General features: G+C 44.5%; 5 protein-coding genes across 7 annotated transcripts; 3 read left to right on the top strand and 2 right to left on the bottom strand.

Annotated features, from left to right (window-relative positions):
- Positions 1-5,562: 5,562 nt before the first annotated feature.
- LOC132766319 (deleted in malignant brain tumors 1 protein-like) lies at positions 5,563-47,406 on the top strand. Of its 2 annotated transcripts, XM_067465046.1 has the most exons (7): positions 5,563-5,722; positions 10,314-10,631; positions 30,058-30,366; positions 32,796-33,101; positions 34,630-34,935; positions 42,171-42,482; positions 47,019-47,406. In XM_067465046.1, the coding sequence occupies exons 2-7, from the start codon at positions 10,370-10,372 to the stop codon at positions 47,177-47,179; spliced, it is 1,656 nt and encodes a 551-aa protein (XP_067321147.1). In that variant the 5' UTR covers positions 5,563-5,722; positions 10,314-10,369; the 3' UTR covers positions 47,180-47,406. The 2 variants fall into 2 exon arrangements, with proteins under 2 accessions (XP_067321147.1, XP_067321148.1); XM_067465047.1 differs by lacking the exon at positions 30,058-30,366 and having other exon boundaries at positions 5,564-5,722.
- A 24,271-nt stretch (positions 47,407-71,677) lies between these two features.
- Positions 71,678-81,685, top strand: LOC132766194 (zinc finger protein 420-like). Its single transcript, XM_067465030.1, has 3 exons — positions 71,678-71,743; positions 75,637-75,751; positions 78,912-81,685. Exons 2-3 carry the CDS (start codon positions 75,652-75,654, stop codon positions 80,828-80,830), a joined length of 2,019 nt encoding a protein of 672 aa, XP_067321131.1. The 5' UTR covers positions 71,678-71,743; positions 75,637-75,651; the 3' UTR covers positions 80,831-81,685.
- Positions 81,686-86,815: 5,130 nt separating this feature from the next.
- Positions 86,816-101,084, bottom strand: LOC132766207 (zinc finger protein 420-like). Of its 2 annotated transcripts, XM_067465032.1 has the most exons (4): positions 100,984-101,084; positions 97,922-97,972; positions 96,604-96,724; positions 86,816-93,737 (listed from the first exon to the last, which is right to left on the bottom strand). In XM_067465032.1, exons 3-4 carry the CDS (start codon positions 96,656-96,658, stop codon positions 91,909-91,911), a joined length of 1,884 nt encoding a protein of 627 aa, XP_067321133.1. In that variant the 5' UTR covers positions 96,659-96,724; positions 97,922-97,972; positions 100,984-101,084; the 3' UTR covers positions 86,816-91,908. The 2 variants fall into 2 exon arrangements, with proteins under 2 accessions (XP_067321133.1, XP_067321132.1); XM_067465031.1 differs by lacking the exon at positions 97,922-97,972 and having other exon boundaries at positions 86,816-93,740.
- On the bottom strand, positions 97,946-122,187 carry LOC132766386 (lipocalin-like). Its single transcript, XM_067463253.1, has 7 exons — positions 122,023-122,187; positions 118,412-118,536; positions 117,237-117,307; positions 112,032-112,124; positions 107,342-107,443; positions 100,871-101,013; positions 97,946-97,972 (listed from the first exon to the last, which is right to left on the bottom strand). Exons 1-7 carry the CDS (start codon positions 122,125-122,127, stop codon positions 97,946-97,948), a joined length of 666 nt encoding a protein of 221 aa, XP_067319354.1. The 5' UTR covers positions 122,128-122,187.
- Positions 122,188-126,753: 4,566 nt separating this feature from the next.
- Positions 126,754-139,906, top strand: LOC132766347 (epididymal secretory protein 4-like). Its single transcript, XM_060760758.2, has 6 exons — positions 126,754-126,898; positions 129,528-129,655; positions 132,964-133,034; positions 136,434-136,526; positions 138,414-138,515; positions 139,758-139,906. Exons 1-6 carry the CDS (start codon positions 126,794-126,796, stop codon positions 139,769-139,771), a joined length of 513 nt encoding a protein of 170 aa, XP_060616741.2. The 5' UTR covers positions 126,754-126,793; the 3' UTR covers positions 139,772-139,906.
- The last annotated feature ends 4,273 nt before the right edge of the window (positions 139,907-144,179 follow it).

Below are 144,179 nucleotides of genomic sequence, written 5' to 3'. Positions count from 1 at the left end.
TTAACATCTCTCTTTGTGAATCCGTTATTTTTTCTAGCTTTTGTTTTCCCAGATAAGTCATTATATCTTCCATCTTGGGTTGATCCTTTGTGTATAGATTTTCATAGAACTTATAGAACTCCTGTATTATTTCGTTGTCCGTTGTAATGACCTTTTCATTTATTTTTAGTTTTGTTATCTGATTCTCTTGTTTCTTCTTATTTATTTTCCAGGCTAACCATCTTCCCGGTTTATTTGCATTTTGAAATTCTTTCTGTTTTATGAATTTCATTTGTTTTGCCGTCTCTTCTGTGTCTAATAGGTCTAATCTTTTTTCAGCTTTCCAAGGGCTTTCATTGCCTTTAACTTTTTGTTTGAGTTTCTGTTCTTCCTTCTCTATTTCTTGCATTGGTTTCAGGGATGCTTGCCTTCTTAATTTATTTTTTACTGCTTTTTGTTGGATAAAAGCTCCCCTCATGACCGCCTTACATGTGTCCCACAGGGTTTCAATCTTAGTTTCTTGATTATCATTAAGTTCAAAATATTCCTGTATCACTTTTTGAATTTCTCTTTATATCTCTCTCCACTTTTAGTAAATTCTCGCCTAATCTCCATTTGCGTGGGTTTGTTCTCTGATTTATAATCATTTCTAATGCGCAGTGATCTGAAAGATCTCTGGGTATAGTTCTGATTTTTGAAATATTTGGTGTGAGTGTTTTGCAGGTCCAGATCATATCAATTCTGGACCATCCCTGGTGTCTGTCTGAGAAGAAGGTATAATCTCTTTCAATCCCATTATGTATGCACCAGGCATCTTCCAATTCCCAATCTTTTAGTTTCAGAAATTTTGTTGGTAGGGTGGTTGTTTCCTCTCCTCTGTTTTTTTTTTGTTAGCTCTAGTTTTATCTATCTTGCTATTCATTACACCATTGAAATCCCCAATTAGAATTAAGTTATCAAATTGTGTCTCCTGAATTTTATCATTTAATATTGATATGAATTTTGATTTGGTTCCGTTTGGTGCATATATGTTGCACACTAGTGTTTTCTGATATCCTTGTTTTATAATAATTCCCACTATTCTGCCCTCTGTATCTTTGAAGGCTAATTCTGGTAGTAGTTTCTCTTTTGCATAAATTACCATCCCTCTTTTCTTCTCTAATGCTGCTGAGTAAAATTCTTTACCTATTTTTTTCTGTTAGGTGTGCCGCCTGTTTTTGTGAAATGTGTGTCTCTTGAAGTACTATGAGATCGTAATTGCCCTTCTTGATTTGGTTAAATAGCTTTCTTATTTTCCCCGGCGAATTAAGACCATTTACATTATTGCAAAAACACTTTATTTATTTTAGAAATTAACTCATTTTTATCAACTTGGGTTTCTTCTGGTGCATCATTAGTCATTTCTGGTCTATTACTCTGAGTTTTTGTCTTGGGGTAGGTATTCTTTGTATAGTCGGGGGAGTCGAAGCGTCGTTTCTTCTGTTTACCACGTAAAATTCGTTGTTCTGTTGGTGACGTTTTGTGATCTTTTATTTCAAGTACTTCTACCCCACCCTTCTCAACCCCCAAGGGGTGACTCAGGGCGGCTTACAAACGGCACAATTCGATTCCTGCACAATTTCATTCCACTTTGTCCATTCTTGTCCATTGTCAAAGTCCTTTATTTATCTGCCAGATTGTCTGAATGCCTGGTCCCAAATCCATGTTTTCAATTTTCTCCTAAAGGAAAGGAGGGATGTTACTGATCTAATTTCTCCGGGGAGTGAATTACATAGGTGAGGGGCCACCACCGAGAAGGCCCTGCTCCTCGTCCCTGCCAATCTCACTTGTGATAGAAGCGGGGCCGAGAGCAAGGCCTCCCCAGAAGATCTTAGACTCCGAGGTGGGACGTAGAGAGAGATCCGTTCGGACAGATACACTGGGCCGGAACCGTATAGGGTTTTGTAGGTCAAAACCAGCACTTTGAATTGTGCTCGGAATTGGATCAGCGGCCAGTGGAGCTGACATAATAGGGGGGTGGTATGCTCCCTGTATGACGCTCCTGTAAGTACTCTGACTGAAATTTTGAACTTACCTGTCGAAAAGTGGCTGTCTGACATGGCTGGCATGAAAAAGAAGTCCAAAAAACTGAGGGAAAAGGGCCGCCAAGATGGCCGCCCGGATGCTCTTCTTGGTCAGAGCGCTGGAAAAAAGGCGGGAAATGTCCCTGCCGGAGCCGCGCCAACTGCGTCTCTACCACCACCAATGAGACATGGGGATGCCCAACTCCCTCTATCGGCGGCAGATCAAGCGATACATGACATGCCTGCCCTGCCGGCTGCACAGGCACACCCAGCGGACTCGACACTGGACACGGCGCTTATGCCAATAGATGCCTCTGCTAATGCGCAGATGTCGAGGAGCTGTGAGATGCCGCCCGACATCGCGGCTTGCTCTCCCACTGCTACTCTTCACAGCATCTCCCTCCCCAATCTCAAAGGATCAGCACCGTCAGGGGGAGGAGTCGCCGACCTGCATGTTGCCAGTGTCGGCGATGGTGCTTCCAGCGAGAGGAGAGTCTGCTTGCCTAACCAGAATTCCTCCACATCGATGTCAGCTGGCGCGCTCCCGAGACCGGCATACACCGCCCCGACGTCAAGTTTGTCATCGGGAGAAGAGGGGCGCCAAAGGAGACCAAGACGATCGCATTCCCCGTCGCGGGGAGCGCGCGCTCCTGGAGGCGGCGGTATTGGCCGGCTTCGAGGCATAGGTCTTGCTCCTCTTCTGGCTTGTCATCTTCTTCATCCTCCTCATCTTCCTCCTCCTGTTCCTCCAGGAGATCATGGAGATCAGGTTGCTCTCATTCTTCAGTTGGCCTCAAAGAAGCGTCTTTGACGTTCCTTCACCTTCGTCCTTTGATATGGGGGATTTTCAATGTTCTCAATTGTGTGAGTTTCCCCCAGCTAGTTCAGGCCCTTCCACTGGTGTTACACCTCCACTTAGTTATTGTTTGATTACCCCCTCTGTTTTTGGGGACAGGCTAACGGGTTTTTACAATGCCTGGGCCAATGTTACAACTGATAAGTGGGTACTTTCTATTGTTAAATATGGCTATGCTATTGAGTTTATAGAACTCCCTCAAGTAGGAGTTATCAGGAATACTCCTGCCTCACCTACCTTGCTGCAAGAGATAGATACCTTACTTCAAAAGGGAGCGATATCCTATTTACAACATCGGAGTTTGCGTCCTGCTTTTTCTCCTGTTATTTTGTGGTTAACAAACGAGGTGGCGGCCTTAGGGCCATTTTGGACTTAAGGGCACTTAATAAATGTATCTTGCCCAGAAAGTTCCATATGGTTACTCTCTCTTCCATTATGCCTCTTCTTTCTAAGAACGCATGGTTTGCCACTATTGATTTAAAAGATGCATATTTTCATTTATCTATAGTTCCCCAGCATCGCAGGTTCCTTTTATTCATGGTGGGTCACCGGGCTTTCTGCTACAATGTTCTCCCATTTGGCTTAAATACATCCCCTTGGGCATGTATGGCAGTAGTGGTAGCCCACCTGTGCACTCAGGGGATTGTAGTTTATCCATATTTAGATGACTAGCTGATAGTCTCTAAGTCATATAGCCAACTACAAAACCATGTTTCTATTGTTTTGTGCCTCCTTCATTCTCTGGGCCTTGTGGTCAACCTGGAGAAATCATCTCTGATGCCAGATCCCTTTCATTGGAGCACTCCTGGACTCTGTTTCGGAGAGAGCTTACCTTCCTGCCGACCATTTCCTCAGCCTACAGGAACATATCAGAGTGGCCCTAGATTTCCCCAATATAACAGCCAAGCGTATCCAGGCCCTTTTAGGCCACATGGCTTCTACAACCTCAGTGACCCTCTATTCTCGCCTGCGACTTCGACCCCTCCAGGCTTGGTTTATTTTGGTGTTCAACCCCCCTCAAGGACAGCCCTTTTATCAAACTTATTCTACCAGCTCAGGTCCGACACTCCTTTATGTGGTGGATGGATGCTCGAGGTGTGTGTTCTGGTCTACCGTTCCACTCCCCTCAGCCTACCAGAACAATTACAACGGATTCTTCCCTGAGGGGTTGGGGCACCCACACCCAAGGTCTCATCGCTCAAGGCTCTTGGTCCACAAACGAGGCCACACTACACATAAACATGCTAGAATTACTCGTGGTAGAAGGGGTCCTAAAGTCATTCGAAAGAGTACTGCAGGGGAATGTTGTTCAGGTACTTACCGACAACACGACAGTAATGACAACACGACAGTCTGGGGAGGCCCTTCTCTCGATCCCGCCTGCCTCACAGGCACGTCTGGCGGGGACAAGGGAGAGGGCCTTCTCGGTGGTGGCCCCCCGGCTGTGGAACACTCTCCCTGCAGACATCAGACAGGCGCCCTCCCTTATGTCCTTCCGAAAAAGCCTTAAGACATGGCTGTTCGAGAAGGCATTTAATTAAGTGCTATAACAATGTGGTAAAGATGACTGGAATGGAACAAGGAATATGAGATTGGTTATGATTCCACTATGAGACGAAGCGGATTTTTAGTGTAACTCTGTAATTGTTGTATTGTTAATATGTTGTTGTAATTGTTTCTTTGTAAATTGCCTTTATATGTGTTGTACACCGCCATGAGTCGCCCTAGGGCTGAGAATGGCGGTTAATAAATGCATCAAATAAATAAATAAATAAATGTATTACTTGAACAAACATGGCGGCACTCACTCCCACCAACTTCTAGCTCTTACTATTCAAATATGGGAGTGGTGCATACAAAGAGGAATCTATCTGATAGTCTCTCACCTTCCGGGGGAAGAGAACTCCCTAGCGGATGCCTTAAGCAGAAGTCCTTTAGCCCATCACGATTGGTCACTCAATCAGGAGGAGGTGATACGCCTGTTCAGAGCGTGGGGCATATAAAGATATTGCTATTGATCAATCCCGCATCGCTGCCACCAATCTGTGATGCAAGGGAACACTCTAGCTGCCCAAAATATTAAAGGTGTTTTTAAGACCACCAAGCACTGTCTTATTATTTCTTCCTTTTAAAAAAAAACTGTTGAGGCTGTTTAAGGAACTATAGCCACAAAGGCACACTTGACTCAGGCTTTTAAAATTTTGAATAATCGATGAAAGGTTATTGATAAAAACACAAGAAAGTAAGTGCTGTTTAATATCTTGGTTGTTACAGAGAAATTTTGGCTTTTGTCTTGAAATGCGTAATGGTTACATGTAATGGTTCTGTCTTTGTTACAATAAAGAGATTTTCTTCTCTTCCTTAACAAGCAAACCTAACAGGAACTGAATCTCTGTCAGGATTACTTCTGTAGCTTAGCTACCCTAAACTATGGCCTATCTAATTACAATCCAGCTATGTTTCCCCTCATAGCTGTTACAGTTTGCTTCAGCTGACTTTGCTGGCAAACCTATGACAAACTGCCTTCTCCTAAACTATCTCAAGCACAAACTTCTAAAACACCCTTTCTCTCCCTACTCTAATCTCCAACTCCCTCTCTTTCTCACTCAAAAGGCTCTTTTCCCCTCCAAGTCTCTCTAAACTCCGCCCCTTTTCCTAAACCAATCCTGGCCATTCTCATGCTGACTCGGGCCTAAGACACTCCCCCTCTCTAAAATGGTGCCTTCCCTGATTTAAAATGGCTACTGCTGCTTTTGCCAGGCCCACCTAAGCTGCAAACTAGCTGGCAGACTTCTCCTAGGCCCTGCCATCCAGGCTGAAAAAGGTAAGGGATCTTTACAGGGCACTCCAGAAGTAGATCTCTTTGCAACTCAGAACAACAGAAAATGCAGACTATTCTGTGCAAGGCGACGCCCGGTTCCGGAGGAGGGTTGCCTGGGGGATGCATTCCTACTGAATTGGGGTGATCGTCCCATGTATGCATTCCCCCCGTCGTCTTCTCTTGAGAATGGTGGCGAAAATACAGAGGGACAATGCTCATTACATTGTAGTGAGTCCGTGGTGGCCGCGCCAACCATGGTTTGCTCTGCTTCTCCAACTCTCCAGGGGAGTGTTCATCAGATTCAAAAACAGGTTAGATCTGTTGACGTCACAACAGGACCAGGTACTGTACCCGGATGTTCAGATTCTGAAACTAACAGCCTGGCAAATACTGCCGGTCTGATAGCACCCATGGCTGAGTTTTCCAACGCTGTACTAACTATCATTGAGGCAGCTCATAGGTCAGTGGTTCTCAACATGGGGGTTGGGACCCCTGTGGGGGTCACGAGGGGGTGTCAGAGGGGTCACCAAAGACCATCAGAAAACAGTATTTTCTCTTTGTCATGGGTATTCTGCGTGGGAAGTTTGGTCCAATTCTATCATTGGTGGGGTTCAGAATGCTATTTCATTGTGGGTGAACTATGAATCCCAGCAACTACAACTCCCAAATGGCAAGGTTTATTTTCTCCAAACTCTACCAGTGTTCACATTTGGGTATATTGATTATCTGTGCCAAGTTTGATCCAGATCCATCACTGTTTGAGTCCACAGTGTTCTATGGATATAGGTGAACTACAACTCCAAAAACTCAAGGTCAGTGTCCACCAGACTCTCCCAGTATTTCTCTTGGCCATGGGAATTCTGTGTGCCAAATTTGATTCAATTCCATCATTGATGGAGTTCAAAAGGCTCTTTGATTTTAGGTGAACTATAAATCCCAGCAATTCCAACATTCCCAAATGACAAAATCAATCCCCTCCAACCCCACCGGTATTCAAATTTGGGCGTTTCGGGTATTTGTGCCAAATTTGGTTCAGTGAATGAAAATACATCCTGCATATCAGATATTTATATTACGATTCACAACAGTAGCAAAATTAAAGAAGTAGCAACGAAAATAGCATTATGGTTGGGGGTCACCACAACGTGGGAACCTGTACGAAGGGGTCGGGGCATTACGAAGGTTGAGAACCACTGTCATAGGTTGTCTACCAGGCGATCTTACCTTTATAAGTGGTCACATTTCAGTGATTACACAGGATCAAAGGGACAAGAACCCGATAGGTCTCCTATCTCTTTAACTTTGGATTTCTTGGTTTCACTATCAGAGGCAGGCCTAGCTAACTCTTCCCTCAAATGTTATCTTGCGGCCATTTCTTGGTTTAGGAGAAAGTCAGGGTTACCTCCGTGTTTTTCTGATCCCACTGTAAAGGCGTTCCTTAGAGGGCTTTCAAATATGAGACCTCCTGTCACTCTCATCACACCTTCTTGGAGCTTGGAGGTGGTCTTGTTGGGATTGACAAAAAACCCCTTTGAACCAATGGCCACAGCTGACATTCCTTCACTTACTTGGAAGGTGGCATTTCTGGTGGCCATAACATCGGCCAGGAGAGCCAGTGAACTTTGTGCACTTAGGGTTGATCCCCCTTACCTCAAGTTCCACAAGGACAAAGTGGTCTTCGTACAGATGTTGCCTTCTTACCCAAGGTGTCTACCCTTTTTCACACATCACAGGAACTAGTGGTACCTTCATTTTTTCAAAACCCAGTAACCCCACTAGAAAAGAAATTGCATCTCCTAGATGTTGGAAGGGCATTGGCCTTCTATGTACAAAGGACAGCCGATTTTAGGCAATCTCCCAGATTATTTTTGAAGTACTGAAGGGATGAGAGGGGCCTCCCAGTCTCGTTTCAGAGGTTTTCATCTTGGATTGTTTCTACTATTCGTTTGTGCTATCGACTTGCTGGGAAGGATCTTCCTCAGCAATTACGAGGACATTCAACAAGAGCAATGGCTACTTCAACAGCGTTCATGAGAGGCGTTCCTCTGGATGCGGTGTGCCGTGCAGATATTTGGGCTACTCCTCTCACGTTTGTCTCTCGTTACAATTTGGATGTTGCCTCCAAGAGAGATGCTGAATTCGGTAGAGCAGTCCTGTTTTCAGCGGTGGCATGACTCCCACCATCCAAGGTTAGGAGCTCGCTAATCTACCATTATGTGCGATTCACAGTTGACTACAACAGGAAATTATAAGTTGCTTACCTGTAACTATAGTTTCCTGAGTAGTCACCTGTGAATTCACACATCCCTGCCCGGCCTACCCTCGAGTGTCATGCCCCTCCTTCTTGCTGTTTTTTTGGCGGAAGAGAACTGGTGGCTGACCCCGCCCACGGGCCTTATATACTCAAGGGGTGGGCGAAGCCAGGCGGGGAGTAAAATGGCTCTTTTTATTTTCTAGAAGGTTCTGAATCTGGTCTGTGCAGGAGCAGGAATACCATTATGTGTGAATTCACAGGTGACTACTCAGGAAACTATAGTTACAGGTAAGCAACTTATAATTCCCCGAGTTCCTTTAGCTCAGCTCTTCCTGTAACCCACTGTAATCTTCAAAAGCGGATGGCTTTCTGGTTGTGTTTTTCCTCTATTTTGTAATTTCAGATTGCATCTACTGAATATATGCTATTATTCCCCTGATTGTATATAGATCCAGGCAGATACTTTCGAATCTTCCCTCTTTGCCCCTCTATGGAGTTCTGAGGTGATTCCGTTAGTATTCCAATGGATAGACTTCAGATATCTTGATTTTTATGGGCTGATGTCTCACCCAGCTGTCTATAAATCTTTTACCAACAAACCAAAGTCTGATCTTAATCATTTAAAACTCTGTGGCAGAAAAAATGCTGGGGATTAGCCAGCTACATAACAAGGCTGATGGCTGCGGTTTGACTCTCCTTCCCCCATGGATGGCAAAAGATGGAAATTCTCATGGCCCAAAAGAGAGACCAGAGTCTCTAAGGCCCCAAATTCAAACCTCCTTTCTCCAGGAGGCTGATGGAGATTCTCCAATCCTTGGGAATCCCCCTCAAACCTTGATTTCGATGAAATCTCTCCAGAGTCTGGGGGAGTTTCACCCTCTCTTAGCTATTACAGAACCGTTTGTCCCCAAGCCTTCACAGTTATAAAATACTTTAGTGAAAGAACTTCAGGCAGTCCCCGAGTTACAAACACCCAAGTTACAAATGACTCATAGTTAAGAATGGAGGTGAGACAATAGGAAGTGAGAGAAGTGTACACATCAGAAGGGAAATTCACTCCTGAAATACGTTTAATAAACAAGCCCCACTAACATTGTGGCTCCCTCATTTCATGTGTATGTGTGTGTGTAAAACCTATTTAAAAATATTAAACTATCAATACAATTAAAACCATTTGAAATTTATATAAAAGACAATATAAGCCAACAAAGGAGCATGGAAAATGGTTTAAACACCAATAACAGTCGATTCATTAAAGCTCTTACAGTGTTATTGAAAAAATGTCCCCCTTCCTCTAATAATAAGAGGAAGGAGGACATTTAAAACATAACTAGTCATAACTAGTCATTTAAAACATATGTTATCTTAGCTGTGCTTCAGGCCCGGCCCAGCCCCAAACATTCCTTGGAGGATTAACTAAGCTTAAGAGACCGTCTCTTTCCTTTTTCCTTTCTAACTTCTTCATTGTTGTAAAACTTTGCATAATTGAACTGACAACTCCATAGAATCATAGAGTTGGAAGCGACCTTGTGGGCCACCCAGTCTAACCCCATTCTGCCAAGAAGCAGGAAAATCGCATTCAAAGCACCCCTGACAGATGACCATCCAGCGTCTGTTTAAAAGCCTCCAAAGAAGGGGCCTTCACCACACTCCGAAGCAGAGAGTTCCACTGCTGAACAGCTCTCACAGTCAGGAAGTTCTTCCTCATGTTCAGATGGAATCTCCTTCACTCACAACCTAGCTCCCCTCCTTTAGAGAGCTGACTAGCCACTGAATTCAATTCCTGGGGGAGAGGGGCTCCAGAGGAAATGGTCGCCATTCAGGTTGTGTGGGGGAGGAGATTGCTGGTCACAAATTTGCATACATATAGACCATCTTATACTGAAATGTACTCAAAGACATTAGTTAAGTCTTCACCCTTGTTATTACAACAATATTGTGTGAACATATCCATTAAATACCATAAGTTACAACACATTTAAGTACTTACAAAGTTATACACTTGAGAATTTGTTCTCCTCAGGGGATACAGATTTTTTTGGCTCAGTGGTATCTATCTACCCATATCCCTTACCCTCTGTAGGAAGGTACAAAAACAGATGTCTTAGTCAATGTTCACAGGTACTGGTTGAGTCCTGGCTTCATTTCTCAGTGTAAACATCCATGGAACACATGCCCCTCATCCTGATTTCCTTCCCATGAAAAAGAGAGAATGTGCTAAAACGTTTGAGAATAAACTCTGTGAAGAAACAGAAATTCTAACATTAGACTGATCGTCTTTCTTCCTTTAATAGTTGTATCTATATGGGTGCATTACGTTATCTTGTTTTCTCCCATCAGAGGTTCCATCAGAGATCCTGCTGGCTAATATCACAAACCCCTGCTCTGGGAATGTTATGCTGCAACATAACAGAGTGTGGGGGACTGTGTGTGATGACAGCTGGGACATACATGATGCTCAAGTTGCATGCAGACAAATGGGCTGTGGAAATGCCTCAAAAGCATTCGGAGGATCTCATTATGGCCAAGGAGTTGGTCCCATTTGGCTGAAAGGATTGAACTGTACAGGAGAAGAGACATCCCTGCGTGAATGTTCCCGAATCCCGCACCACGAGTATAACTGCAACCACAGACGGGATGCCGGTGTAGAATGCACAGGTAAGTTTTTAGACCAGGATATGGCTTCAGACAATGGAGTGAAAAGAGGCAAAAGCAGAGACAATGTGCAAAGAGCTCTATCTCATCAGATGCATAGAGTGAAGTGCCTCAGGACAGATCTTTGTAGCTATGAATAAGCAATACATTATATCACAAACCCACTGACTGCTATGAGTACTAGGCCTGTGTTATTAGTGAAAGAAATGTTTCAGTACTCATTACTAATTCAGGAAAAAAAAATCATTACTTTTTTGTTATATAATTACGCAAGTGGGGAAGATTCCAGGGCTCCTTTCTCCCTCAGTTTTAGAGCTATCAGGATGAAATTTGCTGTAGTTGTAGAACACATTTACCACTGCTACCCTCCCCCCCCCCCCCCAAGTTTCAGGATGTTTCACTCATCCACTGATTTTTTTTCAAAGTTTTTACAAACAACATTTTTTTAAAAAGTTATAAGAGCTATCTCCTAGAATTTGTCTACAGTTACAAAACATAACCAGAGCATCATTCCCCCCCCCCCCAAGTTTCAGAAAGATTTGCACATCTACTGTTTTTGAAGTATTTTAAAATTGTTGTTGCAGTCACCACAACACACAAATGGTATCAGAAGCAATAACTGAGAAGAGATTTATTCCCCTTTAAATGGTTGTACTTTCATTGAACTACATTTCCTAAACACATAATGGTTTTGGAAAATTACTAAAGCTTTGGGAATTGTTACCCCAGTCACTACAGCACAGATATCAGATGCAATAACCGAGAAGAGATTTTTTCCCCCAATAAACTGGTGTATTTCAGTTGAACTAGGTTTCCCAAACAAATAATGGATTTGGAAAACTACTAAAGCTTTGGGGACTGTTTCCCCAGTCAGCCCAGCGAATACAGTCTCAGATTAACTGAGAAAAGTTTCCCACCCACAAAATAGTTTTGGGGCAAAAACAAAACGTGTGCTCCTAGCAGTCACTCCCTAGCAGAATTTACAATAAATTAAATTATAGAAGTAAAATAGAAGAAACATAGAATCGTAGAAGCATTGAGTTGGAAGAGACTGTGGGCCATCCAATCCAACCCTCTGCCAAGAAGAAGGAAAATCACAATCAAAACCTCCCCAACAGATGGCCATCCATTCTCTGTTTAAATTTATTTATTTATTTATTTTATTTCTTGCATTTATTGACCGCCACTCTCAGCCCTGAGGGCGACTCGTGGCGGTGAACAACAACATAGAAAGACAGTGTACAAAAAGGCGACAATACATACACAACTAATACTACATAACATATACTTATGCTAAAAATCCGCTTCGTCCAATCCTGGGGTCATAGTCAATCTCGTAGTCATAGTCCATTCCAGAGTCGTTCCAATGATACACTCAGTTGAAGGCCTGCTCGAAGAGCCATGTTTTCAGGCTCCTACGGAAGGCCATCAAGGAGGGCGCCTGTCTAATTTCAGTAGGGAGGGTGTTCCACAACCGGGGGGCCACCACCGAGAAGGCTCGCTCTCTCGTCCCCGCCAGACGTGCCTGTGAGGCAGGCGGGACCGAGAGAAGGGCCTCCCCGGATGATCTCAAGGCCCTCGTAGGCTCGTAGGCCGAGATGCGGTCTGCAAGGTATTTTGGGCCGGAACCGTTTAGGGCTTTGTAGGATAACACCAGCACCTTAAATTGGGCCCGGTAGCAAATCGGCAGCCAGTGGAGCTGGGACAGCAGGGGCGTTGTACGCTCTCTGCGCCCTGCTCCTGTTAACAACATGGCTGCCGCGCGTTGGACTAGCTGAAGCTTCCGGGCCGTCTTCAAGGGCAGCCCCACGTAGAGAGCGTTGCAGTAGTCGAGGCGGGATGTGACCAAAGCATGTACCACCGTGGCCAAGTCAGACTTCCCAAGATACGGGCGCAGCTGGCGCACGAGCCTAAGCTGTGCAAATGCTCCCCTGGTCACCGCTGAAACCTGGGGGTCCAGGCTCAGCGATGAGTCCAGGGTCACACCCAAGCTGCGAACCTGCGCCTTCAAGGGGAGTGCGACCCCGTCCAGCACAGGCTGTAACCCTATACCCAGCTCGGCCTTGCGACTGACCAGGAGTACCTCTGTCTTGTCTGGATTTAGTTTCAGTTTGTTCGCCCTCATCCAGACCATTACAGCGGCCAGGCACCGGTTCAGGACTTCGACGGCCTCCTTAGTAGCAGGTGGGAAGGAGTGACAGAGTTGGACGTCATCTGCGTACAGGTGACACCGCACCCCGAAACTCCGGATGATCTCACCCAGCGGCTTCATGTAGATGTTAAACAGCAAGGGGGACAAGATGGAACCCTGAGGAACGCCACAGGTCAACGGCCGTGGCGTTGAACAGGAGTCCCCCAATAACACCTTCTGGGTACGACCCTCCAGAAATGACCGGAGCCACTGCAGGGCAGTGCCCCCGAGACCCATCTCCGCAAGGCGCCCCAGAAGAATACCGTGGTCGACGGTATCGAAAGCCGCTGAGAGGTCCAGGAGCACCAACAGGGACACACTCCCCCTGTCTAGCTCCCGGCGCAGATCATCCACTAAGGCGACCAAGACCGTCTCGGTACCATGTCCCGGTCTGAAACCAGACTGTGCCGGATCCAGATAATCCGTGTCTCTCAAGAATACCTGGAGTTGTGAGGCCACCACGCTTTCCATGACTTTGCCCAAGAAGGGAAGATTGGAAACAGGCCGAAAGTTGTCCAATTTGGTGGGGTCAAGTGATGGTTTCTTCAACAGCGGCTTTATAACAGCCTGTTTTAGGCTCGCTGGAATCTTGCCTTCCCGAAGGGAGGCATTAACCACCACCGTTACCCACTCGGCCAATCCCCCTCTGGCCTCCTTCAGAAGCCAGGATGGGCAGGGGTCTAGGATGGACGTGGTGGGTCTCATTCCTCCAAGTATCTTGTCCACATCCTCGGGTTTCACAAACTGAAAAGAATCCAACAAAATCGGACAAGCAGGTGCTTGTGTCACATCCACAGAGACTGCATTTAATGTAGCGTCCAGCCCAGCGCGGATCAAAGCGACTTTGTCTGCGAAGAACCGAGCAAATGCTTCACAGCGCGTTGCGGAGTTGTCAGGGCTCCCACCTGAGATAGGGGGAGTTAAAAGACCTCTGACAATCCGGAACAACTCCGCCGGACGGTTTTTTGCAGACGCAATAGTGGCCGCAAAGAAAGTTTTCTTTGCGGCTTTTATTGCCGCGGCATATGCCCTTAAAAAGGACACAAACCGTGTTCGGTTTGGCTCGCTTGGGTCCGAGCGCCACACGCTCTCTAGAACCCTCTTCCTTCGCTTCATCGCTGCCAGCTCCTCAGTGAACCAAGGGGCTGGTTTAGCTCGGTTACTTGAGAGGGGACGTTCCGGAGCGATCGTGTCAATTGCCCTGGTCATCTCCCCATTCCAGAGAGCGACCAAGGCCTCGACACGATCACCTACCATGGTGGCGGGAAATTCCCCAAGAGCCGTCAGGAAACCATTCGGATCCATTAGTCTCCTGGGGCGGACCATCTTAATGGGTCCTCCACCCTTGCGAAGGTTAGGGGGCGCAGTGAGCCTAAATCTAACCAGGAAGTGGTCAGTCCATGGCAACGGAGAGATGGACAGCTCCTCCACACCGCCACCCTGCTCCCATCCCTGGCAGAAGACCAAGTCCAATGTGTGTCCAGCACAGTGGGTGGGGCCAGTTATTTGTTGGGACAGCCCCATGGTTGCCATGGCGGACATGAAGTCCTGAGCCGCACCTGTGAGGGTTGCCTCGGCATGGATGTTGAAGTCCCCCAGCACAAGAAGCCGTTGGGACTCCACCGCCAGGCTCGAGACCACCCCCGCTAGCTCAGGTAGGGAGACTGTAGTGCAGCGAGGTGGACGGTACACTAACAGAATCCCTATTCTGTCCCGGTCACCCACCCTCAGGTGGACGCATTCAAAATTTGTGGTCTGCGGGATAGGGCTCCTGGTCAGATGGATGGAATCTCTATAGACCACTGCGACACCGCCTCCCCGTCCTCCGGCTCTTGGTTGGTGTTGCACGGAGAAACCTGGAGGACAAAGCTGGGAGAGGTTTACGCCCCCCGCTTCATCCAGCCAGGTCTCCGTGATGCACGCCAGATCTGCCCGCTCCTCCAGGATTAAGTCCTGGATCCAGGTCGTTTTTCCGTTGACAGATCTGGCGTTCAACAACACCACCTTCAAGCCAGAGGGCCCGCTCACCTGGTTACACCAATTTACCTTAGGAGACCGATTGGGAACTATTAATTTGGATAAACGGTCCGAATTAGGCCGAATTCGTGGTCTCCTTCTCCCGCATCTCCTCCTTCCCACCACGACCTCTATGGGGGCCCCTCGGCTAGTGGAACACCTCCCCCCCTCCATGCCGCAATCCAGAGTCAAGCGATTATGTTCTACTGCGCTCGTGGTTAAGTTTTTAGGTTCTTGCCAGCATCTCCTCCCTCCCTCCTCCCTCCTCTCCACCACACCTTCATTCGCAGGTTCCAACCCACCTCCTCCTCTACCCCCTCCGCTACACAAGAGCAACAGAGACAGTACACAAAGAGGGGCGGGGGACCACATGGATAGCAGCGGTGCAGGGTAATCGATGTTCCGGTTGCTCCAATGAGCTGGTTCTTAAAGTGCAATTGTAGTTCTTAAAGTGCAAAGATTTGCACTGCGTTAAAAGCCTCCAAAGAAGGAGCCTCCACCACACTCTTGGGCAGAGAGTTCGACTGCCGAACAACTCTCAAAGGAAGTTCTTCCTAATGTTCAGATGGAATCTCCTTTCCTGTAGTTTGAACCCATTGCTCCATTGCATCCTAGTCTCCAGGGCAGCAGAAAACAAGTTCCCTCCCTCCTCTCTATGACTTCCTCTCTCATATTTATACATGGCCATCATGTCTCCTCTCAGTCTTCTCTTCTGAAGGCTAAACATGCACAGCTCCTTATGCCGCTCCTCATTGGGCTTGTTCTCCAGACCCTTGATCATTTTAGTCGCCCTCCTCCGAACACATTCCAACTTGTCAATATCTCTCTTGAATTGTGGTGCCCAGAATTGGACACAATATTCCAGGTGTGGTCTAACCAAGGCTGAACAGAGGGGTAGCATGACTTCCCTGGATCTAGACACTATGTTCCTATTGATGCAGGCCAAAATCCTGTCGGCTTTTTTTTTGGTGCCGCATGACACTGCTGGCTCATGTTTAACTTGTTGTCCACGAGGACTCCAAGATCTTCATTTCGAGGCAGACCTCGTCCCCCATTCTGTATCTTTGCATTTCATTTTTTCTGCCTATTTTATTTATTTATTTATTTATTTATTTACTTTGCTTGTATACCGCAGTTTCTCAGCCCGTAGGCGACTCAACGCGGTTCACAGCATAGCAAAAACAATCATAACAAAATAGCAGAATGATTTAAAACCATGAAAGCACAACATACAATAATGGCACATCAACAACAACACAACAACGTCTCGTAACTAAAATCATGATCCAATTCGTCGTCTATAATTCCGTTCCTATATTCATCATATTCATTGCACCGTTTATCTGAATGCCTGTTCGAACAACCAGGTTTTTAGCTTTTTCCGAAACACCATTAACGTCGGAGCTGATCTTATGTCCATGGAAAGGGCATTCCACAGCCGAGGGGCCACCACAGAGAAGGCCCTGTCCCTCGTCCCCGCCAGCCGTGCTTGTGATGCAGGCGGGATCGAGAGCAGGGCCTCCCCAGAAGATCTTAGAGTCCTGGTGGGTTCATAGGCAGAGATACGTTCGGATAGGTAGCTTGGGCCCAAACCGTTTAGGGCTTTAAAGGCCAACGCCAGCACTTTGAATTGAGCCCGGTAGCAGATCGGCAGCCAGTGGAGCTGGTGCAGCAGAGGAGTTGTGTGCTCCCTGCGCTCCGCTCCTGTTAGTATCATAGCTGCCGCGCGTTGGACTAGCTGAAGCTTCCGAGCCGTCTTCAAAGGCAACCCCACGTAGAGAGCGTTGCAGTAGTCTAGGCGGGATGTAACAAGAGCATGGACTACCGTGGCCAAGTCAGACTTCCCAAGGTACGGGCGCAGCTGGCGCACGAGCCTAAGCTGTGCAAATGCGCCCCTGGTCACCGCCGAGACCTGGGGTTCCAGGCTCAGCGATGAGTCCAGGATCACACCCAGACTGCGAACCTGCGTCTTCAGGGGGAGTGTGACCCCATCCAACACAGGATGTAACCCTATACCCTGTTCGGCCTTTCGACTGACCAGGAGTACCTCTGTCTTGTCTGGATTCAGTTTCAATTTGTTCGCCCTCATCCAGACCGTCACAGCGGCCAAGCACCGGTTCAGGACCTGGACAGCCTCCTTAGTAGCAGGTGGAAAGGAGTGACAGAGTTGGACATCATCCGCGTACAGATGACATCGCACTCCGAAACTCCGGATGATCTCCCCCAGCGGCTTCATGTAGATGTTAAACAACATGGGAGACAGTATTGAACCCTGAGGAACCCCACAAGACAAAGGTTGTGGGGTTGAACAGGTGTCTCCCAGTAACACCTTCTGAGACCGGTCCTCCAGGAAGGACTGGAGCCACTGCAAGACTGTGCCTCCAAGACCCATCCCCGCGAGGCGTCTCAGAAGGATACCGTGGTCGACGGTATCGAAGGCCGCTGAGAGGTCCAGCAGCACCAACAGGGACACACTCCCCCTGTCGAGCTCCCGGCGCAGATCATCCACTAAGGCGACCAAGGCTGTCTCGGTACCATGCCCCGGCCTAAAGCCAGACTGTGCCGGATCCAGATAATCAGGCCGATAGTTCACGAATTGAGTGGGGTCCAGTGATGGTTTTTTTTCAACAGCGGTTTTATCACAGCTTGTTTTAAGCTGGCTGGAATTATGCCTTCCCGAAGGGAGGCATTAACCACCACCTTCACCCACTCAGCCAATCCCCCTCTGGCCTCCTTTAGAAGCCAGGATGGGCAGGGGTCTAGGATGCATGTGGTTGCCCTCTTTCCTCCAAGCACCTTGTCCACATCCTCGGGTTTCACCAATTGAAATGAATCCATCAAAACTGGACAAGCAGATGCTCGTGTTACATCCTCAGAGACTGCCGTTAATATGGTATCCATACCAGAGCGGATCAAAGCAACTTTGTCGGCAAAGAACTGAGCAAAGGCTTCACAGCGAGCTGCCAAGTCATCAGGGCTCCCATCCTGAGTGGTGGGTTTCAACAGGCCTCTGACAACTCAGAACAGTTCAGCCGGACGGTTCTTTGCAGATGCAAAAGTCTTCTTTGCGGCTTTTATTGCCGTGGCATATGTCCTTAAAAAGGACACAAACCGTGTTCGATTTGGCTCGCTCGGATCCGAACGCCACACGCTCTCTAGTTCCCTCTTCCTTCGCTTCATCGCTGCCAGCTCCTCAGTAAACCAAGGGGCAGGTTTAGCTCAGCTACTTGAGAGGGGACGTTCAGGAGCGATCGTGTTTATTGCCCTAGCCATCTCCCCATTCCAGAGAGCGACCAGGGCATCGACAGGATCACCTACCGAGATGGCGGGAAACTCCCCAAGAGCCGTCAGGAATCCATCAGGATCCATAAGCCTCTTGGGGCGGACCAACTTAATGGGTCCTCCACCTCTGCAGAGGTTGGGGGGTGCAGTAAGTCTAAATCTGACCAGGTGGTGGTCGGTCCATGGCAACGGAGAGATGGACAACTCCTCAACACCGCCATCTTCCTCCCATCCCTGACAGAAAACCAGATCCAATGTGTGTCCTGCACTGTGAGTGGGGCCAGATACTCGTTGGGACAGCCCCATGGTTGCCATGGCAGACATGAAGTCCTGAGCCGCTCCCGACAGGGTGGTCTCGGCATGGACATTGAAGTCCCCCAGCACAAGCAGCCGATGGGACTCTAATGCCAGGTCCAAGACCACCCCCGCTAGCTCAGGTAGGGAGACTGTAGTGCAGCGAGGTGGACGGTACACTAACAGAATCCCTATCCTGTCCCGGTCACCCACTCTCAGGTGGACGCATTCAAAATTTGTTGACTGCGAGATGGGGCCCCGGTCAGAGGGATGGAATCTCTATAGACCACTGCAACCCCGCCTCCCCGCCCTCTGGATCTCGGCTAGTGCTGCACGGAGAAGCCTGGAGGGCAAAGCTGGGTCAAATTCACGCCTCCAGCTTCGTCCAGCCAGGTCTCCGTGATGCACGCCAGGTCTGCCCGTTCATCCAGGATTAAATCCTGGATGAATGTTGTTTTCCCATTGACAGACCTGGCGTTCAACAGCACCACCTTCAACCCGGAAGGACCGCCATCTTGGTTACACCAATTTACCACATCAGGAGACCGGTTTGGAATTACTAATGTTGTTGCACGATCCCTAGGCCGAATTAAAGGTCTCCCTTTCCCGTATCTCCCCTTCCCCACCACAACTTCTATGGGGGCCCCTCGGCCGACGGAACACCCTCCCTCCTCCATGACGCATGCAACATCCATAACCTCAACCCATGGTTCCCTATTAGTTATTTGATGTCTCTCTGGTCCACTCCACTCCCTGTCTCTATCACAGTCAGTTAGCAGAAAAATTAACAGGTACCAGGGGATGGGTAACAACATGGATGGTAGATGTTAACACACTGTCAACAGAATTTACCCAAAGTTCTTAAAGTGCGGCGAGCAGTTGTATCAACATACAGGATGGTATAATTTGTTATTAAAGTGCAGTAGGCTTAATCAGTTGCCTAAGTGGAGTCTCTTGCATTTCTCACTATTGAAGTACATTTTGTTAGTTTTGGCCATTCATCCCTCTAATCTGTTAAGATCATTTTGAATTCTCCTCCTGTCTTCTGGGGTATCCCTCCCAATTTGGTGTTGTTTGCAAACTTGATGATCATGCCTTCTAACCCTTCATCTAAGTCAATGGTTCTCAACCTGTGGGTCTCCAGGTGTTTTGGCCTACAACTCCATTTCCCTGTCTTTCTTGTTTCATTTAAAGTCATTTCTATTGGACAATGGTCCGCATTTGATCCGGGGAAGATTTCTGTCCTAATAATTTTGGTTGTCAATGGATTTGTAGTCCATATCATGTCTATGCAGGACCAACTCTGATGTACTCTGATTCAGAGTAGAATGTGTAATCTCGTTCTCCAGGATGGTGCATTCTCCGTGCATCTTGTAGGTGGAACTCTTTTAGTTTTAACAAATTTTGAGACAAAGATCCCGACATTTCTCCTTTTCTTCTGATATTCTTGGTTTCCTTATTCTTAACCATTCGCGGGTTTAGTACTTCATTGAAATCTCCAAAGATTAATAACTTATCAAATTCTTGCTCTTCTATTGCCTCTTTTATTTTCTTTGTGATACACACACACACACACACATAGATAGATACATACAATCTTTAAAATTCAGCACTCAAAATACAAGTATTTTCCCTATTCTTTAAATCCCCCTTTGCCTTTCATTTTCTGAATGAAAAATTGAGTCTTGTTCCATTCTGTATTTATCCCTAATAGCTCCTCCATTTCCTTCTTAATTATTTTATGGAACTTTTGTTTTTTTTTAATGTTTATATTATTCTTATAAAACAATTACACATAACCATAATTACCATGCATTTTGTCCTTTTTCATTTCCTTCTCCCTCCCCGCACCCACCCCTCCCTCTTCCCTGTTGACAATGTAATCCTGTTTTTTCCTATTACATGAGCCTTCTTTCGATTCTATCCAGTTTTTTCTTCCAGCTTTCATCATCTGGTTTAATGACCTGTAACCATCTTTTAAATAGAGTCCAAATTTCTTTAGTTTTCTTCTGCTTGTCTGACCAAGTCTTTTTGCTTATGATGTCTATAATATCCAGTTGTATTTGGTCCCACACATATTCATACCATTTTTCAAGTGTCCATTTCTTTTTTTCTTTCCAACCCCAAGCTATTACTGCATGTGTTGCTCTAAACATCATCATCATTCATTCTTGATCTTGGTCCTTAACTCTTCTACCACCATATATTCCTATTAACAAAATTTGCATATTTATATCAAATTTTATTTTAGTGTATAATTCTATCTGGTTAAGAATTTGACTCCAGAATTTTTGTATCTCTTCACACTCCCACCATAGATGTAAATACCATGCCTCCCGACTTCCTCAATGCCAACATTTGGGATTTAATCCCTGAATCATATGTGCCAGCTGAAGTGGTGTTCTATACCATTTCGTTATTATTTTCAGTTCTAATTCCTTGTATTTTTCTATTTTTATTTTATTTAAACCATTGATTCTTTTCTATTTTTTCTCTTTCTAGGCCCCCTACCTTTTCCCACTTGTTTTCCATTATTTTATACATAGATTCCTTATCTTCTATCATTCTTCCATATATTTTATTAAGTCCCTTTTTACTTCAAAATCTCTCTTCTAATATCTTGTCTATTATATTTTCTCCCTTACTACTTTCTTTCTTTTTAATTTGTTCCCAAATTCCTCTTAGTGTTAACCAATTTATCCCACCCCCTAATGTTTCCAATTGTTTCCATTCCATTAATTCATTTTTTTCATTATATAAATCTTTAATTTTACTATATTCCATCTGTTTCAATTTTTTATTATGCTCTCGTCCTCCTCATTTCTTAAACTACCTATCGGGGCTTCCTTTGATAAATATGGCATCCATTTCTCTTTCCATTTCCCCCATATTTTTAATGCTATTTTCCTTGGGCCTAATGGTTTTTTTATTCCCTTTTAAATTATGTGTAAAGATTAGGGCTGGGCGGTTTTGTTTCGTAATTTCGTAATTCGTTAAAAATTCGTTATTTTTTTATAATGAAGCAATAACGAACCATTCAGGAGCAACTAAAAAACAAAACGAATTTTTCAATTCGTTTCGTAATTGTTTCGAATTCGTTTTGTATTCGTTTCGTTATTGTTTTGACATCATTTCGTTATTATTTCCGCATGTCTGGGGCAAGTTTTATAGTTGTTGTTTGTTTAATCAGTGAAAAAATTATAAATATCACACCAACAGTCAACAACAGAGGGAGAGGGAAGCTTCAGAAGTTCCCCCTGTCCCATTTGGAGGTTTTTTAGCGTATTGCGCGGTCGCGTCCGCCATTAACGAATCGATTCGTTATTTTTTTGAAATTGTTTCGTTATTGTTTTGTATTGTTTTGTAATTTACGAAATTTCGTAAATATCGAACTTTTTAAAATAAAAATTTCGGAATTCTTTTAAAAATCGAAACGCAAAAAACCCCCAAAAACAAATCGATTTTAGAAACAAATTTTTCCGTGGTTGCCCAGCCCTAGTAAAGATTCCATTTGCTTCATTCTCTATTCTTATCCACTTCTCTTGCTTGTCCTTCTCTCCTGATCTTTGTTTTGTCTTAGAAACTCATCTCTTATTCTGTTTCTTGTGAATTGTTTTATGACTTCTCTCACAACTTTGTTTCTTTGTGTGTAGTTTGTAGATATTTGGTACACTCAATCGATTTCTTTTTCTGTATCTTCTTGTGTGTATTGGAGTAGTTCTGACATCAAATAGGTCACTTTCTTCTTTAAATCTCCTTTTGATTCTTGTATATTTCTGAGATGTAAATGATATTCTAATTCTCTTTGTTCTAGTGCAGTGGTTCTCAACCTGGGGGTTGTGACCGCCAGGGGGGGTCGCATGGCCATTTCCGAGGGGCCATGCCACTGCCTCATTTGGCCCCGCCCCCTCCACCAGATCAGAGTGGCTGCTGGGCCCTGGGAACACCGCAGCATGGCCTGAGCCCGGTTCGGTGGGGAGGCTTTCCCTGACTCCACCAGAAATGCTTCTGCAGTCATTGGGGTGCACCCTGCTGCAATGCTCCCGGGGGCCAAACATCCATTCCAGAGAGGCAGAAGGGGTGGAGCCAAATTAGGGGGAGGTGAGGAGGAGGAAGAAAAAGGAGAGGAGGCCACCCTCCCGCCTCAAGGCCTGGACCCTGATTTGGAGGTGCTGTTGGAAGAAAGGAGTAGGGGGGAGAGCACAGAGAAGGCAAAGGGCATGCTGCTGCCCCATGCCGAGCTCCTCTTGCCATTCTTTGAGGATTCCAGCATAAGCAGAGGCTTCTTGGAGCAGGCTTTCGCTTTCCTGGAAGCCTCGAAATACAGCAGGAGGAGCATGGGGCAACAGCAGCAAGGCCTGCCCTCCTCCTTCTCCTCTGGGTTCTTCTTCCTCTCCGTTCTCTTCCAGAGGTGCCTCCAAATGGAGAGAAGGAGGAGGAGGAGCCCAGAGGAGGAGGAGAAGGGCAGACGTCTCTGCTGCTGTCCAACGCTGTGCCCTTTTCACCTTCCTTCTAGGCATCAAGTACAAGCGGAGGCCTTCTCTATGAGCCTGGGCTTGCTCTTCTCCTCCTCCTCTGGGCTCTTCCTCCTCCTTCTCTCCATTTGAAGGCGCCTCTGGAAGAGAACGGAGAGGAAGAGGAGGAAGAAGGGCAGTCCACTCTCCAAGTGGAAGCCTGCTCTACATATCAGGTATTTGTGCCAAATTTCACCCAGATCTATAGTTGTTTGGGTTTACAGTGCTCTCCAGATGTAGGTGAACTGCATCTCCTTTAAATCAGTGTCCATCTTCATTGGGAGTCCCTTAGAAATATCTAATTGCACCCCCCACTTTCCAGCACTCCCTTCCCCTCATCCCCCTGCCCCATTTCCCCTCCTCCCCTCCCACTCATCTGTTTCCAATATGGATTTAAAGGCAGGCAATAGAAAAATACCAAGGGAAGCTGCCAGCTCGGCCAACATTTCTACTCCCCAGTTTGCAGGGTTGTAAAAACCCATGTGTGGAATAGTGCAAACTGGAAAAGAGAGATTCAAGGCAGGTATCCGATGTGAGTCGCCTTCGGGCTCAGAACAGTGGTATATAAGTAAAGTAAATAATAAATAAATAAATAAATATCCTTTCCCCCAACCAGATGTTCCCTGGATATTTGAAACTTTGACTCCCACAATCCCTTGCTGTTGGCAGCATAACCTGAGGCTGATGGGAACTACATTTCAAACCATTTACCTCTGAAGATGCCTGCCATAGATATGGGTGAAACGTCAGGAGAAAATGCTTCTGGAACATGGCCATACAGCCCAGAAAACTCACAGCAACCCAGCATCATAAAACCTCTGAAGGAGCCAATTATCTTCCATTGAAAGCAAGTCTGGACAACTGTGTATGGCTGGGGATTGCATTTGACCCCTAGGACAGCATTTCTCAACCTGAGGGTATTGCAAAGGAGGTGTCAGAGGGGTCACCAAAGACCATCAGAAAACACAGTACTTTCTGTTGGTCATGGGGATTCTCTGTGGGAAGTTTGGCCCAATTCTATTGGTGGGGTTCAGAATGATCTTTGATTGTAGGTGAACTATAAATCCCAGCAGCAACAACTCCCAAATGTCAAGGTCTATTCCCCCCCCCCCCCCCCAAACTCCACCAGTGTTCACATTTGGGCATATTGAGTATTCGTGCCAAGTTTGGTCCAGATCCATGCTTAATTGAGTCCACAGTGCCCTCTGGATGTAGGTGAACTACAACTCCAAAACTCAAGATCAATGCCAGCCAAACCCTTCTAGTGATTTCTGTTGGTCATGGGAGTTCTGCGTGTCAAGTTTGGTTCCATTCAATTGTTGGTGAGGTTCGCAATGCTCTTTGTTGCCAGGTGAACTATAAATCCAAGCAACTGCAACTCTCAAATGTCAGGGTCTACTTTCCATAAAGCACTCCAATATTTTCTGTTGGTCATGGGAGTTCCGCATGCCAAGTTTGTTCCAGGTCTGTAATTTGTGGGGGTCTCAGTAGTCTGTGGAAGTCTGAGCTGAATCGGTTGAGGGTACTGCAAATCCCATCATGCGTTGTCCATATTCCCCAAACACATTGTTTTTGTGATTAATCACTATATTTTAAATATGTTCAATTTACATTACTATTAATAACACTAGTAAAATCACAATTATAAATAACAACAAAAATAATTTTATAGTTGGGGGTCACCACAACATGAGAAGCTGTATTTAGGGGTCGCAGCCTTAGAAAGGTTGAGAACCACTGTTCTAGTGCCTCCTGTTTCAGTTCTAGTTTGATGCTATTTGTTTCCATATTCTGAATTTTTGCTTGTATTTCCTCTTGGATCTTTTTCCTGTTTCATCTTATCTTGTCTGAGTTCTCGCATATTGTTTTGCAAGGAAGTTATTTCCTTCTTCATATCCCCTATGTCTTCCGATAGTTCTCTTTTTATCATTTGTGCTGTCGAACGCTGGGCCTGAAATAATGTCTGTTTACAGGATGTGCCTTCTGTATGCCCAACGGGACGCCGGGATACCTCAGCTGAAGGGCCTCTTAGATTTCCCAACACAAAGTTCTATTGAGGCTCAAAATAAGTTCAACAAAGTTCTTTATTTGGGCTTAAATCTTCAAACAAATGAATTAAACGCTTTATAACCTTGGAAAACCGGTAGCTTCCTCAATCTGCCATCAAGGGCAGGCAACTGGTGGTAAACTGCTCCTCTCTTCCTTAGGGAAATCTTATGACCCCTCCTTGGGCAATCTTTCTTTACCTTGCTGGCATGGTACTCCCGGCTCCAAGCTACTTTATGGATAGCCCGAGTGGTCCCTTACCAGACAAGGTTTCTGTAGATCTGCCAAGCTGAAAGGCGTCCTTTAGTTTTACTCCACAAAGGCTGTAGGAACTGTCCTGTTGCCCCAGCAAAGGCTGGCTGTATTCCCCCAGCAGAAGCTGTGGGACTATTTCTTTACTCCTCCAGCAGAGCTGTGAGTAGTGAAGCCTTTGGGCAGGTGGGATAGAGCAACCCACACATCCTGCTGTTAGGCTCCAAACAGTGAGACTGAACAAAAGACCTCCTTTGCCTCCAAAACCCTGAGGAAAGGGGCAGGTCTAAAGACTCTAACGATGATTGCCAGGTTGCTGGCCCTATGGCTGCAACCTGGGGAAGCTACCTGATTGCAAAATGCATGGCTTAAATAAATTCATACAAACTAGCAGTGCAAGAAAAAAGAGGTTCAAATCTCCTAGCACTGTTGTGCCAGCACATCATTAATATTTGATCTTGAAATATTTCTAATCCTGTTTGTCTTATCTTATCTCTCTATCTTCAGTCTTCTTTTAGGTCCTTTTTCCATTCTTTTTAACTTATTTCTTTTTTTACTTTTGTTGATCTTTGTTTCTTTAATCTCCTTATCTCCAATGGATTTCTTTCTTGTCATCTATTTCTTTCTTCTCTTTCTTTTAATTGTTCTTTTGTCTGTCTCTCTGCTTTTGTCTTATATCTTATTTAATCTTCAACAGATGTATATTCTTTCTGCTTTCCATCACTTGTTTTTCTCCTGTCTTCAATCCCTCTCCTCTTCTTCCCTCCTCTTCTTCTTCAATGTCTCTTCCACCCTTCCTAGGAGAAGACAGATTGGCCAGCTCTTTGCAGGGTGGAGTGGACTGGGCCCCACCCTGCCCCTGACACCCAGCCATCCTGGGGTCTTTTATAATAATTATTATTTATCTTCCTTTTTATTCTACTTTTAACCTCCCAGGCGTCTCTGGGAACAAGTGAGCTAAATACCTTGCAATATGGAAAATGCATAATAGATTGGGATCACGCTTCCTTGGCAAGTTTGGCTTGTTAAGAGCACGGTACACCTCCAGAGGCCACCAATTCTATTTCTGGGCAATTCTGAGGGTCATCTCTTCCCTGTTCCTTCTTTGGGGGACTGATTGGCTTGTTCTGGGGTGGGTGGCTACGTACCTGTTTTTAGCAGTCTTGAAAATTCTAAGTTTAATTTCATGAAGGAATTGTGATGATAGTCTCAGACCACCGGCTGTCCCGGAGGGCTCCCCCTTACTCCTTTCCTTCTTTGGAGAAGTTGAGTGAGTGGCCCTCTGTGGAGGAGGAAGTTGGCCACCTGCCTGCCAAAGGCCACCAGCTTCTTTGCCATTGCTTGGAGAGCTAATAGGCTTGGAAAGGTGATCCTTTCTAAGGTGATCCTGTTGATGCCCTGGTCACTCTCTGGAATGGGGAGATGACTAGGGCAATAGACACGATTGCTCCAGAATGTCCCCTCTCAAGTAGCCGAGCTAAACCAGCTCCTTGGTTCAATGAGGAGTTGGCAGCGAGGAAGAGAAGGAAGAGGGAACTATAGAGCGTGTGACGTTCAGATCCGAGAGAGTGGCTTATGCCATGCCAAAAAAGGCCACAAAGAAATCCTTCTTCGCGGCCACTATTGCGTCTGCGAAGAACCGTCCGGCTGAACTGTTTCGAGTTGTCAGAGGCCTTTTAAATCCCCCCACTCAGGATGGGAGCCCTCACAACTCGACAGCTCGCAGTGAAGCCTTTGCTTAGTTCTTCGCAAAGTTGCTTTGATCCGTTCTGGTCTGGATACCATATTAACGGCAGTCTCTGAGGATGTAGCTGGTGCATCTGCTTGTCCGGTTTTGATGGATTCATTTCAATTGGTGAAACCCGAGGATGTGGACAAGATACTTGGAGGAATGAGGCCTACCACATGCATCCTAGACCCCTGCCCATCCTGGCTTTTGAAGGAAGCCAGAGGGGGATTGGCCGAGTGGGTAACGGTGGTGGTTAATGCCTCCCTTCGGGAAGGCAACATTCCAGTGAGCTTAAAACAAGCTATTATAAAATCACTGTTGAAAAAACCATCACTGGACCCCACTCAATTCAACAACTATCGGCCAGTTTCCAATCTCCCCTTTTTGGGCAGAGTCCTGGAATGTGTGATGGCTTCACAACTCCAGGTATTCTTGGAAGACATGGATTATCTGGATCTGGCGCAGTCTGCCTTTAGGCCAGGACATGGAACCGAAACAGTCTTGGTCGCCTTAGTGGATGATCTACGCCGGGAGCTAGACAGGGGGAGTATGTCTCTGTTGGTTCTGCTGGACCTCTCAGCGGCCTTCGATACCGTCGACCATGGTATCCTTCTGGGACGCCTTGGAGGCACTGTTTTGCAGTGGCTCCGGTCCTTCCTAGAGGGTTGCTCTCAGAAGGTGTTACTGGGAGACACCTGTTCAACCCCACAACCATTGTCTTGTGGGGTTCCTCGGGGCTCAATATTGTCTCCCATGTTGTTTAACATCTACATGAAGCCGCTGGGAGAGATCATCTGGAGTTTCAGGGTACAATGTCATCTGTACGCGGATGATGTCCAACTCTGTCACTCCTTTCCACCTGCTACTAAGGAGGCTGTTCAGGTCCTGAACCGGTGCTTGGCCGCTGTAACGGTCTGGATGAGGGCGAACAAATTGAAATTGAATCCAGACAAGACAGAGGTACTCCTGGTCAGTCGCAAGGACGAACAGGGCATAGGGTTACAGCCTGTGTTGGACGGGGTTATACTCCCCCTGAAGACGCAGGTTTGCAGCTTGGGTGTGATCTTGGACTCATCGTTGAGCCTGGAACCCCAGGTTTCAGCGGTGACCAGGGGAGCATTCGCACAGCTAAAACTTGTGCGCCACCTGTGCCCGTACCTTGGGAAGTCTGACTTGGCCACGGTATTCCACGTGCTGGTTACATCCCGTATAGACTACTGCAACGCTCTCTACGTGGGGTTGCCTCTGAAGACTGCTCAGAAGCTTCAAATGGTCCAATGTTCGGCAGCCAGAATGCTAACAGGAGCGGCACTCAGGGAGCATACTACTCCTCTGTTGCGCCAGCTCCACTGGCTGCCAATTTGCTACCGGGCACAATTCAAAGTGCTGGCTTTAGCCTTTAAAGCCCTAAACGGTTCTGACCCGACCTACCTGTCCGAACGCATCTCCTCCTATGAACCAGTTAGGACATTAAGATAGTCGGTGGAGGCCCTGCTCTTGGTCCCACCGGCTTCACAAGTACGCCTGGTGGGGACGAGAGACAGGGCCTTCTCAGTGGTGGCCCCTCGGCTGTGGAACGCCCTTCCTACAGACATCAGATCGGCCCCCTCCCTATTGGCATTCTGGAGGAGAGTGAAGACCTGGCTCTTCGAACAGGCATTCAACCAAGCAGTGTAATTGAGTGTAATTGACTATTGGAACACGGAATAATGGATAATGAAACTGGATTCTGATTTCATTGATGAGACGTGATGGATCTGTTATATTGATGTATTGATGTTTGCTGTCTAATTAATTGCTATGTTACTGTTTTTAAATGTCCAATGATCTGCTGTTGTGTATACTGAATTGTTTGTTGTTAACCGCTCTGAGTCGCCCTAGGGCTGAGAAGAGCGGTATACAAGTGAAGTAAATTAATAAATAAATAGAAAGGGCAGAGTGACCTATTCACCCACTCTGCCCCTGCTCCACAGCCATCCAGAAGTTAGCAGTCTAGCGATTTCCAATTTTCATACTTGGGATGGATTTGGGACCAGATTCTAGACCGCAGCCACCCTAGGAGTCTTTTCATGCCCTGTTGCTGCACCTCTCTGAATCAATTATGCTGATGATCATGTTCTGAACTGCTAATAATATGCTCCAAAATATGGTTTCCTCCTGATCATGGCTACATTTCCCACAATATATTTTGAAAAACGCCCCCCCCCCCCCCCCCCAAGTGGATCAGTGTTTTTTAAAGGGGACAATGTTTGCTTGCTGCTGCTGCAAAAGTTTTGGAAGAAGTTGCTTACTGGGTTTTTTTTTATTAGTAAAGAAGAAAGTAAAAAAGTGGGGCTGGCTATGTGGTGTGGTGCATCTCTGACATTTGGCAGGAAGGAATGGTGCCCGAGGTGCCTGCCTCCCTCCTGCTGCTACTCCTGGAGAAGTTAGGGGGTGGGGCCAGTGGGGAGGAAAGGGAATTTTTTTAAGGACATTTTATTTCGAGGGATGATCCAAACATTATAAAACTTGGTGGGCTAAAAATGGTAGATGTGTCCTCCATGCAGAGATTTTCTACCTCTCTAGCCCTAACATTGAGGGTAAGGGGGAGCCTGGGGAAGCCTCCCCAATGCCCTTAATAGGTCAAAAAAATTCGTATTTTTGTACGCAGTACAAAAATGCCAATTCGGGAGTGTGTCCACTTACAGGAGGCGCATGAAAATGAAAATGGGGGAATTCCGCTACAACCTGTCTTTGATCCATGTGCTTCTTTTGTATGGCTTAAGCAATGGACATTCACCCATTGTGTGTGTTCCTGTGTAGCAACCATTTCATAGAATCATAGATTCCATGAAATGGTTGCTACATTGTTTAAGCCATACAAAAGAAGCACATGGATCAAAGACAGGCTGTAGTGGACTTTGGGGTGGGGCCAAGCAGTTAAGTTCCCTTCTATTCCTCACAAATTGCTTGAAACACAAAAGTTAAACATCCATGCAGATGTGATTGAACTAGGGGAATGGATACAAACCATTCTCCTGGTTCTCTACCTATAGAAGAAACAGACACCAGGGAGAGACTGGAAGTTGGAAGGGAAGAAATAACTTTGGTTTTTCATATTTCCAGGCAAGGTCAGGTTGGTCAATGGGTCAAGCCAGTGTTCTGGGACAGCTGAAGTTCTCCATGAGGAGCACTGGAAAGCCATCTGTTATGAACACTGGGATTCCCATGTTCCCGATGTTGTTTGCATGGAAGCAGGATGTGGAAAGATCGTATCAGTCTTAAAAGGATCTCAAATTGGAGGAGAGCATCCTATCGGCAGGTTATCTATACAGCAATGTTCATTTAATGCACTGTTCCTTTATTACTGTCATCTGAGAGATATTGGCGAGGAAAACTGCCATTCTGGAGAAGCTGCTACTTTGATATGTTCAGGTAATAAGTGCACTGGTTTGAGTGTCAGATTACGACTCCAGGAGACCAGGTTCAAATATCTCTGCTTGGTGACCTTGGGAAAGTAACATTCGTTCAAGCTCAAAGGAAAGCAATGGCAAAGTCCCTCTGAGCAAATGCTGTCCAGAAAACACCTTGTCTGTATGTGTACCTTCCAGTCACTTATCAGTTTATGGCCACCCCATTAATTTTATAGAATTTTTAAGGCAAGGAATACTTAGAGAAGAATTTTGCCCATTCCTTTCTCTGATATATATATTGGGCACTTGTCCTATCCTGGGCAGACTATTTTTAACATCCAAGATCTAATGAGATCTGGTGCCTTTAAGATATTTAGGTCCCATGGATTCACCTTAGGACAACATAAACTTGATGAGATTGTTTTATGGTTTTAATGACTGTTTTGATGCTTGATGATGTATTGTTTTTAATATGATTTATATCTAATGTGTGGTTTTACTATTGTAGTTGTAAGGCATTGAATTTTGCCATTATCTATATGTAAACTGCTTTGAGTCCCCCTAGGGGTGAGAAAAGCAGTATATAAATACTGTAAATAAAATAAAATAAATTGAAGGCACAGCAAAACACAAAAGATGGGTGGAAAGAAAATTATAAGCCAGAATTGTGCATGTGGGCTCCTTTGAATTTCTCGACTCCTCTTTTTCTCAGAAAAAGCCTAATAATAATAATAATAATAATAATAATAATAATAAACAACTGTATTTGTACCCCGCCACCATCTCCTCCAATGGGGACTCGGGGTGCCTCACATGGGGCCAAGCCCAAACAATAAATTACAATAAAATGCAATACAAATTACAATAAAATAAAATAGACAACATCGCAATAAAGTACAAAGCATATAAATACAATGAGCTATACACACACAGCATAAGAAAGCAATAAACAACACAATGACAGCCTAGCTAACTCTTATCCAAGGAGATTTCATATTTAAGAAAAAGAGTTTTTTTCCCCAAATGACCAGACGTGTTTCAAAGAGGACTCTGTCCGTTTGCCAATTTTATTTCCTTGAGTGCCTGCCTTGCCCCCAACCTCACCCCACTTGGAGGGAAGGACACCCCTCTCAGTGGGGCAAAACATCAACTCAGTTTTATTCTATGAGGAGTTTTGAAGAAGGCCCAATGAGCTTAAAGTGATGAAGGCAAAGCTTATGTCTAGTGTGCAAATGGCCAGTGTGAGAATGACCTCTGCCTGTCATTCTCTGGGCGATTCTAATGACTCTTACATGATCTGGGGAGCATGGAACATATGAACATTGTTGGATAACATAGACAATGAAGGCCCTGAACATACAACTGCCATTACCCGTATTTACTCAAGTCCAGTGTGCAATTGGTTGTAATGCACACCTCAATTTTCAAAAGCCTGGAGGGAAAAAGATTTGCTGGCAAATGTAATGTGCCTATTGAGCATTTTGCACCATCCCCTGCTTCCATCAGCCAGCTGGTGGGACATGATGGTAGCTGCCCACATCCACCCAACCTGTGGGTTTCTTGGCCCCCTTCAAAACCCATGAGAGGCCCCCACTTCTCTTACCCACCCAACAATATGCTCCCCCTTTGCCCCCTTTGCCAACCAATTTGAGGGTGGCAGCCAAGTCCTAGCAGCTGGCTGACCGGCCAGGGAAGTGGGGCACAGCAGAGCTACCAAAAGGTGGGGGTTTGAGGGTACAAGTCTATTGCACCATTGAATCTAATGCATATCCTGACTTAGGAGACAGATGCACAGGAGCAGAGGTGCTTTAATTATTTATTTATTTACTTTACTTTACTTTACTTTACTTTACTTTACTTCTAAACCGCTGTTCTCAGCCCGGAGGCGACTCACAGCGGTTCACAGCACACAGGAAACAGCAAAATTCAATGCACCAATATAAAAACAGTTAACAACCTAATCTAATACACAGTTAGTACACAATTACTATAATAACCATTCACTAACGTCTCATCACTAAAAAACACGATCCAGATTCGTCATCCATTGTTCCATTCCTATGTCATTACCAAACATTGCACTAATTATTCGAACGCCTGCACAAATAACCAGGTCTTTACTTTTTTGCGGAATACCATTAGAGATGGTGCTAGTCTAATGTCCGTAGGAAGGGCGTTCCACAGCCGGGGAGCCACCACCGAGAAGGCCCTGTCTCTCATCTCCTCCAGCCGTGCTTGTGAAGCAGGCGGGATCGAGAGCAGGGCCCCCCCGGAAGATCTCAAAGTCCTGATGGGTTCATAGGCCAAGATGCGGTCAGATAGGTAGCTTGGGCTGGAACTGTTTAGGGCTTTAAAGGTCAACGTCAGCACTTTGAATTGAGCCCAGTAGCAGCACTCCCAAGAGCATAACTTGTAATAAAACTTATATTTAATTCTTCAAAAACCCAACAGAGGTCAAACTGATAGGTGGTGAAGATCATTGTTCCGGGAGAGTTGAGGTGCTCCACAACAAGACATGGGGAACCGTGTGTGATGACAGCTGGAATCTGAACAGTGCCCAAGTTGTGTGCAGGGAGCTTGACTGCGGAGAAGCATTGGCAATTCCAGGAGGAGCTCACTTTGGAGCAGGATATGGCCCCATCTGGCTATTTGATGCTGGATGTCAAGGAAATGAAATGTCCTTTAGCCGTTGCGACTTGAATGCTCGGGAAAAACACAGTTGCACACATGACGAAGATGCCAGTGTCATTTGTGCAAGTAAGTGCTATACAGTTCCTCTGGAATATGCTAGAAAAATGATAATTCATGTCTTTTTCACATGATAGATACATAAATAAATTTCCACAAGCTTTCTAGGGATGAAGTGCATGTGTGCTTGCAAGTCGTCTGTTGACTTATGGTCACTGGATGGATTTCAGGTTGCAAGTGATCACTTACGTATTTTTTACATGATACATAGATTTCCAGAAGCTTCAGGGATGATGTGCGTGTGTCCTCACATGGTGATATGATGGATTTCATAGAACTATCTTTGGTAAGAAATATTAAGAGGTAGTTTGTCAGTTTCTTCCACTGAAATATAGTTTACAGCAACCAGTATTCATTGGTGGTCTCCCATGCAAGTACTAACCAGGATTGACACTGATTAGCTGGGCTGAGTCCCTCAATGAGGTTGACACTGATTAACCGGGCTGAGTCCCTCAATGAGGTTGAGAAGCTCGGTATAGAAAACTGTGAAATAAATAAATAAATAGCTGACCAAATCAGTTGGAATCTGAAGGCTTTCGTGCATTTATGCGTTTTCTTTCTAAATCACAATAACCACCTGATCTTCTAAGAGTATTATGATAATTGGCTCTCCCATTATCACAACAGGCTTGGAGGATCTGTTGGCCGTCAGAGATTTAAAAAAAGAAAAGAAACAAAAACCAAATAAAGCTGAATTGACAAAGAGCAACTGATCTTCTTTCTCTCCATAAAGGAAAGAAATCAGGAAACTAAGTCCATTTCACGTAGCATGAAAAAAATTAAAGAAGAGGAGGAATTCTTCTGCTGTCCTTCATTCATCAAACTCAGTTCCAATCTAAGTTGTAAATCAACTTTTTATCACACTGAAAAACAAGATATTGTGGTTTTATCTCAATCACAAAACTCTAGCAATAAATATATGGACTATTAGTTAAGAAGTTAGGGTGACGGGATTACTGCAGTAGAAATCAATTGCAACAAACGATATAACTGTAAGATAGGAGGACTTGCATAGTTGAGCCTTGCACTATTTCTGCATTAATTCCATGTCAACCAACTAGCCATTCACTCATCCACATGTGCTATGAATGGCCCCATAACTAGTAAAGTATGCAGGAGAAACATGGAACTGGATGGCATGCACATCAATGAAAGTGCCTTTCATATATAGCATTCAAAACCAGAGCTTCTACCTGCTAGGAAACATAATTTCCAATTATTTCATCTAGTAGAGAGAAAGCCAATAGTTGGGGCCCAGGTATCCTCCTACTAAACTCTTCTAGTTTACCTTTTTGATCTAAAGCAGTGGTTCCCAACTGTTTTTGACCAGGGACAGCTTGACCAGGGACCAACTTGATTAGGGACCATAGTTGAGTCTTGCACTACTTCTGCATTAATTCCATGTCAACCAACTAGCCATTCACTCAACCCCACATGCTATGAATGGCCCCATAACTAGCAAAGTATGCAGGAGAAACATGAAGCTGGACTGCATGCACATCAATGAAAGCACCTTTCATTCTTCCAAAACCTACAGCAACCAGATTGGTGAATGGTCCAAATCGTTGCTCTGGGAGAGTCGAAGTGCTATTCCTTTTGGAGTGGGGAACAGTGTGTGATGATGAATGGGACCTGAGGGATGCTCAGGTTGTGTGCAGAGAACTCGGCTGTGGAGAAGCTGTGTCAGCCCCAGGAGAAGCCCACTTTGGAAAAGGAAATGTTAGAACATGGATGAATAAAGTTGGATGCCAGGGGACAGAAGTTGCCCTTCGCTACTGCAAGAAAGCTAGACACAAATTGCATGAGTGTCGTCATGAAGAAGATGCTGGTGTTGTGTGCTCAGGTAATTGGTGGAAAGTAAAGCTATATTTCATTTTCACAGTTCCCAAGTCAAAAATCAATGGATTTTAACTGTGAAATTTTAAGTACTGCATATATTTAATTCTGTTTTAATGTTTGTGTATTTGTATATTTAAAATTGTATGTGAATGCTTTTATCTCGAGCCACTTTATTATTATTTAAAATAATTATTATTTTGGAGTGTTGCATGGTTTCCATTCTAGTAGCTAGAACACGTCCATACAGCCCGGAAATCACACAAACACTCCAGTGATTCCGGCTGTGAAAACCGTCAACAATAAATATTAAAAATTCACAAATGTTGGACATATACAAATTAATTCAATAAAGATAGCCTAGATATGTATGACATTTTTATATTAAATATGTTTATTGGATACCTCCAAATGGGAGCACGGGGCTTTGCATCATATTTACAGATTTGGGCATTCAATGGCCAACCTTCTAAAGCCATTCATTGATAAAAGGGTGTCATAAGAAGGGAATAATTCTATTCATGTGGATGTGCTTGCTATGTCTTGTGCCTGAAATAACTGAAAGAGCTTTTGAGTGAATTTCATCCATTGGAACCTAATGGATGCCAATCATATCAGCGGCTAGAACCCTGCTCTACATAACATGTATAGGATTCAAAACCAGAGCTTCTAACTGCTAGGAAATATCATTTCCAATTATTCCATCTAGTACAGAGGAAGCTAGGTTGCCAATAGTTGGGGCCCAGGTATCCTCCTACTAAACTCTTATTATTTTACCAGTTTGATCTAAAGCAGTGGTTCCCAACCATTTTTTACCAGGGACCACTCTCCAACAATAGTACCAAAACAGTTATGAATAACCAAACCAACTTTAGATTCGGTTTGGTTATTTGGGGCGTTGATTCAGAAAATTGCATTGGATAGACCACATCAGCTCTAGTTTCAGATACAGAACATATGCTATCCAGTAGTTGCCATCTGCCCACATTTCATAACTTACAGCTGATACGGTAGTACAAAACTTTATTATGCTCAATCTTTATTATGGACTAGCTTGGGGACCCGGCGTTGCCCGGGTTATTAGAGAAAGTGGGTAATGGCGGTTCTGTATGCCAAGTTTGGTCTGTATTGGTCTTTGGATAACGGCTGCATTATTTTCAGGAAGCGAGTGAAGGTACTTGAAGTCCCATCATCCATGGCCCATCCTCCTACAAACAGCAGCAGGATATAGAGTGGGTCATGGGGGCTCTGTGTGCCAAGTTTGGTCTTTATCAGTCATTAGATGAGGGTGGCAGTGGTGTCAGTAAGTGAGTGAAGATAGTGCAAGTCCCATCATCCAAAGTCCATCCCCTTTCAAACTGCAGCAGGATGTAGAGTGGATCATGGGGGCTCTGTGTGCCAAGTGTGGTCTTGATGGTCATTAGAAGAGGGTTGCAGCAATCTTTGGAAGGGAGTGGAGGTACTTGAAGTCCCATCATCCATGGTCTGTCCTCCTCCAAACTGCACCAGGATGTAGAGTGGGTCATTGGAGCTCCATGTGCCAAGTGTAGTCTTGATTAGTCATTGGCGATGGTCTCAGTGGTCTCAGGAAGTGAGCAAAGGTACTGCAAGTCCCATCATCCATCTCCAAAGTTTTCCAAACAACACCAGGACATAACGTGGGTCATGAGAGGTCTATGTGCCAAGTTTGGTCTTGATCCGTCATTGGATGAGGTTTGCAGAGGTCTCAGAATGTGAGTGAAGGTACTGGAAGTTCCATCATCCATGGTCCACCCTTCTCCAAAACTGCAGCAGGATGTAGAGTGGGTCATGGGGGCTCTGTGTGCCAACGTTGGTCTTGATTGGTCATTAGATGAGTTTTGCAGCAGTCTTGGGTAGTGTAGGTACTTGAAGTCCCATCATCCATGGTCTGTTGTCCTCCAAACTGCTCCAGGATGTAGAGTGGGTCATTGAAGCTCCATGTGCCAAGTTTAGTCTTGATGAGTCATTGGCGAGGGTCTCAGTGGTCTCAGGAAGTGAGTGAAGTGACTGCAAGTCCCATCATCCATTGCTAAATTCTTCCAAACCGCACCAGGATGTAGAGTGGGTCATGCTGGGTCTCTGTGTAAATTGTGGTCCTGATCCATCATCGTTGGTAGTTATAATGGTCTTAGGAAGGGAGTGCAGGTATTGCAAGTCCCATCGTCCATGGTGCATCCTCCTTCAAACTGCACCTGGATGTAGAGTGCATCATGGAGACTCAGTGTGCCAAGTTTGGTATTTATTGGTAATTGGATGAGGGTTGCAGTGGTCTGAAGAATTGAGCAATGGTACTGCAAGTCCCATAATCCACGGTCCATCCCCGGCCAAACCACACCAGGACGTAAAGTGGGTCATGAGAGGTCTATGTGCGCAGTTTGGTCCTGATCAGTCATTGGATAAGGTTAACAGCGGTCTCAGAATGTGAGTGGTGGTACTGCAAGTCCCATCATCCATGGTTCATCGTCCTCCAAACTGCAGTAGGATGTAGAGTGGGTGATGGGGGCTCTGTGTGCCTATTTCGGTCTGTATTGGGAGTGTTCTGACCCAGCCCCCTTTGGCCTTTCCTTTCCTCTCTTTCTCATCTCGGAATGTTGGATTTGAGGCTGGCCAATCAGAGACCATATGCAAATTTCCTTCTGTCATGCCTCGTTTCTGCCATGAACCCTCTTCTCCACCAGGGGCTCCTATTGAAGCTGGCCAATCAGAGACCATATGCAAATAGCACCACAGCTGTAGCCAATCAGTACGCTGCCACATACACCGTCCGCCCTTCCTCTGTCCGATACAAACAAACACTCTTCTTTATTATATACTAGCTTGGGGACCCGGCATTGCCCGGGTTATTAGAGAAAGTGGGTAATGTTGGTTCTGTATGCCAAGTTTGGTCTTTATTGGTCTTTGTATAACGGCTGCATTATTTTCAGGAAGTGAGTGAAGGTACTTGAAGTCCCATCATCCATGGCCCATCCTCCTACAAACAGCAGCAGGATATAGAGTGGGTCATGGGGCTCTGTGTGCCAAGTTTGGTCTTTATCAGTCATTAGATGAGGGTGGCAGTGGTGTCAGTAAGTGAGTGAAGGTAGTGCAAGTCCCATCATCCAAAGTCCATCCCCTTTCAACCTGCAGCAGGATGTAGAGTGGATCATGGGGGCTCTGTGTGCCAAGTGTGGTCTTGATTGGTCATTAGAAGAGGGTTGCAGCAATCTTCGGAAGGGAGTGGAGGTACTTGAAGTCCCATCATCCATGGTCTGTCCTCCTCCAAACCACACCAGGATGTAGAGTGGGTCATTGGAGCTCCATGTGCCAAGTGTAGTCCTGATTAGTCATTGGCGAGGGTCTCAGTGGTCTCAGGAAGTGAGCAAAGGTACTGCAAGTCCCATCATCCATCTCCAAAGTTTTCCAAACAACACCAGGACGTAACGTGGGTCATGAGAGGTCTATGTGCCAAGTTTGGTCTTGATCCGTCATTGGATGAGGTTTGCAGAGGTCTCAGAATGTGAGTGAAGGTACTGGAAGTTCCATCATCCATGGTCCACCATTCTCCAAAACTGCAGCAGGATGTAGAGAGGGTCATGGAGGCTCTGTGTGCCAACTTTGGTCTTGATTGGTCATTAGATGAGTTTTGCAGCAGTCTTGGGTAGTGTAGGTACTTGAAGCCCCATCATCCATGGTCTGTCATCCTCCAAACTGCTCCAGGATGTAGAGTGGGTCATTGAAGCTCCATGTGCCAAGTTTAGTCTTGATGAGTCATTGGCAAGGGTCTCAGTGGTCTCAGGAAGTGAGTGAAATGACTGCAAGTCCCATCATCCATTGTTAAATTCTTCCAAACCGCAGCAGGATGTAGAGTGGGTCATGCTGGGTCTCTGTGTAAATTGTGGTCGTGATCCATCATCGTTGGCAGTTGTAATGGTCTTCGGAAGGGAGTGCAGGTATTGCAAGTCCCATCGTCCATGGTGCATCCTCCTTCAAACCGCACCTGGATGTAGAGTGCGTCATGGAGACTCAGTGTGCCAAGTTTGGTATTTATTGGTAATTGGATGAGGGTTGCAGTGGTCTGAAGAATTGAGCAATGGTACTGCAAGTCCCATAATCCACGGTCCATCCCCGGCCAAACCACACCAGGACGTAAAGTGGGTCATGAGAGGTCTATGTGCGAAGTTTGGTCCTGATCAGTCATTGGATAAGGTTAGCAGCGGTCTCAGAATGTGAGTGGTGGTACTGCAAGTCCCATCATCCATGGTTCATGCTCCTCCAAACTGCAGTAGGATGTAGAGTGGGTGATGGGGGCTCTGTGTGCCAATTTCAGTCTGTATTGAGAGTGTTCTGACCCAGCCCCCGGCCTTTCCTTTCCTCTCTTTCTCATCTCGGAATGTTGGAAATGAGGCTGGCCAATCAGAGACCATATGCAAATTTCCTTCTGTCATGCCCCGTTTCTGCCATGAACCCTCTTCTCCACCAGGGGCTCCTATTGAAGCTGGCCAATCAGAGACCATATGCAAATAGCACCACAGTGGCAGCCAATCAGAACGCTGGCACATACACTTCCGCCCTCCACACTTCCTCTGTCCTATACAAACAAACACTCTTCTTTATTATATACTAGCTTGGGGACCCGGCGTTGCCCGGGTTATTAGAGAAAGTGGGTAATGGCGGTTCTGTATGCCAAGTTTGGTCTTTATTGGTCTTTGGATAACGGCTGCATTATTTTCAGGGAGTGAAGGTACTTGAAGTCCCATCATCCATGGGCCATCCTCCTACAAACAGCAGCAGGATATAGAGTGGGTCATGGGGGCTCTGTGTGCCAAGTTTGGTCTTTATCAGTCATTAGATGAGGGTGGCAGTGGTGTCCTTAAGTGAGTGAAGGTACTGCAAGTCCCATCACCCAAAGTCCATCCCCTTTCAAACTGCAGCAGGACGTAAAGTGGGTCATGGGGGCTCTGTGTGCTAAGTTTGGTCTTGATCAGTCATTGGATGAGGATCACAGCAGTCTCAGAACATGAGTTAAGGTACTGCAAGTTCCATAATCCATAGTCTCCCTCAAACATCACCAGAATGTTGAGTTGGCCATGGGGGCTCCCTGTACCAAGTTTGGTCTTTCTTGGTATTTGGATGAGTGTCACTGTGGTTTCAGGAAGTAAGTGAAGGTACTGCAAGTCCCATCATCCATTGTCCGTCCTCCTCCAAACAGCACCAGGATGTAGAGTCGCTCATGGGGGCTCTGTGTGCCAAGTTTGGTCTTGATTGGTCATTGGATGAGGGTTGCACCAGTCTTGGGAAGTGAGTGGAGGTACTTGAAGTCCCATCATCCATAGTCTGTTCTCTCCCAAACCTCACCAGAATGTTGAGTTGGCCATGGGGGCTCTGTGTGCCAAGTTTGGTCTTCATCAGTCATTGGATGAGGGTCTCAGTGGTTTCACTGAGTGAAGGTACTCTAAGTCCCATCGTCCATGGTGCATCATCCTCCAAACCATACCAGGATGTAGAGTGCATCATGGAGACCCGGTGTGCCAAGTTTGGTCCTTATCGGAAATTGGATGATGTTTTGCAGTGGTGTCAGGAGTTGAGCAAAGGTACTGCAAGTCCCAAAATCCATGCACGATCCACAGTCAAACCTCACCAGGGCATAAAGTGGGTCATGAGAGGTCTATGTGCCAAGTTTGGTGTTGTTCAGTCATTGTTGAGGGTCGCAGCAGTCTCGGAAAGCGAGTAGAGGTACTTCAAGTCCCATCATCCATGGCATGCCCTACTCCAAACCGTATTAGGATGTAGAGTGGGTCATGGGGGCTCTGTGTGCCAAGTTTGGTTTTGTTTGGACATTAGATGAGGGTTGCAGCAGTCTTGGGAAGGGAGTGGAGGTATTTCAAGTCCCATCATCCATGGTCTGTCCTCCTCGAAAGTGCACCAGGATGTAGAGTGGGTCATGGGGACCCTGTTTGCCAAGTGTGGTCTTGATCAGTCATTGGTGTGGGCCGCAGTGATCTCAGGAAGTGAGTGAAATGATTGCAAGTCCCATCATCCATTGCCAAATTCTTCCAAACCGCACCAGGATGTAGAGTGTGTCATGCAGGCTCTCAGTGTAAATTGTGGTCCTGAACCATCATTGTTGGCAGTTGTAATGGTCTTAGGAAGGGAGTGCAGGTATTGCAAGTCCCATCGTCCATGGTGCATCCTCCTTCAAACTGCACCTGGATGTAGAGTGCGTCATGGAGACTCAGTGTGCCAAGTTTGGTCTTTCTCGGTATTTGGATGAGGGTTGCAGTGGTCTCGAGAATTGAGCAATGGTACTGCAAGTCCCATAATCCACGGTCCATCCCCGGCCAAACCACACCAGGACGTACAGTGGGTCATGAGAGGTCTATGTGCGAAGTTTGGTCCTGATCAGTCATTGGATGAGGTTAACAGCGGTCTCAGAATGTGAGTGGTGGTACTGCAAGTCCCATCATCCATGGTTCATCGTCCTCCAAACTGCAGTAGGATGTAGAGTGGGTGATGGGGGCTCTGTGTGCCTATTTCGGTCTGTATTGGGAGTGTTCTGACCCAGCCCCCTTTGGCCTTTCCTTTCCTCTCTTGGTCATCTCGGAATGTTGGAAATGAGGCTGGCCAATCAGAGACCATATGCAAATTTCCTTCTGTCATGCCTCGTTTCTGCCATGAACCCTCTTCTCCACCAGGGGCTCCTATTGAAGCTGGCCAATCAGAGACCATATGCAAATAGCACCACAGCGGCAGCCAATCAGAACGCTGGCACATACATTTCCGCCCTCCCTCCACAATTCCTCTGTCCTATACAAACAAACACTCTTCTTTATTATATATATAGATAAAAAAATATAGATATAGATATAGATTGTGCTTAGTCTGATGTGGTAGTAGTAATCTTTCATGGGCAGTTAGCCTTTCCTCTCCCGACATCCCTGTTGGCACTATAAGAGAGTTTTGTGAGTCCAGTCATTTTTATTACCATGTGGTTTTGAGGCAACGGTGCAGTAATGGTTAGCCTGCTGACCATATTTTCGTTCTTGGGGACCACTGGTGGTCCACGGACCACAGCTTGGGGATCACTGATCTAAAGTCATAACAATGGCTGGCATCCTGCTGGTTACTCAGGCCTAGAGTTGATCCATTCAATCAATGGCTTAAGTCAATGAATTGAAGAACACAATTTAGACCCATATCTCTAATCACCATTCATCTGTTATTATATTTATATATATTTTAAAGATCTCCGTTTAATGGATGGCACAAGTCCCTGCTCTGGAAGGGTTGAAATCTTTCACAATGACACATGGGGGACCATTTGTGATGCTGGCTGGGATTTACAAGATGCCCAAGTGGTTTGCAGGCAGCTGGGCTGTGGCAATGCCTCCAAAGCATTGGGCGGAGCACACTATGGCCAAGGATCAGGCCTCATTTGGCTGGAGAACATCAACTGTACAGGAGAAGAAGAATTCCTGAAGGAGTGCCAGAAGGGAAGCTGGAGAAAGCACAGTTGCACCCACAGCCAGGATGCCAGCGTGGAGTGTTCTGTCTTTCGTAAGTTTTACTCACTAAATTCTGTATCAGTTTTATCTCTTTCTGAAATGACCATGGTCAGAACCATAAAATCATAAAGCTGGAAGAGACCACAAGGCCCATCCAGTCCAACCCCCTACCATGCAGCAACATGCAATCAAAGCACCCTCAATGGGACTCTTTCTCTCCTATTATTCTTGGTTGTTCTTTTATTCTATTAATAAGTGTAATGTTTATTTTCACAGTAACAATTTCTAGTCTGTTATCTTAAGATCTAGATATTTGTAGATGTTAGATAATGTTAAATAATATAACGATGTTAGGTGATATGATAGTCTGTCCATTCAGTATGATTTTATATTTATTCTTTATTTAATTTCCCTATTTGTGCAGAAATCCTAGCCGGGAGTATGGGAGTAAAGCAATAAACCAATAAATCATTATTTTGTTCACAGCTGCTCCCAAAGTCAATTCTTACCACCTGTGGTTCAGACTGGTCAAGAGTAGGGGTGGGGTCTGTAAGACAGTAAAAGTCCTATTCAGGCCCGTAGCCAGGATTTTGATTCGGGGGGGGGGGGGCTGAGTCTGAGTGAAAGAAGGTCTACCCTAGCAAACCTTTTGTATCATTACCCCAATAGCCCCATGCATATGGGATATATTGAGCATGGTGATCAGATCATGATATGAATAAACATAACAGTTTAAATAATGTCCAGTAAGGCCTTCTTGCGAACCACCATCAGAATTTTTTTGGGGGGGAGGGCTGAAGCCCCTCAAGCCCCCCCCCCCTCCCCTGGTGACATGCCTGGTCCTATTGGTTTCTATCTCCTCTTTCCCCCCTCTCCCCTGCCTAGTGTCCTGCTTTACGACCTTCATTAGGTACGTAAATCTCTTCTTGTATCTCTTCTTGCCAAGTGAGTTAAGTCTCTACTCCAGTGGTTCTCAACTTGTGGGTCCCCAGATGTTTTGGCCTTCAACTCCCAGAAAGCTTAACAGCCGGTAAACAGGCTGGGATTTCTGGGAGTTGTAGGCTGTGACGATGTGTAAATTTTATTCCTTTGGTTATGTGTAATTTAAATAGTGGTTTAAGGATGGTAAGTATGTAGGATTGTGTTTTGTTGGAGATGGTGGCTTGGCGTTGGCTGAGTTGCCATAGCAACAGGGGCGGAGCCAACTGCCTCTTCATGGGGCAGCTGTTTTTGAAAGTCAGTCAGTAAGCCGGTGAGCTACTGGGTAGACTGAGTCTCTGGGTGGAGATTCAGGGAATGTGTCTGTAGCCAGTGTGCTATAGGGAATTCTGTTAAATAAGCCTTTTAGCTTATTTGTTATATTAGGACAGTTGTCCAGAAGGGTTACATCTGCTTATAGAAACTTCTTGAAGACTGTGCCTGAGATTACTCATGAAACCTTACTAATGTAACCAATCAAGATTTGTGCCTCTTGTGAAGAAACAGTTAAACATGTTATACTCCTGTTAAAATAAACTTGTTACTGTTTTCCTCAAGCCTTGCCTGATACAGTTTCTCCTAAGTTGAACAGCCTGCATGGGAAGTGGAGTCAAGCCGGGGACAGTAAACGCTGCGCTATCAGATGAATAAAGCCTTCTGTAATCAATAGTCCCTTTATAAAATAGCTCCTAAACTGATATTGATCGTTGCCCGGCTTCCCTCACAGATTAGGTGGCAGTAAGCTCAACCACGTTCCTTCACAAATTGGTGGCATTCGGTGGCATTAAAACTGTCTTCTTCACATAGGCCAAAACACCTAGGGACCCACATGTTGAGAACCACTGCTCTACTCACTTCCTTCTATTGTGGGTCTGTATTATTAGTCTTTGAATTTTTCAAATTTAGTCACTCTGAGAACTGTAGAGGAAAGTTTACTTTTAAAAGAAACAAAAAGATAGTTGGCACTTTTTCCAGAACTGGCAGTAAGATAACAGCCTTAGACACCTCTCCAGTCTTCTCTCGTTCTCTGTTTGCTCCTCAAATTGGGAGCTGAAGGTTATTAATCCATAAATGATGAAGCCAGATGAATTTGTGTAAAGCCCCTCTGATTGTCAGAGAGAAATTGGGTCAAGAACAAAATCCCTGTACTTGGCTGACTAATCACCTTGCAAACAGCTTCTGAGCAGCATGTTCAGAGGTTGCCTTCACGCTGCCATGATTCTAGAAGTCGAAACAAGTTGTGAGTACCATCTAAATGACCAGACTTTTCTGAAAAAAAACCAAAATGACTGTAACCCACCCTCCATGTCAGAAATATTTCATAGCTGCTCCCACAGGCAATTTTAATCCTTATTTTAGCATTGTTCCCCCATGAAATTGTTTCACCTAAAGACCACTCCGATTATTACTCTCTTTGTTAATCAGCTTCAAAATATGTATGTATTAAAAATGTGGAGCCTTTATCTCCTATCTTTGAAAGAAACAGAAGAGAAGGCAAGAGGGAATATAAATTATCATCAACCTCTACGTCAACAGATCAGACCTCCTTGTCTTAGTACATAGTTTGAGGGCGCTTCCACACAGCTCTTTAACCCGAGAACATTCGCATTTTGAAAACATGAATGTTCCTGGATCATCCACATGCTTTCTGGGTGGGTGTCCAGATGTTCTCCCCAAACACCCAGACACTCTAACCCCCTCCCCAAAAGCCTTTACCCAGCCTCCATTTGTGTGGTGCTGGAACCCTCCTGGTGTGTAGGAATGGCATGCCAGAAGGAGGGAGAAGCCAATGGGGACCGGGTAAGTTCTTTTACTTTTTTTAATGGATTTTGTGGAGGGGAGTTGTGTTCTCACAGTTTTCCGGGCTAATTTAGTGGAAGTAGTGGGTTTATCCCACAACTTCCAAGAAGGCATGGAATAAAGCCACTAACAAATTAATTTGCCACAAACCAGGGTTAATTTGTGTTTCTCTAGAACATCATCTGGACAGCCCCCTTTTATCTGCAGGAACTCCTGTGTTAAAGGGGCTGTCTGGATTCACCCCGAGGCAACCAGTAAGGTTATCAACTCGGTTGCTGATGGAGAATCCCAGCACAATCAGTCTTCTGTTTGTTTTTTTCAATACTAAAACAAAGATTAAAAATTGTTTCCAAACCAATTGGTGGGACTAGGCAAAAAATCAAAATATTGTACAGATGGAGCTAAATATAATTGGGTGGCTCAGCTAAAGTTGGCACCTGTTATCAGTTAATAAATGTTACATAGATGTGTACAGGCCCGTAGCCAGGATTTCGTTTCAGGGGGGGCTGAATTTTTTTCAGGGGGGTTTCGGGGGGGGCTGAGTTTCGGGGGGGGGGGCTGAGTTTGAGTGAAAGAGGGTCTACCCTAGCAAACCTTTTTTATCATTACCCCAATACCCCCATGCATATGGGATATATTGAGCATGGTGATCAGATCATGATATGAATAAACATAACAGTTTAAATAATGCACCAGTAAGGCCTTTTCGTGAACCACCATGAGAATTTCAGGGGGAGCTGAAGCCCCCCCCCTCCCCCTCCCCCCCCCCCCCCGGCTACATGCCTGGATGTGTATATCACATCCATTGCAGCAATTGGCCCATTACAGTCTATTCGCAGTTTGGGAGTGATCCTGGACTCATCGCTGAGCCTGGAGCCCCAGCAGTGGTCAGGGGAGCTTTTGCACAATGAAAACTTGTGCGCCAGCTGTGCCCATACCTTGGGAAGTCTGACTTGGCCACGGTGGTCCACGCTTTGGTTACATCCCATTTAGATTACTGCAACGCTCTCTACGTGGGGTTGCCTATGAAGACTGCCTGGAAGCTCCAACTAGTCCAACGTGTGGCAGCCAGAATGCTAACATGAGCAGGGTACAGGGAGCATACTACTCTGTCGCGCCAGCTCCACTGGCTGCCAATTAGCTTCCGAGCACAATTCAAAGTGCTGGTGTTAACCTATAAAGCCCTAAACGACTCCGGCCCAGTTTACCTGTCCGAACGTATTCTCCCCTGAACCATCTAGGTTGTTAAGATCGTCTGGAGGAGCCCTGCTCTCGGTCCCACCGGCCTCTCAGGCGCGTCTGGTGGGGACGAGGGACAGGGCCTTCTCGGTGGTGGCCCCTCGACTCTGGAACTCTCTCCCACTGGAGATCAGAACTGCCCCCTCCATTCTGTCGTTCAGAAAACGGGTGAAAACCTGGCTATTGGGTTTGGCTTTCGACGAGTGAATCAATATTTCTGTGATCGGATAGATGATGATGAATGATGGACAACGAATTCACTATGACGACTGACCATTGTTATTATGTGATTGCATTTTGCTGTTATAACGTTTTAATTGAATATGTTATATGATGTTTTTAATTATTGTTTTGTGATTTTATTGTCGGAAACCGGCCCGAGCCCCCCGATAGAGGGGAGAAGACCGGTATACAAAATTGCTAAATAAATAAATAAATAAATATTCTAGTCAAGAGTACAGGTTGAATTGGGGACACTCGGATCAGTTAATAGAGACTTCACCTCTTACATTGCAGTCAACATTTGAGTGATCCCTTCTTGTTTGTTTGTTTGTTATTGTTGTTATTATAGCTGTTGACTCCTCTCTTGAGACCAGTATTCACTTGGGAGTGGCTGCCTTGGTCTTCCTTGCCTTGGTGGGGATTGTGGCGGAGGCTGGATGCAGGAGAAGGAGGAAGACCATCAGGAGGAGGAGGAGGAGGAGGAGAGGGAGGAGAGAGCAGCAACCTTAAGCAGTCCTCTTAACTGGCCAGTTCCAGTGATCGAGATCCATCTGCAAGTCCTGTGGAGTCAGTCAGAAGGAATTTCATGTGAAGTCAAAGTTCATAGAAATGTACCAACTCTTATATCTATCATATTATAACAATACAAGCAGTTCCTTAGTTACAAACACCCGACTTATAAACAACTCATTGTTAAGAACGGGTGGCTTTTAAATATATCGATCATATTACAACAATGTCTGTCTGTCTGTCTATCTATCTATCTATCTATCTATCTATAGCTATCATATTATAGCAATACAGACAGTCCCTTAGTTACAAACATCCAACTTATAAACTCATAGTTAAGAATGGGTGGCTTTGAAATATATCTATCATATTATAACGATGTCTATCCATCTATCTATCTATCTATCTATCTATCTATCTACAGCTATCATATTATAGCAATACAGACAGTCCCTTAGTTACAAACATCCAACTTATAAACTCATAGTTAAGAACGGGTGGCTTTGAAATATATCTATCATATTATAACGATGTCTATCTAGCTATCTATCTATCTATCTATCTATCTACAGCTATCATATTATAGCAATGCAGGCAGTCCCTTAGTTACAAACATCCGACTTATAAACAATTCATAGTTAAGAAGCTTTCAAATATATCTATCATCTTATAACAATATATGGTTAATATATCATTTTATACCTAATGCTACTTTTAAAAATTGGCAAATGCCTTGCTTGGAATTGTAGGTTTTCTCATTTTTCAGTGTTAAATTTTGCACAGTTGCAACATCTGCAAAGATTCCTCTGCACAGAAGTGGCCTCATGTGAAGACTCGCTATCCAATCCTGTAGTGTTAACTTCAGGAGAAATCTCTCTCTAGCCAAGAGTGTACCTTTTCTGTTTTCTTCTTACTGCCTCAGTTGCATCCTCTTAGTTTTGCAATTGTTGGCGATCTTCTCTGGATCCAATCTATCTCATAAGAGTTTGGCTCCACAAACCCACTCATAGTTTGAGTTCTGTTAGAAGTTATGTTTGTCCAGCACCACCAGACAGATATAAATGATACATGATATGGGACAGTTCCAGCCAAATCATGAAGATGACTGCAAGATTTTAATTGAGATTATCCTTTTCTTCATCATGGTCATGTGATAATGCTGACAAATGAGAGCAGGACACATCTGGGTTTGCAGCCTTTTTAGGTACCAGATTGCATATTCTAATATATGGAACTGCCTAGCTAATGGATGGTTGGCTTTTTAGAAAATGGAAGGCCTGATAAGATTCTCTAGGACTTCAATGACAGAATTGTGAAATTAAGAGACCAAAGCATGCCCATGAATATGAGAAAATGCCATTTTCCCCTGAGCTTCTAAATCAGCTAATTGAGGAACGCACCCTCATAGATTCAATGCCCTTTCTTCTCCAAACCCTGATGAATATTGTGTTGGGAATGAGGAGCTGTTAGGCTCAAAATAACCCTCACTTGGGAGTGATTTCACAAAAATATAGCAGAGTGCCAGAAGCACAGGTCATAACCAGCAGAAACTTACATGTAGTGAGCAAGGATTGGTTTCTATTCAACAGGATGGAACAGAATTTCAGATCCACAACTTCATAGAATCAAAAATAATATGTTTATTAAAGATAAAATAAACCCAGTCTTGATAGGAAAGGTTCTTGGAGCTAGCTAGCTTCACTAAGCTATCTTCTAGTAAAAGGTAAAGGTAGTCCCCTGACATTAAGTCCAGTCATGTCTGACTCTGGGGTGTGGTGCTCATCTCCATTTCTAAGCCGAAGAGCCAGCGTTGTCCGTGGACACCTCCAAGGTCATGTGGCCGGCATGACTGCATTTTACCTTCCTGCCAGAGCGGTACCTATTGATCTACTCACATTTGCACGTTTTCAAATTGCTAGGTTGGCAGAAGCTAGGGCTGACAGCGGAAGCTCACGCCGCTCCCCGGAATCAAACCTGCGACCTTTCGATCAACAAGCTCAGCAGCTCAGTGCTTTAACCTACTGCGCCACCAGGGGCTCCAAGCTATCTTCTAAGGAAAGAAAAAGAAAAATAACAAAATAGTTAAGTCTACTACATCCTGCCTGGACAATGACAAGATGCCTCCTTACTCTGAAATGGCAAGGAGTAGTTTGAGGAAAAGAGACAAAGAGAGTTCCTGAGGTATGAAAAGCAGGGTTTATTCTCGGTTGGCACCAACCGGATATGGATCCTCCTGGTAAGCCAGGAAAACAGGGTACAGAACAAAGGAAATCCTTGGTTTATATACCCTTTAAAATAATACGCATGCATCATACAGGCATCACAATGTGCGTCACAAAATTTTACTTTTACATTGACTTCAATAGCATATTTTCATTTCAACACCTGTCAATCTTCATTTAGCATTCCTATCTGAAGAGTTGCTATTAATGAGGACCATCACCAGAATGTCTACTGGACCCTGATAGCAAGAGTCTCCATCCATCCTGAGATAAGTTCTTCCTGAAGTGTCTTGATGGCCAGCTCATTAATCTTACAATAAGGTGCCTGGTACCAAAATGGAACCTCTTGAAATATGCCAGAGGCCTCTTAGACATTCCTTTCCTAGATTCTGGCCTCTCTAATTTTGCAGCTTTTAAGAAGCCAAGTGAAGCGAAGGTCATGCATACATACATTTCCCTTTGTGATTTCATATATTTTCTAACTCCTATTTCTAATATGGTTACATCAAATATATATTTTCCAATATGTGTATTTTGTATTTTCATCATGCCTTCATCAACTCTAAAGACAAAAGGGAAGAGAAGAGGCCAAAATGGAGAATTCACTTGCCTTTTTCTATGTTCCAACTTTGAATCTGACTTCTAAATATAAACATGTCATATTATACTTTTGAAGGCTCAGGGAATACTGATGTAACACACGAGACTAGCAGTTCTCGTGTGTTACACCATCCAATCAATGTTAACATGCAATTGAATTAGAACAGTGAGGAAACAGGGCCACCTACACTGTAGATTTAATGCAGTTTGACATCACATTAGCTACCATGGCTCAATCCAGAGGATCGTAGTTTGGCAAGCTGTAGTTTTACATAATTGTTAGTCTACTTTTTTTGCAGAAGAAACTAACAGCTTTTACAACTCTCGCGAATCTAAACTGCATTAATTCTACAATGTAGATGCACTCTTAGTTTGCTTTAATAAAGATGGGCTGGAGGGAAAGAAGGAGAAAGATGCAGTACGAGAGGAGGCAATGTACATCATGGTTTCATTCCCATTGCTTTTTGGAGCTATGTATGTTCCTCCATTATTGCCTTGATTTCTTTAATTGCATTGTTTATTCAACACTGTTTGTTTGTTTGTTTGGCTTGGAGGGATTCTCCCTTGTGTTCTTCTATGGTGTAATGGTTTGAACATTGGCCTTTAGCTCTGTAGATTGAGCCTCAATTTCACATTTGGCCATGGAAACCCACAAGGTGACCTTGGCTGAGTCATACACCCTCAGCCCCAGAAAAAAATCCATTTTTTTCATGTCAGGAGCGACTTGAGAAACTGCAAGTCCCTTCAGATGTGAGAGAATTGGCTGTCTGCAAGCACTTTGCCCAGGGAACACCAGAAGATTGATGTTTTACCATCTTGAGGGAGGCTTCTCTCATGTCCCCACATGAGAAGCTAGAGTTCAGTACCCTGCTCTCCGGATTTGAACTCCCAACCTGTTGGTTGACCAGTCCTGCTGGCACAAGGGTTTTACCCATTGCGCCACGGGGGGCTCCTAGAAAACTCCATGATAAAGTGATTCTACTTGGACTGCGAGAAGATCCAACCAGTCCATCCTCCAGGAAATAAAGCCCAACTGCTCATTGGAGGGAAGGAGACTAGAGACAAAGTTGAAGTCCTTTGGCCACATCATGAGGAGACAGGAAAGCCTAGAGAAGACAATTATGCTGGGGAAAGTGGAAGGCAAAAGGAAGAGGGGCCGACCAAGGGCAAGATGGATGGATGGCATCCTTGAAGTGACTGGACTGACCTTGAAGGAGCTGGGGGTGGTGACGGCCGACAGGGAGCTCTGGCATGGGCTGGTCCATGAAGTCACGAAGAGTCGAAGACGACTGAACGAATGAACAACAACAACAAACAAGGTTAACTTATCATGGGATTTTCTGGGTCTGAGGTTGTACGACTCAGCCCAGGTCACCTGGTGGGTTTCCATGGCCAAATGTGAAATTGAGGCTTGATCTACAGTATTGGCCAAAAATGACTTAAAAGGCACACCATACAAACAATGCCTGTAATTACTGAAAATCACATTTTTGTTGTTTCTTTTTAATTGTTTCTGTAGTGAACATATTATGTCAATAAACCATTTAATGCATCACATTTATAGTCATGGGTCTGGCTTCTTTATACCTACGTCTACATTGCCCACTCAGGTGCAGTTTCAAAGCTCTAATTAATGCTAGAAGTGTGCAGAATGAAACAATGAAACTCTCCTGCAGCTCATTTCACATGCAGCAGGAGCCAGGAACCTCTCTCACCCCCCACTGAATAATCAGTAGTGATCCTAGATCATACAACCATGAAACCATTTAGGAACACATAACTAAAGTACTCCTGAAAAGCGCCATCTAACCTTTTCTTGGAATCTCTAGTCAATTCAAAGATGTCATTCTGCACCTAGAAAAGAAAACCACTCCGAATTTGGATTAATGAAACACGATTCCTGGAACTTCTCATCCAGGGCCCACTTGTAGGTATCAGCCTGAATGCTGCACCAGGCCTGCATCATCGTTACTTTAGCTGAGTTTTTTTCCTGTCAAGGAACTGACAGAACAATATCAACAACTTTATTCTGGTATTCTGCCACCATCTCTCTGAAAAGGCTCAGGACAGTTTACACAAGGCACAAAACAGAAAATAAAATAAGGCACAGTATAAAATACAATTTAATAAAACATATAGGCATATAAAACAATTTAAGACTCAATTAAAACAGTGCTCATCAACTGATGGTGGTAAACTACTGTAAACGTGGTCAGACTGGGATAAGTGCAGAGCTGTAACCATGGAACAAGGGCATGGGATGAAGTGCAAGTCTGCATAACTACTAGGCATTCTCAAAAGCTTGTTCTAACAGCCCGATCTTCGGGTCCCTACGGAAGGAGGACAGTGTGGGGGCCTGCCTAATCTCCCTGGGGAGGTCGTTCCAAAGCCGGGGGCCACCAACCAGAAGGCCCTCTCCCTCATCCCTACCAACCACGCTTGTGACGGTGTTAGAGACCCTAAATCGGGTCTTAATACTTAGGTCCAGGTCACGGGAGCATGTAAGGAAGGAGAGAGTCTCAGGAGAAGATCAAAAACAAGGTTTTATTTTTATCATGGCCATGAAGAACTCAAGACAGCCGTGCTGAGTGCACGCAGGCACCAACACTTGCAAGTGACTGCCGCCGCGCTCCTCAGCTTTTTCAAATTTTTATACAGTCAGGTAAACAAAGATATTTTTGTCATGGAAAGTACCTTGATCTTTACTCTTTCCAGTCCCCCTCCCATCAACCTTTTGATGAACTGCATCTTCTTGCACCTGGCCTGAACATCTGGTTGTCAAAACCACAATTTGTTCTCTACTTGCAGATTTTGTGCTTCACCGCAAACCCATTCCTATGTAAACTGAGCAAGTTAGAAACTTAATGTTCTAGCAACTTAACTCAAGCATATAGCATGTGCTTTATATGCCACCTTGCTCAGGAGGGGTGCAAAATGTCTTGCATTTTTAGAACACTCTCCTCCTTGCTGACATGTTGTCTTTCACTGCAGGAGGGATCCCTTTCTTATGTTTCATTGCCAAAGCTTAGCTATTGCAAATTCCACTCAAAGCCTCTTTCAACAGTAGCGGGACTGAGAGCAGGGCCTCCCCAGTAGATCTTTGAGTCAGTTCCAGTTCATAGGAGGGGATGTGGTCAGGAAGGTTCAATATTCAAGAATTCATTCCCTTGTGAAACCATTTCCCTTTTTTTTTTTGAGACAGAGATTGATCCCTGTATCTTTGTCAGTCCCTGGTTTGGTAACACCTCCACACCCGTCAAACTGGAGACACTAATTCCACAAAGTGAAGAAAAGGCAGGATCCAAGGTACTAAAGCTCCCCCCTCCCCCACTGGCTGCCAATTAGTTTCCAGGCAAAGTACAAGGCAAAGTACAAGGGTTGAATGAAAAGTAATGCCTGCACCTTTGTAACTCTTCAACAGATGGCAGTACTGGTATGCGGCAGGTACTGACTTGTTCACTAGACTCGCTTCTCTACAGTTCCATTTTGGCAGGAAGTCTTAGCATTGAATGGTTGTGTTGTTAAAGTGTGAAGTATGCTTGACAACAGAAGGTGCCACCCCAAAGGAGATTCATCAGAGCTGTTTATGGCGATTGTATTGATTTGAGTACTGTGCGCCATTGGGCGAGTAAGTTTAAAGATGTTAAGGTGGGAACGTCTGACGTGTGACAAACAAAGACTTGGTTGCTGTCACAGTACTCACATTAACACAATCACCATAAACAACTTGCATTCTCTGATGAATCTCCTTTGGGTTGACGCCTTCTGCTGTCAAGAATTCAATGACTGCACATTGCTTAAGTCACATTGACCAACCATCTGGGCCATACTTCACACTGTAACAACACAACCATTCAATGCTGAGGCTTCCCGCCCAAAAGGAACGGTAGAGGAGAGTCTACTGAACAAGCCAGTACCTGCAGCTAGAGGGGACGTGGTTTTAAAAAGGGAGTTTTCAGAGATATTCTCAATGCCCATATGTCATGAGCTACTGCCATATTGGCCTATTTCTGCAGTAGGCCTATGTTTACAGAAAATGCTGATTGTTTGAGAAATCAGTGCTCCAAAGAAGAAGTTACTATTTAAGGATAACAGTATATCCAAACAAAACAAGCTAGCTGATGGCTAGTTAGAATCCTCAAGTTTCGCTCTGAAGCCATATTTGCAACAGGCTAACAGATAAGATAGTCATGCTCAGAGAACAATGGACTATAGTTATGTTATAGTTATGTCATTGTTAGGATCCCACATGTGCTATAATGTCAATCAAAATGATAAACTAATGAAAAACTGTATAGCTAGCTTAGACCAATGAAATGATTTGTCTTTGGGAACCAATGAAAGTGTATATTCCATTTACTATAAATGCTCTGCAGCCCCATTGGGGGTGGCGACAAACCCTTTGATTGCATTCCTGTATGCTTGTTTGTCGTTATTGCTATGGCCACACAATAAATAGTTTTTTGCAGTTTAAAAGATTCAACTTTTGCGGTGTCCATCCTTGCCCTCTCCATTTGAAAGGGGACTTCTACCTTTTTTGGAAACATATTTTGGCGCATAGCAGTTCTGCCATCTGTTAAAGGTGGAGGCATTATTTTTCATTCAACCCTCATCTTACCTAGAATTTGCAATATGCTCTGTGTGGACGTAGATGAATCCTTCTTTGAATTTCTTCATAATGTGATTTTTTTAACAGAAACAGTGATTTCTCTAAAATGTCTTTCAGCAGCCTTCTTAAAATGATATATTTTAATAATATTATCCAATCTCAACATATCAAATTTCGGTTCTATCGTCTGTTTGGAATTTGACTCTCTCTCACGTGCTACTTCAGATCCAACGTCTTTTGGAAAACCACTACTCTCATGAACTCTTGGAAGAAGGAAATCTCCAGAACCTTTTGGAGATGTTATGATTTTTGGAAAGGGCTGACCTTGTTAGAAGTCACAACCTTTTGAACAATGATGCCATAACCTCTTGGTGAAAAGCATGACCTGTTAAGTGTCACAACCCTTTTTGGGAAACGCCATTCATTAGCATTCATGCAAGGCAACTAGGCTTCCCAGCTGTTAAACTGATGTACCTAGGAATGTCTTTGAACTGTTAGGGACAGAGATGTGCCAATGCACAAAAAACACATTTATATTCAGCAGAGTTTCAGAAGTGTTTCTTTTAGTTGCCCCAAAACATCTCATGCTCTCAAGAGACAAAAATAAGTAGACTTCTGTAAAAGTAACATAGTTGGTTTACTCACAGACTTCATGTATTCAGCATACAGGTACTTTGCATAAGAATCCAGTTACAATAGATTTGAAGTAGCTTCTCTGTGTAGGTAACACAGGGCATCATTCTTAGAAACAATAGTCCATCATCTAAAGCATCACTCTCTCCTGAGAGTCTAACAGAGGTCTAATCTCTAAACATCCAGTCTACTGAAGTCTCTAAGCATACTGTTCCTGCATTGAATTCTGAAGCATACATTGTTCTAAAATGGAGTCTGAGCCCTGAACAAGCCCAGATCAGATAGTAAAATTGTAAATTAATACACAAATATACAAAACAGTAAGCAATCTGAAATATATACAGAACAAATAAGTAGTGGAGGTTTGAGAAGTTTGCTATTTCCAACAGCATCTGATTGGAGATCTCAGCTAGTGGAATTTCCAAGGCATGTGTCCATTCTCCGTGTTTTTCAATATTTTATGACATGTTGCGAAACACTTTCAACCTCCTTGCAAGCATCATGATTTCCCCTTTCCACATTTTAGTTGTTTAAATCTCAATTGTAGTAAGATTAATTCTAATTTTCTGGCTATAACTACTTAACTTGGTCTTAAGTTCTTTTGAGGGGTATAGTGTCCCTCCTTTTCAGAACTAGTTCCAACTTACAATGTAATAATGGCAGGTAGAATTCACATATTTACAATGTAAGTTATTTGAATTCACTCAATCATAACAGATTTCCAGCCAAGCTCTCCTTCCATCAAAAATTCTATCAATTATGCTGTAAAGCAGACCTGCACAATCAGTGGTCTTCCAAGTGTTTTGGATTTAAGCTCCCGTTGGACAAGCTGGCTTGAAGTAGTGTAGTGTGTAGGGCTGTTGTCTTCTTGCAACAGACCTCAGCTCAGTTCCAAGTCTGAGCACCGCAAAGGAAACTGTACTTCTGGTCATCAGGTTTCCTGAAGACCAGGAAGATCGCAATAGAATCATAGAAGCCTAGAGTTGGAAGAGACCTCATGGGCCATCCAGTCCAACCCCACTCTAACAAGAAGCAGGAATATTGCATTCAAATCACCCCTGACAGATGGCCATCCAGCCTCTGTTTAAAAGCTCCCAAAGAAGGAGCCTCCACCACACTCCGGGGCAGAGAGTTCCACTGCTGAACGGCTCTCACAGTCAGGAAGTTCTTCCTCATGTTCAGATAAATCTTGCTAATACAACTGATGGTTGGCCATCTTGGCCAGAGTTCCCTCTGTGAATTATTTCATCTGAAGTTAGATGTCCATCCGCTCTGACTGAATCACATTCCATGTACAGGCAATCCCCAAGTTACAAACATCTGACTTACAAAGAAATCATAGTTACAAACGAGGATGAGACAAGAACTGTGAGAAATCTACCCCTTGGAAGGGAAATTTACTCCTGAAAGACGTATCATGGGGGAAAGGTGTCGCCGTTGAACTTTGATCACCAATCCTTTTCAAAATCCAATTCTCAGAGGGACAGAAAGTGAGCTGAAATATTCCGAACAGGGGCACAGACAACAAAACAAATACCACGGGAGTGTTAAACTTTCCCTATACTCTATCTAGCTTTTAAACAGAGGCTGAATGGCCATCTGTCAGGGGTGATTTGAATGCAACATTCCTGCTTCTTGGCAGGGGTTGGACTGGATGGCCCATGAGGTCTCTTCCAACTCTTTGATTCTATGATTCTATCTATCTATCTATCTATCTATCTATCTATCTATCTACAGTGTTCCCTCACTTATCGCAGGTGTTCCGTTCCAGGAATACCCGCGATAAGTGAAAATCCGCAATGTAGGGATGCCTGGCTGCTGCTGCTGCTGCTGACAACTGAGGGAGGAGGGCGCCTGCCTGGCCAAGGCCATCTTTACCTCTACCGAAGGTGGCCCTCACCCTCCCGACCCTATCCCCTCCACCTCCAGCGAAGGAGCAAGTACCCAGCTGCCCTCCACCTCCAGCTCTGCCAAGGTTGTCCCTTCCCGTCCTGAGGGAGAGCTCCGTCCCGGTCACCCCATATCCGGGTCTCTCCTCCTCCTTCCCCACCTTCTTCTCCACTTCCCTCCCGGTCTCTCTTGCTTACCAAAAGGAACCGCGCCACCGGCAGAAAGGGCCTCATCACTGCAGAGCGCCAAACCCTCCTCCCTCAGACGTCAGCAGCAGCAGTCCAAGGAGCTGCTGGAGCAGGAAGGAGGCCGTGGCATGCTTCCCTTGTTCTCGGTGGTGGCCTCCTCTCCTCCTCCTCTTTCCCCAACTCAGCCCCCAATAAATTAACATTTATTTTTTAAAACTGCAAAACAGCGAGTCCACGTAAAGCAAACTGCGAAAGCGAGGGAACACTGTGTGGAGTTACACTTTAAAAATGTACCTGTTCTGACTTACAAATTCAACTTAAGAATAAACTCTAAGAACCTATCTTGTTTGTAACTTGGTGACTGCCTGTATACTTATGGTTATCTGACTGAATCTGCTTCAACATCCCATGCCTCGAGATGCTTTCTACTTTGTATGAGTTTTTTGATGTGATTGTAGATGGACACCCTGTCTGAAGCTCTTTCCACATTCCAAGCATTTATAGGGTTTCTCTCCTGTGTGGTTTTTAAGATGTTGCCTTAAATGTGCATTCTGTGTGAAGGTCTTTCCACATTCCGTGCATTTATAGGGTTTCTCTCCTGTGTGATTCTTTAGATGTTGCCTTAAATGTGCATTCTGGGTGAAACTCTTTCCACATTCCACGCATTTAAATGGCTTCTCCCCTGTGTGGGTTCTGTTATGCACCTGTAACTGTTGCGCATGGGTAAAGTTCTTTCCACACTCATTGCATTTATAGGGTTTCTCTCCTGTGTGGCTTCTTTGATGTACCCTTAAATGTGCATTCTGTGTGAAACTCTTTCCACATTCCATGCATTTATAGGGTTTCTCCCCTGTGTGGGTTCTGTTATGCGCCTGTAACTCTGAACAACAGGAGTAGTTCTTTCCACACTCTATGCATTTGTAGGGTTTCTCTCCTGTGTGTCTTCTTTGATGTATCTTTAAATGTGCATTCTGTATGAAACTCTTTCCACATTCAATGCATTTATACGGTTTCTCCCCTGTGTGCATTCTGTTGTGCACCTGTAACTGGTGACTATAGGTGAAGTTCTTTCCACACTCTAAGCATTTATAGGGTTTCTCTCCTGTGTGGCTTTTTTCATGTACCTTTAAATGTGCATTCTGTGTGAAACTCTTTCCACACTCCATGCATTTATAGGGTTTTTTCCCCGAGTGGGTTCTTTGATGTAAACTTAAATAGTCATTACGACAGAAGCTCTTTCCACATTCCATACATTTATATGGCTTCTCCCCTGTGTGAATTTTTTGGTGGGAACGCAGGCTTCCCCTGAACTTGAAGGTCTTTCCACATTCAATACATTCATACGGCATCTCTTTTGTGTGGGTTTTTTTATGGGAATTCAGGCTTGCACTCTGAGTAAAGCTTCTTCCACACTCCGTGCACTTGTATGGTTTCTGCCCTGTGTGAATTCTTTGATGTGATAGTAAATAGTCATTACGCATGAAACTCTTTCCACATTCCATACATTTGTATGATTTCTCCCCTATGTGGATTTTTTGATGCGACCGCAAATTTCCACTGTGACTGAAGCTCAATCCACATTCAACACATTTATATGGCCTCTCCCCTGTATGGGACCTTTGATGACTACGTAGCTGTGAACTCTCATAGAAGGTCTTTCCACATTCCATGCATTTATATGGCTTCTCCCCTGTATGGGTCCTTTGATGTTTAGAACATGCTCCGCTATCACGGAAGCTCTTTGCACATACTATGCATTTATATGGTTTCTCCCCTGTGTGTGTTCTTTGATGTGAGTGCAAATTTCCACTCTGACTGAAACTCTTACCACATTCCGAGCACTGATAGGGTTTCTCCCCTGTATGTGTCCTTTGATGAGAGCGCAAACTTCCACTCTGACTGAAGTTCTTACCGCATTCTAAGCACTGATATGATTTCCTCCCTGTTCGGGATTCTTGAGGTGAATGTAGATTTTCACTCTTTCCAACTTCTATGCATTCATATGGTTTCTCTGCTGTGCGGATTGTGGAACTCATTTTTCAGTGAAATTTATACTGGATTTTCCTCCCTCAGACCTATTAGTTTTCCTTTCTTTACACTTTCTAGTTCTCCTGGGGGAGGTTCAAGTTCACAGACTTTCTCTAACTGAGAAGCATTCTTCTTCCTTTTCTTTCATTGGTTTTCATGCTGCACTTTGATTTTCATGTATTTCACCACTTCACTCTTGATCACTTTCCATGACATCACAGAAGGCTACACAAATTCCTCCTTCTTGTTACCTGTTTGAGAAAAAAAAGATCTCATTAGGAGGTAAACACACTTTGGCTCTCATTGGAGAACAATTGCTCCCTTTTCCCAATAATTTTCCCTCCCCCATCAGTCCCCATTATTTTCTGGTCAATTTCCTTCATGAATTATACTAATCACGGATTTTTGTCTCTTCAAAAAACTATATGTTAAAAATTAAAATATTCTTCCTTACTTGCTTACTCTTGTGACTTAAGAGAAAACTGGTTTAAAATTATGTACCAATGGTATATCACCCCAAATAAATTAGCCAAATGTAATAAAAATCTGAACACAAAATGCTGGAAATGTGAAAAGGAAATAGGCACATTCTTCCACATGTGGTGGAGCTGCAAAATGGCAAAAAACTATTGGAGAGAAGTACATGAAACCATACAGAAGAACAAAAAGGAACAATCCTTTTTATTAAAGCTTAGCAAAAAAAAGCCAGTAGAAATAAATGCTTATAAAGATAGATAAGGTTCCAAAAAGCATGAGCCAACAATGTGATGTGGCGGCAAAAAAAGCCAATGGGATTTTGGCCTGCATCAATAGGAGCATAGTGTCTAGATCTAAGGAAGTAATGCTACCCCTCTATTCTGCTTTGGTTAGACCACATCTGGAATATTGTGTCCAATTCTGGGCACCACAATTCAAGAGAGATGTTGACAAGCTGGAATGTGTCCAGAGGAGGGCGACTAAAATGATCAAGGGTCTGGAGAACAAGCCCTATGAGGAGCGGCTTAGGGAACTGGGCATGTTTAGCCTGAAGAAGAGAAGGCTGAGAGGAGATATGATAGCCATGTATAAATATGTGAGAGGAAGCCACAGGGAGGAGGGAGCAAGCTTGTTTTCTGCTTCTTTGGAGACTAGGACGCGGAACAATGGCTTCAAACTACAAGAGAGGAGATTCCATCTGAACATTAGGAAGAACTTTCTGACTGTGAGAGCCGTTCAGCAGTGGAACTCTCTGCCCCGGAGTGTGGTGGAGACTCCTTCTTTGGAAGCTTTTAAGCAGAGGCTGGATGGCCATCTGTCAGCGGTGATTTGAATGCAATATTCCTGCTTCTTGGCAGAATGGGGTTGGACTGGATGGCCCATGAGGTCTCTTCCAACTCTTTGATTCTATGATTCTATGATTCTATAATAAGGCATTCAAAAGCAGCCAGATAAAACAGTGTCTAAATGAAGCAATCAAAACCAATATTCAAAAAACATGAAAGCATAATGCAAGGCAAAGATATTCAGACAGGAATCAAACAAGAAGCAAGAACAGACCAGACGCGCTAGTCACCTTGAAAAACTAGAAAAATCCATGAAGTAGAGACCACTTGAACAGGGATTCCATGAGGCTTTCACTTGGTTTCCAAACAATGCCTGATCTGACAAGATTTTCTACAGGCAAACCTTAAATCCCAAAAACTGGTTTCTTTTTCCACCAGTCTTTGACTTTAGTTGACGAATTCAACGTAAAAATTGTCGATTCTAACTAATCTCCAGCCACCGACTCTGCTTATCTGACTCCTCATTAACTTCAGCAGGTGTCAGACTGTTTTCCAAACTAGAACCTGGAGAAGCATTCTCATAAGAATCTAACCTTTGCACCAAAACCTCTCTGTCAGTGTCTGCATGAAACTCACTCACCAACGTGTCTCCATCTTGCGCCTCAGAGTCAGTCCCAGCATCCACCACATCAGAAGCAACAGGGGCCTGATTTCCCTCCTCATTACCCACATCAGACATGGAAACATCAGGAGATTGAAACACATTCACAGGTTCAAGCACAGGCTCATTTTCAATCACAGGCTGAACCCCAACACCTTCCCTTTCAAAGCCTTTCTGACTCTTTGGATATATTATTTGCTGACCACATTTTTCACATGCCCATGCTTGACATTGTACAACTGTAGTATGCCCAGATATTTATAGGCTTCGGGCTGATTGCACTTTATGCTTTGTCCATTTGACATCTCTATTATTATTACCATTTCCCTGGGGGACTAGAGAGAAACCTCCTCGCAGGATTGCAAGACATACTCTGCTGCTGAGTATGCATGCCCGGTGTGGAACACATCTCAGCACGCTAAAACAGTGGATGTGGCTCTAAATGAGACATGCCGCATTATCATGGGGTGTCCGCGTCCTACACCACTGGAGGAATTACACTGTTTAGCTGGTATTGCACCACCTGACATCCGCCGGGAAGTAGCAGTCAATAGTGAAATGACCAAGGCAGAGACATCTCCAGCCCACCCCCTGTCTGGGTATTAGCTAGCACTTCAATGACTTAAATCAAGAAATTAGTTTTCTAAGATCTACAGAGACACTCGCTGGAACACTTCAGCAAGCAAGAGTCCAAAAGTGGCAGGCTCAAACCCAGAACCTCAATCAATGGCTGATACCAAATGAGAGACTCCCTCCTGGGAACACAGAAAACGGGGCGACTTGGAAGGCGCTGAACAGACTGCGCTCTGGCACCACGAGATGCAGAGCCAACCTTAAGAAATGGGGCCACAAAGTGGAATCCTCGACATGCGAGTGTGGAGAAGAGCAAACCACTGACCACCTGCTGCAATGCACCCTGAGCCCTGCCACATGCACAAGAGAGGACCTTCTTGCGGCAACACCAGAGGCACTCCAAGTGGCCAGATACTGGTCAAAGGACATTTAATCAACTACCAAGCTTGCAAACTTTGTGTTTTGTTTGTTTGTTTGTTTGTTTGCTTGCTTGCTTGCTTGCTTGCTTGCTTGCTTGCTTGCTTGCTTGCTTGCTTGCTTGCTAAAAATGCAACATGACTGTTTCGGTTTGCTCCTGACACGATAAATAAATAACCATTTCCCTCCCTATTCCTTCCCTCTTCCTTCCTTGATTAGCATTTGATGGCCACCTTGATTAGCATTTGATGGCCTGGCAGTGCCTGGGGCAACTATCTACTATCTATGGCAAGCATCCTCAGAGGTGGTCAGTTGAAACATTCACACCTAGCTCCAGCAGACAAGAGTCCTTTGCCTCACCCTGGTCATTCCACAGATAAATAAACCCACTTTCCTAGTTCCAACAGACCTCACTACCTCTGAGGATGCTTGCCATAAATGCAGGCGAAACGTCAGGAGAGAATGCCTCTAGAACATGGCCATATAGCCCGAAAAAAACTACAACAACCCAGTGATTCCGGCCATGAAAGCCTTCGACAATATAGCAAATTATAATCAACCACCAAGCTTGCAAACTTTGTGTTTTGTTTGTTAAAAATGCAACACAACTGTTTGGTTTGCTCCTGACATGATAAATAAATACCAAATTACAACTTGCATTGAGCAGTTCAAGCGTCAAACTGAATTAATTCCACTTTATTTTAGTTGCACCAGAGTTTTTAGCATCAGCCTCCCCCATGTTTGGTGCCTCTCCTTCTCATTCGCTTCTTGCATCTCTCTTCCCTCCTTTAGTTTGCATGCCTTGCAGGCATCTTAAGGCATGCCTGGGAGCAAGGGAAATGGCATAGAAATGCAAAACCTGGTTGTATAATAGAGAGGCTTAAGAGAGGGGGCTGGGGGTGAAGGATTCACCCCTAACCCCTAAAGCAGTGGTTCTCAACCTTATTAATGCTGCGACCCCTTAATCCAGTTCCTCATGTTGTGGTGACTCCAACCATAACATTATTTTCCTTGCTACTTCATAACTGTAGTTTTGCTACTGTTACGATTCGTTATATCAGTATCTGATATGCAGGATGTGCTTTCATCCACTGGACCAAATTTGGCACAAATTCCTGACATGCCCAAATTTGAATACTGGTGGGGTTGGGGGGAAGGGGTAATTGATTTTGTCATTTGAGAGTAATAGTTCCTGGGATTTATAGTTCACCTACCATCAAAGATTATTCTGAATGTGTCCAGAGGAGGGTGACTAAAATGATCAAGGGTCTGGAGAACAAGCCCTATGAGGAGCAGCTTAAGGAGCTGGGCATGTTTAGCCTGAAGAAGAGAAGGCTGAGAGGAAATATGATAGCCATGTAAAAATGTGTGAGAGGAAGCCACAGGGAGGAGGAGGGAGCAAGCGTGTTTTCTGCTTCCCTGGAGACTAGGATGCAAAACAATGGCTTCAAACTAAAGGAAAGGAGATTCCATCTAAACATGAGGAAGAACTTCCTGACTGTGAGAGCCGTTCAGCAGTGGAACTCTCTGCCCCAGAGTGTAGTAGAAGCTCCTTCTTTGGAAGCTTTTAAACAGAGACTGGATGGCCATCTGTCAAGGGTGATTTAAATGCAATATTCCTGCTTCTTGGCAGAATGAGGTTGGACTGGATGGCCCAGGAGGTCTCTTCCAACTCTTGATTCTATGATTCTATGATTCTATGACACATTCCAGCTTGTCAATTTGAATACTGGTGAGGTTGGGGGGATTGATTTTGTCATTTGGGAGTTGTAGTTACTGGGATTTATAGTTCACCTACAATCAAAGATTATTCTGAACTCCACCAACGATGGAATTGAACCAAACTCGGCACACAGAACTCCCATGACCAACAGAAAATAATAATAATAATAATAATAATAATAATAATCTTTATTTCTACTCGCCACCATCTGCCCAATGGGGACTCGGTGCAGCTTACATGGGAACAAGGCCGGACAACATAATACACCAATAAAGTCAAAGCATATACATCAGACGACAACAACATTATCGAAATGACATTAAGACAATAATAAAATCAAATAATAATAATAATAATAATAATAATAATAATAATAATAATAATATACCGAAAACACTATGCCCAATGGTGGGCATTGGCCTTGAGTTTGGGAGTTGTAGTTCACCTACATCCAGAGAGCACTGTGGACTGAAACAATGATGGATCTGGACTAAACTTGGCACAAATACTCAATATGGCCAAATGTGAATACTGGTGGAGTTTGGGGGAAATAGACGTTGACATTAGGGAACTGTAGTTGCTGGGATTTATAGTTCACCTACAATCAAAGAACATTCTGAACTCCACCAACGGTGGAATTGAACCAAACTTGGCACACAGAACTCCCATAACCAACAGAAAATAATAATAATAATAATAATAATAATAATAATAATAATAATAATAGAAGGGTTTGGCCAGCATTGGGCTTGAGTTTGGGAGTTGTAGTTCACCTACATCCAGAGAGCGCTGTGGACTCAAACAATGATGGATCTGGACCAAACTTGGCATGAATACTTGATATGGCCAAATGTGGACACTGGTGGAGTTTGGGGTAAATAGACTTTGACATTAGGGAACTGTAGTTGCTGGGATTTATAGTTCACCTACAATCAAAGATCGTTCTGAATTCCACCAATGATAAAATTGGGCCAAACCTCCCACACAGAACCCCCATGACCAATGGAAAATACTGTGTTTTCTGATGGTCTTTGATGACCTCTCTGACACCCCCTCGTGACCCCTCCAAGGGTCCCAACCCCCAGGTTGAGAAACACTAACCTAATGGAAGGGTGGTGTCTTAAAGAATATTGATGGGAAATTAAGGACATCCAGGTGCAGATCATCTCAACTAATTTAATGGCTAATGGAGATTATTATTATTATACTAGCCGTCCCCTGCCACATGTTGCTGTGGCCCAGTATGTGTTTTGTGTGTGTCTATATATGTGTGTTTATGTGTATGTATGTATTTGTGTATATCTGTGTTTATGTGTGTATATGTATATTGTGTATATGCGTGTGCTTGTGTATATGCATATATGTGTGTATATGTGTATATATATTTGTATATATCTGTGTTTATGTGTATATATGTATATTGTGTATATGTGTGTGCTTGTGTATATGCATATGTGTGTATATGTGTATGTATGTGCATATACTTGTGTATATCTGTGTTTATGTGTGTATATGTATATTGTGTATATGTGTGTGCTTGTGTATATGCATATATGTGTGTATGTGTGTATATATTTGTGTATATCTGTATTTATGTGTGTATATGTATATTGTGTATGTGTGTGCTTGTGTATATGCATATATGTGTGTATGTGTGTATATATTTGTGTATAGCTGTGTATATGTATATTGTGTATATGTGTGTGCTTGTGTATATGCATATATGTGTGTATATATTTTTGTATAGCTGTGTTTATGTGTGTATATGTATATTGTGTATATGTGTGTGCTTGAGTATATGCATATATGTGTGTATATATTTGTGTATATCTGTGTTTATGTGTGTATATGTATATTGTGTATGTGTGTGCTTGTGTATATGCATATATGTGTGTATGTGTGTATATATTTGTGTATAGCTGTGTATATGTGTGTATATGTATATTGTGTATATGTGTGTGCTTGTGTATATACATATATGTGTGTATGTGTGTATATATTTGTGTATAGCTATGTATATGTATATTGTGTATGTGTGTGCTTGTGTATATGCATATATGTGTGTATATATTTGTGTATAGCTGTGTTTATGTGTGTATATGTATATTGTGTATGTGTGTGCTTGTGTATATGCATATATGTGTGTATATATTTGTGTATAGCTGTGTTTATGTGTGTATATGTATATTGTGTATATGTGTGTGCTTGTGTATATGCATATATGTGTGTATATATTTGTGTATATCTGTGTTTATGTGTGTATATGTATATTGTGTATATGTGTGTGCTTGTGTATATGCATATATGTGTATATATGTGTATGTATGTGTATATATTTGTGCTTGCGTGTATATATATGTGTGTGTGTGTGTATGTATGTATGTGTGCAGGTGTATTTGTATATGAATATATGTGTATATGTATATATGGCTTATTTTGGGGGGTGTTTAAAGTCCATTCTGCTGGGTTTTTGTGTTTTTAGGAATGATGAACACTCGTTGGAATATTGTGTCAAAATTTCATGTCAATTCATCCAGTGGTTTCTAAGTTATGTTTCTCCCACAAACGAACATTACATATATATATATATATATATATAGAAAGAGAGAGAGAGAGAGAGGTTTATATCAGAGACAGAGTATTTACATTACACTGGGTAACATGGGCGACTAAAATGATCAAGGGTCTGGAGAACAAGCCCTATGAGGAGCGGCTTAAGGAACTGGGCATGTTTAGCCTGCAGAAGAGAAGGCTGAGAGGAGATATGATAGCCATGTATAAATATGTGAGAGGAAGCCACAGGGAGGAGGAGGGAGCAAGCTTCCTTTCTGCTTCCTTGGAGACTAGGACGCAATGGAAGAATGGCTTCAAACTACAAGAGAGGAGATTCCATCTGAACACGAGGAAGAACTTCCTGACTGTGAGAGCTGTTCAGCAGTGGAACTCTCTGCCCCAGAGTGTGGTGGAGGCTCCTTCTTTGGAAGCTTTGAAACAGAGGCTGGATGGCCATCTGTCGGGGGTGATTTGAATGCAATATTCCTGCTTCTTGGCAGAATGGGGTTGGACTGGATGGCCCAGGAGGTCTCTCCCAACTCTTTGATTCTATGATTCTATGATTCTATGAGGAGCGGCTTAAGGAGCTGGGCATGTTTAGCCTGCAGAAGAGAAGGCTGAGAGGAGATATGATAGCCATGTACAAATATGTGAGAGGAAGCCACAGGGAGGAGGAGGGAGCAAGTTTGTTTTCTGCTTCCTTGGAGACTAGGACGCAATGGAGGAATGGCTTCAAACGACAAGAGAGGAGATTCCATCTGAACATGAGGAAGAATTTCCTGGCTGTGAGAGCCGTTCAGCAGTGGAACTCTCTGCCCCGGAGTGTGGTGGAGGCTCCTTCTTTGGAAGCTTTTAAGCAGAGGCTGGATGTTTCTCCCACAAATGAGCATTACATACATATCTGTCTATCTATCTATCTATCTATCTATCTATCTATCTATCTATCTATCTAAAGGTTTATATCAGAGATGGGCAGATCATCTCTAAGGGGAGTATTTACATTACACTGTTTAACACAATTTTTTGTTATTATATTCCTACAATTATATTATATCCTTATATTCCTATAATATATGTTTGTTCCTGGGGTATCAATGTCATTTCCTAATTGACTTTGCAGGAGGGGTATTCTAGAATCATAGAATCCTAGAGTTGGAAGAGACCTCGAGGGCCATCCAGCCCAACCCCATTCTGCCAAGAAGCAGGAAAATCACATTCAAAGCACCCCTGAGAGATGGCCACTCAGCCTCTGCTAGACCACAATGACTTGAGGAGGAATGCTAGCAATGAATTAAATTCCCAGATTAGAATGAACTCACCCAAGGCAGCTGGAGACATCAGAGAGAGGCAGACTTATCCATCCATCCATGGACTCCAGACCAAGGGGCAAGCCTGCCCACATGTGCTCTTGCAAGGAGATAAATAGGGTCTGTTCCATTGTTTACACTTTGAATCCTCCCTCCCTGGCCCAGGATTGGCTGAGCCTTCCATTGTGTGGCTAGAAATCAGGGGGTGGGGAAGAGTCTGGAGGGGAGGCTGGGGATGATGGGATTAGGAAATCCAGGCCGAGGAGAACAATGGCCTGGCTGGGCTGGCCTCTTGCCTGAGGCTGGAAACCATTCTGTGGCCTAGCTTACAGGAAGGAAAATATGTTTTGCATTTTAGGAAAGGTAAAAGTATACTGGGTTGTTGTAGGTTTTTTTGGGCTGGTCTAGAGGCATATTCTCCTGACGTTTCGCCTGCATCTATGGCAAGCATCCTCAGAGGTAGTGAGGTCTGTTGGAACTAGGAAAAAGGGTTTATATATCTGTGGAATAATGACCAGGGTGGGACAAAGGACTCTTGTCTGCTGGAGCTAGATGTGAATATTTCAACTGACCACCTTGATTAGCATTGGATGGCCTGGCAGTGCCTGGAGCAAACTTTTGTTGAGAGGTGATTAGATGTCCTTGTTTGTTTCCTCTCTGTTGTTGTGCTGTTGTAATTTTAGAGGTTTTTAATACTGGTAGCCAGATTTTGTTCATTTTCATGGTTTCCTCCTTTCTGTTGAAATTGTCCACATGCTTCTTGTGGATTTCAGTGGCTTCTCTGTGTAGTCTGACATGGTGGTTGTGAGAGTGGTCCAGCACTTCTGTGTTCTCAAATCATATGCTGTGTCCAGGTTGGTTCATCAGGTGCTCTGCTATGGCTGACTTCTCTGGTTGGAGTATTCTGCAGTGCCTTTCATGTTCCTTGATTCGTGTTTGGGCAATGCTGCTACATTTGGTGGCCCAGTCTGTGCATATGTGTTTTGTGTGTATATATATATATTTGTGTATATATTTGTGTTTATATATACACATAAAATGTATATTGTGTATATGTGTGTGCTTGTGAGAGGATCCCTCTTGTCCTTTGCTTCAGGACATTTAATCACCTCTCAACAAAAGTTTGCTCCAGGCACTGTCAGCCCATTGTATGCTAATCAAGGTGGTCAGTTGAAACATTCACACCTAGCTCCAGCAGACAAGAGTCCTTTGTCCCACCCTGGTCATTCCACAGATATATATAAACCCTTTTTCCTACTTCCAACAGACCTCACTACCTTTGAGGATGCTTGCCATAGATGCAGGCGAAACGTCAGGAGAGAATGCCTCTAAACCATGGCCATACAGCCCGAAAAAACCTACAACAACCCAGTGATTCCAGCCATAAAAGCCTTCAACAATACATAAAAGTATACATTTTAGATTTGATACATGACTGCAATGTTGTAAAATTAAGTAGAAACAAAATATCGTAGTTTGCCTTCTAGCTTTCCCAGGCTAGAGCATAGAAATGTATACTGTGAGTTTTCCCGGCTGTCTGGCCATGTTCCAGAAGCATTCTCTCCTGATGTTTCACCCACATTTATGGCAGGCATCTTCAAAGGTTGCGAGGTGTGTTGGAAACTAGGCAAGCAGGGTTTATATATCCCTGTGGAATGATGTTCAGGGTGGGAGAAAGAGCCCACCCTGGACATCAAGCTTTGAAGCTGCAAGGCCATTCAGTGCTAATCAAAGTGGCCAATGGCAACATTCACACCTGCCTCCAGCAGACAAGAGTTCTTTCTCCCACCCTGGACACAGTTCTCGATTATTAAGAAATGCAGTTATGTCTTATTACTGTAAACTAGCCGTCCCCTGCCATGTGTTGCTGTGGCCCAGTCTGTGTATATGTGTGTATATATATGTGTTTATGTCTGTGCACATATTTGTGTATATATGTGTGTTTGTGTTTATTTTTATATGTGTGTGTATATGTATGTGTGTAGCTGTATATGTATGTGTGTATACTGTATGTGTATATTTGTGTGTGCTTGCGTATATATATGTGTGTGTGTCTGTATGTATGTGTGCATGTGTATATGCATATTGTGTATATGTGTGTGCTTGTGTATATGCATATATGTGTGTGTATATGTGTATGTATGTGTATATGTATATAGGTGTGTATATGTGTGTGTATATATATTTGTGTGTGCTTGCGTATATATATATGCACATATATATATGTGTGTGTGTGTGTCTGTATGTATGTGTGCATGTGTATATGTATATTGTGTATATGTGTGTGCTTGTGTATATGCATATATGTGTGTTTATATGTGTATGTATGTGTATATGTATATAGATATATATGTGTGTGTGTGTGTATTTGTGTGTGCTTGCATATATGTATATATATGTGTGTGTCTGTATGTATGTGTGCATGTGTATATGTATATTGTTTATATGTGTGTGCTTGTGTATATGTATATGCATATATGTGTGTTTATATGTGTATGTATGTGTATATGTATATAGGTGTACATATATATATGTGTGTGTGTATATATATGTGTGCTTGTGTATATGCATATATGTGTATGTATGTGTATATGTATATAGGTGTGTATATATGTGTGTGTATATATATTTGTGTGTGCTTGCGCATATGTGTGTCTGTATGTGTGTGTGCATGTGTATATGTATATTGTGCATATGTGTGTGCTTGTGTATATGCATATTTGTGTGTTTATATGTGTAAAAGGTAAAGGTAAAGGTAGTCCCCTGACATTAAGTCCAGTCATGTCTGACTCTGGGGTGTGGTGCTCATCTCCATTTCTAAGCCGAAGAGCCAGCGTTGTCCGTAGACACCTCCAAGGTCATGTGGCCAGCATGACTGCATGGAGCGCCGTTACCTTCCCGCCGGAGCGGTACCTATTGATCTACTCACATTTGCATGTTTTCAAACTGCTAGGTTGGCAGAAGCTAGGGCTGACAGCGGAAGCTTACGCCGCTCCCCGGAATCGAACCTGCGACCTTTCGATCAACAAGCTCAGCAGCTCAGTGCTTTAACCCACTGCACCACCGGTGTATATGTATATAGATGTGTATATATATGTGTGTGTGTGTGTATATTTGTGTGTGCTTGTGTATATATGTCTGTATGTATGTGTGCATGTGTATATGCATATATGTATGTTTATATGTGTGTGTATGTGTATATGTATATAGGTGTATATGTGTGTGTGTATTTGTGTGTGCTTGCGTATATATGTATGTGTGTCTGCATATACGTGTGCATGTGTATATGAATATGAATGTATGTGGTTTATTTGGGGGGTTTTAAAGTCCGTTCTGCTGGAGTTTTGGGGGGTGTTTTTGGAGGTGATGGTCACTCGTTGGCCTGACATTGTGTCCAAATTTGTGGTTTTTGAGTTCTGTTAATCCCACAAACGAACATTACATTTGTATTTATATAGATTACATTCTTATATAATTATGTTCTAATATTATAATTGTATTATATTCCTTTAATTATATTATATTCCTATATTGCACTGTCACACTATGATTTTTTTTTGTTCCTGGGTGATCCATGTCATTGTTTCCTAATTGGTTCTATCACAAAAACAGGGGGAAAGTGTGTGGAGCTGCTGCACAATCTTTCTCTTGGCAGGAGGGATGAGTTCCTGGGGTGCAACCCCCACTTTGCAAGCCAGCTCAGCCCAGGAAGCAGGAAGCAACACTTTCCAACCAGGAACAGAGAATTTATGTTCTTTGGGGAGCCCCCTTACCTTCCCCCCACACCGGAAGCGCCCTCTTCCCGGGAAAAAGGGGGGTGGGCAGCCCAGGCCAAAGGCCCGCCTCTTCCTGCCTGGGCTTGTTTACTTCTTGCAAGCCTCTCTCTGCAAAGAAAGAGGTAAGGAGGGGAGGCTTCCCTTGCATCTCATCAAGAGAGGGCATGCAGTGGGAGCAGCCTAGGCTTGGGGGGAGCCCTCGAGGCCATCCAGTCCAGCCCTCTTCTGCCAGAAAGGAAGGCACAATCAAAGCAGCCCCAACAGATGGCCAGCCTGCATCTGCTTAGAGAATCCTAGGCTTGCTAGGGAGGAAGGCACAATCAAAGCAGCCCCAACAGATGGCCAGCCTGCCTCTGCTTGTAGAATCCTAGGCTTGTTAGGGAGGAAGGCACAATCAAAACAGCCCCAACAGATGGCCAGCATGCCTCTGTTTATAGAATCCTTGGCTTGGAAGGGAACATTCAATGCCAACCTCTCCAGCCCCTGCACAACCCAAGCTCACCTGACAGATGGCCAGCCAGGATCTATTTATACAATCCTAGGCTTGCTAGGGAGGAAGACACAATCAAAGCAGCCCCAACAGATGGCCAGCCTGCCTCTGCTTGTAGATTCCTAGGCTTGCTAGGGAGTCAGACACAATCAAAGTACCACTAACAGATGCCCAGCCTGCCTCTGCTTGTAAAATACTAGGCTTCCTAGGGAGGAAGGCACAGTCAAAGCAGTCCCAACTGATGGCCAGCCTGCCTCTGCTTGTAGAATCCTAGGCTTGCTAGGGAGGAAGGCACAATCAAAGCAGCCCCAACAGATGGCCAGCCTGCCACTGCTTATGGAATCCTAGGCTTGCTAGGGAGGAAGGCACAATCAAAGCAGCCCCAACAGATGGCCAGCCTGCCACTGCTTATGGAATCCTAGGCTTGCTAGGGAGGAAGGCACAATCAAAGCACCACCAACAGATGGCCAGCCATCCCCTGTTTATAGAATTCTAAGTTTGGAAGGGAGCCCTCAAGACCACCCAGTCTAGCCCCCTTCTGCTATACAGTAAGGCACAATCAAAACACTACCAACAGATGGCCAGCCTGTCTCTGTTTATAGAATCCTAGGCTTGCTAGGGAGGAAGTCACAATCAAAGCAGCCCCAACAGATGACCAGCCTGCCTCTGTTTATAGACTCCTAGGCTTGGAAGGGAACATTCAATGCCATCCTCTCCAGCCCCCTTTGCTAGGGAGGAAGGCACAATCCAAGCTCACCTGACAGATGGCCAGCCAGGATCTATTTCTACAGTCCTAGGCTTGCTAGGCAGGAAGACACAATCAAAACACCACCAACAGATGGGCAGCATGCCTCTGTTTATAGAATCCTGGGCTTGGAAGGGAGCCCTCAAGGCCATCCAGTCCAGGCTCCTTTTGCTAGAGAGGAAGGCACAAGCAAAGCACCACCAACAGATGGCCAGCCTGTCTCTGTTTATAGAATACTAGACTTCCTATGGAGGAAAACAATCAAAGCACCACCAAAAGATGCAAAGCCAGTTTCTGTTTATAGAATCCTAGGCTTGGAAGGGAACCCCCAAGGCCATTCACTCCAGCCTCCTGCTCTACATGAAGGCACAATCAAATCCTTTCCGACCAATGGCCAGCCTACCTCTGTTTATAGAATCCTGGTATCTTGGATGTGGAAGGGATCCCTAAAGTCCTCTGCATTGAATAAGTTTGACTAGTTTTTAACTGGGAATGTTTGAATATTGTTTATATTTAATCCTTTTTGTAATGGGTTGCTGTGAATTTTCCGGGCCGTCCGGCCGTGTTCCAGAAGCATTCTCTCCTGACGTTTCACCCACATCTATGTCAAGCACCCTCAGAGGTCGTGAGATCTGTTGGAGACTAGGCAATTGTGAATGTTGCAGTGGGCCACCTTGATTAGTATTGAATAGCCTTGCAGCTTCAAAGTCTGGATGATTGCTTCCAGGGGGGTCCTTTGTTGGGAGGTGTTAGCTAGCCCTGATTGATTCTTGTCTGAAAGTCCCCTGTTTTCTGAGTGTCGCTCTATATTTACTGTCCTGATTTTAGAGAGTTTTTTTTTAATACTGGTAGCCAGATGTTGTTCATTTTCATGGTTTCTTCCTTTCTGTTGAAATTGTCGACATGCTTGTGGATTTCAGTGGCTTCTCTGCAAGGCGATTCAATTACTTTTGAATAGCTGCAAAGACCATTCATTGCTAATCAAGGCGGCCCATTGCAACATTCACACCTGGCTCAGACAGACAAGAGTTCTTTCTCCCACCCTGGACATCATTCCACAGATATAGAAATTTTCCTAGTTTCCAACAGACCTTCACAATCTCTGAGGATGCCTGTCACAGATGTGGGCGAAACGTCAGGAGAGAATGCTTCTGGAGCAGACAGCCTGGAAAACTCACAGCAACCCAGTGATTTCAGCCGTGAAAGCCTTCGACAACACATTTTTGTAATATTTCCAGATGTGTATGTTTTTAATTGTATGCTCATGATTTTATGTTAAGTCGCTTTGAAATGAGATCCCACCTGAACATGAGGAAGAACTTCCTGACTGTGAGAGCTGTTCAGCAGTGGAACTCCCTGCCCCAGAGTGTGGTGGAGGCTCCTTCTTTGGAGGCTTTTAAACAGAGGCTGGATGGCCATCTGTCAGGTGTGCTTTGAATGCAATTTTTCTGTTTTGTGTCAGGGGGTTGGACTGGATGGCCCATGAGGTCTCTTCCAACTCTATGATTCTATGAGTCTCCTGCGGGGGAGATCAAGCAGGGTATTAATAATAATAATAATAATAATAATAATAATAATAATAATTTGAAAATATGGGGAGGGGGAAAATCGCAAATACTTCTAGTTCCAAGCATTTTGGATAAGAGATACTCCACCTGTACAGAGACAAACACATTAACATACTTTTTAAAGCAGTGTTTCTCAACTTGGGGGTTGCGGTCCCTGGAGGGGTCGTGAAAGGGTGTCAAGGGGTCACCAAAGACCATCACAAAACACAGTATTTTCTATTGGTCCTGGGGGTTCTGTGTGCCAAGTTTGGCCCAATTCCATCGTTGGTGGAGTTCAGAATGCTCTTTGATTGTAGGTGAACTATAAATCCCAGCAACTATGACTCCCAAATGTCAAGATCTATTTTCCCCAAACTCCAACAGTGTTGGTATTTGGGCATATTGAGTATCCGTACCAAGTTTGGTCCAGATCCATCATTGTTTGAGTCCACAGTGCTCTCTGGATTGTAGATGAACTATAAATCCCACAACAATTCCCAAATGCCAAGGTCTAGTTTCCCTAAATTCCACAAGGGTTCACATTTGGGCATATTCACTATCCGTGCCAAATTTGGTCCAGATCCAGCATTGTTTGAGTCCACAGTGCTCCCTGGATATAGGTGAACTATAAATCCCATCAACAACAACTCTCAAATGTAAAGATCTATTTTCCCTAAATTCCACCAGGGTTCACATTTGGGCGTATTGAGTATCCGTACCACGTTTGGTCCAGATCCATCTTTGTTTGAGTCCACAGCGCTCTCTGGATGTAGGAGAACTACAACTCCCAAACTCAAAGTAAATGCCCACCAAACCCTTCCAGTATTTTCTGTCAGTCATGGGGGATCTGTGTGCCAAGTTTGGTTCAATTCCATCGTTGGTGGAGTTCAGAATGCTCTTTGATTGTAGGTGAACTATAAATCCAGTAACTACAACTCCCAAATGTCAAGGTCTATTTCCCCCAAACTCCCTCAGTGTTCACATCTGGGCAAATGGAATATTTGTACCAAGTTTAGTCCAGATCCATCATTGTTTGAGTCCACAGTGCTCTCTGGATGGAGGTGAACTACAACTCCCAAACTCAAGGTCAATGCCCACCAAACCTTCCCAGTAGGGATCACCTAAGTGAAGTCAGGAATTGTGGGAGTTGAAGTCCAAAACATCGGGAGGTTAAACTGTTTCAGTTGGGTTGTTGTTTGTTGGTTCAGTGGTCTATGCTTTCTGCCCTTCCAGCTCTAGGTTCCCTTTATGGAGATGACCGTGTATGTTGTGAAGCCGGAATGGGATCTCCTGGATCCGGGCCAGAAGGATGTCAAGGTGGAGGTTGATGGCGAAGTGCCTCCTGCGGGTAAGGGATCCCTTTTGCCTTCAGTGGATATTGACCCAGAGAAGGAGGACTCCCTTTGCTTATTGATTCATCGTCCCCGTGTTTGGACACAATACGCCTATCAGGCCAACAAGAGACCATCACTCAAAATATTGATTTTGTCATTTGGGAGTTGTAGTTGCTGGGATTTGTAGTTAACCTACAACCAAAGAGCATTCTGATCTCCCCCAACGATGGAATTGAACCAAACTTGGCACTCCCATGAATAGCAGGAAACTACTGGGAAGGTTTGGTGGTCATTGACCTTGAGTTTGGGAGTTGTAGTTCACCTCCATCCAGAGAGCGCTGTGGATTCAAACAATGATGGATCTGGACCAAAGTTGGCACAAATACTCCATATGCCCAAATATGAACACTGATGAAGTTTGGGGGAAATAGACCTTGACATTTGGGAGTTGTAGTTGCTGGGATTTATAGGTCTACAATCAAAGAGCATTCTGAACTCCACCAATGATGGACTTGAACCAAACTTGGCACACAGAACTCCCACGAACAGCAGGAAACTACTGGGAAGGTTTGGTGGGCATTGACCTTGAGTTTGGGAGTTGTAGTTCACCTCCATCCAGAGAGCACTGTGGACTGAAACAATGATGGATCTGGACCAAACTTGGCACAGATATTCCATATGGCTAACTAGGAACACAGATGGAGTTTGGGGGGAAATAGACCTTGACATTTGTGAGTTGTAGTTGCTGGGATTTATAGGTCTACAATCAAAGAGCATTCTGAACTCCACCAATGACTGAATTGGGGCAAACTTCCCACACATAACCCCCATGACCAATAGAAAATACTTAAGGCCACCCAGATGGAGTTTGGGGGAAATAGATCTTGACATTTGGGAGTTGTAGTTGCTGGGATTTATAGTTCTCCTACAATCAAAGAGCATTCTGAACTCCACCAATGATGGAATTGAACCAAACTTGGCACACAGAACTCCCAAGACCAACAGAAAACTACTGGGAAGGTTTGGTGGGCATTGACTTTGAGTTTGGGAGTTGTAGTTCACCCACATCCAGAGAGCACTGTGGACTCGAAACAGTGATGGATCTGGACCAAACTTGGCATGAACACTCAATGTGCGCACATTTCAACACTGGTGAAATTTGGGGAAAATAGGCTTGACATTTGGGAGTTGTAGATGCTGGGATTTATAGTTCACATACAATCAAAGAGCATTCTGAACCCCACCAACGATAGAATTGGGCCGAACTTCTCACACAGAACCCCCATGACAAACAGAAAATACTGTGTTTTCTGATGGTCTTTGGTGACCCCTCTGACACCCCCTTCCCGACCCCCAGATTGAGAAACATTGTTCTAGTGGAATCTCTTTGCATTTTCATTGGAATGCATTACTATTTGCTTTAATCTCCTGACCATCAGCTGGGGATCCTTAAGGAACATCTAGTTCCTTCATGCATGGCCTTCCAAGTCTTGCTTGGCCTTCTTCCGATTTCTTGCATCCATTCTCTATTTATCTGAAGATGTGTTTTTAAAAGCAAGGTCTTTGTCTTCCTTTCGCACTTTAAAGTTATGTAAATCCATTGTGGTCATTACTTTTACCTGGGTGGAGGTGACTCTGAAAATGAAGCCACATTTGAAGAAGAGTGTACCTGCGTTAAACACATGTACACAGAGAATTAAACAAAGACGCTATCACAATAATGGAGCCCACGGTGGCACAATGGGTTAAACCCTTGTGCCCGCAGGACTAAAGACTGACAGGTCAGAGGTTCGAAATCCGGATAGAGTACAGATGAGCTTACTCGGTCAGCTCCAGCTTCCCATGTGGGGACATGAGAGAATCCCAGCAAATACAACTGCCAAATGTCAAGGTCTATTTTCCTCAAACTCCACCAGTGTTCACACTTGAGCATGTTGCTTATTCATGCCAAGTTTGGTCTATATCCATCATTGTTTGAGTCCACAGTGCTCTCTGGATGTAGGTGAACTACAGCTCCCAAACTCAAGGTCAATGCCCACCAAACCTTTCCAGTATTTTCTGTCAGTCATGGGAGTTCTGTGTGACAAGTTTGGTTCAATTCCATCGTTGGTGGAGTTCAGAAGGATCTTTGATTGTAGGTGAACTATAAATCCCAGCAACTACAACTCCCACAGGACAAAATCGATTTTTTTTTTTTTGCGTGATGGTTTCTTGTTGGCCTGATAGGTGTATTGTGGCCACATTTGGTGTCAATTTGCCCGGTAGTTTTTGAGTTATGTTGATCCCACAAACGAACATTACATTTTTATTTATATAGATAATAGCAGTACGTGTGAAAAAGATCTTGGAGTCCTCGTGGACAACAAGTTAAACATGAGCCAACAATGTGATGTGGCGGCAAAAAAAGCCAATGGGATTTTGGCCTGCATCAAGAGGAGCATAGTGTCTAGATCTAAGGAAGTAATGCTCCCCATGCTCTATTCCGCTTTGGTTAGACCACACCTGGAATATTGTGTCCAATTCTGGGCACCACAATTCAAGAGAGATATTGACAAGCTGGAATGTGTCCAGAGGAGGGCGACTAAAATGATCAAGGGTCTGGAGAACAAGCCCTATGAGGAGCGGCTTAGGGAACTGGGCATGTTTAGCCTGAAGAAGAGAAGGCTGAGAGGAGACATGATAGCCATGGATAAATATGTGAGAGGAAGCCACAGGGAGGAGGGAGCAAGCTTGTTTTCTGCTTCCTTGGAGACTAGGACGCGGAACAATGGCTTCAAACTACAAGAGAGGAGATTCCATCTGAACATTAGGAAGAACTTCCTGACTGGGAGAGCCGTTCAGCAGTGGAACTCTCTGCCCCGGAGTGTGGTGGAGACTCCTTCTTTGGAAGCTTTTAAGCAGAGGCTGGATGGCCATTTGTCAGGGGTGATTTGAATGCAATATTCCTGCTTCTTGGCAGGGGGTTGGACTGGATGGCCCATGAGGTCTCTTCCAACTCTTTGATTCTATGATTCTATGATTCTATGATTCTATGATAATAAAAAAGGAAAGCGGGAGAGAAGGAAGGAAGGTGAGAGAGAGAAAGGGAGGGAAGGTTGACCACAGCAATGCGTTGCGGGTACAGCTAGTAAATAATAAATAATAAATGTGATTTTCTTTTTCTTTTTCCTCAAGCTGAAAATGAGCAAGAGCGTGAGAATTATTTGGAGGCACCTCTAATATCCCCAGAAGTAAGACAGCCTCAAACGAGCCAAGAAATTTTGGAATATCAAGCGAGAAGGGAAAGGGACGGAAACCCACCAGAGACAGGAAGGACGGATCCATTTGCTTCTCAGTGGCACGACGGCCGTGGACTCCTGACATTGCAGGAAAATCCCCAAGGAGAAAGAAAAGAAAACTGTCCCGTCTGTGGGAAAGTCTTCAAAGATAAATGGCTTTTGAACGCACACTGCCGAAGCCACACGGGTGAAAAACCATTTCGGTGCGCGGAGTGTGGGAAAACCTTCACTCAGCGTGGGAATCTGTATTTGCATCAACGGATCCACACAGGGGAGAAGCCGTACAAATGCCTGCAATGCGAAAAGAGCTTCAGCGTGAGTCGGAGCCTCCTGTCCCATCAAAGGACCCACACGGGGGAGAAACCCTATACGTGCCCAGATTGTGGAAAGAGCTTCAGTCAGAGTGGGTCTCTGCAGTCACACGAAAGAACCCACACGGGAGAGAAGCCCTATATCTGCCTCGAATGCGGAAAGCGCTTCAGTCGGGATCGGAATCTGCGTTCGCACCTCAGGACCCACACGGGCGAGAAACCTTATCAATGCACGGAATGTGGAAAGAGCTTCAGTCATAGTGAATCGTGTGTCAAACATCAAAGGACCCACACTGGAGAGAAACCATATAACTGCCCCGAATGTGGAAAGAGTTTCAGTTACATTGGAAGTCTTCAGTCGCATCGAAGAACCCACACGGGAGAGAAGCCGTATATCTGTAGCGAATGTGGAAAGAGCTTTGCGAACAGGGGAAATCTAGATGCGCATCAAAGAACCCACACAGGGGAGAAACCTTACGTATGCGAGGAATGTGGAAAGAGGTTCATCAACAGTGGACTTTTAGATGTCCATCGGAGAACGCACACGGGAGAAAAACCATACATATGCATGGAATGTGGGAAGAGCTTCACTCGGAGAGGTTACCTACACGCACATCAGAGAACCCACACGGGAGAGAAACCCTATAAATGCGATGAATGTGGGAAAAGCTTCCGTCGACATGGACACTTGCGTTTACATCGAAGGACACACACAGGGGAGAAACCCTATACGTGCGATGAGTGTGGAAAGAGCTTCACTAACAATGGAAATCTAGATGCGCATCAAAGAACCCACACAGGAGAGAAACCATATATGTGCCTGACATGTGGAAAGGGCTTCAGCCAGTGTGGATCTCTGTATTTACATGAGAGAAAGCACACGGGAGAGAAACCATACACGTGCATGGAATGTGGGAAGAGCTTCAATCGGAATGACTATCTGAAGGCACATCAAAGAAGTCACACGGGAGAGAAGCCTTACAAGTGCATGGCATGTGGAAAGAGTTTCAAACAGAATGGATCTCTGTGTGCACACGAAAGAACCCATACAGGAGAAAAACCATATATGTGCATGGAATGTGGGAAGAGTTTCAATTCGAATGCAATTCTGCTCACGCATCAGAGAATCCACACAGCGGAGAAACCATATAAGTGCATGGAGTGTGGGAAATGCTTCCGCGAGGGTGGACATCTTCAGTCACATCAGAGAACTCATACAGGAGAAAAACCATACGCATGTCCTGAATGTGGCAAGACCTTCCGGGAGAGTGGGCATCTGCACTCCCATCAGAGAACCCACACGGGAGAGAAACCATATCAATGCACAGGGTGTGAAAAGAGCTTTACTAATAGTGGGTCTCTATATTTACATCAAAGAACACACACGGGAGAAAAACCTTACACATGCATGGAATGCGGAAAGAACTTCAGTCGCAACTATCATTTGCATATACATCAGAAAATTCATACAAAGGAGAAACCATATGAAATACTTGGAATGTGAAAAGAGACTGAAAGGAGGAAACCATGAAAATGAACAAAATCTGGCTACCAATATTTAAAAAACTCTAAAATTACAACAGCAAAACAACAGACTGGAAACAATCAGGACGCGGAACAATGGCTTCAAACTACAAGAGAGGAGATTCCATCTGAACATTAGGAAGAACTTCCTGACTGTGAGAGCCGTTCAGCAGTGGAACTCTCTGCCCCAGAGTGTGGTGGAGGCTCCTTCTTTGGAAGCTTTTAAGCAGAGGCTGGATGGCCATCTGTCAGGGGTGATTTGAATGCAATATTCCTGCTTCTTGGCAGAATGGGGTTGGACTGGATGGCCCATGAGGTCTCTTCCAACTCTTTGATTCTATGATTCTATGATTCTAGGGACATCTAATCACCTCTCAACAAAAGAGTGTCACCTTTTTAGGAACCAATCAACCAGCAACAAACATCTAAAACTCAGGAACAAACCCAGATAAAAAAAAAATATGTTTTCCGAGTGCAGGAACATACAGACATTCAAAGATGCGGATTTTCAGCTCAGAACCAGGATATTTCCGCACCTGAAAATATCTTGTTTGCCGTTCGTGGCGATTGCTTTCGTGTTTACCACCCTCCAGCTTGCTGTGGGAACTCCTGAGATAAATGTAATGTCTGGACGGGCTCTCACGACTGTAATCCCTTGACTCCGTTCAGAGACCAGAATGTGCTAACTGCTGCCATTATCCTCTTAGTTAGACAGACGTTGCTCATAAGTTGTAACTAGAAATCTTTATGACCAGGCACACCCTGGGTTGTTGTAGGTTTTTTCGGGCTATATGGCCGTGTTTTAGAGGCATTCTCTCCTGATGTTTCACCTGCATCTATGGTAAGCATCCTCACTACCTCTGAGGATGCTTGCCATACATGCAAGCGAAACTTCAGGAGAGAATGCCTCTAAAACACGGCCATATAGCCCGAAAAAACCTACAACAACCCAGTGATTCCAGCCACGAAAGCCTTTGACAATACATCAAGCACACCCTGTTGTTTCTTACTCTCACAAGGAGCCTGTGCAAACTTTAGTATACACAAATTGGTACCTGAGTCAAAAAGCTAATGGTGTATTGTATATTTATGGAGTGTACAGTCAAAACTGCAGATCTGTTACTTTTGCCTGTCTTTTTAAAAACTTGAGTAACGACCATGGTGGTCCACACTCTGGTTACATCCCAAATAGACTACTGCAACACACTATATGTGGGGTTGCCTCTGAAGACTGTTTGGAAGCTCCAACTAGTCCAACGCTCGCCAGCCAGGTTGCTCAGGGGAGTGGGGTACAGGAAGCACACAACCCCCCCTCCCCCCGTTAGACCAGCTCCACTGGCTGCCAATTAGCTTCCGAGCACAATTGAAAGTGCTGGTTTTAACCTACAAAACCCTACATGACTCGGGCCCGGTTTACCTGTCCAAACGTATATTCCCTTATAAACCATCAAGGACTTTTAAGATATTCCGGAGAGGCTCTGCTCTCAGTCCCACCATCTTCGCAGGTATGTTTGGTGGGAATGAGAGACAGGGCCTTCTCTGTGGTCGCCCCCCGGCTATGGAACTCTCTTCCTGGTGAAATTAGATCTGCCCCCTCTCTCCTGTCATTCAAGAAGAAGGTTAAATCCTGGCTTTGGAGTCAAGTATTTGCAGATTGATGGATGATTTGATATAGACTAAGAGTTAGAGACAAGGTCTTCTCTGTGGTGGCTCCCCAGCTATGGAACTCTCTCCCTGGCAAGATTAGATCTGCCCCCTCTCCTGTCATTCAAGAAGCAGGTTAAATTCTGTCTTTGGAGTCAGGCATTTGCAGATTGACGGATGATTTGATATAGACTAAGAGTTAGAGACAGGGCCTTCTCTGTGGTGGCTCCCCAGCTATGGAACTCTCTCCCTGGCAAGATTAGATCTGCCCCCTCTCTCCTGTCATTCAAGAAGCAGGTTAAATTCTGTCTTTGGAGTCAGGCATTTGCAGATTGATGGATGATTTGATATAGACTAAGAGTTAGAGACAGGGCCTTCTCTGTGGTGGCCCCCCAGCTATGGAACTCTCTCCCTGGCAAGATTAGATCTGCACCCTCTCTCCTGTCATTCAAGAAGCAGGTAAATTCCTGGCTCTGGAGTCAAGCATTTGCAGATTGATGGATGATTTAATATAGACTAAGAGTTAGAGAGAAGGCCTTCTCTGTGGTGGCCCCCCAGCTATGGAACTGTCTCCCTGGCGAAATTAGATCTGCCCCCTCTCTCCTATCATTCAAGAAGCAGGTTAAATCCTGGCTTTGGAGTCAGGTATTTGCAGATTGATGGATGATTTGATATAGACTAAGAGTTATTTGGCCTCAGCGTTTTGGACTGAGTTGGATGTTGTTTTTAATGTGGTGAATTGTTTTTATATGTATTTTAGAACTTATTTATTGTTTTATGACATTATTTATTGTATAGCATTGGATTTTGCTGTTAATCGTTCTGAGTCCCTCCATGGAGGTAGAGAAGAATGGGATACAAAAGTTATAAATAAATAAATAAATACACAATAAAGTTGTTCCATCTCAATTCCTTGTTGTTCAGTGGTATCGAAAGGGGAACTGTTTCCTTTCATCAATGAACTGTCTCTGTGTTGAATGAATTCATCACTCTTATCCCAGGTTAGGGGACAATGCCTGGCTCGACAGCAGGACGTGTGAAAAAGATCTTGGAGTCCTCGTGGACAGGAAGCCAACAATGTCATGCGGCAGCTTAAAAAGCCAATGGAATTTTGGCCTGCATAATGCCTAGATCCAGAGAAGTCATGCTATCTGTTCTGTCGCACGCTGGGCTTGAAACGAAGTGCTTTTAAAACAGGACGTGCAACTTTAGCCCAACGGGAAGCCAGGGGGCCTGAAGAGAAGCCCTTAGAGAATTTCCCCCCAATAAACAGTCTTTAGCAAGCTTGAGCTTAAATACAACAAAGTCTTTTATTGATGAACAATTAAACAGAAACTTCCTTTTGTCTTCAAAGATTAAACAAATGCTTCCAGGCTTCAAGCAACAGGTAGCTTCTAACTGTTTCTTTGCTTTACTTTCAAGGAAAAATCCCTTTCTAGCTCCTCCCAGGCTAAATGTGAACCTAGACCTGACTGATGTGAATCCACTGCCGGGCTGAACTGTGTCTCAACACCAAGTAGACCTACCAGTAGGCCTGTAGTCACTTAGCTGGAATTCTTGATGTTTAAAGCTGTTATTCCCTCGAAATTCCTCAGGGCTGTACGGCTGTTTCCCTGGAACCTTTGGGAATCTTTAGATGCTCTTAAGATGCTCTTAAGACTGTTCTCCCCCGGGAAGTCTTAAGGGTTGAAGCCTTTGTACAGGAGAAAGTCTGTACACGTCCTGTACATTGACTTCCTAGCTAAGACTAACTGAAAAATGGCTCCCTTCCCTCCAAAGCCCAAAAGGGGGGCGGGACCAGGGAACCTAATGATAATTGACAAGCAATTGACCCAATAACTACAAAGTAAGGAAAGCCATCTAACTGCAAAGGCATAAAACTTTAAAATACACGCAGTAATCAACAAATAGCAAGATAAGCTGGAGCTCCTGGTGCGGCTGTACCAGAACACTACCCCTCTAGTCTGCCTTGGTCAGACCAAGTTACCTGCAATCCCACTGGGTCCAATTCTGGGCACCGCAATTGAAGGGAGATGTTGACTCTAAGCTGGAATGTGTCCAGAGAAAGAGGGTGACTCAAAGGATCAAGGGGCTGGAGAACAAGCCCTATGAGGAATGGCTGAAATCTGGGCATGTTTAGCCTGCGGAAGAGAAGGCTGAGAGGAGACATGATGGCCATGTATAAATATGGGAGGGGAAGTCAAAGGGAGGAGGGAACAGGCTTGTTTTCTGCTCACCTGGAGACTAGGACACAATGGCTCCAGGGCACAATGCTCCCTCCTCCCTGTGACTTCCTCTCACATATTGATACATGGCTATCATGTCTCCTCTCAGCCTTCTCTTCTTCAGGCTAAACATGCCCAGCTCCTTTTGCATGGAACTTGGCTAAAACACACTTTGCGCAACAACCAGTGCTGGACAGGGATCTTTGCCAGCTCTTCGCCAACCACATGCACACCTCCCTCGTAGCCTGCTGCCTCCGCCAGCCAGAGCAATGCTTCCAGCTTCTGGGAAGCGCCGCCTTGGAGTTCCTTCCTTGCCCTCTCCCTCCCTCCCCAGGGCAACTCAAATCTGTGGAAACACCTATGCTGGAGAAACAACACATTTCAATAATGGGTATACAGTGTTCCCTCTCTACTTGTATTTTAAATTGTTTTATTTATTTATTTATTTGCTTTATTTCTATACCGCATTTTTCAGCCCAAACAGGCGACTCAATGCGGTTTACAAGGTACAAATTATCATAACAGTGTCAGTGCAATTAAAAACACAACAAATGTAACAACAGGATCAACAACACCGATCCACAACAATTAACAAACAACATGAAACAAACATAGCGCCTCAATGAAATCAGATCCGAACTCATAATCCTTGTGCCATTCCTATGTTCCATTTACCGTCTTCCTATGTTCGGTTGCACTGTTTAACCAAACGCTTGTTCATAAAGCCAGGTCTTGACCTTTCTCCGAAACGCCAGCAATGATGGTGCCTGTCTGATGTCTACCGGTAAGGCATTCCATAGCCGAGGGGCCACCACTGAGAAGGCCCTGTCTCTCGTCCCCGCCAAGCGAGCCTGAGACACAGGCGGGACCGAGAGCAGGGCCTCCCCAGACGATCTTAATGTTCTAGTCGGTTCATAGGTGGAGATGCGTTCGGAGAGGTAAGTGGGGCCAGAACCGTTTAGGGCTTTATAGGCTAAAGCCAGCACCTTGAATTGTGCCCGGTAGCAGATTGGCAGCCAGTGGAGCTGGCTCAACAGAGGAGCTGTTTTTTTTGAAAAACCCGAGAAACAACAAATTTGCTTGAAGCGAACCGCGGAACAGCAAGGGAACACTATTCCTAACAGCTTGCTGGCTGTTAGGAATTGTGGTAGTCAAAATCCAAAACACCTGGAGGGCCAAAGTTGGCCCATGCCTGCTCTAACCTGAGTGTAAGAACCTTGCCAAGCCACAACTTTGGTGGATAGAGAAAGGAAACATGTAGAGGGGAAATGACAGGTTTCAATTACTTCCCAGGTATAGTGCTGCACATGACTGTCTCTCTCTCTAAGACTTAGAGCTTCTGAACACCAAATCTTTGTGAGGGCCACACCCAGGCCCCAGGTTGCATCTTGTGCCCACCGAATCTATACCCTTAGCTTCATCCGGCTGGTTGCAGGTTGCTAGAGAATCAGGCACAGCCTCTTCAGACCAGGAAGCAGTCCCTCTGAGCTCTCCCCAGGCTGAGGACTTTCTATTCCAGGTCCCCCAGGAAGGCCTGCTCAACAAGTTTATTTATTTACAGCTTTTTATATTCCGCCCTTCTCACCCCGCAGGGGACTCAGGGTGGATTACAGTGTACACATATATGGCAAACATTCAATGCCAATTTTTGACATACAAACATATACAGACATACACAGAGGCTATTTAACTTTTTCTGGCCGCCAGGGGAGCTGTCGCTTTCATCGTCCATCTGCGACGCTGATGAAGCACTTCCGCATTCCCCGCATGCTTCCCCACTGGAACGCTTTGCTGGAGTCTTCTTTATGGCCTCATAAATCAGTTAATTTAGCCTCCCCACACTTTAAGGTGGTACCTAATTTTCCTACTTGACAGATGCAACTGTCTTTTGGGTTGCAAAGGTCGACAACAAGCTACACAATTGGTTGGAAACCCACTCCAACCCAGGCTGACTTCGAACTCATGACCTTTTGGTCAGAGTGATCTTAATGCAGCTGACACTCAGCCAGCTGCGCCACAATCCCAGTGCTGCAAGGCTTGTTTTGTAAATATCTGACTGTTGTTATTTATGATACAAGAACACACACACATACACACAAATTTCAAAGTCCTTTATGAGTAACAGATATATTGAGGTTTACCTCGAGGAAAATGAGTAAGGACCAACAACGAAAAGGATGGCGGTAGATTTAATCATTAGAAAATGAGGGCCCTTCCAAACATGGCAGAAACCGGGGTGGAAGCGGGTTACAATAAAGAAAATGACAATTAGAGTTAGTGGAATCATTTCAGGAACTGACTCAAAGCAATGCGACCTTAGCCATAGAAATAGGTAATACACACATACGTAGAAACATACAGAAAGCTATTAAAATATTTCAATAATACAATTGAATATTGTATTGTCGATATTTAAAGGATGTCAAACAAATTCCTCAGTCCAAGGTGGAGATCTGCTCTAATCCAGGCAGGTCACGTATTCTACTTTGTGTCTTTTCCCACCCCCTCTTAAAGAGTCTATGTGATTTGGAACACAATGTATAATATACTCAGGGGCCTATTTAGCTTTAGAGGATTGATTGATTGATTGATTGATTGATTGATTTGCCATACTTGTACCCCAGACCTTCTCTACCCCAACAGGGGAACTCAAGGCGGCTTACAATGGCAAAACGTCGAGCCTCAACACAATCACCTAAACGTTTCAATAACTGCAACCTATTAAACATGAGTCAAAAGAGATTTTAAAAGTTGAAAACTTAGAAAACACGCCATCCAAGTTCATGGTCTAAGTCAGTTCCAAGGTCAACTGCACAAGGTTTCGATTCAAAAATACTGCATTGCCTAGCTTCCAAAGGCCTGCTCACAGAGCCAGGTTTTGACTCTTTTCCTAAAGGCTAATAGGGAGGGAGCTGCTCTGATGTCGCTAGAGAGGGAGTTCCACAACAAGGGGCCACCACTGAGAAGGTCCTATCTCTTGTCCCTGCCAGCCGCACTTTGGAGATGGGCAGAGTGCAGGGCCTCTCCAGAAGATCTAAATCTATTATTATTAATATTATTATTATTATTATTATTATTATTATCTTTATTTATACCCCGCAAAATCTCTCGAAGGACTCGATGCGGCTTACAAAGGCCGAGGCTGCCGACAACAACAACATTCAATACACAGTAAAACTCATAAGCAAATAATAAAACATCAAACAAAACCTATGTGCTGGTTAATAGGGGATGATACATTTGGACAGGTAGCCTGGGCCAGCACCGTTTACAGGCTAAAGCCCTAAACGGTATATATTATTGTTGATACCGGAGCCCCCGGTGGCACAGTGGGTTAATCTCCTGTGCCGGCAGGACTGAAGATCAACAGGTCACAGGTTCAAATCCGGGGAGAGGTGGATGAGCTCCCTCTATCAGCTCCAGCTCCTCATGCGGGGACATGAGAGAAGCCTCCCACAAGGATGATAAAACATCAAAATCATCTGGGCGTCCCCTGGGCAACGTCCTTGCAGACGGCCAATTTTCTCATACCAGGAGTCACTCCTGACATGACAAAAAAAAAATGTTGATACCGTAGTCTTCCTAAAGGTCTCCGGGTGCTTCCAGACAGGCCCAAAAATGCGGAACTTGTTGAGGTTTTCACCTGAGGTGTCCAAACGACACCTCAAGTAAAAGTGAATTAATTCAGAACAAAGTAGGATTTACCTGCTTGCTTCCAAATTACTTAGATGCCTCATTAGATCCAGGCCTTCCTGAAAGGCCCGGGTCTAATGGGGTATTGGGCCTGTGAGGACTCCCTAGCAAGTAGTCCTGGGACTACCCAAGAGTGAGTCCCCTCAACCTCCCAAGTCTTCAAAAGAAGCCATAAAAACTTCTAAAAACTTACCAGAATGACATCTAGACACCCCACTGGAAAGCTTGGGTTTGGGGGAGGGGTACAGAGACTTAAATGCGCATCAAAACGGGTTTTTTAAAATCTGCTTCAGCATGCGTTTAACTGCAGTGTGGAAGTGCCCTCAGTCTGCCACTGGAAAGACACCAGGAAGGGACCATTCTGGTTTTCCTGGGAAGAAGGGAGTTCCAGATTTGGGAGCAGACACTGAGAAGGGCATCATCTCACATTCCCATCAACTGTGCAACCCCAGGCACAACCTGGGGATCACAACCAGATACAGTGAAGACATCTGCCCTTGCGCTATGCTACTCTGCTGCTGAGTATGCATGCCCAGTGTGGAACACATCTCACCATACTAAAACAGTGGATGTGGCTCTTAATGAGACATGCCGCATTATCACGGGCTGTCTGCGCCCTACACCACTGGAGAAATTACACTGCTTAGCCGGTATTGCACCACCTGATATCCGCCGGGAAGTAGCAGCCAATAGTGAAAGGACCAAGGTAGTGACATGTCCAGCTCATCCCCTGTTTGGGTATCAGCCAGCACGTCAACGACTTAAATCTAGAAATAGTTTTCTAAGATCGACAGAAACACTCTCTGGAACACTTCAGCAAGCAGGAGTCCAAAAGTGGCAGGCTCAAACCCAGAACCTCAATCAGTGGCTGGCACAGGATGAGAGACTCCCCCCTGGGCACACAGAAGACTGGGCAACTTGAAAGGCGCTGAACAGACTGCGCTCTGGCACCACGAGATGCAGAGCCAACCTTAAGAAATGGGGCCACAAAGAGTAGTCCACGACATGCGAGTGTGGAGAAGAGCAAACCACAGACCACCTGCTGCAATGCAGCCTGAACCCTGCCACATGCACAATAGAGGACCTTCTTATAGCAACTCCAGAGGCACCTCAAGTGGCCACTACTGGTCAAAGGACATTTAATAGAATGCCAAGTTTGCAAACTTTGTGGGGGTTTTGGTTTTTTTTTTAATGCAATACAACTGTTTGGTTTGCTCAACACAATAAATAAATAAAATCAGCCATGCTTGTGATGGTGGTGAGACTGAGAGGAGAGCCTCTCCTGAGGACTTGAGGGCCTAGGCAAGTTTATACAAGGAGATATGATCTGAAAATAGCCTGGCCTGGGACATTCAGGGCTTTATAAGCTATAACCAGTACTTTGCATTGTGCCCAGAGACAAACTGGCAGCAAGTGGAGCTGTTGCAACAGGGTGGTATGCATCTCTTCTCAATACAAGTCATAGAATCATAGAGTTGGAAGAGACCCCATAGGCCATCCAGTCCAACCCCCTAAGTCAGTGGTTCTCAACCTGTGAGTCTCCAGATGTTTTGGCCTCCAACTCTCAGAAATCCTAACAGCTGGTAAACTGGCTGGGATTTCTGGGAGTTGTGGGTCAAAACACCTGGGGGCCCACAGGTTGAGAACCACTCCTCTAAGTCATACCTACGTAGGCAGATACATATAGGCTTCAGATAACTGAGTGAATACCAATTCACTGGTTACATGCCACAGCTTCAGTGTGTTTGTGCCTTTGTATGTAAATAACTAATGGTAGTGCGAGTTACTTCAAAATGTGTTGGATGTCACAGGAGAGAAACCACAAAGGAAACTAAATACTGGGAGGGTGGGAAGTACTGGGTACAGTGTCTTCCCCCCCCCCCCCCCCCCCATTTCCATCTCTAATAAGACACAAAGCTTATGGGGAGAGGTGGGTAACAAACTACTAACTGCTGCTACTACTACTACTACTACTACTACTTTATTCCTACCTTCACTCACAGGTATCCTCCATTGTGTTCACAATCAGCCCCATTGCCTCCCATTCTAAGTCACCACAACAATGGTGATTCCCATGTCCAGTTTATATATGTATTAGCTTGATTTGGGAGTGAAGGTGTTGTTTATTCATTTAGTCGCTTCCGACTCTTCGTAACTTCATGGACAAGCCCATGCCAGAGCTCCTTGTCGGCCGTCACCACCCCCAGCTCCTTCAGAGTCAAGCCAGTCACTTCAAGAATACCATCCACCCACCAGTCCCCTTTTTCTCCCATTTTCCCCAGTATCATTGTCTTATCTAAGCTTTCCGGTCTTCTCATTATGTGGCCAAAGTACTTCATCTTTGCCTCTAAGTATTGGAGCTCAGCCTGTGATTGTGTTTCAGGATCAGGGTGCTTTGGATGTGGGGAGTGATGTCAATGAGTTGCAAGATGAGTTTCAAGATAGCAGTGGTTTGGCCACTGATATTGATGCAGAGAATGACCAGGAGATCACTGTTCAAAGTGTAGTTTCCCATGAGAATGTCCCTGAGGAGTGTGAGGATGATGGTGTGCTTTCTGAATTGTTACCAGAGAGTTCCAATGATAGGGAACATGAAAACAGCTCAGCACCCGGCCCAGCTGTAGAAATTAATGAGCAAATAGATAGATGGAGAAGATCAGTCAAAATAGGATATCCGAACAGTGGCTTCGGCGTTCTGCCAGGTTCCAAGAGAAAGAGATAAGAAATTCTCAGCTAAAGCAAAACCAGTTTCTGAGTGCTAGAGACATAGCTAATGATGATATAAAATTCCCAAGTACAGGATATGTAGTCAGATGAAGCATCGTTTGGAATCAAGTCAAGATCTCATCCTTGTCTATGGAAGCTTTGCTTGGAAAAGTCATGTCTTAAGTGCCTTTGTTTCATGGCTTTGATTCTTGGATTCTATGCTTCTATATTCATGCCTTGGATTCATGTTTCCTGATTTCTTGCATTTTATTTGGGAAGTTTTGACTTTGCTTCTATGGATTTTGCTGGACTATTACCCTGGACTGCTTTGTTCCTGCTTATCTTCCTACCTAATTGGATTTACCTATTTCTTTAAAGTGTTTTTTTTACCTTACTCCTTTTTAATTATCTTCAATAAAAGGATTGTTTTCCATCCAACGGTTTGGTGTTTAAAGTCAGATGGCTTTTCCTGTCCTGGAGTGCAACACTAATATCCTTCCCTCCAGTTAGCAGACAGGTTTTATTTCCTGAAGTATGGACTGGTTGGATCTTCTCGCGGTCCAAGGCACTCTCCGAATTTTCCTCCAGCGCTACAGTTCAAAAGCATGGTCCTTATGGTCCAACTCTCACATCCATAGGTTACTACGGGGAATACCATTGCTTTGACTATGCGGAAATTCGTTGCAAGTGTGATGTCTCTACTGTGTGAAGGTACCATATTTTAATTCTCTACAGTGGTCAGCAATTCTCCCTTCACCTTCCTCAAGCCACTCACTCCACCGCACACTAATCAGGGGAGTGCTACAGAAGTAGTCTGCATTGATTTCACTGAGCCTTTGTCCTTCCTGTGGGTTTTTTGATGTGAACGTACATGATCCATTCGGTTGAAACCCTTTCCACATTCCTGGCATTTATATGGCTTCTCCCCTGTGTGGATTCTTTGATGTGATAGCAAACTGTCCCCACGAGAGAAGCTCTTTCCACACTCCACGCATTTATACGGTTTCTCCCCTGTATGGATTTTTTGATGGGAATGGAGAGTTGCACTCTGACTGAAGCTTTTCCCGCATTCTAGGCATTGATATGGTCTCTCTCCTGTGTGGGTTCTTTGATGTAACCGTAAATACTGACTCCGAGAGAAGGCCTTTCCACACTCCGTGCATTTATATGGTCTCTCCTCTATATGAGTTCTTTGATGCAAGCGTAAGCTTCCACTCTGACTAAAGCTACTTCCGCACTCCAAACATTTGTAAGGCTTCTCTCCTGTGTGGGTTCGTACATGCGACTGTAGACAGGCATTGTCACCAAAGCTCTTTCCACATTCCAAGCAGTTGTATGGCTTTTCCCCTGTGTGGATGCGTTGATGTGAACGTAAACTGTCCCCACGAGAGAACCTCCTTCCACATTCCGTGCATTTGTATGGTTTCTCCCCTGTGTGCGCTCTTTGGTGTTTAGCACACGTTCCATAATCACTGAAGCTCTTTTCACATTCCATGCACTTATATGGCTTCTCCCCTGTGTGTTTCCTTTGGTGTGATCGCAGATGTCCACCCTGGCTGTAGCTCTTCCCACACTCGATGCATTTATATGGTTTGTCTTCTACGTGAGTCCTTTGATGTGAACGCAGATTGCCACTCTGACTGAAACTCTTTCCACATTCCATGCATTTATATGGTTTCTCCCCGGTGTGTGTTCTCTGATGTGAACACAGATGTCCACTCGCGCTGAAACTCATTCCACATTCCATGCACTGATATGGTTTCTCCTCTATATGTGTTCTTTGATGTGCGCGCAAATTTCCACTCTGACTGAAACTCTTTCCACACTCCATGCATTTATAGGGTTTCTCTCCCGTGTGGATTCTTTCGTGTGAACGGAGGTGTCCACTTCCACTGAAACTCTTTCCACATTCCATGCATGTATACGGCTTCTCCCCTGTGTGAGTCCTTTCGTGTAAATGTAGGTGTGCAGCCTGACTAAAACTGTTTCCGCATTCAATGCACTGATATGGTTTCTCCCCTGTATGAATTCTTAGGTGTGCTTGTAAACTATTACTACGAGCGAAGCTTTTCCCACATTCCATACACGTATACGGTTTCTCTCCTGTGTGAGTTATTTGATGTGAATGTAGATGTCCACTGCTACTAAAACCCTTTCCGCATTCTGTGCATCGGTATGGTCTCTCCTCTGTTTGGGTCTTTTGATGGTCAGCACCCGAGTCACCATCACTGAAACTCTTTGTCCATTCCACGGAGCTGTATGGATTCTCCCCTTGGTGGTTCTTCTGGTGGGCATAAAATGGTCCACTCTGACTGAAGGTCTTCCCACATTCCATGCACTGGTACGGCTTCTCCCCTGTATGAACTCTCAAGTGTATCTTGAAGTGCGATTTATATTTCCATTTCTTCCCACAGATCGGACATTGTTTCGAATGTGAGTCCAGGGATTTGGGAAAATCAGGGTCCAGAGAAGCAAAGGAGTTGTTTTTCCTTTGTTGCCGTCTTCTCTGTCTTTTTTGTCCCCTTTGATTTTCATTTTCCTCTTCTTTCATGACTGGCTTGGTTATATTTGTTGAGGTTAAAGCTGACTCCTGATAGGCCTCGCTATCCTCCTTAGCATCTGCTTGAGGAGAAAGAGAAAAGTCACATTAGGAAAAAAACTTGGGAATTCTGCATGCTGAGATTGTGAGCTAATGTGTTGTCAAATCACTGGATTGATGTGAGTTTTCTGGGCTGTATGGCCATGTTCCAGAAGCATTCTCTCCTGAGGTTTCGCCCACATCTGTGGCAGGCATCGTCAGAGGTTATGAGGTCTGTTGGAACTAGGAAAATTGGGTTTATATACCACCCAACAGGCCTCACGACCTCTGAGGATGCCTGTCATAGATATGGGTGAAACGTCAGGAGAGAATGCTTCTGGAACATGGCCATACAGCCCTGAAAACTCATAACAACCCATTGTGAGCTAACTTTTCTATTCAGACTCTGAAATGTAATTAAGCAACAATGCAGCTGCTTTTGAGAAAAGGGGCAAATTCCTTCCTTGAGATGGTTTACGAGAATTTTTTTAAAGCTATTAAAAGTGAATACATTTAATTTTGGGTGGGGTCCAGTGATGGCTTTTTCAACAGCGGTTTTATAACAGCTCGCTGGAAATTTTCCTTCCTGTAAGGAGGCATTAACCACCACCTTTACCCACTCCGCCAATCCCCCTCTGGCTTCTTTTATCAGCCAGGATGGGCAGGGGTCTAGGATGCATGTGGTGGGTCTCACTTCTCCAAGGATCCTGTCCACATCCTCAAGCTGAACCAATTGAAATGAATCCAATAAAACCGGACAAGCAGGTGTTCGTGTTACATCCTCAGAGACCGCAGTTAACATGGCGTCAAAGTCAGACCGGATTAACACAATTTTATCCACAAAGAACCGAGCAAATGCTTCACAGCGAGCCACCGAGTCGTCAGGGATCTCGCACTTAGGCAGATTTAATAGTCCTCTGACGACTCGGAATAGCTCAGCTGGACGATTCTTTGCGGATGCAATATTGGCAGCAAGAAATAGTTTCTGTGCCGCCGCTATTGCCATGCCGTAGGACCTTAGAAAGGTATTGAAACATGTTTGGGTTAATTTGGTAGGCTCCTGACGCCACACACACTCTAGCCTCCTCTTTTCTCGCTTCATCGCCGCCAGCTCCTCAGTGAACCAAGGAGCCGGTTTAGCTCTATTGCTTGAGAGGGGGCGCTCCGGAGCAATTGTATCAATTGCCCTAGTCATCTCACTGTTCCAGCAAGAGACCAGAGCATCGACAGAATCACTAGCCAAGGAGGTGGGAAACTCCCCAAGAGCCATCAAGAAACCATTTGGATCCATAAGTCTCTTGGGGCGGACCATTCTAATGGGTCCACCACCCTTGCGGAGGGTAAGAAGCAGAGTTAGTCTAAACATGATCAGGTGGTGATCGGTCCATGGCAATGGAGCGATGATCAGCTCCTCCACCCCGTCACCTTCATCCCATCCCTGACAAAAGACCAAGTCCAGTGTGTGCCCAGCACTATGGGTGGGACCAGATACTAGTTGGGACAGGCCCATGGTTGCCATGGCAGCCATAAAGTCCTGAGCTGCACCTGTTGGGGGAGCCTCAGCATAGACATTGAAATCTCCCAGGACTAAAAGCCGCTGGGAGTTCAAAGCCATGTCCGAGACCACCCCTGCTAGCTCAGGTAGGGAGACTGTCGTGCAGCGGGGTGGTCGGTACACTAACATAATCCCTATCCTGTCCCGGTCACCAATCCTAATGCCGATACACTCAAAGGAAGATGATTGTGGGATGGGGCACCTGATCATGGGGATAAAATCCTTATAGACCACTGCAACTCCGCCTCCTCGCCCTCCAGGTCTTGGTTGGTACTGCACAGAGTAACCTGGTGGACAGAGTTGGGAGAGATTCACCCCTCCCCCCTCGTCCAGCCAGGTCTCTGTAATGCAGGCCAGGTCAGCTTGTTCTTCTAGGATTAGATCTTGTATGATAGATGTTCCATGTATTTTGCAATAAGGTGGCTTCCCTTGGTTTGCAATCATATTTATATGCCGCCACTCCCTTGGGGCTCGGAGCGGCTTATAAGAATAGCTAAAATCTAAAATCATAGGGCCAATGACCCATCAATTATCATTATGTTCTTTAGTTCTGCCCCTTTTTCTGGGTTTAGGAGGGAAAAGGGGGACCTCGAGTTCAGTTTACACAGAGAAGCCTTTTGTACAGGACGTGAATCAGTTCCACCTGTAGAAAGCTTTGTCTTTTACAGCTTTGCTGGGGGGGATCCAGTCCCACAGCTCTACAGAGAACTACAGCATAGCCTTTCTTGGGGAATTTAGTTCCACAACTCTACAGCCAGCTCTTTGCTGGAGAAATACAGCTCCACGGTTTTACAGCCAGCCTTCACTGGGAATTGAAAGCCTTCTTTCCTCTTGGAAATCTACTAAAGGACTCTGTTTGGTAAGGACCACTTGCAGCAGCCATAATGCAATTTGGACCGGGTGTAGCAGAGCTTAAGTCAGATTGCCCAGGGAGGGGTCAAGGATTTCCCTTGTACAAGGAGGAAACAGTTTATGAAGAAAGTTGCCTGTCCCTTGTGGACAAGATTTAAGCAAGCCACCAGTTGATTCAAAGCCTTGAAGTATTTGTTGGATTTATTGAAGATTTAAGCTACAATAAAAACTTTGTTGAACTTTCTAAGTCTTTAAAAGAACTTTGTGTGGGGAAATCCAAAGGGCCTCTCAGCCAAGGCACCCCCGGCCTTCTATGATTCTCAGATTCTTGTTTCACCGCCCCACTCCACTTGCATTAGGCATGACACTGAAATTAAGATTTATGTTAAAAATACAATTTTGGACAAACTAAAACTTGGTTCACTGTATCCCATTTCCTGAAAGACATCCTTAGAGAAGGAATGAATTCATTCCTTCAGTATCGGCCCAACAAAACTTACTCAGGATGGCCACCTTCTCATCCTCCTCCACCTTGACTTGTGTGTAGAGAGCCATTTGGCCAAGAGACTTCACTCCTTCTTGGGGAAATTAGATAGATATCTCCTCAAAGTAGAGCAGCATCTGAAAGGGGAAATAGCATTGCTTCTGTGATTCTGTGATCTATATAAATAAAAATGCAATGTTCATTTGTGGGATTAACATAACTCAAAAACCACTGGACGAATTTACACCAAATTTGGACACAGGACACCTACTAACCCAAGGAGTGACCATCACTAAAAAAATAGATTTTGTCATTTGGGAGTTGTAGTTGCTGGGATGTATAGTATACCTACAATCAAAGAGCACTCTGAACACCAATGACGGAAATGAACCAAATGTGGCACACACAAGACTCCCATAACCCACAGTAAACACTAGAAGGGTTTGGTGGGCATTGACCTTGAGTTTGGGAGTTGTAGTTCACCTGAATCCAGAGAACACTTTGGACTCAGACAATGATGGATCTGGACCAAAGTTGGCACGAATATTCCATATGCCCAAATATGAACACTACTACTCGGACTTCCAAATTCAGACAGAGTTCTAGAGCACAATACTCCTGACCTCACAATCGTGTTAAAAAACAAAGTATGGATTGTCAATGTTGCAATCCCAGGTGACAGCAAGATTGAAGAGAAACAACTGGAAAAACTGACACAATATGGGGATTTAAAGATCAAACTGCAAAGAGTCTGGCTCAAGCCAGTCAAGGTGGTCCCAGTGGTGATCAGCACAGTGGGTGCAGTGCCTAAAGACCTTGGCCTGCACTTAAACACAATCAGCGCTGACAAGATTATCATCTGCCAGCTGCAAAAAGGGATCTGCACAAATCATTTGCCGATACATCACGTAGTCCTAGACACTTGGGAAGTGTCCGACGTGTGATCCAATTCAACAGCCAGCAGAGTGTCTGCTGTGGACTCATCTTGTTGTGCTTCAAATAGTAATAATAATAATAATAATAATAATAATACACTCAATTAAAGCTCTTTAAACACTATCCTAATAAATACACTGAACATTAAATGCCCAGCATCTCTTTAGGCTCTTTGGAATGAAAAGGCAGAAGGAAAAACAGGGAGGGAGCCAGTCTCATCTCATTGGGGAAATTATCCTATCGCCATTGGGGAGGCCTCTCCTGTGTCTCCACCAAATGTAAATGGTTAAAACCCAAGCAGACTCAGGTGGAAGGGGAAAAGTCATAGAAATATATCTAACATTAAAATGCAGAAAATATTACGGGGTGGAGTTGCATTCGTGTAATACTTAACCTACCCAACAGCTGTTGTTCAGAGAAGTTCAGAGGGCATCCATGGAGTTGGTGACCTAAAAATGGGGACAAGAAAGAGTTGTTAAAAAGAGATTCATGGGAGGTTAAGGACATCTAAGTGTAGATCATATCTAAGAAAGGCATAGTTGGGCTCTCCATGTCTATTATTATTATTATTTGAAACACAACCAGATGAGTCCACAGCAGACAAGATCACTCTGCTGGCTATTGTATTGGATCACACGTCGGACCCTTCCCAAGTATCCAGTGATTCCGGATATGAAAAAATTCGACAATACAATTCCCCATATTTTTTGCAAGTCAATTTCTCTCTCCCTTCTTTCATCTCCCCCATTTGTAAACAGTTTCTCTGGCCTCCTGGCTCCAAATACTTTCAAATATTTATTTGTTGTTTATTTATTTACGACATTTATATGCCGCCCTTCTCACCCCGAAGCGGATTACCAGATATATATACATACAATATATTATGTTATTTGCATAAAGGAAATAAAGCCCGGCTGCTCACTGGAGGGAAAGATACTAGAGACAAAGTTGAAGTACTTTGGCCACATCATGAGGAGACAGCAAAGCCTAGAGAAGACAATGATGCTGGGGAAAGTGGAAGGCAAAAGGAAGAGGGGCCGACCAAGGGCAAGATGGATGGATGGCATCGTTGAAGTGACCGGACTGACCTTGAGGGAGCTGGGGGTGGTGACGGCCGACAGGGAGCTCTGGCGTGGGCTGGTCCATGAGGTCACGAAGAGTCGGAGACGACTGAACGAATGAACAACAACATGTTATTTGCATAGTACAATATCTGCATTAAATAATAATAATAATAATAACTTTATTTATAACCCGCTACTATCTCCCCAAAGAGGACTTGGGGCAGCTAAGATGACGAAGGGGACTCAAAGCGGATTACCAGATATATATACATGCAATATATTATGTTATTAGCATAGTACAATATCAGTATTAATAAATAATAATAATAATAATAATAATAATAATAATAATACACTTTATTTATAACCCGCCACCATCTCTCCAAAGGGGACTCGGGGCAACTAACATGAGGCCAGGCCCAAAAATAATACAACATAATTAGACACAAAACAGCAAAAATAAATCATAACAAAATATACAAAACAACAAATAAAATAAACAGTATAAAATAGCATAGTAGAATCAAACACAAAGGGTGGGCCAGATATATGAGATAAGGAATATTACTATATTGTACTATACCATTATATTGTAATATTATTAGTAATATTATATGTAATATAAATATATAATTATAATATCATATTATTAGTAGTATTATATTGCATTACATTATAATATTATAAATATTATATGTATTATATTATATTATATTATATTATATTATATTATATTATATTAAAATGTTAAAAAGTTAAAACCCTGGGTGAGGTAGGAATTAAATATTACTATATTGCACTCTACCACTATATTGTCATATTATTAGTAATACTATATGTAATATAAATATATAATTATAATATCATATTATTAGTAGTATTATATTGCATTACATTATAATATTATAAATATTATATGTATATACAATATTTTACATTATATTATATTATATTATATTATATTATATTATATTATTAGCATAGCACACCTTAAAAACAGACAAGCATCCGGGGCTCTGAGGATGACCTGGGAAGGAATCCCACTGGAGCATGGCAGCGCATCCAAATACCTGGGAGTCACTCTGGACCGTGCTCTGACCTACAAGAAGCACTGCCTGAACATCAAACAAAAAGTGGGCGCTAGAAACAACATCATACGAAAGCTGACCGGCACAACCTGGGGATCACAACCAGACACAGTGAAGACATCTGCCCTTGCACTATGCTACTCTGCTGCTGAGTACGCATGCCCAGTGTGGAACACATCTCACCACGCTCAAACAGAGGATGTGGCTCTTAATGAGACATGCCGCATTATCACAGGGTGTCTGCGCCCTACACCACTGGAGAAATTACACTGCTTAGCCAGTATCGCACCACCTGACATCCGCCGGGAAGTAGCAGCCAATAGTGAAAGGAGCAAGGCAGAGACATCTCCAGCTCATCCCCTGTTTGGGTATCAGCCAGCACGTCAACGACTTAAATCAAGAAATAGTTTTCTAAGATCTACAGAGACACTCGCTAGAACACCCCAGCAAGCGAGAGTCCAAAAGTGGCAGGCTCAAACCCAGAACCTCAATCCATGTCTGATACCAAATGAGAGACTCCCCCCTGGGCACACAGAAGACTGGGCGACTTGGAAGGCGCTGAACAGTCTGTGCTCCGGCACCACGAGATGCAGAGCCAACCTCCAGAAATGGGGCCACAAAGTGGAGTCCACGACATGCGAGTGTGGAGAAGAGCAAACCACTGACCACCTGCTGCAATGCAACCTGAACCCTGCCACATGCACAAGGGAGGACCTTCTTATAGTAATACCAGAGGCACTCCAAGTGGCCAGATACTGGTCAAAGGACATTCAATCAACTACCAAGCTTGCAAATTCTGTGTTTTGTCTGTTTGTTTGTTTAAAAATGCAATACAACTGTTTGGTTTTCTCCTGACACGATAAATAAATAAAGCATAGCACAGGAGACAAGGTGGAACTGTCCCCTGACCCCCTCTCTCTTATACCCCTCTTTCTTATAGGACATTCTCCCCCTTGGAAGCCCCCTTCCCCACATATCGGAGACCCCAAAGCATGCAAGGGAGGCCTAGGGAGAGGGGAAAAGAGAGACCAGGGGGGCTTCCTTGGTTCCAGCACAACAACACCCCTCCTTACACACATACACATACTCAGACCCCCTCCCTTCCTCCAGGAGACCCCCCCCCCCTTCCAGGCATGAACCCAAAATAGACATCTCTCCCTCCCCAGGCAAGAGGGGGATTTGCAGAGATTTGCACCTTTCCCAAGTGGGATTTCAGGACCACTTGGAGGACAGCAAGGGAAGCCAAGCAAGAGGGAGAAGCCCAAAGGGCACCCAGCCCACCTTCCCAGCCCCAGCCCCCCAAGGCACCTGGGAGCCTTCTTCCAAATGACAGTTTGGCTGGAAGAAAGGAGGAAAAGAGGGAGTGGGGAACTCTTCTTAGTCCTCCAAGCTTCCTAGAGAAGGCAATGGAAATGCTAAACAAGGGGGAGGAGAAGAGTGACGCATCTTCTGACCTCATCCTGGGGGAAAGCAAAGGGGGCTCCTCTTGGAAAGGGACTGCAGGCCATATGATCCTACTATTAGAGTGAGACTCCAGTTGGAGTCAATTAAGTCAGAAGTCAGTTGAGACTTGAGTCAGCTGGAAGTCAGATGAGTCTGTTGATGTCAGTTAGAGCAGGAGTATAGTCAGGATGCTGCAGTGAGATAGAATCATAGAATCAAAGAGTTGGAAGAGACCTCCTGGGCCATCCAGTCCAACCCCATTCTGCCAAGAAGCAGGAATATTGCATTCAAAGCACCCCTGACAAATGGCCATCCAGCCTCTGCTTAAAAGCTTCCAAAGAAGGAGCCTCCACCACACTCCGGGGCAGAGAGTTCCACTGCTGAACGGCTCTCACAGTCAGGAAGTTCTTCCTCATGTTCAGATGGAATCTCCTCTCTTGTAGTTTGAAGTCATTGTTCCATTGCGTCCTAGTCTCCAAGGAAGCAGAAAACAAGCTTGCTCCCTCCTCCCTGTGGCTTCCTCTCACATATTTATACATGGCTATCATATCTCCTCTCAGCCTTCTCTTCTTCAGGCTAAACATGCCCAGCTCCTTAAGCCGCTCCTCATAGGGCTTGTTCTCCAGACCCTTGATCATTTTAGTTGCCCTCCTCTGGACACATTCCAGCTTGTCAATATCTCTCTTGAATTGTGGTGCCCAGAATTGGACACAATATTCCAGATGTGGTCTAACCAAAGCAGAATAGAGCATGGGGAGCATTACTTCCTTAGATCTAGACACTAGGCTCCTATTGATGAGGCCAAAATCCCATTGGCTTTTTTTGCTGCCACATCACATTGTTGGCTCATGTTTAACTTGTTGTCCACGAGGACTCCAAGATCTTTTTCACACATACTGCTCTCGAGCCAGGCATTGTCCCCCATTCTGTATCTTTGCATTTCATTTTTTCTGCCAGTTAATGGATGAGTCTGATTGCAGCAGATGTAGAGGACACTATAGTACAGTCAGTTGAAGTATAGTACAGTTTTAAGTATTATTTAGTTAACATAAAACCAATAATCAATGTACCTGTATGCTGAATATATGAAGTTTATAAGTAAATCAACTATGTTAACTTTTAACAAAGACTACTGGTTACTTGGTCTCTTGAGAGCATGATTTAAAACCAATATATTTTATGGGAAAGTAGATGATATATTTTTTGGGCAACCAAAATAATACTTCTGAAGGTCTGCTATATATTTTATGCAATGGCATATTTTTATTTCTAACAGTTCAAAGAGATAACCAGGTATATCAGTCTAACATAGTGTTCCCAACCTGTTTTTGACCAGGGACCACTTTGATCAGGGACTATTTTGTTCAGGGTCCACTTTGACCAGGGACCACTTTGACCAGGGTCCACTTTGACCAGGGATCATTTTGAGCAGGGTCCACTTTGACCAAGGACCACTTTGACCAGGGACCATTTTGTTCAGGGTCCACTTTGACCAGGGACCATTTTGAGCAGGGTCCACTTTGACCAAGGACCACTTTGACCAGGGACCATTTTGTTCAGGGTCCACTTTGACCAGGGACCATTTTGAGCAGGGTCCACTTTGACCAGGGACCACTTTGACCAGGGACCATTTTGAGCAGGGTCCACTTTGAGCAGGGACCACTTTGAGCAGGGTCCACTTTGACCAGGGACCACTTTGACCAGGAACCACTTTGACCAGGGATCACTTTGACCAGGGACCACTTGACCAGAGACCACTTTGATCAGGGACTATTTTGTTCAGGGACCACTTGGACCAGGGACACCTTTGACCAGGGTCCACTTTGACTAGGGACCACTTGACCAGGGACCATTTTGAGAAGGCTCCACTTTGACCAGGTACCACTTTGACCAGGGGCCACTTTGACCAGGGACCACTTTCACCAGGAACCACTTTGACCAGAGACCACTTTGACCAGGGGCCACTTTGACCAGGGACCGCTTGACCAGGATGCACTTTGACCAGGGACCACTTTGATCAGGGTGCACTTTGACCAGGGACCATTTTGAGAAGGCTCCACTTTGACCAGGTACCACTTTGACCAGGGGCCACTTTGACCAGGGACCACTTTGACCAGGAACCACTTTGACCAGAGACCACTTTTACCAGAGACCACTTTGATCAGGAACTATTTTGTCCAGGGACCACTTTGACCAGGGACCACTTTGACCAGGGACCATTTTGAGCAGGGTCCACTTTGATCAGGGACTATTTTGTCTAGGGACCACTTTGACTAGGGTCCACTTTGACCAGGGACTACTTTGACCAGGGACCACTTTGACCAGGATGCACTTTGACCAGGGACCACTTTGACCAGGGACCACTTTGACCAGGGACCACTTTGACCAGGGATTGTGTTCCTTGAAGATGTAAAGAGTCCTAGGAAGAGCCAGGCAGAGCAACAGAAGGAGGAATTCTTCCTCTTCTTTAATACACTGCAGCCACCTTGAATCCCAGTGAATAAAACTAATGATACATGTGCTACCGTACTTTTTCATTCATTGGTAAAGTAGACGCATAGTAACCAATAGGAATGTTCATCAGCATCTATACCAAATAATCAGGCTATAAAATCCCTTTCGGTAATCACTGAAAAAAGGAGAATATTTTAGACTGTTGTGATGAGGAGGGAGATCTAACACACTACCTATCACCCACCCTAGCATGATAGCCATGTATAAATATGTGAGAGGAAGTCAAAGGGAGGAGGGAGCAAGCTTGTTTTCTGCTTCCCTGGAGACTAGGACACAATGGAAGAATGGCTTCAAACTACAAGAAAGGAGATTCCATCTGAACATAAGGAAGAACTTCCTGACTGTGAGAGCCGTTCAGCAGTGGAACTCTCTGCCCCGGAGTGTGGTGGAGGCTCCTTCTTTGGAAGCTTGTAAACAGAGGCTGGATGGTCATCTGTCAGGGGTGATTTGAATGCAATATTCCTGCTCCTTGGCAGAATGGGGTTGGACTGGATGGCCCCTAAGGTCTCTTCCAACACAAGGATCCTATGGTTCTATGCCACAGCTTTGTTTGCTTCATGGACAATGTGGAAATTGGGCATTGAGATTTTGCGGACTGATGCAACAGGAGCGAGCCAGAGTGGTGTCCTGGTCTAAGTGTTGCACTAGGACTCTGGGAGACCAAGGTTTAAATCCTGACTCCACCATGGAAATCTATGGAGGGATCTTGGGGAATTCACACTCTTTCCACCTCAGAGAAAGGCAATGTGGGCAAACCTGAATAATAAATCTTGCCAGGAAAACCCAAAAAGGAGGTTGATATAGGCTGGATTTGACCCGAATGCACATGATAATACCAACTAGAGGACGCAGCAGGACTGCCAATCATGATAGGTTGGCTTTATTAGCTGCATAGTAAACATGGGTTCTATGAAGATCTCCCCTTCTCCAGATGTTCTCTTCCACAGTTCTTCAGATTCACCTGGCAGGGCTTCTTTGATACAGACTATGAGCATGACTCTGGGAAAGAAAAGAGAGATAATTATTGCAGGAAAAACCTCTTTCCGTGTGCATGGTAAGGTTGCCAATGTTTTCCACTGGGATCTGCCCTTCAAGGACTGTTTTCTCTGTTTTCAAAAGTAATTTCTAAAAAAGGAGAAAAAGCATTTTAAAAAAGCAAAGCAGCAACATCAGCATGAGCAGCAGTTTAGCAGATCAGAAGCTTCTTGTGCCAGCAGTAGAGCCATTGATCTTCAGCAATTCAGGAACGGAGCCTAGCTTAAAAGTTACAAAATACTTTCAAAGAACAACATATCCGGAGGGAGAAGTATTTATTTATTTATTTATTTTACAGTATTTATATACTGCTTTTCTCACCCCTAGGGGGACTCTATCTATCTATCTATCTATCTATCTATCTAACTATCTAACTATCTCACAGTATACACCTTGTCTCAGGAGAAGAAGAAAAGACAAACAAAATTGGAGGACTCAGGAACTTGCCATGTGTTCAGAAAAAGAGGTATGTCTCTGGCTGGATCTACACTGCCATATATCCCAAGATCTGATCTCAAATTATCTGCTTTGAACTGGATTATATGAGTCTACACTGCCACATCATCTGGGATAAGCAGATAATTGTGGCACAGCTAGTTAGTAGCCAGCTGCATTACATCACTACTGACAGAGAGGTCATGAGTTCAAAGCCAGCCCAGGTCAGAGTAAGCTCTCAACCATTAATAGTCTAGCTTGCTGTTGACCTATGCAGCCCGAAAGACAGTTGCATCTGTCAAGTAGGAAATTTAGGTACCGCTTTCTGTGGGGAGGCTAATTTAACTAATTTACATAAAACCTTCCAGCGGTGTGCGTAAGAATGAGGAAGTACTCCATCAAGGACTTGGTGTCACAAGTGGATGGTGAAGCGGCAGCTCCCCCTGTGGCCGGAATAGAGCACACCCTCATGAAGCTGGAAAGATGGAATATTAAATTGCCTCTGTGTCTGTCTATATATGTTGTATGTCTAATGGCATCAAATGTTTGCCATGCATATGTGCATTGTAATCCCCCGAGTCCCCTGCGGGGTGAGTAGGGCGGAATATAAATACTGTAAAAATTAAAATAAATAAAATAATCAGAGATCAGATTCTGGGATATAGGGCAGTGTAGATCCAGCCTCTGAGAAGTATCAGGCTGGATATACACTGCCCTCTCTCCCAAGATCTGATCCCAGATTATCTACTTTGAACTGGATTATATGAGTCTATACCGCCAGATAATCCAGGATAAGAATCTGGAATCCGAACCTGGGTTGTATCAGTCTAACAAGAAATGGGATAGGAGGGGAGAACATACAAGATGTGCTTTGTGCCTTTTGGTTGGCCAATGATTGGTTTTGCGTTAGCCAAAAAGGTTTTTGCATGCAATTGGTCCATAATTTTTGTCTTGTCCTTTTTGTCAGGATGATTGAAAGTATGCATGTATGTTTTTTCAATGTGTTTCAATATGATTAACAATGGTGTTCATATGTATTCAAGATGGATTCACTTATATTCAATTGTATGCTGGAATTGTTGTTGTAAGAGACAGAGAGGCAGAGAAGAAAATACCTTGACAGAAGTAAGATAACAAATTCTCTCTGTCTGGGAAGAATTAGGGAGTTGCCGGCTTACAGCCAAAGTGAAACTGATAAGCAGATGGTCTGAAAACTGTTTTGTGCTGTGCTTTGTAGTTCATGATGTAGCCCGCTGAGAAGTAGATGTGTATTGAGATGTACTAAGTAAACTTGAAGTTACTTCTGAAACTGGCAGACTGCAGCGTCCTGTTTTGCGTCTGTGTGATCTAATAACCTCAATTCCGCTGCGCGTAGACCCCAGGGTCTCACTCTGACACTTTTGTGGATTTGGGATTTTGATCTATTTTGATATTTTCTCCTATTTTTTAAAACAGAGAAAGAAGCAATAAAATTAGTATGAAATTTATATAAGACTTCATGACACCTTTGTCAGTCCAAAACAGCACTACATGTCTTGGAGATGTTCTATCTAGTAGGGCTGGGCGGTTTCATTTCGTTAATTCGTAATTCATTAATAATTCGTTAATTTTTTCAATTACAAAACGATAACGAACCATTCTGGAGCAATTATTTAAAAAAACGAATTTTCAAAAACGTTTTGTAAATGCTTCGTATTTCGATATTGTATTCGTTTTGTTATTGTTTTGAGGTCGTTTCGTTATTATTTCCGCATGTCTGGGCCAGTTTTATGGTTTAATTAGTGAAAAAAAATTATAATATCACACCAACAGTCAACAACAGAGGGAGAGGGAAGCTTCAGAAGGTTTTGGAGGTTTTTTAGCGTATTTCGCGGTCGCGTCCGCCATTAACGAATCAATTCGTTATTGTTTCGGAAATCGATTCGTTAATTTTTTTACCATTTACAAAATTTCGTAAATATCGAACTTTTTAAAAGGAAAATTTTGTAATTATTTTAAATATCGAAACAAAAAAACCCCCCAAATACAAATCGATTTTAGAAACAAATTTTTCCGTTGTTACCCAGGCCTACTATCGAGCACATCATGCCCAAGCTGTGATATGAGCCGAGGTCCCTCCCAACCTTGACCGTGGAACAGAGCCTTGATTTCAGCACAAACTTTCAAATGTCTGTCATGGCTGTTTCTGGTTTACATCAGGAAAGGTAAAATCAAAGCCCACAGTACCAGTTCCTCTTACCATTTGGGGGCACATAGCGGATCCTGTCCACAGGGAATCCCAAAGCAAAAGCCAGGTCCTTGAAGTGTTTCTTCACTGTAGCTGAGACTCTGGATTCCCTAGCTTCAGAAGCAAAGAAGATGTTGCATTCAGAACGATTGGCAACATCAGAAAGAAGGAAGATCTGCAGAACAGGATTGAAAAACTCACATAGGAATGTCATGTTGGAAATAGCAACCTTCTTCAAGCCTCCACTAGTTATTTGTTGTGTATATAAGAGGGTTGAATGAAAAGTAATGCCTCCACCTTCGTGACTTGGGTTTCGATAGGAATATTTTAATAAATCAAATGCAGAAATAATCCTTAGAATGTGTTCTTTAACTACCACTATTCACTTTTCCCCATAATCACCAGACAATCGGATACATTTCTGCCAACAATGAATACGTTTTCTGAAGCTGTCACGGAAGAAGTCAACACTCTGCCCCTGCTCAATGTGACATTTAAATACAATCCTCGTGTCTACTCTTAAACATATGTTACCCAAGCTAAACATATGCAGCTCCCTCAACCATTCCTCATTGGGCTTGGTCTCCAAATTGTTGATTATTTTGGTCACTCTTCTGTGGATACGTTCCAGCTTGTCAATATTGTCTTGAATTTTGGTGCCCAAAACTGAACACAGGAGTCATTTGAAGGATTCTCTGGGAATGATGGGTCAATCAGTGATGGAGAAGAAGGAGACACCATGGATTAGACTAAGATAAGAGAAGTGCAAGCTATTTGTGAGGAGCAACAACTAGTTATACTTTTATGGGGTTCTCTGGGGGTGAAGACTGGCAATCAGGGGATCCAACTGAGTCTTGGGGGGATCTAAGTCTTGACAGGAGATGGAAGACTTGGAGGGGACAAGGGGGCTCACGTGAAGAGCTGGAAACAGCTGCGGGGGATAACGATGGTGCAGTGGATAACGATGGTGCAACTCATCATCTTCTGATGATGAGTTGTAAATAAAAGTGGGTTCAGGGATGAGGAATCCTTGCAGAAGGCAAGGTGTTGGTGTGCATTCGTGTTTTGAGTGCTGTGTGACTTGCTGCTGCCAGTTTTGTGTTTGGTGCTGGTTTGGGATCTGCAGTTTGAATCTCCTGATCATTTGCATGTTATTGACCCGGATTGGCTTCTCGTGAGTGTGGACTTCTCTCTTCCTGGACCTGGACCGGCTTGGCTAAAGACGCTGCTTCTGTGGACTCTGGAGCTGCGCTGTTTTGGATATCTCCTGCTTCGAGCCTGGACTTCAGCTGATGACGCTTCTCTTCCTGAGGCTCCTCCTTTTCTTAACCAGTCCAATTGGGAGCAGCAATTGCACCTAACCTATTGACATCCACCAACGTTAGATAAGAGTTGACAAATATATTGTGTTGATTAGACAAGTCTCAAATGCCTAATGATTCCATGAGCTTATACTTAGTGGGAGTAGCCATTGGATTGGGCAACCGAATCAACCAAACATAGGTAAGGTTTGACTGTGCAAGTTTTTGCTGATTCAGTGGGACTGCTCTTAACAACGAATGGGATTGAGATCCCTGAAATCAATCAAAGATATATTACATGTTAAGTACCAAAAATACACATTGATTCAATGGCTCCGTTCTAACTGGAAGTAGTAGGTGGACAAACGCTAGGTTTTAGGGGTTGAGGTGGCGCAATGAGTTAAACTCATGTGCTGCATAACTGCTGACCTGAAAGTTGGCAGTTTGAATACACGAGATGGGGTGAGCTCTTGCCTGTCAGCCCTAGCTCCTGTCAACCTAGCAGTGCGAAAACATGCAAATAGGTACTGTATTTTCTGGTGTATAAGACTACTTTTAAACCCAAGAAAATCTTCTCAAAAGTCAGGGGTCGTCTTATACGCGATAGTAGTCTTATAGAGCGGGTGCTGAAACTTCCAATCCGGATTGGAGAATCTGTGATTGCCGCATATGGTGAGGGGAGCTCAAAAATGGCAGTGGCCACGTCCCTGCCGTATGCAGCGACTATATGAAAGCATTAAGGGTGACACTGTACAAGTAAGGTAGAAGAAAATGCATTCATCAGCATTCGTGGACTTAATGCGGTCCCGATGGTAAGGTGAAGGGGTGCCTCATCGTGAAGGTGTAAGTGAAGGGCAGAGCAAGCTGCAGGCATCCGGAGCACCCGGGGTATGGAAAAAAGAGATAGAGTGACTCTGGGTCCAGAAAAACACACCTCTTTTACCTGTCTGGCCCATCCTTGTATCCTATTACCATAACTTCTCCTCTGCCTCTCAGATCTCGCTCCTGAAGACTGCAGTGAAGCAGCGCAGGTGCACGGGTGTGAGATCTGAGAGGCAGTGAATGAGGTAAAGTAACAGGAAAATTACCATATTGAAACCAAATCTGATGCTTGTTAAATTTTTATTTGGTGCACATTGGAAGAGGGGTAGTCTTATATGGCTAGTATATCCTAAACTCTATATTTTAACTGGAAAAGTTGGGAGACGTCTTATACACCCAGTCGTCTTATATGCCGGAAAATACGGTACTGCTTTGGCGGGAAAATGCAAAGAGATGCTCCAAGCAATCTTGCCAGCCACATGACCAGGTGGCTCCTCAACTTGAAAATGGAGAAAAGCACCTCCCCAGAGCCAGAGATGAGTATCGCCTCCAAAAGCCGGAAATGAAGGGAGAAGCCTTTGCCTTTGTCTGTGTTTGTATGTCTCATTGCATGTGATTGTAAGGGCATTGAATGTTTGCCTGTGTATGTAAATGCTGTAATCTGCCCTGAGTCCCCTCGGAGAGAAGGGCAGAATATAAAGTATATTATTATTATGTAAGGAGTTACGAGGGGTGGCCAAAATCCCCAGTGGAAGACTACTATTGTTTCTCATCACTAGTGCAGGAAACCATGCCAGACCCATAGATCAGATGGGATTGTTTTAAGTGCTTGGAGAAGAGAATTTGTGTGGTTGGTGTTCGAATCATAGAATCAAAGAGTTGGAAGAGACCTCATGGGCCATCCAATCCAACCCCATTCTGCCAAGAAGCAGGAATATTGCATTCAAATCACCCCTGACTGATGGCCATCCAGCCTCTGTTTAAAAGCTTCCAAAGAAGGAGCCTCCACCACACTCCGGGGCAGAGAGTTCCACTGCTGAACGGCTCTCACAGTCAGGAAGTTCTTCCTCATGTTCAGGTGGAATCTCCTCTCTTGTAGTTTGAAGCCGTTGTTCCGCGTCCTAGTCTCCAGGGAAGCAGAAAACAAGCTTGCTCCCTCCTCCCTGTGGCTTCCTCTCACATATTTATACATGGCTATCATATCTCCTCTCAGCCTTTTCTTCTTCAGGCTAAACATGCCCAGTTCCTTAAGCCGCTCCTCATAGGGCTTGTTCTCCAGACCTTTTATCATTTTAGTCGCCCTCCTCTGGACACATTCCAGCTTGTCAATATCTCTCTTGAATTGTGGTGCCCAGAATTGGACACAATATTCCAGGTGTGGTCTAACCAAAGCGGAATAGAGGGGTTGCATTACTTCCCTAGATCTAGACACTATGCTCCTATTGATGCAGGTCAAAATCCCACTGGCTTTTTTTGCCGCCACATCACATTGTTGGCTCATGTTTAGCTTGTTGTCCACGAGGATCTTTTTCACACGTACTGCTCTCGAGCCAGGCATCGTCCCCCATTCTGTATCTTTGCATTTCGTTTTTCCTGCCAAAGTGGAGTATCTTGCATTTGTCACTGTTGAACTTCATTTTGTTAATTTTGGCCAATCATCTCTCTAATCTGTCAAGATCGTTTTGAATCCTGCTCCTGTCCTCTGGAGTATTGGCTATCCCTCCCAATTTGGTGTCGTCTGCAAACTTGATGATCATCCCTTCTAACCCTTCATCTTGCTGGTTTTTGGAAACCCAATCGAAATCAGCAGTACGTGTGAAAAAGATCTTGGAGTCCTCGTGGACAACAAGTTAAACATGAGCCAACAATGTGATGTGGCGGCAAAAAAAGCCAGTGGGATTTTGGCCTGCATCAATAGGAGCATAGTGTCTAGATCTAAGGAAGTAATGCTACCCCTCTATTCTGCTTTGGTTAGACCACATCTGGAATATTGTGTCCAATTCTGGGCACCACAATTCAAGAGAGATATTGACAAGCTGGAATGTGTCCAGAGGAGGGCAACTAAAATGATCAAGGGTCTGGAGAACAAGCCCTATGAGGAGCGGCTTAGGGAACTGGGCATGTTTAGCCTGAAGAAGAGAAGGCTGAGAGGAGATATGATAGCCATGTATAAATATGTGAGAGGAAGCCACAGGGAGGAGGAGGGAGCAAGCTTGTTTTCTGCTTCCTTGGAGACTAGGACGCAATGGAACAATGGCTTCAAACTACAAGAGAGGAGATTCCATCTGAACATTAGGAAGAACTTCCTGACTGTGAGAGCCGTTCAGCAGTGGAACTCTCTGCCCCGGAGTGTGGTGGAGGCTCCTTCTTTGGAAGCTTTTAAGCAGAGGCTGGATGGCCATCTGTCAGGGGTGATTTGAATGCAATATTCCTGCTTCTTGGCAGGGGGTTGGACTGGATGGCCCATGAGGTCTCTTCCAACTCTTTGATTCTATGATTCTATGATTCTATGATTCATGTATTCCCCAGAATCGGCACATTCACTCTGCACATCCCAACAGCATGTTGTAAAAACATACAATCCAGATAGAGGATCTTCTTCCCCTTGTTTTCCATGTGGAAAATGTTGTATTCGTCATAGTCTGTATCCACGATGTGAACAACGTAGCCTTCTACAATACAAAGAGAATCACAACAGACAGTTCAGTATCCAGAAAACAAGCAAGCAAGCAAGTCAGCATTCTGGACATAATAGTGAAGCCAAATGGATTTGGGGGAAATGCCAAGAACAAAGCCCACCTCATCCTTGCCTCTTTTAACAGACTGCTCCTGGGACCTTGGGCATAGGACTGCAATTGAGTCCACCCCTTGCAGGGAGCCCATATTCCCTGTATTCCCAGCTAAACATATTTATTTACTTACTTACTTACTTACTTACTTACTTACTTACTTTATTTGTATACCACTCTTCTCAGCCCTTAGGCGACTCAGAGCGGTTTACAACAATTTAGGTATACACAATACAAAATCATTGAGCATTTAAAAGCAATAGCATCACAAATCATTAAACATCACTACATCAATATAACAAATCCATCAGGTCTCATCAATGAAATCAGAATCCAAACTCCGATATTCCGTGTTCCGATAGTCAGTCAATCAATCACACTGCTTAGTCAAATGCCTGTTCAAACAGCCAGGTCTTTACTTTCCTCCGGAATGCCAGCAAGGAGGGGGCCGATCTAATATCTGCAGGAAGGGTGTTCCACAGCCGAGGGGCCACCACTGAGAAGGCCCTGTCTCTCGTCCCCGCCAGGCGTGCTTGTGAAGCCGGCGGGATCGAGAGCAGGGCCTCCCCAGACGATCTGAATGTCCTAACTGGGTCATAGGAGGAGACGTGTTCGGACAGGTAGGTCGGGCCAGAACCGTTTAGGGCAGTGTTTCTCAACCTGGGGGTCGGGACCCCGGGGGGGTCACGAGGGGGTGTCAGAGGGGTCGCCGAAGACCATCAGAAAACACAGTATTTTCTGTTGGTCATGGGGGTCTCTGCGTGGGAAGTTTGGCCCAATTCTACCATTGGTGGGATTCAGAGTGCTCTTTGATTGTAGGTAAACTATAAGTCCCAGCAGCTACAACTCCCAAATGTCAAGTCTATTTTCCCCAATTTCTACCAGTGTTGCCACGTGGGCATATTGAGTGTTTGTGCCAAGTTTGGTCCAGATCCATCATTGTTTGATTCCACAGTGCTCTCTGGAAGTAGGTGAACCACAACTCCCAAACACCAGGTCAATGTCCACTAAACCCTTCCAGTATTTTCTGTTGGGCATGGGAGCTCAGCGTGCCAATTTTGGTTCAATTCCATTGTTACTGGAGTTCAGAATACTCTTTGATTATAGGTGAACTATAAATCCCAGCAACTCCAACTCCAACATGTCAAGTCTATTTTCCCCAAATTCCACCAGTGTTGACATGTGGGCATAGTTTGGTCCAGATCCATCATTGTTTGAGTCCACAGCGCTCTCTGGATGTAGGTGAACTACAATTCCCAAACTCAAGGACAATACCCACCAAACCCTTCCAGTATTTTCTGTTGGTCATGAGAGTTCTGTGTGCCAGGTTTGGTTCAGTTCCATCACTGGTAGAGTTCAGAATGCTCTTTGATTTATTGTCGAAGGCTTTCATGGCTGGAATCACTAGGTTCTTGTAGGTTTTTTCGGGCTATAGGGCCATGATCTAGAGGCATTTCTCCTGACGTTTCGCCTGCATCTATGGCAAGCATCCTCAGAAGTAGTGAGGATGCTTGCCATAGATGCAGGTGAAACATCAGGAGAGAAGGCCTCTAGAACATGGCCATATAGCCCAAAAAAACCTACAACAACCCAGGGTGTGCCTGGTTGTAAAGACTTCTAGTTACAACTTATTTATTTGATGCATTTGTTAACCGCCATTCTCAGCCCTTTAGGGCGACTCATGGCGGTGTACAACATGTTAAAAGGCAATTTACAAAAGGCAATTACAACAACACATTAGCAATACACAATTACAAAATTACACTAAATAATCCGCTTCGTCTCAGAGTGGAATCATAACCAATCTCATATTCCTTGTTCCATTCCAGTCATCTTTGCCACATTGTTATAGCACTTAATTAAATGCCTTCTCGAACAGCCATGTCTTAAGGCTTTTTCGGAAGGACATAAGGGAGGGCGCCTGTCTGATGTCTACAGGGAGGGTGTTCCACAGCCGGGGGGCCACCACCGAGAAGGCCCTCTCTCTCGTCCCCGCCAGGCGTGCCTGTGAGGCAGGCGGGATCGAGAGAAGGGCCTCCCCAGACGATCTCAAGGTCCTCGTGGGCTCGTAGGCCAAGATGCGGTCCGAGAGGTATTTTGGGCCGGAACCGTTTAGGGCTTTGTAGGCCAAGACCAGCACCTTAAATTGGGTCTGGTAGCAGACCGGCAGCCAGTGGAGCTGGGACAACAAGGGCGTTGTGTGCTCCCTGCATCCCGCTCCAGTTAGTAACATGGCTGCCGCGCGCTGAACCAGCTGAAGCTTCCGGGCCGTCTTCAAGGGCAGCCCCACGTAGAGAGCGTTGCAGTAGTCAAGGCAGGATGTGACAAGAGCGTGTACCGTCTGTCTAACTAAGAGGATAATGACAGGACCTCACTACCTCTGAGGATGCTTGCCATAGATGCAGGCGAAACGTCAGGAGAAATGCCTCTAGAACATGGCCCTATAGCCCGAAAAAACCTACAAGAACCTTGCTCTTTGATTGTGGGTGAACTATAAATCCCAAATGCCAAAATCAATCCTGCGCCCTCCCCCCAACCCCACCAGTAGCAACAAAAATAATTTTATGGTTGGGGGTCACCACAGCATGAGGAACTGTATTAAGGGGTCACAGCATGAGGAAGGTTGAGAACCACTGGTTTAGGGCTTTAAAGGCTAAAGCCAGCACTTTGAATTGTGCCCGGTAGCAAATTGGCAGCCAGTGGAGCTGGCGCAGCAGTGGAGTGGTATGCTCCCTGAGTGCCGCTCCTGTTAACATCCTGGCTGCCGATCGTTGGACCATTTGAAGCTTGCGAACAGTCTTCAAAGGCAACCCCATGTAGAGAGCATTGCAGTAGTCTAAACGGGATGTGACTAGAGCATGGACTACCGTGGCTACGGCTGGCAGCTGGGTTTCTGGCAGAGTTCTTCCCTTGCCTTCCCTGGAGACCCCTACTCTCCCCTCCTGGTGGTTTCCCACACAAAAACCACTCAGGGCTGATCCTGCTGTTGTGCCTCAGGAAGAGGCTGGGGATTTTTCAGATGTTTCAGAGGATGAGGGAATTGATGGGTTTCAAAGTGAAGAGTCTGCTAGTGAACAGAGAGAATTGCAGGCTGAGGAAGCCATTGTTTGGGATTCCTGCACTTGCTCCCAGGCAACAGAAAGTGAATCATAGAATCATAGAGTTGGAAGAGACCTCCTGGGCCATCCAGTCCAACCCCATTCTGCCAAGAAGCAGGAAAATTGCATTCAAAGCACCCCCGACAGATGGCCATCCAGCCTCTGTTTAAACCAGTGTTTCTCAACCTTCCTAATGCCGCGACCCCTTAATACAGTTCCTCATGTTGTGGTGAACGCCAATCATAAAATTATTCTCATTGTTATTTCACAGCTGTAATTTTGCTACTGTTAGGAAGCATAATGTAAATATCTGATATAGAATTATAGAATCAAAGAGTTGGAAGAGACCTCATGGGCCATCCAGTCCAACCCCATCCTGCCAAGAAGCAGGAATATTGCATTCAAAGCACCCCTGACAGATGGCTATCCAGCCTCTGTTTCAAAGCTTCCAAAGAAGGAGCCTCCACCACACTCCGGGGCAGAGAGTTCCACTGCTGAACAGCTCTCACAGGAAGTTCTTCCTCATGTTCAGATGGAATCTCCTTTCTTGTAGTTTGAAGTATATGCAGGATGTATTTTCATTCACTGGACCAAATTTGGCACAAATATCCAATATGCCCAAATTTGAATACTGGTGGGATGGGGAAAGGGATTGATTTTGTCATTTGGAAGTTGTAGTTGCTGGGATTTATAGCTCACCTATGATCAAAGAGCATTCTGAACTCCACCAACAATGAAATTGAACCAAACTTGGGACACAGAACTCCCATGACCAACAGAAAATACTGGAAGGGTTTGGTGAGCATTGACCTTGAGTTTTGGAGTTGTAGTTCACCCACATCCCGAGAGGACTCAAAGCAATGATGTATCAAACCAATGATGGGTTGGGACCAAACTTGGCATGAAAATCAATATGCCCAAATGTAAACTCTGGTGGAGTTTGGGGAAAACAAACTTGACATTTGGGAGTTGTAGTTGCTGGGATTTACAGTTCATCTACAACCAAAGAGCGTTCTGAACCCCACCAATGATAGCATTGGGCCAAACTTCCCATACAGAACCCCCATGATCAACAGAAAATACCGTGTTTTCTGATGGTCTTTGGCAACCCCTCTGACACCCCCTCGTGACCCCTCCAAGGGTCCCGACCCCTAGGTTGAGAAACACTGGTTTAAACTCTTCCAAAGAAGGAGCCTCCACCACACCCCGGGGCAGAGAGTTCCATTGCTGAACAGCTCTCACAGTCAGGAAGTCCTTCCTAATGTTCAGATGTCAGTTCCCTTGTGAAATGACATTCAGCCAATGGGGAGTTTTCCCGAGAAGCCAGATTAGATTTGAGAATGAAAGGAGTGAAAGATAGACTAATTGGGCATTCTGAGAGGATACATGAGAAGTCCTTGAAGCTCAGGTGTGTTCGGCACAATCTCATGGCTTCTCGGTCGGACTTAAATTAAGTAGTGTTTACTCTGTGTTTCTTGGAGGAGACAATGCTGCCATAAGGATGGCTTTCTTGTCTCGGCTCTCAAGTTCATGATTCCAGTTTCCTGTTTTTGCCTATGTTATTTGAAGGCTTTGCCTTGGTAATAGTAGAGATTTTGACTCTACTGACTTCATGTACTTTGATATGTTTGGATTGCTGCTATTTTGTATTTCCTACTCTACTGCACTTTTGGGAAATGCCCTCCTCCCCTTTGTACATATTTTTCTTAATAAACTGTTGTAGATAGTACTACTGGACTCCGGTGTGGTGTTGGGTGAAAAGGTGACTCAAGGCTAGAGTGCAACACCTGTTTAGATTGTGAAATTAGAAGGAGTAGACAGTATTTGTGGTTGAAGGGTGGAGGAGCTCCATCATATGAGGCTCACCTTGAAAGAGAGGGGAATTTATCATACTTACTATCTGATATAAATTGACCCGGCAACGTAGAATGCCAAAATCTATTAAGGCTTATAAAGCACTTTCCGTCCCTGCAAAGAAATGAATTATCAGGTTTTTAAAATCATCAATACATCTTCGTATCCCAGCTGGTGATCTTTCTTCAGTCCAGAAATGGAAAAAGTTACCCAGGACCTACAAAAAGGAGGCATATCATGTTTTTTTGTGTGTATCTTTAAGTTCTTTCTGACTACAGCAATCATAAGGCAACTTATCCCAAGGTTTTCTGGGTCATATTGGTTTGATTTGCAGGAGGGGGCGTCATAGTTTTCCTCTGAAACTAAAAACTTCATCCCACTGAATAGGTCACATGTTTAGGAGAGAAGGCTTACCAACCAGTTTAGTAGGGCTGGGCGATTTCGTTCGTTAATTTCGTAATTCGTTATTAATTCGTTATTTTTTTTGATAACGAAGCGATATTGAACCATTCAGGAGCAACTAAAAAACGAAACGAATTTTTCAATTCGTTTCGTAATTGTTTCGTATTTGTTTCAAAATCGTTTCGAAATCGTTTCGTTATTATTTCTGCATGTCTGGTGCAAGTTTTAGGGTTGCTTTGTTTTCTCAGTGAAAAAAATATATAATTATCGCACCAACAGTCAACAACAGAGGGAGAGGGAAGCTTCAGAAGTTCCCCCTGTCCCATTTGGAGGGTTTTTTAGCGTATTGCGCAATCGCGTCCGCCATTAACGAATCCATTCATTATTGTTTCGTAATTGTTTCGTAATTGTTTCGTAATTGTTTCGTAATTTCTGAAATTTCGTAAATTTCGAACTTTTTTTAAGGAAAGTTTCGGAATTCTTTTAAAAATCGAAACGCAAAAACCCCCTAAAAACGAATCGAGTTTAGAAACAAATTTTTCCGTGGTTGCCCAGCCCTACAGTTTAGGCATACTCTGTTTTGAAATTAAATGGATGATTTTCCTACCTTCAGAGCAGACTTTCCAATCTACCCATTTTACTCAGGAGTCCTCCATTGATTTGCCATTACACAGTTAAGATTTTTCCCTGCCCACTGTCCCTTCCCCATTCCACATGCAAACTTGTGGAATACGGTTCCCAAAGTTGTATGGCTAAAGATCTTTATTGATATCCCCGCCACTCATAAATTTTTAGAAGCAGTTTGAATGCACTTACTCAGCATATTCAAAGTCAACATCCAGATCTCCATCTGCCAAAGGCATGATCATCCTTCCCACAACTGAAAGATCAACCTTGTCGTCATCTGTGACCACGGAAATTGGATACCACCACCCAGTAAGCTAGAAAGAGGAGTATCTCTTCATTAGGTGGAACATTATCTGATGTCTATACAATCCCTCTTTTAGTGGCCTTGGAATCATAGAATCATAGAATCCTAGAGTTGGAAGAGACCTGGTGGGCCATCCAGTCCAACCCCATTCTGCCAAGAAGCAGGACAATCACAATCACAGCACCCCCAACAGATGGCCATCCAGCCTCTATTTCAAAGTCTCCAAAGAAGGAGCCTCCACCACACTCTAGAGCAGAGAGAGATTTCCACTGCTGAACAGATCTCTCTCACAGTTAGGAAGTTCTTCCTCGTGTTCAGGTGGAATCTCCTTTCTTGTAGTTTGAAGCCATTGCTCCACTGCGTCCTAGTCTCCAGAGCAGCAGAAAACAAGCTTGTTCCCTCATCCCTAGGACTTCCCCTCACATATTTATACATCGCCCTCATGTCTCCTCTCAGCCTTCTCTTCTGAAGGCTAATGCCCAGCTCTTGAAGCAGCTCCTCATAGACTTGGAGCTGCTTGTCTCCAGACTTGGTGGGGGTATTGTGTGTCCTAACTTAAAGGAGGGCCTCTATTGGTAGGACATCAGACCCAAGTCCACCTTGAAGGCATAGAACAAAAAGAATGGAGAATCTGAGATCTTGGAATCATCCAAGCAGAGGCTGGATGGCCATCTGTCAGGGGTGATTTGAATGCAATATTCCTGCTTCTTGGCAGGGGGTTGGACTGGATGGCCCATGAGGTCTCTTCCAACTCTTTGATTCTATGATTCTATGATTCTATGATTCTATCTCAAGACCACATTATGCACATGCACCCTAGACTGGAGAGATAACTTCCACTGCTAATTACATAGGCCTAAACTAGATGTGGGAGTTCTGCAACCCTCCAGATGTTGTTGGGACTACACATCCTATCAGCCCTCTATACAGCATATTCAAAAGTGAAAAATGCAGGGAAATGCTATATTGTGTAGTCTGACATGGTAGTTGTTAGAGTGGGCTCTCCAGGCCAATGGAGACTCCACCACAAACATCAGAAGAGCTGCAAGACTAAGAAGAAGCCAAGAGAGTCAAGACAAAGATCTACCCGGAGGAAAAGGGTTCTCACCATACATCAAGGGAACCACTAACTAAATAGTGAAGCTGATGAAGAAACACAGCTTCCAAGCTATCTACAGACCCACCAAGAAAATCCAACAAATTCTCTGTTCATCAAAGGACAGAAGGGATTCTTTCAGCTCTGTATGCCACGGAGCTGTGGACCAGTCTACAGAGGGACCACCAAACGCAGCAGCATTGCCCAAACACAAATCAAGGAACATGAAAGGCACAGCAGACTAAGTCAGCCAGAGAAGTCAGCCATAGCAGAGCACCTGATGAACCGACCTGGACACAGAATATTATTTGAGAACAGAGAAATGCTGGACCACTCTCACAACCACCATATCAGGACACACAGAGAAGCCACTGAAATCCACAAACACGTGGGAAGTTTCAACAGAGAGGAGGAAACCATGAAAATGAACACAATCTGGTGACCAGTACTTTAAAAAAACCTCTAAAATCAAGACAGCAAATAAAGAACAACACTGAAAACGGGAATTCCAGACATGAAACAATCAGGGCTAGCTAAGACCTCCCAACAAAGGATTCCTCCAGGCAGGAAGCAGCAAGGCTATTCAATGCCAAGCAAGGTGGCCAATGGCAACATTCACACTTGCCTCCAACAGACAAGAGTTCTTTCTCCCACTCTGGAAATCATTCCACAGGTTTATAAACCCCACTTGCCTAGTTTCCAACAGACCTGACAACCTCTTGAAGTCGAACATGAACATGAGACAGTAACTTATAGTTTTGCTAAGGGCAAGGACACCAGGCTGGATAATAAGGGTTAAGCCTTGGTCAGTTTGGTGTGTATCATTTAATCAAGGCTTTATGCTCTATTTTCATATGTTTACAGCAGAAAGTACCCCATTTATTACTGAAAATCATGCCACAAAAGTATTTGAATTTTTCCATCTGAGGCACACCTGGGCTCCTGATGGTCCCCCAACTCACAAACAAGGGACTCTCTTTCTCCCTCATGGACATATTTCCCTTTATGGACCTTCCTATGAATAATATGAACTATGGACACTGGGGGAAAGTAGTTGGGTTTACTCTCTGTATTAGGATTTCTATGTTTTCATATTTTCTCCTGTATTTCTATATTTCCCTTCATGTATTTGACCTTGCCCTGACCCTTTTGCCCCCTTCCCCTCTCCTTGGGGGAAATCTTCAAGGAAGCTGCCCTGCCTCTGGAAAAGCCATCAGCGATCAGGGAAAGACCCTTATCTTTGGACATTCTTTGCATGGACAATAGTAAAAGAAATCCTTTTGTCTTCGGAGTTGGGCCACCATTAGGATTTCTGTTTGGCAGACTTTTTAATCATATAACAATGGGGGGAATATGACCTTAAAGTCCTCTTTTCCTCCAAGCCTTCTTTCAAACTTCTCCACAAAGAACTTCCACCCAAGTCTTCTCCTTTGTGTCATATCTGATGGCGACAGGAAAATTCGGATTTCTTTAACATATGTTTATTGCCTTCACTCACGAACACAATAGAATGGCTTGGTTGGCAGACCCCCCACCCGGATCTCGCTAAGCCTCAGGGACAATTTTGTCATAATCCACTCCAGAATGCATTGTCTCCCTTCATCCTGCCTCCCTCCCTTCTGATTCGCTGGAGTGTCGAGGCAGCAGGAGCCTCCTGATAGGCTCTGGTGCACCGCGAAAGCCCTGTGATTGGCCCTGATGCCTGGGGAATGGCCAAGCCTCCTCCCAGCTGTTTGCGCATCAGCCAATCCCCTTCGAGCTGGGTGGGAGGGGGGAGCGGGAATTTTGAAACTCACAACTCTGTATTTTCTATAAAAATGGCCTTTATTTCTGTAACCACATGCTCTGCTTGGCAAATGATTGCTGCTCTGCATCCTTTTCAGCTGAATCACTAATAAAACTCGATGGCTTTTCTTCAACTTGGTGAGACCTTTCATTGGGAAAATCAGGGAAAAATATTGGGTGCTTCTCTGTCTCGCCAGGGAAAAAGAACTCTTTGATGAGTCTAATTGGTCTCTGCCTACTGGCAAAGACCCTTAAATTCTCGATTTCACTTTGAGGATGCCTGCCATAGATGTGGACGAAACATCAGGAGAGAATGCTTCTGGAACATGGCCAGACAGCCTGGAAAACTCACAGCAACCCAATAGTAAATTTTGTTGTTTTACTAAGTCTATTTAGTAAGGACAGAGGAGTGGGGACCTTCATAGAATTATCAAATCCTACAGCCGGAAGGGGCCTCAAAGGCCATCCACTCCAACCTTATGCCATACAAGAATCCACAACTAAATCACTCCTGAGAAATGCCCGTCCAACCTGTTTAATGACCTCCAGAGAAGGAGAACCCACCACATTTCAAGGCAATCCTTTACTCTGTCAAACAACTCTTTCTGCCATTACCAGCCATGGTTGAAAGTCTGGATGTGTGGGCACCGCGGCTGCAATGCAAGAGGAGCAGGCAAAGGCCCAGGCAATGCTCAGCATCGGTGCTCTCATCCTGGCCATGGACCTCCAGAGAAGTCTCTGGAATGGCCAGGAAGAGGAAGGTGAGTCTGAGTCCCTCTCCCTTTGCTTTCTTCTTTCTTTGGCTTACTTCCTCCAAAACGTCTCTGAGCAAATCAGCCGTGTGGAGGGGAAGCAGCAGAAATTGGGAGGTGGAAAGAGAACAAAGTCTTTCTTGAGGGACTGTTTAAGTTCTGAAAACGCCAGAACATTCTGTGCTCATTGGAGCTTGTCTAGTGCAGATTACAATCTGGGATCAAGCGCCATTCCCTGCCCAAAAAAGGGAAGGTGGGAGGTAGCTGAAAAGGGACTCAGTGTCACAGGTCAAGGCATTGTAGGAGAAAGTGCAAATACATTTACATATTCCCATTTTGATGGTTCAGAGAATGAAATATTGTGCTTGGCACAATTGTGATATTTTGAATGAGGGCGTTTTTCCCCAATGGGAAGCAGCTATATTCATGCCAAAATGGTTGAAACAGAGTTGCGGACTTACTTACTTAGGCGATCCCTCGTTGTCTGAGTAAGATTGTCCTCCAAATTTGGTGTCCTGGCGGTGGATACATAGGTAACTGTGGAGCACTATTCTTGACCTGCATATTCTCCCGCAGTGAGGGCATCGGTTTCCAGGTGGAAGGCGGTCCAAGTCGGGGTTGGCTTGGGTTGCGGACTGGATGTCACCTGTCATAGGTACCATCATGCACTGAACATCTTAACACACAGGTGCACTTGTGTATACTGCTCAAGGATGCACACCATTGCAATTATCATATAACTCCCTGAGTGTCAAGGACAAGGAGAGGTATTATCTAGATTTATTATTGAGTTCAAATGAACTCAATAATAAATAAATTTACCAGCTATATGTTGTGGCTGAGCTAGTTTCTGATGATGAGGATGATGGGATTCAGATTCCTGTTGGGTTTCAGCTTCCTGGCTATTTGTCTGTGCCTCAAATCTCTGCGCCTGCTTCCGAGGCTCTCACAGACAGTGCAGTGTCAACACAGCTGTTTTCATCAGAAAGGAATTTTAACAAAGGGAATAGAAAGCAGGTGCCTTCCCATGATGATATCGAAAGTGTAGATAAGGATTTGACCCAAGAAGCTCGCCTTGATTTCCGAGTCAGGCGGAGTTCGCATCTGGCAAGCAGACGGGAGGCTAGCTCGGTGCGAGGTCATCGCAATGCTTTTATGATGCTGAGAGCCTAATGTTTTGATGTTAGAAAGGTATTTAGGCCTCCTGGAAACTCTGTGAAAGCGTCAGTTCAACGTAGCTTATTAGCCTGAAAGCTTCATAGAATAACTTTAGCCTGGAAAGCAGTGTGCTTGGGATTTCTTGCATTGTGATTCTTGGGGCAAATGTTTCATTGCTTGTACCTGGGACTCTGGTTTGAACTTTGCCAATAGGATTATGTCTCCTGCTTTTACCTGAAGATCTTTGGAACTGTATTCTGCATTTAACCTTCATCTCTGGGACTTTGCACTGCTTATTCTTTATTTGGATTTTTCCTCAATAAACTGTAACTTTGCACTGCTTCTTCTTTATTTGGATTTTTCCTCAATAAACTGTAAAACTACAGCTCTTGTGTAGTGGTGTTTAGAAGCAAGGTGAAGCCTACTCTGAGTTGCAACACTATAGCACAGCTGGTAAATCACCACCAGCAGCAATAAGATCTACCAGTTCAAAGTCCGGTCGGGATGGGCACCCAACTGTCAGTTCAGCTCACTGTTTGAAAACAGCTTAGAGCTTTAAGCAGAAATTAGGTACTGCTAAAAAGTGGGGGAGGTATTTTACGACATGATAAAAGAAACAAACCAGAAAATGCCAGTGACCAAACAGAAAGATTCCTGATGGCTCTTCATCATAGAGGATGGAGCAACAGCACCCCCTTGTGGCTGGATTTGAGCACAACCTCCTAGGCGCCAAAAAGTTGGATGTCAACACAACATACCTCCTTTCTGTCTGTTTCTGTCTGTCATTTGGGAGTTGTAGTTGCTGGGATTTATAGTTCACCTGCAATCAAAGGGCATTCTGTACACCAATGATGGAATGGAACCAAACTTGGCACACAGAACTCCCATGACCAACAGAAAATACTCGCAGGGTTTAGTGAGCATTGACTTTGAGTTTAGAAGTTGTAGTTCACCTACATGCAGAGACCACTATGGACTCAAACAGTGATGGATCTGGACCAAACCTGCCACCAATCCTCAATATGCCCAAATGTGAACACTGGTGGAGCTTGGGGAAAATAGACCTTGACATTTGGGAGATGTAGTTGCTGGGATTTCTAGTTTGCCTACAATCAAGAGCATTCTGAACCCCACCAATATAATTGGGCCAAACTTCCCACACAGAACCTTCATGATCTACAGAAAATACAGTGTTTTCTGATAGTCTTTGGTGACCCCTCTGACAGCCCCTCGTGACCCACCCAGGGGTACCAACTCCCTGGATGAGAAACGCTGCTCTAATTGGTCAGAATTTCACAACTTTCTCTCACATCATCATCAGATGGGCCCTTCCCTTCAATGCTGTCATAGAATCATAGAGTTGGAAGAGACCTTGTGCGCCATCCAGTCCAAACCCATTCTGCCAAGAAGCACCATCAAATGACACTGACTTGGCTATGCCCCCATTCCTCCCGAAGTGGAGGGGAAGCATCCCAAGACACTTTGTGTGCAGGTACAACTGTACCAGGAGCTCCAATTTTGCATTGAATGTTTGTTGTAGTACTAAGTTTCAGGGACTCTGCAGACAGGTGGCTTCTTTTGGCTGCAATCATAGGGCAAGCCATCTCTCAATTATAGTTAGGTTCCCTGGTCCTGCCCCCTTTTTGGGTTTTGGAGGGAATAGGAGGCAGTTTGGGTTCAGTCCAAACAGAGAAGCCTTTCATGCAGGACATAATACCAAGAGCTCCTGTAGAAAGCTTCGTCTTCTATGGCTTGGCCGGGGAGATATACAGCCCACAGCTTGGCCGGGGTTATACAGCCCTACAGCTCCTTTGCTGAAGGACTTCAGTCAGCCATCACGGAAACCTGAATTCTTTTTCCCCTGGAAGTCTACAAAGCTCTGCTTGGTAAGGGTCACTCGCGGAAGCCAGAAGCAGTTGGTACCGGGTGCAGGGGCTCCACGCCAACAGAGGCAAAGACAGACTACCCAGATTAGAGGTTAAGGATTTCCCCATTAGTTACCGTTATGAAGATAGTGCCTGTTCCCTGTGGACAAGATTGAGAGAGAGCCAATAGACAGTTAAGAAAGCCTTAAAGTACCTGTTTGTTTTCATGAATAAAGAACTTTGTTGAACCTTTAAGCAATCTAAAGACTCTGTTTTAAGGAAATCCAAAGGCCTTTAATCTGAGGCAGGCCCGGCATCCCGTTGGGCTCACAAAATTTATGTCCTGTCTACAGTCTTATGCACAGGCTCTGCGTGCGACAGCACACTTTGTCTGCCATAACAGAGGGGAAGGTGTGTTTTAGGTAGCTCTTTCCTCCACCTGATGGGGGAAAGGGTGACATGGCAATGTGCATTGCCACCCATTCACCCATACGATGGGGACAGGATGCCAGCGCACCTTGTCCCATCACCAGCATGTGATGGGGGAGAGTACGCGGGGTACCACAAGGCACCCTGCGTGACTGCAGCAATGCAATAAAATTGTCAAAATGGGATAACTACTTGTCATTTCAATGCAATGGTTCATATCATGATATCTGTAATAGCAGCCAACAGGGTGTTGTCATCTTATACGCAACATAAGAACAATTTAAGACTGATCTTATTTTATTTTTTTATCTACAGTATTTATATTCCACCCTTCTCACCCCACAGGGGACTCAGGGCGGATTACAGTGCACATATACATGGCAAACATTCAATGCCATAGACACACAACATATATAGACAAACACAGAGGCAAGTTAAGCTTTATGAGCTGTCGCTTCATGGTCCACTTGTGATACCAAGTCCTTGTGATGGAATACTTCCTCATTCTTCTGCATGCTACTGGAGATTTTTATGCCATCTTAAATTTGTTAAATTAGCCTCCCCGCATAAGCGGTACCTAAATTTCCTACTTGATATACGCAACTGTCTTTCGGGCTGCAAAGGTCGACAGCAAGATAGACAAATGGTCAGGCGCTTACTCTGACCCGGGCTGGCTTCGAACTCATGACCTTTCGGTCAGTGATGATTTAATGCAGCTGATTCCAAGCCAACTGCGCCACAACCCGGTCTTGATATTAGAAAGTTGATCCCAGCACCTTGTGGTGGGGGGAGAGGGGATTATGTGATGGATGGAGATGTTTGTTCATGTGGGCTTTTAGTGCCACGTCAGAAGAGTTCTCCACAGCCTTTATGGACAGTCTAACATTCTCTGGCACTAAGTTGTTTCCTATGAGATGCCTCCCACTCCTCCACAGTTTTTCTTTGGAAAAACTGTGGGTGGAGACCTGTGGGATTGGATAGGTTCTCTGATCCCGGCTTATCCCCTTTCAAGTCTGGCCAAACAGATCCTGATGGTCACCGCATGTTCTGGCGTTTTCAGAACAGGCCAGGTGTGGGAATTGGTGGTGTCTATATATAAAGACTCCTCTCCTTCTCATTTCTGCAGTTCCCCCAGAGAGCAACCACTCTACCTGACCCTTCCAGATATTTTCCGAGAGGATCATGGCCGGGATGAAAGCACTGGTGTTGGGCATGGTCTGGGCTATTGCCTATTCCTGTTGCGTTGCAGCTGATATACCCATACAGGCAAACTTTGATGCCACAAAGGTAATGGCAAGGAATAGTCTCTAAGACCGGACAGGAATTCTAGCTGAATACCATCCGAGAGTAGAAATTGACAAAAACCTCTCTGATGATGAACTTTCTCCTTCTTTGAAACTTTTAGTCATAGATTATTTAGCCACCTCTTGGCAGAACATTCATTATGGTTTCCTCCATGGTAGGGGATGGGACTAGATAGCCTCTAGGGTACCCTATGGCTCTATGATTGATTGCTTATATATTTACAGTATTTATATTCCGCTCTTCTCACCCCGAAGGGGACTCAGGACATATCACAATGCACATATACATGGCAAATGTTTAATGCCAATTTCTAGGCATGCATACAGGCAGATAGAGGTATTTCTGGCATTTCAACTTCGGTGCCTGGAGGTTATGCTCGATTCTGTCCACAGGAGGGAGCTGTCTCGTCATCCACTATGACACCGAGTCATTTTGATCGTATTTCCTCCTTGCTCTTTGACAGCAGGCATTTTTGTGTAATAGGCTTGGTTCATCCAAAAAAAGAAAATGGTTCAAAACTCGTTTCGGATGTAGGGGGTGGTGGTGGTTCGATTCTAAAGTCAATTCCGATTTTCACAGAAAAAAATGGTTAAAACTTTTCAAAACTTCAGAGACTTCCAAATCCTTTTGTTAATGGTTTGAAAGTATTATTTCCTATTCCATTGGGTGGTCTTTACTTTGAAAGTAGTTGTTTTACTCTAGAAGTGGGAAAAAGCAAGTGGAGGAAATTCCTTCCTTCTCTGGTTTAAAACTAGCTTCTCTGGCATTAAAACTGTCTTCTCTGGCTTTAAAACTGTCTTCTCTGGCTTGAGCCGAGGCCAGGGACCAGAAATGCAGAAAAGCAAATGGAGGAAATACCTTTCTTCTATGGTTTAAAACTAGCTTCTCTGGCTTTAGAACTGGCTTCTCTGGCTTGAGCTGAGGACAGGGACCAGAAATGCGGAGAAGCAAATGGAGGAAATACCTTTCTTCTATGGTTTAAAACTAGCTTCTCTGGCTTTAGAACTGGCTTCTCTGGCTTGAGCTGAGGCCAGGGACCAGAAATGCGGAGAAGCAAATGGAGGAAATACCTTTCTTCTATGGTTAAAAACTGTCTTCTCTGGCTTAAGCCAAGGCCAGGAAATTCCTTCCTTCTCTGGCTTTAAAACTGTCTTCTCTGGCTTGAGCCGAGGCCAGGGACCAGAAATGCGGAAAAGCAAACGGAAATACCTTTCTTCTATGGTTTAAAACTGGCTTCTCTGGCTTGAGCCAAGGCCAAGAAATTCCTTCCTTCTCTGGCTTCTCTGGCTTGAGCCGAGGCCAAGGACCAGAAGCGGGGAAAAGCTGAATAATTTCCGACTCACTTCATGAGTCGTAACAAAAATGGCAGAAAAAGCTTCGGAAGGGCAAAGAGACTTCCGGTTTTCTTAAAAACTCTGAAATTATTTCGAAAAGGTATTTTTTCCGACTTTATTCCAAATTACGAAGATTCTGATGGTACCTAACCATGCCTATTATGTAAGTAAGAAAACTTTATTACGGTTGATGACCAGATCATAACAGGAGGACCCAGGAGGACCCAGTCCCACACATCCGCGTCAAACCAAATGGGTTATATGCTTTAAACTTCAACAAATTTTAAAATCTAGGCTAAAAACCACATACAAGTAGTTATTAAAACCCAACTCAACCCACAGTTGAGTCTAAAGGGAGGTAGTGGGGATGGCACCAGGGGAGGGAGAGAGGAGGGAATATCCAACACTATAAATATCAGTCTGTATCTGATTTCCCATCTATATTCCAGAGGTGAAGCTTAGGTCTTTTGACTCTCAATTATTGTCTGCCAGATTTTAATCATAGCCATGCAGATCTTAGCAACATTGTACGTCACAGCCGAGTTTGTGACTGAGAGCAGCAGGGCTATCTAGTATCGTCCAGAGCGTCATAGAATCATAGAATCAAAGAGTTGGAAGAGACCTCATGGGCCATCCAGTCCAACCCCATTCTGCCAAGAAGCAGGAATATTGCATTCAAATCACCCCTGACAAATGGCCATCCAGCCTCTGCTTAAAAGCTTCCAAAGAAGGAGCCTCCACCACACTCCGGGGCAGAGAGTTCCACTGCTGAATGGCTCTCACAGTCAGGAAGTTCTTCCTAGTGTTCAGATGGAATCTCCTCTCTTGTAGTTTGAAGCCATTGATCCGCGTCCTAGTCTCCAAGGAAGCAGAAAACAAGCTTGCTCCCTCCTCCTTGTGGCGTCCTGGGTATTTAATTTAATTGTCCATGGCAAGATGAGACAAGATCGAATGTCTCTATAAAACAGGCACTGCAGAAGCACATGCTCCGTTGTTTCTATGAGACCTGAGTCACAGGGACATAGTCTTTCAGTGTATGGCATTTTTATAGTGTCATAAAATACCTCCCTGCTTTAAGCAGTCAATTTCTCTACTCACAGCTCAGCTGTTTTCAAACTGCTTAAGCTAGGCTTAACAGTCAGGTGCTCAATCCAACTCGGGCTTCGAACCTGTCACCTTCTGGTCAGCAGTGATCTATTGAAGCTGGTGATTAACCTGCTGTGCTACAGCTCGGCCCAATAATTTCATGATTCTATGTTTCTCTCTTTTTCTCCTAGATGGCTGGTAAGTGGTACCCTCTCCAGATAGTAATGGATCTAGGGGGGATGAATGATGTTAAAATTGTTTCAAGAACAGTGACGCCCTTGGACAACGGAGACGTAGACATTGGCGTTGAAGGACTGGAGTAGGTTTACTTAAATTGTTATATTTATCTGTTTCTTTTGGAAAATATTCCTTTTTTTTCTACCCGGTGAACCAACTGGCTCCCAGCTTAATTTTCCTCATTTTGCAAGTTTGCAGGAGCCAAAATCTAAGTATGGTAGAAAACAGCAATGAATTGGCTCGCTCAAATTCAGCCTCTCTCAAAATTTTTGAAGACAAAACCACAATGATTTTTTGTTATACATTGTTCCCTCACTTATCATGGGTGTTACGTTCCACGACCACTCGTGATAGGTGAAATTATTCCGTAAAGTAGTAGCCCCTCCCTGATCTTCTTCTTCCCTCTCGGGTGCCTCTTCTTCCCTCCTCGCCCTTTTTACCTGCCTCCTCCTTGATGCCTCCCTTCCCGTCACAGCTGCTGCTGCTCGAGAAGTGGCGGAAGAGGCACCTTTTCACCGTCTGGGCCTCTTAACGCTGCTTGGGTCCTGCGATGCATCTGACATCTCCTCAATCGCACTACGGCTGTGGGGCCCAAGCAGCGGCAAGAGGCCCAGGTGGCAACGAGGTGCCTCTTTCTCTGCTTCTGGGGCAGCAGGAATCTCAGCACCTCCTTCTGCTGCAGCTCCTGTGAGTACAATTCATCCTCAGTGCAACTGCAATGAGGCACACAAAGAAAACAGAGTGCACAGTCTTCCATCAGCTTCAAAGCCTTGAAGCGGCATGTTTATTTAGTTACTTTCTAACAGCTACAGAAAATAACAGAACAATGTACAGGAGAAATCATACACTCATCTTGCTCGTTTCACAGCATGGCTGAAAGAGAACGCCCAGCAGTCCGTTATCATAAATTCACGTCATTAGAATGTGTGACGTATCTCAGAACTGTTCACAGTTTATGCTTGTGCTGTCGCACGCTGGGCCTGAAATAATGTCTGTTTACAGGACGTGCTCTCTGTATGCCCAACGGGATGCCGGAGTGCCTCAGCTGAAGGGCTCCTTAGATTTCCCAACACAAAGTTCTATTGAGGCTCAAAATAAGTTCAACAACGTTCTTTATTTGGGCTTAAATCTTCAAACAAATGAATTAAATTCTTCATAACCTTGGAAAACCGGTAGCTTCCTCAATCTGCTATCAAGGGCAGGCAACTGGTGGTAAACTGTTCCTTTCTTCCTTAGGGAAATCTTCTGACCCCTTTCTGGGCAATCTTTCTTTACCTTGCTGGCGTGAGGCCCCTACTTTCGGCTCCAGGCTACTTTATGGATAGTGGTCCCTTACCAGACAAGGTTGCTGTAGATCTGCCAAGCTGAAAGGTGTCCTTTAGTTTTACTCCACAAAGGCTGTAGGAACTGTCCTGTTGCCCCAGAAAAGGCTGGCTGTATTCCCCCAGCAGAAGCTGTGGGACTATCCCTTTACTCCCCCAGCAGAGCTGTGAGTAGTGAAGCCTTTGTGAAGGTGGGATAGAGAAATCCACACATCCTGCTGTAAGGCTTCAAACAGTGAGACTGAACAAAAGTCCTCCTTTGCCTCCAAAACCCTGGGGAAAAGGGCGGGTCTAAAAACTCTAACGATGATTGCCAGGTTGCTGCAACCTGGGGAAGCTACCTGATTGCAAAATGTGTGGCTAAATAAATTCATACAAACTAGCAAAGCAAGAAAAAGAGATTCAAATCTCCTGGCACTGCCGTGCCAGCACAATGCTCTAGGCAATAAATGACATCTATGCTTTTAACCCTTGCATAGCATACCGTCCTGCACGGGACACAGACAAAGTTTAAAACTATAAGCTGTATTTCACACTAGTAAAACCAGTATACTGACAATTCCTCCTGCTGCTGCTTCTGGGTCTCTTGCAACTGTTTGGGCCCCACAGCCGCGGTGCGATTGAGGAGGCGGCAGAGGCATTGTGGGGCCCAAGCAGCAGCAAGAGGCCCAGGAGCAGCAGGAGGAGGAGCAGCCGTGTTGAGAAGGGGAGCGCCGCAGAGGAGAAGGAGGAAGGTAAAGAGGGCAAGGAGGGAAGAAGAGCCACCCCCAGAGGTAAGAAGAAGAGCCAGGGAGGGGGTGCAGGCAGTGACGAGATGCCCCCCCCCCTCTCTTTCTCTCCCGCCTTGGTGTTCCCTCGCTACTTGCTTTAAATATCTTAAATTCGTGTTTTTTTTTAAAAAAACGTGAAACAGCGAGTCTTCAAAAGGCGAACCACGAAGTAGCGAGGGAACGCTGTGTTTCCCCTGTTGTAGGCATCAGTGAGGCCAAAATATCCCATGTGAACAGGGTAGTAAATCCACAGGTTTCAGTCTGTCACGTTGCCAGAACTCTGCTGTTATTTCCATCAGAGGTGAATCAAACAAAAACCCAGTTTGATATAAAACAGTTTAATTAAAACAGCACTTACTTGCTGGCTGTTTTAATAGACCAAAATATAAAAATAAAGATAGCACTCAGCCACAGAATAAACAAAAACCGATAGCAAAAGCTACACTGTAGTCAAAGGGTCCAGTCCAGTGGTCAAACGCCGAGAGTTCAATAAACAAAGTCCAGGGATCAAGAGTCTATACCGTAGTCAAAAGCCAGTCCAAAGGTTCAAGGGTTCCAAGATTACAGGAGACAGGTCAGGATACCGAAAATCCAACAGACCTGGGGGGAAAACCAGCAGCATCCACCACCAAAATATGACAATACTAGGTTCTTGTGGGGTTTTTCGGGCTATAGAGCCATGTTCTAGAGGCATTTCTCCTGATGTTTCGCCTGCATCTATGACAAGCATCCTCAGAGCTATAGAGCCTCTATATTCGGGCTATAGAGCCTCTAGAACATGGCTCTGTAGCCCGAAAAAACCCACAAGAACCTAGTGATTCCAGCCATGAAAGCCTTCGACAATACATATGACAATACTTTTCTCCCGAAGATCATTTCCAAGGTTCGCTCCTTATATCCACAAACAGCTGCAACCTATCTCTTGCATACCTCCACCCTTAATGGCTTTCACCCATGAACTCTTACTTACACATTACTAAATGGTGGTTATATCCACAGTTGGATTTATATATCCACAGGTATATAAACCCAATTTTCCTAGTTTCCAAAAGACCTCACAACCTCTGAGGATGCCCGCCATAGATGCAAACAAAACGTCAAGAGAGAACGCTTCTAGAACATGGCTATACAGCCCAGAAAACCTACAACGACCCAATGATTCCGGCCATGAAAGCCTTCAACAATACTATTAATTGCTTGATCACATGGCACCCCCTACTGCCTCAAAAGCATCATGCAGGTGCAAATGTCTATGATCTTACCAGCCCTTTAATTGTAAGTTTTGGTTCTTTTTGCAGGAATGGAGTATGTGGCACAAAAATAATTAAGTTTTTGCACACCGACCAGCCGGGTAAATTTACAACAGAAGGTAAGGGGAGTGTGCGTGTGTGAATCCCTGCCTGGCACTGAAGGGAATTTAAGTGAGTGTGGTCCACCATTATCTTACCTCCTTGGAAATCACAACCTTCTTCAAGCCTCCTCTAGTAAATTGTTTGCAAATAATCCTGTTGCTTACACATTGTATGTATGTATGTTCTGGAATGCAGCTTTCTTCCCTTGCTCTATGTTTCCTGAGAAGTTGTGGGAGGGGCTGCAGACCAAACGATTAGGCTCTGAAACTGCTCAGACCTCATACTTCTTAGACTTTGGGATTGCTCAGACCAAGACGTGCCAACAAACACAATTATCTCAAACATATCTGAAACTGGACTGATAAGTTTTGTCCCTGTGTATGATGAACACATGAAGGTTGTGAGTCAACCAAATATGTTTGGTTTTTTTACCAAAGTCAACTTCATTTTGACTCTTGAGTGCATAATATAAAACAAGTTGATTCATGGGAGAGTAGATGTACTTTTGGGCAACTGAGAAACACTTTTGAAGCACTGCTATTTTATGCACTGGCATCTTCTCTGTTTCCTAACAAATCAGAGACAGCAGGCTATCAGTCTAACAACTGAAAGCCAAATTGCCTTGCATAATTGCATCTGGTAGTGTACCATTTCATTACTTACTTACTTACCCGTTATCCAAGTAAGATTGTCCTCCAAGTGTGGTGGCCTAGCGGTGGGTTTGTAGATGGCTGTGGAGCCCTATTCTTGACCCGCATGTTCTCCCACATTGAGGGCATTGGTTTCCAGGTGGAAGGCAGTCTCGGTCAGGGTTGGCTTGATGTGCCTTCCTCCTCTTGGCACGTTTCTCTCTTTCACCCTTAATTCGTGCCTCTTCAAATACTACAGCACTGCTGGTCACAGCTGACCACCAACGGGAGCGCTCAAGGGCCAGGGCTTCCCAGTTCTCAGTGTCTATGCCACAGTTTTTAAGGTTGACTTTGAGCCCATCTTTAAATCTCTTTTCCTGTCCTCCAACACTCCATTTTCCATTCTTGAGTTCGGAGTAGAGCAACTGCTTTGAGAGAAGGTGGTCGGGCATTCGGACAAGGTGGCCGGTCCAGCGGAGTTGATGGCGGAGGACCATCGCTTCAATGCTGGTGGTCTTTGCTTCTTCCAGCACGCTGACATTTGTCCACCTGTCTTCCCAAGAGATTTGCAGGATTTTTCAGAGGCAATGCTGATGGAATCGTTCCAGAAGTTGCATGTGACGTCTGTAGACAGTCCACGTCTCACAGGCATATAGCAGGGTTGGGAGGACAATAGCTTTATAAACAATCACCGTGGTATCCCTACGGATGTCTCTGTCCTCAAACACTCTCTGCTTCATTCGGAAAAAATGCTGCACTCGCAGAGCTCAGGCGGTGTTGTATTTCGGTGTCAATGTTGACTTTTGTGGAGAGGTGGCTGCCAAAGGAGCGGAAATTGTCAACATTTTCTAATGTGACACCATTAAGCTGTATCTCTGGCATTGGAGAGGGATTGGCTGGTGTATGCTGGAAGTAGTGATTAGCCGGTGACTGCTGGAAGAGCACTTTGGTTTTCTCAATGTTCAATGAGAGGCCGAGCTTCTCGTATGCTTCTGCAAAGGTGTTTAGAGTGGCTTGTAGGTCTTCTTCTGAATGCGCACAGACAACATTGTCATCAGCATACTGGAGTTCTATAACATAACAGATGTTGTTGTAACCTTGGTTTTGGCTTTCAATCTGCTGAGGTTAAATAGCTTGCCATCTGTCCGATAGATGATTTCCACTCCGGTAGGACGCTTCCCATCAACAAGTATCATAGTTATGCAGATGGAAAATAAGGTTGGGACAATAACACATTCCTGTTTGACACCTGATTTCACCTTAAATGGGTCACTTTGGGAGCCACTGCTGTCCAAGACTGTTGCCATCATGCAGGATGTTCACAAATTTGTCAGGGCACCCAACATGGAAATGTGAGACTGAGTAGATCAATAGGTACCACTCCACCATAAAGTTAACAGCACTTCATGCAGGCCACATGACCATGGAGATGTCTATGGACAACACCGGATCTTCAGCTTAGAAATGGAGATGAGCACCACCACCCAGAGTCGGACACGACTCGACTTAATGTCAGGGGAAAACCTTTACCTTTACCTCTGCCTTTGTTGGGAATATGCCAAGGAATAATATAATTACTATTCAGACTATAATCCAGATGAGATCCCTCATGCCACTGACATTGCAGTCTCTACCTCTCGAAAGCAACATCTGACACAAGTATGTAGTTGTTCGTATCACTGCAGAACACCTTCAACAAAAGTACTTTGGGCTCAGATTCCCTATTGGTAGTCCTAACTAAAGGAGACCTATTGAATCCACGAGATTTACTGATGTGTCCCATCACCATTCAGCAGTTTGTTTGTTTGTTTGTTTATCCAAGTCTGGGTCAGTCTATTGTCATTCCTATCACTTGAGTCTTATTCTCAATTGCTGCCTCTATCAGTCCAACGCTTGGTCCCATAACTAAGTTTTGAGTTTATTTCTCAATGACAGGAGGGAGGGGGCTGATCTGATGTCACTGGGGAGAGAGTTCCAGAGGTGAGGGGCCACCACTGAGAAGGCCCTGTCTCTCGTCCCAACCAGTCACGTTTGCGATTATGGTGGGATCGAGAGCAGGACCTCCCCAGCTGATCTTAAACTTTGTGATGGTTCATAACGGGAGATACGTTCGGACAGGTAATCTGGGCCAGTTGAGTCTGTTCTGGATGGAAATCATCCACGGGTTTATGGTAATTATTAGGGCTGGGCAGTTTCGTTTCGTAATTTCATAATTCGTTAAAAAATCGTTATTTTTTTTGATAATGAAGCGATAACGAACCATTCAGGAGCAACTAAAAAACGAAAAGAATTTTTCCAATTCGTTTCGTAATTGATTCATAATTGATTCGTTATTGATTCGTTATTGATTCGTTATTATTTCCGCATGTCTGGTGCAAGTTTTAGGGTTGCTGTTTGTTTTCTCAGTGAAAAAAAATATAATTATCACACCAACAGTCAACAACAGAGGGAGAGGGAAGCTTCAGATTTTTTTTTAGCGTATTGCGCGATCGCGGCCACCATTAACGAATCAATTCGTAATCGATTTGTAATTGTTTCGTAATTGTTTTGTGATTTACGAAATTTCGTAAATATCGAACTTTTTTTAAGAAAAAATTCGGAATTCTTTTAAATAACGAAACGCAAAAACCCACAAAAAACGAATCGAATTTTGAAACAAATTTTTCCATGGTTGGACAGCCCTAGTAATTATGTATGTGTGTATATTCCACAGAAGAATCAAATACGTATTTCTTTGTTGTACTCCCCTATCTGATTTGGTTTTCTGTCATTCTCTTTGAAATGAAGCTGGGAGCACTATCCGCATAGTAGACACAGATTATGAGAGTTACCACATTGTTCACGTTGAGACCGGGCAACAAAAAGTCCTGCATTTTGAAGGTATGTCTGATGGGATCCTGGAAGATGATGCCATCGGGCACATGGTGAGGTGAGGGTGGGCATGGCATGGCATGGCATGGCATGGCGACATATAGGAAATCTCTAGTTATGCTCTCTTCAGAGTAAGCAATGGCAATGTGTGCAGTCTTCAATCAACTTCAAAGCCTTGAAGTGGCACATTTATTTAGTTACTTTCTAACAGCTACAAAAAAATAACAAACATAACTATGTACAGGAGAAATCACACACGCGTCTTGCTTCTTCCCGGGCATGGCTGGGAGAGAACACCCAGCAGTCCGTTATCTCAAGTCCACGGTCATTGGAATGTGTGACGTATACAGGAAATACGTTCACGCTCTAGGCAATAAATAACATCTATGCCCTTGCAAAGCATTACATAGCATTACGTCCTACACTGGACACACACAATTTAAAACTATAAGCTATATTTCGCCACAATAAAACCACAGTACTGACAGAAAATCGTATTCAAAGCACCCCCGACAGATGGCCATCCAGCCTCTGTTTAAAAGCCTCCATCACACTTTGAGGCAGAGAGTTCCACTGCTGAACAGCTCTCACAGTCAGGAAGTTCTTCCTAATGTTTAGATGGAATCTCCTTTCTTCTAGTTTGAAGCCATTGCTTCATTGCGTCCTAGTCTCCAGGGCAGCAAAAAAAATAAGCTTGCTCTCTCCTCCCTATGACTTCCTCTCACATATTTATACACAGCCATCATGTCTCCTCTCAGCCTTCTCTTCTGAAGACTAAACATGTCAGAGATTGTCGACGTCCAGCGGAAGGAATGCTAGATCAAACAGACACTGAGTTGCAAATAAGGACTCTGCAAGCTTTGAGTTACAAAAGAAAACTAAGTTTTACTAAGCACACACAGCAAACACATCTTTCTCTAGCGAGCGACATACAGGAAGAGAACTAGTCAAAACCGAAAGCCAAAACACTTCTGAACATATGCTTATCTTCTCCTGCTAGAAGCTGGCAACTCCCTTCAGTTTCTCACCAGAACAAAGCTTATCTTACTTTCTCAAGTTCACTTAATCACAGCCTAAACATTTCTGCACAGCATTTTCAATTCACAGTGGCATCCATATTTGCAATACATAGAAGCACATTTAAAACACATACATAACTCAATTAATCCTGACAAAACGTGCCCAGCTCCTCTCACATATTTATACATGGCTATCATATCTCCCCTTAGCCTTCTCTTCTTCAGGCTAAACATGCCCAGCTCCTTAAGCCGCTCCTCATAGGACTTGTTCTCTAGACCCTTGATCATTTTAGTCACCCTCCTCTGGACACTTTTCAGCTTGTCAACATCTCTCTTCAATTGTGGTGCCCAGAATTGGACACAGTATTCCAGATGAATAGAGCATGGAGAGCATGAGTTTCCTGGATCTAGACACTTGACTCCTATTGATGTAGGCCAAAATCCCATTGGCTTTTTTTGCTGCCGCATCACATTGTTGGCTTATGTTCAACTTGTTGTCCACGAGGACCCCAAGATCTTTTTCACACATACAGGAAGGTGTTCCTGTTGCTTAGTAATGCCTCAGTCTGAGAAAGCTCTCAGTGTGAGAGAAGTCTCTCTGTGTGAGAGAGACCAGGTTTCAAATCTCAACTCATTTACGGAAGCCAACTGGGTATGTCACACTTTCTCGGCTTCAGAGGAAAGCAATGACACACCCTACTTGCTGAACAAATCTTTCCAGGAATACCTCATGAACAGGTCTCTCTCCTTAAGGTTGCCATCAACCAGAAATGACTTGAGGCACACAGCAACACAACACAAAAATGGTCACTTTGAACCCATCTGGCTGTTCAGCTCCTTTCTAAATTTCAGCATTTCTCTCTCTTTGCATCTGTAGCCAGGAACCCCCAAGGATCAGACAGCTTAAAGGAAAAATTCAAGGAAGTTGCGGGCTCATTGGGATTCCCTACAGACAAAATAATCGACATGCCTTCAACAGGTAAGAGGGGGACAATGCCAAACGGTGTCTTTAAACATTCAGGCAAGTTTCAAATGTTATAATCAAACTGAACTGAAATGATATATGGAAAATGAAGCATCCAGTTTGTTAACAATTTCCTTTTTCAGGACTGGCTAGTTGCCCTAAGTCCAACTTGAATGAGGTTTGATCTACACTGCCCTATATGCCGGGTTCTGATCCCAGATTACAGTGTTCCCACGCTACTTCGCAGTTCGCTTTACGCGGACTCGCTGCTTCGTAGATTTTTTTATAAATCTATATAAATAAAAATGTAATGTTCGTTTGTGGGATTAACATAACTCAAAAACCACTGGGTGAACTGACACCAGATTTGGACACAATACAACTATCAGGCCAACGAGTGACCATCACTGGTGGCACAACGGGTTAAACCGCTGAGCTGCTGAACTTGCTGACTGAAAGGTTAGCAGTTCGATTCCAGGGAGCAGGGTGAGCTCCGGCTGTTAGCCCCTGCTTCTGCCAACCTAGCAGTTTGAAAACATGCAAAATGTGAGCAGATCAATAGTACCGCTTTGGTGGGAAGGTAACGGTGCTCCTTGCAGTCATACTGGCCACATGACCTTGGAGGTGTCTACGGACAACGCTGGTTCTTTGGTTTAGAAATGGAGATGAGCACCAAGCCGCAGAATCAGACACAAAAACCTTTACCTTTACCTAATAGTTTTAATATAATGGCTTATTTAATTTTTAAAGGTATTTTTATAGTAGCCATTGCTTTAACTGTATATTGTATTTTTATTATTAATAATAGTATGAATATCCTGCTTTCCTCTCGTAAAGGAGACCTTTCGGTCAGCAGTCCAACCAGTACAAGGGTTTAACCCACTGCGTCACTGGGGGATTCAAAATAACAATGAATTCACATAATAATAGTAGCATTAGGTTCTTGTGGGTTTTTTGGGCTATAGGGCCATGTTCTAGAGGCATTTCTCCTGACGTTTCGCCTGCATCCATGGCAAGCATCCTCAGAGGAAGTGCTTGCCATAGATGCAGGCGAAACGTAAGGAGAAATGCCTCTAGAACATGGCCCTATAACCCGAAAAAACCCACAAGAACCTAGTGATTCCAGCCATGAAAGCTTTCGACAATACAATAGTAACATTAGTGATGAAGAGTGAAAACACTGGTGTCCTTCTCATGCCCTGCTCCCTAGACTCAATTCCTCCTCTCATTGGGATAATTGTCTCTTTCCTTCCACAGGCTCATGCCCGTAGTGAGAGAACAACCACTGCAGGTGCACCAGTTCCTGGAGGAAGGCAAACATGTAAATAAACAGAAGCTTTACCACAGTTTCTGAACCAAGATATGCCCTGCAGTATAATAAAGTGTCACTTGGTCTTGTGTAACAAGTAACAGCATCTTTACTTCAATTCAAAAGATCAAACAGGGCAGCAATATATACAGCGGTCTCTCTGAATGCACACAGAGAACAGACGGAATAAACAGTCCTTTTAAACAGTCTTTAAAATATGCTTCATGCCTTAGAAATGATCAGGCTTCAGAGAGTTGGCAGCCATTTCCTTCCTGGCTTTTTCCAGTCAGCACTCTCCACTCTCCAAAGTGAAAATGACAGTTAAAACCATTTGTCTCAGCAGCAAGCCAGAGACAGCAGCCAATCAGAACTCTGACCCCTGGCATGCTCAGCCAATCAGCTGCCATCACATGTCTTTCCAGTCAACCCGTTACATCATGGCATCTCTTTTCAAATCCTCACAACAGCAACCTGCTGAACAATTCTTCCCAATACCTCATGAAAGGGTCTATGTCCTTAGGGTTGACATCAGCCAAACATGACTTGAGGTACACAGCAACACAACATGAAAACGGCCACTTTGAACACATCTGGCTGTTCAAAGCTACTTTTTAAATTTCAGCATTCTTCTCTCTTTGCATCTGAAGCCAGGGACCCCCAAGCATCACACAGCTTAAGTGGCAGTTAAAACCGTTTGTCTCAGCAGCAAGCCAGAGACAGTAGCCAATCAGAACTCTGGCCCCTAGCAACAAAACAGGGGTGTTTTGTTGGTTGTGGTGAAAAGACCACATAAAGAGAGCTTGTGTCTCTTGGATCAAACCTCTCCGGTTTCAGAGTGTTATTGGGGAGACTTGGCTGTGCTGCTTTTGGGGGAAGGTTGTTCTTTGTATGAGTTGAGTGGAGGCTTTCTTGTGAGCTTTCTCATTAGGATTTAACTGTTCTGGCGTCCATACCCTCTGGTCATCTCTCTGAATAACTGGTCTCAAGAAGGAAGGGCATCTGCATAGAGGAAGGGAGTCCAAGGCTTGGTTGGGGGGGGGGGGGGGGTGAAACATAACTACCACTAACTCTCTATATAACTACTCCTCTGATGGATCGTCACTTTGTTGTGGTGAGGGGCCTTACTTGTTCTGAGAGCAGTCATGGACTCCCAGAAAATTCTCCCTTGGTGGCAAGGTCACAGTGTTGTGGTAAACTAGGACCTCGGTTAAAGAGGATCCATACCTGGTGAGCTATGCTCAAAAGCAGATAGGCCAGGACAGAGAAACCAACTCACCCAGTTGAAGACAGGCCATAAAGGTTTGTTTTTATTATTTACTTTTATTTATTTACTTTATTTGTATACCGCACTATCTCATAGAATCATAGAATCATAGAATCAAAGAGTTGGAAGAGACCTCCTGGGCCATCCAGTCCAACCCCATTCTGCCAAGAAGCAGGAATATTGCATTCAAATCACCCCTGACAGATGGCCATCCAGCCTCTGCTTAAAAGCTTCCAAAGAAGGAGCCTCCACCACACTCCGGGGCAGAGAGTTCCACTGCTGAACGGCTCTCACAGTCAGAAAGTTCTTCCTCATGTTCAGATAGAATCTCCTCTCTTGTAGTTTGAAGCCATTGTTCCGCGTCCTAGTCTCCAAGGAAGCAGAAAACAAGCTTGCTCCCTGTGGCTTCCTCTCACATATTTATACATGGCTATCATATCTCCTCTCAGCCTTCTCTTCTTCAGGCTAAACATGCCCAGCTCCCCAAGCCGCTCCTCATAGGGCTTGTTCTCCAGACCCTTGATCATTTTAGTCGCCCTCCTCTGGACACATTCCAGCTTGTCAATATCTCTCTTGAATTGTGGTGCCCAGAATTGGACACAATATTCCAGATGTGGTCTAACCAGAGCAGAATAGAGGGGTAGCATTACTTCCCTGGACCTAGACACTAGGCTCCTATTGATGCAGGCCAAAATCCCATTGGCTTTTTTGCCGCCACATCACATTGTTGGCTCATGTTTAACTTGTTGTCCACGAGGACTCCAAGATCTTTTTCACATGTACTGCTCTCGAGCCAGGCGTCACCCATTCTGTATCTTTGCATTTCATTTTTTCTGCCAAAGTGGAGTATCTTATATTTGTCACTGTTGAACTTCATTTTGTTAGTTTTGGCCCATCTCTCTAATCTGTCAAGGTCGTTTTGATTCTGCTCCTGTCCTCTGGACTATTGGCTATCCCTCCCATCTCAGCCCGTAGGCGACTCAGTGCAGTTTACAACAGGACAATATACAAAGTGCATAGCATTAGCATCTAAACAGTCATTAAGCAGTTAAAACAATACAACAATTCATCAGCAAATGAGCAAACATCAATACATCCAATAACTAATCCGTCACGTCTCATCAGTAAAATCACAATCCGATCTCCTCATCCATTATTCCAGTTCCAAATTCAGTCAATTGATTGCACTGCTTAATTGAACGCCTGTTCAAAGAGCCAGGTCTTCACTCTTCTCCTGAACACCAGCAGGGAGGGAGCCGATCTAACGTCTGCGGGAAGGGTGTTCCACAGTCGAGGGGCCACCACGGAGAAGGCCCTGTCTCTCGTCCCCGCCAGCCGTGCTTGTGAGGCTGGCGGGATCGAGAGCAGGGCCTCCCCGGACGATCTTAATGTCCTAACTGGTTCATAGGGGGTGATGCGTTCGGACAGATAGGTCGGGCCAGAACCGTTTAGGGCTTTAAAGGCTAAAGCCAGCACTTTGAATTGTGCCCGGTAGCAAATTGGCAGCCAGTGGAGCAGGCGCAGCAGAGGAGTGGTGTGCTCCCTGAGTGCCGCTCCTGTTAGCATCCTGGCTGCCAATCGTTGGACCATTTGTAGCTTCCGAGCCATCTTCAAAGGCAACCCCACGTAGAGAGCGTTGCAGTAATCTATACGGGATGTAACCAGCGCGTGGACTACCGTGGCCAAGTCAGATTTTGCTAAAGTTGGACTTAACTGCCAGTAACTCTCTGTATAGCTACTCCTCCTAGATGATTCATCACTTTGTTGTGATGAGGGGCTCACGTGTTCCAGTAAACCTGTGAGCGAACCCATCAGGAGTCGTGTATTCCCAGAAGGGTATCCCTTGGTGACAAGGTTACAGGGGAAGAACCAGACCAACTATGGTCTGAAGAAATAAGACCTCAATGGCCGAGCAAGCAAATGATAGCATGGTACATGTTACAATGCTTGTAACATTCAATGACCAGAGGACACTGGTCATTGAATCAAAGTCTATGAAATATGTGAAGACTGCTTTTTTTTGTTGCTGTGCACTGATCTCCAAACATAAAGCACATCAACACAAGTGAAACAAAAAGTCCCATAGTGTTGTCATAAGTTGGAATTCCTTAGACCCTTCTTCCTTCCTCTGGCACATAGTCATGAAGCAAGCCGTGTAGACTGATTTGTCTTGTTGTGCCATTTACTGCCCAGCTGGTCTCACTTCCCAGTGGATGAAGGTGCCATCTGCCACTGGCTGTCTCAGTTCTATGTCCCAGTCTGAAACTAGACTGCGATGGATCCAGTTAATCAGTTTCTTCCAAGAACCCCTGGAGCTGAGAGGCAATCACACGTTCCAAGGGAGGCATTCACCATCACCTTGACCCACTCTGCCAAACCCCCTCTGGCTTCCTTTATCAGCCAGGATTGGCAGGAGTCCAGGATGCACGTGGTCACCCTCGCCTCTCCAAGAATCTTGTCAACGTCCTCGGGTTGCACAAATTGAAATGAATCCATTCAAACCGGACAAGCAGCTCTTGCTACATCTTCAGAGACTGCAGTAACTGTGGCGTCCAGGTCAGAGCGAATCAGAGCTACTTTTGTTACGGAACATAAGTTACCCGAGATCATTTAGAGCACAATCAGGAAGGAAGGAACGAAGACAGCAGTTGATTTCAGGCGTTTACTATCAAGCTCGATAGGGTGTTCAGAAAGCAATATCTGACACAAGTTGGAAGTTAGACTTGCTTCAATATTTATAGCATAAAATCACTGGTTCATATATGCGCAGAAATGTCCTGACATTTACACAGTACAATCATTAACAGTTGTCCTTCATGTATAGTTGCCAAGAACATTCTTTTGGCAAGGTCATGATGACTCCAAACATTTGCCCACTTTATATAATTATTAACTTTTTACCCCTTATTTCCAGATGACATGTTCAATTGGTACTTAATTTCCTTGCTCTCTTAATGATTTATAGTTTTATATATTTATAACATAAAATTTTATTAAAGCAATCTCCTTTTAGTTAAATTCAGCCTCAACTATTTAGTTGTTAATATGAAAACCAAGAGAATTTGTTTAAAATAAAAAATATCTAAAATTGCCTGCTATTTACATT

This window comes from Anolis sagrei, chromosome 2 (genome assembly GCF_037176765.1).
Source record: "Anolis sagrei isolate rAnoSag1 chromosome 2, rAnoSag1.mat, whole genome shotgun sequence".
NCBI lineage: Eukaryota > Metazoa > Chordata > Lepidosauria > Squamata > Dactyloidae > Anolis > Anolis sagrei.
Note: the sequence above shows the minus strand (reverse complement) of the source record. Positions and strands in the feature narration are given on the sequence as shown.

Bases quoted from the DNA above. Each gene is read 5' to 3' on its own strand.
- LOC132766347 (XM_060760758.2), top strand. From the start codon at position 126,794: ATGGCCGGGATGAAAGCACTGGTGTTGGGCATGGTCTGGGCTATTGCC. The intron at 129,656-132,963 runs GTAGGTTTACTT...TTCTTTTTGCAG, and splicing joins ATTGGCGTTGAAGGACTGGA to GAATGGAGTATGTGGCACAA. The intron at 136,527-138,413 runs GTATGTCTGATG...TTGCATCTGTAG, and splicing joins AAAAGTCCTGCATTTTGAAG to CCAGGAACCCCCAAGGATCA.
- LOC132766194 (XM_067465030.1), top strand. From the start codon at position 75,652: ATGGAGATGACCGTGTATGTTGTGAAGCCGGAATGGGATCTCCTGGAT. The intron at 75,752-78,911 runs GTAAGGGATCCC...TTTTTCCTCAAG, and splicing joins TGGCGAAGTGCCTCCTGCGG to CTGAAAATGAGCAAGAGCGT.
- LOC132766207 (XM_067465031.1), bottom strand. From the start codon at position 96,658: ATGGCTCTCTACACACAAGTCAAGGTGGAGGAGGATGAGAAGGTGGCC. The intron at 93,741-96,603 runs GTAAGTTTTGTT...TTTCTCCTCAAG, and splicing joins TGAGAAGGTGGCCATCCTGA to CAGATGCTAAGGAGGATAGC.
- LOC132766319 (XM_067465046.1), top strand. From the start codon at position 10,370: ATGCTGCAACATAACAGAGTGTGGGGGACTGTGTGTGATGACAGCTGG. The intron at 10,632-30,057 runs GTAAGTTTTTAG...TCATATTTCCAG, and splicing joins TGCCGGTGTAGAATGCACAG to GCAAGGTCAGGTTGGTCAAT. The intron at 34,936-42,170 runs GTAATTGGTGGA...TATATTTTAAAG, and splicing joins TGCTGGTGTTGTGTGCTCAG to ATCTCCGTTTAATGGATGGC.
- LOC132766386 (XM_067463253.1), bottom strand. From the start codon at position 122,127: ATGGCCAGGATGAGAGCACCGATGCTGAGCATTGCCTGGGCCTTTGCC. The intron at 112,125-117,236 runs GTAAGTATGATA...TTTGTATTGTAG, and splicing joins GGGTCAATTTATATCAGATA to AAGGCTACGTTGTTCACATC. The intron at 101,014-107,341 runs GTAAGAGGAACT...CCTTTCTTCCAG, and splicing joins CCGCTATGTGCCCCCAAATG to CCAAACTGTCATTTGGAAGA.